Here is a 144,179-nt window from a genome sequence, read left to right on the forward strand (position 1 = left end):
CTTAAGAATGACTTTAAGTTGTTAAAGACCATGAATGATGAAGGAATTGAGCCTAGACAAGATTTTCGCTCCTGACCCTTCCAAAGGGTCCAGAGCAAAAATCCTTGAAAACATTATTTTTTCAAAATTTTGGACAAGGCCAAGCTAGGACAAGGGTGTGAGAAGGAATTTGGATTGCCTTAGAATGAATTTTGGTTGCCAAGAATGCAAAATTGAAAGCCTAATGAAAATTTCGCTCCTAACCCTTCCAAAGGGTCTAGAGCGAGATTTCTAAAATTCCCCTTTTTCCTTGCAATTCAAGACAAGATTTTGGTTTTTATACCATGGGAAGGAGAAAGACAAGATGTTCTATGCCTTGGAAGTGATTTGAAGTTGGAAGGATGGCAAGATAGCCCTAAAACAAGATTTTCGCTCCCGACCCTTCCAAAGGGTCCAGAGCGAAAATCCTAAAACCTACCCATTCCTTTCAAATTTATGCTAAGACAAGGCTTGATTAAGGTAAGAAATGCCCTTGAGACTACCTTTGACTTGATGTTTGTTTCCAAAAGTGATGATTTTAGGCCAAAGGAGGATTTTCGCTCCTGACCCTTCCAAAGGGTCCAGGGCGAAAATCCTAAAATCTCCTATTCTGCCTTGCAAAACGAAATCAAACTTGGATTGGGTGAAAGAAGAAAGATATTTCCTAGCATTGTGAGGTGGATTGAAGTTGGAATGATAAAAAATGAGCTACAAAAGGAGAAAATCGCTCCTAACCCTTCCAAAGGGTCTAGGGCGAAAAACACTAAAGTCACCTTTTCCTTCAAGGTTTGAGTAAAACTAAGCCTGGATTGCAGTGAAAAAAGCCATTTAGAATGCCTTGAAAAGATTTGGATCTTCAAAAAAAATGTGAATTTTGAGCTCAAGAGATAATTTCGCTCCTGACCCTTCCAAAGGGTCCAGAGCGAAATTCTGGATAGGTCCTGTCCTTGGCTAGGTTACTAAGCAAAACTGACCTTTTTCACCTTGTGAAGATTAAGCCAATGCTAGTAGGTTGGGAAGTAAGTTCAAACTGAGCGAATGTTGATGAATTGAAGTGAAGGAGATTGGAAAATTAGCCAGGAATGAGATTTTTGCTCCAGACCCTTCCAAAGGGTCTAGGGCGAAAATGCCTAAAAAGTAGTATTTCTTTCAAAATCCTATTGAGCTAACTTATTGGTTGAGATAAATAGACCCTAGAGATTGCTTTGGAGGAAGTTAATGATCAAGCAAAGATGAATTTTGACCTAAAAAGAGAAAATCGCTCCTAACCCTTCCAAAGGGTCTAGAGCAAATTTTCTCAAAACCTATCTTTTCCCTCAAATTTATGCTAAGTCTAGTCTGGGTCAAGATTAGAGGTGCCTCTGGGCATGTCCTTGAATGGTCAACAATTATCAAGTTTGAAGGTATTGAGCCTGTAGACGTATAAAAATGACCATATTCCTAAATGAATATTTTATGTTCATTTCTCTATTTAATTAAATCCAATTTAATTAAATTATCCACATTCCTCTATTTAATTAAGTAAATTACTCAATTTATTTAAATTAAATTCACTATACCCATTTAATGAATAAATCATTTTATTCAATTAAACCCCCCCTATCCACTTTTAATTAAATTCAAATTTAATTAAATAGTTATCCTAAATTGAATAAATCTAATTTATTTAATTTCCCCAAATTACAACCAAATTGAATTAAATTAACTTTATTTCAATTAAATCCTATTATCCCTCCATCCACTTGCATTTTCCTACATCTCCCACTTGCATTCTAAAACCTATTTCTAATCCCTTCTAGACTCTTCTAATCGTTTTTAATTAGCCTAACCCATCTTCTAAACTTTGTCACATCCCTAAGCAAGGGGAGGTCACTTCTCAAAACCTTAAAGTCTTTGATAACCATTAAAGGCTTCAAGTCCTCAACCACTTAAATTCCCAAAGTCTCCCAAACCATTAATGGTTAATTCAACCCTCTTACATGGTTAGAGACTTTTTGCCTAACTTAACCTTCATCCAACCCAAGGGTCTCATCAAGCCTTTAATGCTTTGACCATGATTATCTCTTAATCATTTGCACAAGAGTTTATCCTTGGATTAACTCTTAATCCAATGGGTAAGCCTAACTTAAGCTTAACCCTTATCTCTAGATAACCATAAGGTCTTCTCAGGCATTTAATGCCTCCAACCCCTTCTCTCAACCCAACCCTATGTTGACACTTGTCACCATTTCATTGGTGCAAATTGCAAACATGGATCCCCAACTTTCAAACTCAACCCTTGATCAACTCTTTTAATCCTGACCATCCATTGCCCTGTTTTTGCTATAAATAGAGCTCTCATTCCTCCATAAAAGAAATCAATCCAAGTTTGTAGTATCACACTTATGCTCAAATACATTCAAGCTTTCATATATCATTTTTATGCTCATCATTTTAGCCTCTCTTTAACTAGGAATTAGTCTAAATATGCATGTTTAGAATACTTTCTTTATCATTTAGCTCAATCATAGACTAATATATCATGTTAGGATAGTATTTATACTAACCTTGTCATCTTATAATCTAGTTTATTGCATTTTAAGATCGTGCATAGCTTAGGATGCATTTCATTCTAAAATCTATCAAAAGCATCCCTCGTTCTTGCATTTGCCATCCCTAAACCATTTTGCTCAGTGATCTGAGAGCAAAAACATTGGTTTGAGGGACCGTGTAAGATAGAGAACCATGGGACCAACCTCGGGAAGCTGAGTGATACTTCATTACTCCATCGCTTGCACCAAGAAGTCTTGTGTGTGTGTGAGCAAGGCTCCATAGAGCTCCATTTTTTGCATATTGAGTTCTATCGACCCGCTTTTCCCACATACATTTCTGGCGCCCACCGTGGGGCCCTACCCCATATATCTAATCGGTTTTGAAATATAACCCCTTTTGCAGGTCCGCAGAAAATGAGAATTAGCGCATAGGAAACATTCCCTAGCGCATTCGGTTAACAGTCTAGCGCATCCCACTTACTGTTTAGCGCATGGAATCCATCATCTAGCGCGTGAAGTCAATATATTAGTGCATGAATCCCACTAATCTTTTCCTGTAGGTCTCGACGCAAAAAAAAACAAAAAAAAACAGAGCAGCGCTTTCGACGCACAGAGTAGCGCATTCCGAAAACAGTGTAGCGCATTGAAACTTTCTTTTAGCGCATCACTGTTATATTATAGCACGTACAATTTTTTCTGTAGCGCATCACAGACTGAAACAAAAAAAAAAAAAAAATTGTAACCGAAAGTTAAAAATTAGACTTGTGGAAGTCCACCAAATCATCTAACGTTTTTTTTTCTCTGGTTTTCTTGTAGGATTCTAACAAATTTGTTGCAAAAAGGAGCTTAATCTTAGAACATTTAGATAGTTAGGATTTTCACTAACTTAGTTAAGTTAGTTTAAATTTTTGAACGTCTTTTATTCTTAAAATTGAACTCACTTATTTCTTTTGGACTATAAAAAGAACCACTATCGAAAATTTTCTTGCTTTTATAGGAGAAAAAACTTTATTTGGGCTCTAAAAAGAACAACACAAAATTTTCTTTTTCGCAAAAATAGAGCTTAAAAAGAACCTCACCATCCTTTGGTGCATAAATAGATCCACTTTTATTTTGCAAAGGAAAGAACCTCACCTCAAAATTTTTGTTACAATTAAAGAGGGAAGTGATTCCCCTTTTGTTTATCGATGTTTATTTGTTGACCAAATCGAACCTTTTGCTTTGTTGACGTGGTTATTTCCTTAGATTAAAAAAATCATTGCTTTGAGGAAGTAAAATTAACACCATGCTTTTTCTTGGAGCAACATCTCCCAGTAGAGGTTAGAAAATCACTGAATTGAAGGTTTAAAAAGAATTTGTGATTGCCTTGAATCGAAAGAGGAAGGTATATGCTCTCCCCTTAATTGGGTGATCCAAAAAACCAGACCTCTCTTAAAAAGCTTTCTTTCCTTCAAAGCATTTTACATCCTTTAGCAGGCTTGCCTTCCCGAGGAGTTGGAATCAACTTTTCAAGCCGTTTATGGCCAGTGTGAAGGGAACGACCTAAGTGGGGAATGACTTTGATGCCAAGAATTCCAACCCACTATAATCAAACGTGGAAAGTGATGAAAGTCCTTTTCAACGGTTGCACGTAGCGATTAGCCTTCCCCCAGTATCCTCGAGATACGTAAAGCCTTTGTTCTAAAGGTTGGGAAGCCTCCTGAGGGAGTTTATCACTGACGACCGAATGGGAAGCCTGATTATGAACTATAGAAATAGAAGCTTTGAACCGAGTCAGTAACCAAACATTTATAACATCATAGTGCAAGGGTGGGGAAGAATCCACCTCCAAGATTACTCACCATATATCTCCCAAGATAACTACTCAACTGTGAAGCGATTCACTTTGAGTTAATTTCTGGCAAAAGGCAAAAAAATGGGCACCCTCTAGGGGGTGACACAGTTGTTTGAACTGACGGAGTATCGAGACTAGTGGGCTATGATGTTATTTATGACCTTTGAATAAAGAGTCTTTCTGAAGTGTATTATTCGTATCCAAACCTGTTAAAACATTGGGGATTTGAACACATCCTCGTAGAACATACACTTTTTGTTAGATTAGGCAAAATGGTTGTACTTTTTGTGCTGTGCTTGCATTTACTACTTCAGAAAACCATCCATCAAACCTAAAAAATTCACAACAAAAATCCAAAATTTACAAAAAACCGACCAAAGAAAAGAAAAGAAAATCAGGGCAGTTTAGCATATAAGAGCAACTTCTTAGCGCGTGAGATACTTTTGTTAGCGCATCCAGCCATCAAGTTAGCGTGTCAGTTCCAAACAATAGTGTTTTTATCTCAAAATCAAAACAGTGTGAAAATATTTAGTGCATCAGAAAAACAGTCTAGCGCGTGGAAGCATCAGCTTAGCGTATGGAAACCCAACATTAGCGCATCAGGTTCAAAAGTTAGCGCATTACAGGCCCAGGCTAGTGCATGACTTTTTAAACAGATAGAAAACAATTTTTGAACAGTCAAAACTTTAGCGCGTGTCTGGGGGTAGCCTAGCGCGTGTAGTCCTTATTTTAGTGCGTGAAGTAAATTGGGTAGCGCATCCTATCTCTGTTTTAGCGCGTGACCAAAATAAAAAAGGCAGGGGGCAAAACAGTGAGGAATTTTAAAATTTTTGAAAACATTTTCAGAAGCCTTTTTCTATCAACATCATTTTTCATCAAAGTAGAGTGGCAAAAACAAACTGTTAAAAACTATTTCTTGAGCTAAGTTTGTGTCAAAACAAACGTTGTAAAAATTCTAAACTGATCACACGATAAACCATATCTATCTTATCATAATTCGGAAACCTCATCATAAGTATCAACAGGATCCTTTACCATCTTACGGATTTCATCTCAAAAACACTTGTTTAAAATTTTCAAGTTGTCAAATCAAGTCTCCATATCGGGAGGCTTTTATCCATATCATTTGACATGCTTTGTCGTGAAAGGGCATCTAAGCCTTCACTTTGATAGAGTAAGATTTGAAATTTTTCAAACAAGATCAACTAAATCCAAACAAATCAAAGGAAACCATTGATCACTCATGCATGACTAATCCCCATATTTTGAGAAGAAAGAACCTTTATCGTAACATCACGTTGAAGAAACAACAACTTAGTTTTTCCAAGTTCATCAAGAGAAATAAGTTTTTATACATCAATCATCAACTCTTCAAATCTCATCGAGTATTCCTTCATCACGTCAAATGTTATATCCAAAACAAATCCAACGAATTTGACAAAGAACCCTTAAAAACAAGAGCCTACTGTCAAAAGTCTGCTTTTAATCAAATCATAAACCGCAAAGGAAAGATCAATCCAGCATTCTTACCCGACGAGTGTATCACTTATAACACATCTCAACCAGAACCACCCACCTCTGAGCAACATATCAACGAGGATTTTGTCCCCTTCATCACTGAAAGTTTTTACTAAAATGCCTATTACTCGCTCTCAAAGAAACCAACAAAGTGAGACACACGTAGAGTCTAGTATGAATCGAAGGTTGTCAAATCCTTTTGAAGTTCCACACTTGGAAGAGACTGAAATTTCTGAAGCGCTTCTTCAGGAATGTCAGGAAAACCCTTCATTCCAAAAGCTTGTAGAAAGGCTTATGGAAAATGACAAAGAAAAATATCTACTCATGCTCACAAGTAAAGGTGTTAAACTTCTCAAAAATTTAGACACAAACATCTTTAGAAATGGATCTCGACAATATGCATATCAAGAACAACAAAGAGAAGAAGAAACTCGTAACTTTGAACAACACATACTTGAGCAACATATTCCAGAACAACACATACCAGAAATGCGTATACCCGAGCTAGAAACTCCAGAGCAAAATATACCATTTAACACACCTTTTCAGCTGAGAACCAATACAAGGGAAGAACTCTTCCCTCGACAAGACAATATACCTTTGGCTGCTCTTACTCAACAAATGCAAATGTTACAATGACAAATACATGACATGCAACAAGGGACAACAGTGCGGTACTCTTTAAACGAAATCTGTCCTTATCCATTTGACAGAAGATTGAACATGGTGCTTTTTCCTCCAAACTCAGACGTTCCCAAATTTGATAAATATGATGGGAAAAGTGATCCCCGAGATCATGTTCGAGAATTTTGCACAATGAGTCTTGAATTTGCTCATGATGACACCTATCTGATGAGGTTATTCCCAAGAAGCTTGGGAGGGCAAACAATGGAATGGTTATCCAAAATTACACCACCTGTCAGATCATTTGATGAATTGGTTAACAAATTCATAACTCAATACTCCTATAACATCCAACATGCCATTACCATGCTAGATGTTTGCAACACCAAACAAAAGAACAATGAAACATTCATGATATTCCTTCAACGCTGGCGACGTATGGTCTCCAGATATCCTCGAGATATTCCTGAAAAGGAGAAAATGGAAATCTTCATTGACAATTTGAATGGTGAAATGAGTTACAGGCTAAAACTTCAATGCATACCATCTTTCGCTAAATTGATTGAAAATGGCATTCAAGTAGAGGAAGCATGTGTCAAAAAGGGAACGCTCAAATTCTACAAGGAAGGAACAAACTCATCAAACTACAATAACCAGAACAACAACAACTTAGACAAATCTCAATTTTAGACTCGAAACAGAAATGAAGGCAACAATGACTCACATGATCCCAAATCTAAACAACCAGTGCTTGCATTATCAGGAAATCCTCAAACTATGAAGAATCCTAAAAATGCTAATGCTAACACATATGCACCAAACACTGATCAAGGACAACTCAACACAAACAACACCAATGATACTCAAAGCAAAAACATGAATCCAGGACCTAACAACAATTCCCGAGACAACACGAACAATTTCCAAAAACGTATCTTCACACCACTGGGACAATCACTAGAATCAACATTCAGAGAACTTTTGGCAAACAAGATTCTTTCTTTGCCTCCAATTAGCAACTATGAACCCCAAATCAAACCACCTTGGTGGAATGATTTACACTATTGTGATTACCATCGTAACAAGGGTCATCGGATGAATGATTGCATGAGATTGAAACATGTGGTGCAAGATATGATTGATCGAGGTGACTTAAGAGTAGATGGTCTCAAAACAAATGGTGATCATGGAGCCTTTAAAAATCCTCTTCCAAATTATAAAAAAGATGGAGCTTCAACCTCAAATGAGACACACGGAGCTCGTATCAACCATATCTACAACAACACCATAAATCACATATCAACTGAAGATCATCAAGTAAATGTCATCACCATCCGAGATCAGTGTGATCATGAATCTGTCAATGTAACAACCCGAACTCAGAAATATGTCTTAAAAGGACATACGTCACCTGCAACTACTACACCAAAAATCCAATATGACTTGGTTAGCCAACTACGCAAAACTCCAGCTCAGATATCTATACTAGAATTGCTGAAACTATCACCAAAGCACAAAGACATATTGGAACAAGCACTATTGGAAACCAATGTACCTCAAAATCTGGATACAGACAGATTTCAAGCCATGGTCACCCATATGACTGGACCTCATAACCTCACCTTCTCAGAGCATGACAATACTTCCTTGAGCCATCCGCATAACACTCCTCTCCATATCGAAGTCATTGTTTACAAACACCAAGTAAAACGAGTCTTAATAGATGGAGGAGCTGGACTTAATATATGTACTTTAAAGCTTATCCATGCATTAGGCTTTTCAGAAGAGTCTATTGATCCTTGTAAGAAGATTACCATAAAGGCATATGATGATGAGGAAAGGTCCTCTAAAGGAACCGTGATGTTACCTATTCAAGTGGGACCAGTGCAAAAGGATACTATGTGTCAGGTCTTAGACATAGATCTCACCTACAATATTTTGTTAGGGCGACCCTGGATACATGAAATGCAAGCAGTGCCTTCTACGTATCACCAGTGTGTCAAATTTCCTTATGACGGACAAGACATCTCCATATCTGCTGATCACAATCCATTTCAACATTGCAATGCAATGGGGGCAGCCCAAGATAGTTTGGTTCCTCATAATAGAGAGAAACAACGATCTTTAACATCAGATCTACAAACAACAAAGTCCAACTCCTTATTTGGAGACTTCAAGCAGAAAATGCAAATCAAAGACCAAGGCATGGGAGAATACTCTTTGGAGCCCCTATGTTTGGCCAAATTGCCAACATCACCTATATCTTATGGGTTGCCTACTACATCAACACATCTGGTCACTTAGCCCATCACCAAATTTGATGGTACTTTCATCCAATTGGGCACTCTAGCACATGAATTAGAAGACAAGGATGTTCTTAGCTGGTTATACAAAGATGAGGAAGAAGGTAACAGAACAGCTCCTCTAGACATTGTTCTACCTACACACCTATATGGAAAAGGATACTTAATCATGCAACAAATGGGATATGACGGTAAAGGACCTATTGGGAAACGCAGAGAAGGAGTCACTAAACCCATAGATCTTCCTTCACAACCCAGTGGAAACAAAGCAGGATTGGGTTGTGAGCTCACTTTCCTATTAAAAAGGCCACCCTGCCTAACTACAAAACCTCAATGGAAAGTAAAGAAGAAGTAAAAAGAAGAATCCTGGCAAGAAGCACTCTTTGAATCAGTAGAAACAATCCGCAAGGCACAGGAATGTCAAGATCAAAAGTTACATCAGGAAAAGTTTCTAAACCACAAAAGGGCCATATTTGCAGCAGCAGCTCATATTCAAACACCAATATCTCAAGAACCAATAAAATCATCTCCGGATACCTTTATTTCTCCCCGAGGAAGCACAGTCTATGAACAAATACGGAAAGTAGAAGCAGGATCTGACACAGAATCAACAAAAACTATTAAAATGGTATCCATCATCAAAGATTTGTTTTCACCATACAACATACTTATTTACAACACTGATAGAATCTGGGATGAGGCCTCTAAGACTGATTCCAATGAATATGAATGGGGTACCTGCTCGAATGTTACTACAGATATCCCTAAAGATACTGATTCCATATCCCTTTCTCAAGAAGAACCTAACGTAGAAGATAGACCTCTTGAATTTGGACCACAAAATATCTATGATGCCAAGGAAAGCGAACAGAAACATTATGAACAAGTCTATATGGAAGATAATACCATCGAAGACCTCGACAAAATCCTGGACTTCTTTAAAAACAAGAACAATCATGATGAAAACTCTGTCCTAACACTTATAGAAGCAAAACTTGATCCACCTAACGATTCCTTACTGCTTGTCTTTCCTGACCTCATCGACTGGGATGAACTTGAAATCCATGATATACCAATTTTCTCAGATGATGAATCTATTATCCATTACCTATATACCATAAATCCGGAAACAGGCTCTACCAGTGAACAAAGTAACGATGTCTGCAAACCAGGGAGTGCCAAGTCTCTTAGTTGCAAAAATGAACCAAGTAAAAGATCTGATGCTGAAAACCAGTCAATGGCAGCTCTAGATCACAAAAAAGTAAAAATAAAGGAGGCATCTGAGGGTGAAAACCTTTTTAAGGCACCTAATGATGGGAGACTTGACACTCTTCCTAAGCACTTTCATGAGCGATCACCCATATTGATTGAGACCACTCAATCAATCAACATTGGTACCACAAGAGCAGTCAAAAACATACACCTTGCAGAATCTCTGATAGAGGAAGAAAGATCAACATTCATCATTTTCTTTAGAGAACAACAAATTAACTTTGCTTGGTCATATGCTGATATGCCCGGAGTAGATCCACACTTGATCATGAATCACTTGTCCATCTCTCCAGGAGTTAAACCAGACAAGCAAAAGCTATGAAAGATGAATCCACAGTTGGCACTCATGGTCAAAAATGAACTAAAGAAACTATTAGATGTAGGATTCATCCGACCCATTGACTATGCAAAATGGATTTCCAACATCGTTCCAGTATCAAAACTAGATGGTAGTATCAGAATATGCACTGACTTCAGAGATGTCAACAAAGCTTGTCCAAAAGATGACTTTCCTCTGCCCAGTATCGACATAATTGTAGATCTCACAGCAGGCCATGCAATGCTCTCACTAATGGACGATTTCTCGGGCTATAATCAAATCAAAGTAGCCCCAGAGGATCAAGATAAAATCGTGTTCACCTATCCTTGGGGAACGTACTATTGGAATGTTATGCCTTTTGGCTTAAAGAATGTAGGGGCCACTTATCAAAGAGAAATGACAACAATCTTTCATGACATCATTTTAGCCTCTATTTAACTAGGAATTAGTCTAAATATGCATGTTTAGAATACTTTCTTTATCATTTAGCTCAATCATAGACTAATATATCATGTTAGGATAGTATTTATACTAACCTTGTCATCTTATAATCTAGTTTATTGCATTTTAAGATCATGCATAGCTTAGGATGCATTTCATTCTAAAATCTATCAAAAGCATCCCTCGTTCTTGCATTTGCCATCCCTAAACCATTTTGCTCAGTGATCTGAGAGCAAAAACATTGGTTTGAGGGACCGTGTAAGATAGAGAACCATGAGACCAACCTTGGGAAGCTGAGTGATACTTCATTACTCCATAGCTTGCACCAAGAAGTCCTGTGTATGTGTGAGCAAGGCTCCATAGAGCTCCATTTTTTGCATATTGAGTTCTATCGACCCACTTTTCCCGCATACAGAGCCAAATGATGAAAATCCCTCCTAACCCTTCCAAAGGGTCCAGAGCGAAATACCTATTTTTATCCAGTTTACTCATGTGGAGAGCTAAAAAATTGAAAACCAAGACTTTGTTAGGCCAAAACAAGCGTAAGATCGCCTTCCAGAGGATTTATAAGTGAAAAAAATATGGTATTCATGGCCTAGTCAAGAAAATCGCTCTTGACCCTTCCAAAAGGTCCAGGGTGAAATCCTCAAAAACGCCTATTTTTTTCATCCTTGTTAGATTGAATCAAGGGTAAGTTGCAAAATTATGAAAACAAGGACATGAGAGATTGCAAATCTAGGTTGAAAAGATTTTGATTCACGAAGTGAACAAGCCTAGAAAAGGGGTCCAAACAAGCCTTGAAGCGATTTAAACTTACATCATTTTGGATATTTTTGATGCTTAAGGAGAATAAAAGTTCATCAAGTCTTAATCAAGCTTTGACATTCCTAAGCTAGCCCATAAATTTTCACTAAAATTAGCCTATTACAAGACATTTGGGAGGTTGAAACAAGTTTTCCATGAATCAAGGCATTCATGATTTAATTAATTAATTTCTAAGCCTTGAAATAAATGAAAAATCCACCCTTAAAGCTTTGAAATTAATTCAAAAAATAAAAAATTAAGTTGAGCGCTCAATACTTATTATTTTGCCTTTATTTGCCAAGTCGGCCATCCTTCAAAAGGGGGTTTTATTTCATTTTATTTCCTTTTTGTCAAGTCAGCCTCAAGGAGAATTAAGTTGAGCGCCCTATATAAGGGAGGGGTATTTTGATAAATTTAAATCATTCATTCATTGTTTTCATGCGAACTTGAAGAGCAGATCTAGAGGAGCGAATTCTAGCTAAATTGGAGGTTAATTTCCAGAATTTGCCAATTATTTGTAGGCTAGGAGAAGGCAAAATTATTTGAAGGCTGATTGGAGCATAATTCGTCCAAAGGAAGACCAAAAATTCAGATCTAACATTCTTGCCCAGCGAAGTCATCATCTTCCTTCTTTCATTTTCAAGGTTGATAGCTAAAATCCAAGGAAAAGGTATGAAGAATCAGATTTTTGAAGTTTTTTATTCAAGATTTAGTTTGATTTTCCATAGTAATCATTTTGAAAATCTAAGTCTTGTACAATCTGATTTAATTTAATTTGAAAATCCATAATTCTTAGATTTATCATTGTTTTCAAATTAATATTTAGTTATTTCCTTGAAAGGTCTCAAATTATAATGAAGATATTATGCTCAAATCCTAACTTTAAGCTTTTGTGTAGGTGTCAAATGATGACCCCCAAGGCTGAAGGATCCATTACTCGACAAGCTCTCATCAAGGAGGATCAGAGGACTGATAAATTGGAGACCAGGATTGTGTCCAAGTGGAGCAATATCGGAGATACCAACCTCGGAAACTTCAATGTGAAGAAGTTTCGGGAAGCGCCCTACATCGGCAAGCCGTCACCTGTTGCAAAGAAGATAATTGAGAGTGGCATCATCAAAGCTATAGGTTTCCTCCCGTAGTCAAGTGTCATGAGTTGATGATTGAGTGCGCCCGGCACTATGATTCACACTCAAGGACGATCGTGGCCGATGATGGAACTATCTTAGCCTATCTTTCGGAGGAAGCTATAAGTGAGATTTTTCATCTCCCGGAACATAGAGACATGGTCTACAAAAGTCTAGAAGGAGCTAGGTCGATCTATGAGGATGATCCTGATTCCTGCTTGAGCTTCATCAACAAGAATTGGCTACTCAAGAGCAGACCTCGCCTGAACAAGATTCCCAATACACTGCACAGAATCGACTTCCAAGAGGAGTTCAAGGATTTGATAACCTTACTCAATCAGGTCACAGGTGCTTCTCAAGCTTTCTTCTTTGATAAATGGATGTTCTTCTTCATACAATTGATTGTCCAAAGAAAGGGAATGCTCAATTGGGCTAGAATCATTAGCAACAACCTCGATGTGTAGTTGAGAAGACTAAGGCCTACCAAGTCATTCCACATAAGTTCATATGTTGTATACGCCTTGATCAAAGGTTTTGAGTATGCAGGACTACCTCACAAAGGAGTTGTTGGAAGAGGACCCGAAGAAATAAGAGTTTGTGATTCTTATGTTCAACTACATCATCTGCCCAGAAGTGACTACGAGCTAGTCAATGATACCTTCACGATGAATATTACTAGGATATTGCAAGGTGGGATTCACAATCGACTGCCTCTGGACGCACAAGAGCTTGTGAAGAAGCATGGTACATGGTTCATTCAGTTTCCAAAATTCACATACATTAGAGTTCATGGGTGTCTTTCACCTCCCTACATGTTGCCAAGATATCCTACAAATAGGATAGTACTACTTGAGGTGACTAGGCAGTTGGTAGCTTATGCGAAGGCATCCAGACACAAGCATGGAAATGGAATTCCCATGCCTATCATACTAGGGAACTTAGTTGAAGTGTGTCCTAATACTCAAGCCGCGGAAGATGCAGAGAAGGAATTATCTCTATACTCATTCACATCCTTTGCCTCGAGAGAGAATTTTGATCCTCGTGGTCATATAGAAGAAACAGATGGGAAGAAATACAGGCATGAGTCTCAAGTGGAGGAATTTTGGATGAATGTCCAAGATGATGTCGAGGTCAAAAGAAAGATGCATTCTAGGTTACCCTTGGATCTCATCAGGAAATGCAAAATTTATAGAGTAGCCGATCAAGCCCAGGATAATGGTAGATACCTCCAGTCATCCTATGAAAAGGAAGATAAAGAAATGAAGATAGATTGGAATGAGCTCGACGTTTTAGACCTGAGAGCTTTGATGGCTCCTGTTTTATCCTGCACTCGCAGATGGGTGGATGTACAACATCAAAAGTTGAAGGAGCAGAATGTATCTATGACATTCACCTTGGAAGTAAGACCGGAAGAAGGAGAGGCAAGTGTGAGTGAGAATACTTCTCATTCCAAAGGCTCAAAGAGGAAAGAAGGACCTGAGAAGAGAGAACCTTCCAAGAAGAAGTAGAAAACGAATCCTGATCGCCCACCAAGCACATCTTCTAGGTATGAAGAGGAAGCAAGTCAAGGGGAATATCAAAGGCAAATAGTATATGAAATTGATGAGTCTATGGAATCCATGGTAGAGAATGATAAACAAGGGAAAGGACAGACACCTCAACATTCATCAAGTCAATCTCCCCAAGTTGGTGCTAATGAGAAACATGACGAAAAGAATGATGATGAAGCAACATCTCCTTTCCAGGAAGATAGACCTCTACCTAAAGAAATACAAGTGAGGGAAACAAGATATGCCATTCCTGATTGGCTGAAAGAGAGGCTGACAAGGGTAGTTGTGGTTGAAGAGGAAGAAGATGTATTTGACTTGGAAAGCCTTATAGGAAATTCTCATGAAGTAATAGAGAAGAAGAAGGCCACGAAGATGTCAAAGGTAATTAGAGACGAGACACGATCCAAAAAAGTGCAGATAGCTACACCAATGGTGGACAAATATGAGGATGAGATTCTAGCAGAAGAATACAATCTAGAAACATTTGATCTTGGTCCACTTTCCACCGAGCAGGCTATGGAAGAAGCAACTGATTCATTGAAGACACTCAAAGAAAAACTCAAAGCGGAAGTGGAAAATAATAAGAAGCTTAAAAGGAGGTCAATGCTTGGAGGAATTATTTTAGCCATCTTAACCAACCTTTGAGACGATAGGATCCAACAATATCTCCTTTGCATGCACTTCCTCTTGAATCAATAAGTGAGGCAGAAAGGGTGAAGAACCTAGTTCAACTCATGAGTTCTTGGATTGATGAATCTCACAAGGTAGACATTGAATTTACAACAAAAATGATGAAGATAGTTCATTGAGCTATCCAGGTCCTTGAGATTATCCATAATCTAATGATAACTGTGGCTGCATTCACTCACACTAGAGATGTTATCATCCCAATCTTAGAAGTGATAAGAGAAACATCAAGATGGATTCTGGTGCAAGAAAAGATAATGGATGGAGGAACCCATAGCCTCCTACAGTGGTCAGCTCTGCTCTAGATGAAGGAAGTCCTTTTTGAAGACGTCAACACCAGATGCAGCTGAGTTGAAGGCATCATTCATCCAATTCAAGATAAGGTGTTTGAGGTGTTGTGTACCATCCTTGATAAGCAGATTGAGATCGAGATAGATGTGGACATCCAAGAGTTGGAGGACAGAATCAATGTCATCTTTTGCAAGGAAGAGAACATCAACACAGAAAAACAACGAGATCAAATGTATACTACTATGTTCCTGATTGAGAAGACCAAAGAACTTGAGCGTGGGTGGGAGATGACTCTTCTCACGGCTTTTGATCAAGTCCTTCACTTGGAAGAACAAATGAAGAATCTTCTTGAGATTCCCATTGCTGAGATTGAGGGAATTGTGTCCAGATTCATTGAATATGCTAGAAAAGAGCATAGGAAAGGGAACAAAGTTCTAGATGAAAAGTTGTTATAGGATGATGTGGCAACTTAATTCCTATTGGTCTATGTCTCCTCAGTATTTGTGCCAATTTTTTATTGGCTATGGATTAATAATGTTTATCTAAATGGGGACTTTTTTGTAACAAACCCTAATTAGGGTTTAGGTGTCAAAATCTCAGCTGTTGATCTTATTTTGATCCAGGCCATTCATTGTATTTGAGGATGCTATATAAGCCCTCACTCATTTCATTTTAGAAAGTTAGAGACAGAGAGAAAAAGTTAGAAAGTTGGAGAGAAATAAGTTTAATTTTGTTAGTAGCAAATTTGAGGAGTGAAGAGACAAAGTTGAACAATTGCTATTATTTGGCTATGAGATCAATGAAATATTGAAGTTATGGTGTTTTGTTGAAATCCTTGTGGCTATCTTCATGGTTGTTTTTCTTCTTGAATCACTCTTAGTAGAAATATCATTTAGATTTTAAGTTTGAAGGACGAATGTTGTGCCTGATCTTTGATAAGACTCACATTCCAAACTACTAGCTTCTTACTGATTGTAAGAACGCCTTGTGTGGTCAACTGGAAACATTGAAATTGATTAAGAGTTCAATTATCATTGGAAGTATTGGTACGTATCTCCCTAATAGTATCTATCTCCTTGGTAATTTGAAAATCGTGAATACCCTTAGAAGATCGCACCAATTCCAGTGGAGTTGTAATCCTTTGGCGATACTGAAATTGGTAGAATCTTATCAAGACCAACCTTCATCAAGTCATTCTTAGGATTAGTTTAAGTATCTCTTCCTTGAAACCCTCTATCTTTTGATCTTTTTGAAAATCTGTTAGTATTAGGAAAATCCCGTTTCCTCATTTGGAAAGATACTAACACGGACAAGCTTTCTTTGAAAGTACGTAAGGCCCCTTGAAGAAACAACAAACACAACGACCACTGGTGCTTATCCACGAGTAGAGATCCTACAAAGCAGAACCTTGAAGTCCTTCCGATTGATCCTTTTTGCGATATCTTCAGCATTCAGAGACTTTACTCAAGAGAGGATAAGATACCTCTGGGTATTTTATTTTGTGTTTGGTCGTGTACAAAATACACATCAACAAAACCCTAGGCCTATAACTAATCCTCTACGTGTGAGAAAGCAGTCTGTCTGTGATTTACATATATGTATTAATCAATTTTATTTAGTCATTGTCCTAATGTTTCATCATTGCAAATCATTATCTCAATGTTTTATATATTATGAGTAATTAGTTTATCATTACTTGAATAAATTACTTTGATACTTTATTAAAATATTGTCTAAACACTTCATAATAAATAGTGAATTTAACACCTTAATATTAAATTATCTATCTTAGGTAAAAGGTTAATTACATTAGGTTTAACTTAATATTTGATTTATTTAATCCACTACCTGATACTTAATTAATCATAAGGGAAAAGTACCATTATAGTATTGGTCAGGTGGTATATTTATGTATAGTGTGATGTAATTTTGTAATTAAGGGTTGAGGGTTTGGCTGACCTTGTAGTCAAGGTTGATGAATTGTATAAATAGGTGTTAGATTCATGTAATTTGTGTGTTGATGTGGTGTCTGCATTATTAGAGAGTGGTGTATGTGCGCACAAGCGAATTTATCCTCAGGTATGGTTTATTGAGCAAAGTAGACAAATGATCTTAACCGGAACTGTCATTAGGCATTAGCAGATGCTATTTTTGTAGTTCATGTAATCTGGATTGTAGTTTGATCATTATTGTAAGGTAGTGAACCTTCCCTGAGGGTTGGAACCTTCTGGGTCATTATATCTTGAGCAGTGAGCTCTCGGCAGTGTACCTGAATGCAAGAGCATTCCCCATTGTAATATTTACACATACTATTGCAGAGTATCATCTTATTGTGGGTAGGTTCCCACCGTGATTTTTCCCTTAATCAGGTTTTCCACATCAAAAATCTTGGTGTTATGTGTGTTGTTGTTGTCTTTATCTTTATTCTTGTTGTAGTTGATTAGATCTGAGATTGTGCTTAAACTATTCAATCCGGTGAAAACTGATTCACCTCCCCCCCCTTTTCAGTTTTCCTTTGTTGTTGTTGCCAACAATTAGTATCAGAGCTAGATCCTCCAAAAGAAGCTTGACAACTTGAGGAGATCTAGGATGGAAACCTATGTATTCAAGAAGGAGAGTCCTAGATTTGATGGAAGCAATTACACTGTGTGGAAGGACCGGATGGTAGTTCATTTGAAGTGTCTTGGAGATGAGTATTAGAAGATTACAAAGAATGTCTACAATGTTCCTCAAAATGGATCGGTTACTACTGCTGAGATCAAGGATGCCGAACATAACATAAGAGCTAAGGAAGCATTGTTGAGTGCCTTGATCGATTCAGAGATGGCAAATGTGATGGGTTTGAAGACTACTCATGAGATCTGGAAGAAGTTGGAGACCTTGTATGAAGGAGATGCACAAGTCAAAGTAGCTAAGTTACAGAGTTTGAAAGGGAAGTATGAAGCATTAAATATAGGAGAAGATGAAAATATAACATCCTTTATGGCTAGGGTGAATGAGCTTGTCATGAACATCAGATGTGCCGGTGGAACTCTTGAAGAAGATGAGATTGTCGCTAAGGTAATGAGATCATTGCCCTTCGCTTACAAACATAAAGTAGTTTCTATTGATGAAATTCGGAGTGTGACTACAATGACTAGAGACATTTTGGCTGGAAAGCTTGCTGCATTGAGTTGAGTGAATTTGGAGAATCACATTGTAAATTTGAGACTGCATTTAGAGCCTCTGTATCTAGGAAGCAGAAGTATGATCCAGGAGAAAGTTCATGTTGGGTATCCAGATATGAAAGAGAGAAGAGAGAGATGGAAGAGAAAGAAAGAGAATTGGATGAGCTTGAAGCCCTTATTGCTCGGAGATTGCCTAAGGGAGCTGGTAAGTATGATGGAAAGTTACCTTTGAAAATTTTCTCTTGTAATAAGATAGGACATTTTTCTTCTAGGTTCCCTAAGAGAATGTCTAAATATGATAAGCATGATAAATTTGAAAGGCATGATAGATCTTATAAGTATGGTAGATTTGAGAAGCATGATAAGAATGATAAGCCTTATAAGCCCTATCGAAAGTTCAAAAATCAGAAGAGATGCTATTATGGTGCCGATGAAGGTGTGATAGATGAAGCATTAGAGAATGGGAATTTAGAAGATGAGTTTGTACTTATTGCTATCAAGGAAGATGATCCGGTACAATTTAATCCTACAAGCTACATTGTTGAGGAGAAAGCTTTGGCTGCTAAGATTGAAGAGAAAGATGAATGGGTGATAGACAGTGGTTGTTCACATCATATTGTAATGTGTTGAAAAGTGATGAGAGGAGATCAAGTGGAAAGCTTTACCCTCCTCAAGAAAGGAGTGAAAAGTTTCACCAAGGATTCTCTTCAACTTTTCACGCACATTACATTTAAAATAGGGGGGTTGAATTCATTAGATCCAATCTCAAATGGAAAGAGTTTGAATGCTAAATGAATTGACAATGATTTGGAAATTAAAGTAACCCTCTTTTAAAATAGACTAGTTGAATTAAATGAATTGAAACTAAGCATGAATATGACAAAGAAATGATTATAACTTGAGATAGAGATGCAGGATGAAGATGTGCATCTGGAATTAGCAGTAAAATGTCGAGACAAAGCTCCCCTGCAAATTTGAGCAAAAGTTTCCAGGACTGGGTTGAAAGTGTACTTGGTCCTTTGAAAAATCCGCGCGTCAAAAAGGGTTTTTCTATCTCATAAAATGAAGCCTAAATCTGCAATTACAGCTACACACCTACAACCTACACACATAAAAGAGAGGAAATGTTGTTGGGATTGGGGGTTTGCCTTTAGGTCAAACCCCATTTTGGAATTAACCAAATGATGAAAAATACTTGCAAGTAAATGAAAGGAAATGTTTGAAGTAGAATTAACCTCAAGAGAGGATGTAATTGAAATGTAGATAGAGTTGTTTGAAAAGATATGTGGAATTGAATGTCTTGAATGTTGGTAGGGATCTCCTCTTCAATGGTTGAATCCTTGACTTGAATGCAACACCTAGCCTTGAAAGGAGACTTGTGATGCTCAATAGATGCTTGAATGCTTGCACTTGATTTCACTTCTTGAACTTTTGTTCACTTGATTGTACTTGATTGAACTTATTTCTCTTATGCAAATAGGAGGGGAAAACACTCCTTATATACTTGCCAATTAGGGTTTTTAAGTGATTTTTCATCTTAGGCTGATATAGGAAAAAAATTTCCCACTTGCAGTTGACAAGTCCAATGTAGGAATAGGTCATGGGACCCCCAAAATAGGGCAGGGACAGGGGCACCACACCCCTGTCCAACCCTGATTGAGGAAAGGAAGTGAGAGTAGGCAGTGTGGGGTGCAAGAAAATACAAGTTTTTGATGGTATGAGCATGTCTTTGGTCTCCATTCGGGCTTAGGAATTCGTCCACCAATGCGAAGACCCAAATGCAGTCAAAAATTGTAGATTCGCAATTTTATGATGCTACACATATGATAGGTGATAAAAGCAAATTTGTGAGTATAGAAAGATATGATTGGCTGTATAGTGAGATTTGGAGATGATAAAGCTTGTGTGATTCGTGGTAGAGGTTCTGTATCTTTTAATGGTAAGAATAATATTGATGATGTCTTGTATGTTGAATGTTTGAAGTATAATCTTTTTAGTGTTGGACAGATGGTTGACAAGGGATATGATTTGCAATTCAAAATGGTAAATGAAAGATCCTAAATGCCTCCAGTGTAGAGATTGCATCAGGGACTAAGACTAAAGGTAATATATTTCATTTGAATGCTGGTGAGAAAAGTTGTTTGATTTATTAGATTGATGAAATTTGGTTGTGGCATAGAAGGATGTATCATGTTAATTTTTATTGCATGATAAGGATAAGTTCTATTCAAGCCATTATAGATTTGCCTAAAATTGTGAAGCATGTTAATCTAGTATGTAAGGAAAGCAAATAAGAACTTCATTCAAGAGTAAGTTGTATTCATCTAATGGATTGTTAGATCTTGTGCATACTGAGTTACGTGGTCCTACTAGAGTGAGAAGCATGTAGGGTGACAAATATTTCATGTTTCTGATTGATGATTATTCTAGGATGATGTGGGTTACCTTTCTCAAGGGAGAAATTAGAAGCATTGGAGAAATTCAAGATATTCAAAGCTAGAGTGGAGACTAAGACAAGATTGAAGTTGAAGTGCCTAAGATCTGACAGAGGAGGATAATTTACATCAGGAGAGTTTGATACATTCTGCGAGAGAAATGGAATTAGAAGATAATTATCTACTCCTAGAATCCCTCACCAGAATGAAGTAGTTGAAAGAAAGAACAAAACCATTTTCGATGCTACTAGGACTATGTTGATTGAAGGAAATGTTGCACAAACCTTTTGGAGAGAAGTTGTTAGCACTGTTGTTTACACATTCAACTAGATGCATATAAAAGGTGATTTTGGTAAGACTCCTTATGAGCTATGGTTTGGTCATGTTCCTACAGTTAGATATTTCATATTTTTTGGAAGTGTTATATCAACAAAGATGAGGATATAAGAAAGTTTGATGCAAGATATGATGAAGGGATCTTCTTGGGTTATTCTACTAAGAGCAAGGCTTGCTAGTGTTACAATAAGAGACTAAGAAAGATAACAGAGAGTGAAAATGTGAAGGTAGATGAATGTCTTGGAAAGCATATTAGAGCATGTGGTTATGATTTTGATGATGAAGATGTTATTTCAAAGACTGTGCAGACTGAGATCCTAAAGCAAGATGATCTGGTGGAGACAAGTAATCTGAATACTGCTGTTGTCAATGAAGAAGTACAAGAACCTGAGAACCAGAAGAATCAAAAGACTCTGAGGTATGTAAGATTGAATCATTCAGAAAATCAGATTATTGGTGATAAGAGTAAAAGTGTGATGACTAGGAGAAGGATTGCTGTTGAAGAAATATGTTTGATTTCAAATATTGAGCCTAAAGATGTGGCAGAAGCATGTAAAGATGAGAATTAGATAAAAGGAATGGAAGAAGAGCTGAATCAGATTGAGAAGAATAACACTTGGGAGCTTGTTTTGAGACCTAAAGACAAAAGTGTGATTGGTACTAAATGGTTGTTTCAGAATAATCTAAATGAAGCTGGTGAAGTGGTCAGAAACAAGGCAAGATTGGTATGTAAAGGGTGTTCACAGATGGAAGGTATTGACTATAAGGAGACTTTTTCTCTAGTAGCCATGATTGAAGTTGTTAGATTGTTGCTTGCATATGTTGCCTACAAGAACTTCAAGGTATATCAGATGGATGTCAAGTTAGCCTTTTTGAATGGGGATTTGGAAGAGGAAGCCTACATTGAGAAACCAAATGGATTTTCTTTATCAAATGAAAGAGATATGGTATGCAAATTGAAGAAAGCAATGTATGGAATTAAACAAGCTCCTAGAGCTTGGTATCCTAGATTGGACAAGTATTTGTTGAAGCTGAGATTTTGTAAAGATACTGCTGATAGTAATTTATACTTTAAGGTTGATAATGATAACATTTTGATTGTTGAATTTTTTGTTGATGATATCATTTTTGGAGGAGATGATGATTTAAGTATGAAGTTTGCTGATGATATGCAAAATAAATTTGAGATGTCTATGATAGATGAAATGAAATTATTCCTAGGATTGCAGATTACTAAGACCGGTAAAGGTAATTTCATTTCTCAATATAAATATGTGAAGGAATTTCTGAAAAAGTTTGGGTTAGATGACTCTAAACTTGTTGGAACTCCTATGGTGATTGAGTACAAGTTGTCTAAAAATGATGAATCTCATAAAGTTAATTAGACTTTGTCTAGATCTATGGTTGGTGGATTGTTGTACTTAACTCAGACTAGACCAACCATTATGCATGTTATTTTTCTTTGTGCTAGATTTCAAGTTGATCCTAAAGAGACTCATGTTACTGTTGTGAAGAGGATTTTCAGATACTTAAAATGGATTGTTGATTATGGTTTATGGTATTCGAAGAATGATGATTTCCGATTATGTGCCTATATTGATGTTGATTGAGCAGGTGATGTTGATGACCGAAAGAGTACTATTGGTGAAGCTTTCTTCTTGGGAAAAAAAATGGTTTCATGGTCTAGTAAGAATCAAGATGTTGTATCTCTATCTATTGTTGAAGCTGAATACATTGTTGCTACTAGCAACTGTACTCAAGTAGTTTGGATGAAGTAGATGTTGAAGGTTATTAGAGTAATTTATGATGATCCCACTTTTATATATTTTGATAATTCAAGTGTTATCGATATTTCCAAGAATCCAGTACTGCATTCTAAAATAAAACAAGTATAAATAAAGTATCATTTCTTAAGGGACAAAGTCAGTGATGAAGAAGTCAGATTGGAATATGTATATACAAAGAATCAGATTGTAGATATTTTTATTAAGCCTTTGCTTGTAGATACATTTGTCTATTTGAGAGACAAGTTAGGGGTCTTTGCCCCTCCTGATGAGAACTAGATACATGGAGATGCTTCAATCTGGTGGATTTCAAAGCCTTATCCTTTTATCCGGGTTGATGAGTTGGTGTTGCTACTCAGCTGGAGTAGTTAGTGTGTGATTCAGATGACCGGTTATGACTTTATCCTAAGGGGGAGATTTTCCTTATTAGAGGAGGAGATTATTTGGTATAGGGAGAGAAGCATGACTTATATTATGTCTTTGGCATTATTGTCAAAGGGGGAGAGAAGCATGTGAAAAATGACCCTATCTTCTGAAGCTTGGTGTGCATGATCTTAGGGGGAGTTTTGTGATTCATTCCTTTGCATTGATTGTTTTTCACATTCATATGTTGCCATCAATGCCAAAGGGGAGATTGTTGGATATTTATGCTACTAGAATATGTTGTTGTCATTGATGTCAACATATTCCTATGTTTGGTGTTTTGATGATTGCAGAGAATTGATTTGGTCGAGTTGTGGATTATGGTATGGAGTTTTGTGATTCATTCTTTTGCATTGATTGTTTTCAACATTCATATGTTGTCATCAATGTCGAAAGGGGATATTGTTGGATATTGTTGTTGCTAGGATATGTTGTTGTCATTGATGTCAATATATTCCTGTTTGGTGTTCTGGTGATTGCAGAGAATTGATTTGGTCGAGTTGTGGATTTCGGTATGAAGACCATTCTTCTGTGTTTTGTGGTTGGTAGAGTCTGCTATTTGATCTGTTGTGCCCTGATATGATCATATCTTTGGTTTTTGCTTTGGGAGAGTGTTTAGGATGTTCATGTGTATCTACATTTCAGATGGTTCATGATTTGGTGTTCTGCAAGTTATCTTTCTAGTCCGAATTGTTGTTGTTAAGTATTCTTGAGGGTTAGTGTGTTGATTGATAGAGATTTGAATAAGTGGTGTTGGTGCAGCTATTGTGGATGGTTCTAATGTGCTTGTTGGTGTTTCTTGATCATGTCCTATTTGTTTTGGTGTTTCTCATTGATCCTTGTGCGTGGTATTGGTAATTTTGTTGATCCAGTGATATTCTTCATGTTATGCGGTATTTTTGGTGGTGTAGCGTGTTGCGGTCATCCTTGGCAAGATTTCCGATGGTGATGCATGTTCGTGGATTTGATTTAGGTCCATGCTATGTCATCTAAGGTATTATATTGGTCCAGTGGTATATTTATGTATTGTATGATGTAATTTTGTAATTAAGGGTTGAGGGTTTGGCTGACCTTGTAGTCACGATTGATGAATTGTATAAATAGGTGTTAGATTCATGTAATTCGTGTGTTGATGTGGTGTCTGCATTATTAGAGAGTGGTGTATGTGTGCATAAGTGAATTTATTCTCAGGTATGGTGTACTGAGCAGAGATTGTTGCAGAGCAGACAAATGAGCTTAACCATAACTATCATCAGGCACTAGTAGATGCTATTTTTGTAGCTCATGTAATCCAGATTGTAGTCTGATAATTGTAAGGTAGTGAACCTTCCCTAAGTTTTGGAGCCTTATGGGTCATTATATTTTGAGCAGTGAGCTATAAGTAGTTTGCCTGAATACAAGTGCATTTCCCATTGTAATATTTACACATACTACTACAGAGTATCATGTTGTTGTGGGTAGGTTCCCACCGTGGTTTTTCCCTTAACCGGGTTTTCCATGTCAAAACTCTTGGTGTTATGTGTGTTTCTATTATTGTCTTAATCTTTATTCTTGTTGTAGTTGATCAAATCTGAGATTGTGGTTAAACTATTCAATCTATCTATAAGCAGTTTGCCTGAATACAAGTGCATTTCCCATTGTAATATTTACACATACCACTGCAGAGTATCATGTTGTTGTGGGTAGGCTCCCACCGTGGTTTTTCCCTTAACCGGGTTTTCCATGTCAAAACTCTTGGTGTTATGTGTGTTTCTATTATTGTCTTTATCTTTATTCTTGTTGTAGTTGATCAGATCTGAGATTGTGGTTAAACTATTCAATCTAGTGAAAATTGATTCACCCCTCCTCTCAGTTTTCCTTCTTTGTTGTTGCCAAAATTGACATCAATGACAACACTACATTCCACCAACTCTAATATCCAACATATACATCATATTCTTTTCCAACCTCTAGCTAATCATGGAAACTTTACCCTTGATTACCTTTTGCCTCAAAAACCTCAACCACTTAAACCTTATCAAGATATCACTTTCCTTTTCTATCAAAAGTTTAAATCTAATAAGATAATTACCTTAGATAATCCTTCAAGGTCCACTTTGACTGCTCTTCCTAAAGATCCTTCATTGTTAATGGATATGGAAGTAGCTCATCCTACTCCACATTCTAGATTGAGAACCCTTCTTACTCCTACCATATCTCCTATATATGTTGTGGTTCCACCTCCAAAATCCTATGAAAGACAGAGAGAAAAATGCCCATTATCTTCTATCTCTCAACCTAGAGTGATTCCTTTCATTCCTAGAGTAAAGGAAGAAAATGAATCAATGTTGAGTGATTCTCAACCTTATTCTACACAATCTTCCAGTCATAACCAAGGAAATTATAGTACGAGAGAATATTGATAAAGATGTCATTCCAAGGCTTGTGAGCTTACTTCCAAAGGTGATTCTTCTCTTAAGCAATCAAATGGTGATTTTATGTCATCTTTCCAACCTTCACTCAATCCTATGGAGGATCTTTACCTTGACCAAACCTCACCAAAAGTTGAATTTTTTGATTACTAATGATTTTTCTTCTCCTCCTCCTCATATTAGATCTCCTATTGTGATTAATTTGGATGATAATTATGATGATAATGTTGATACTAATGATGATTTATCATTGATCTTTTCCAAAGCTTTAACTTTAGCTCCTAGTGACACACATAGTGATCCATCATTAGACCATGGTCCTTGTTTGACACTAGAGATAGCTCCATCTACTATACTAGCCATAGCTCCATTAGTATTTTATCCACCATTTCTAAATAATGTTGAGCAAGATTGGGAGGTAGATGATTTGCTAGACTAACTCATTCATGTGGTATATTATTATGTGTGTTTTCTTGCATGTAAGCTGATCCTTGTAATGTAATGCTTGTTTGGATGACCCTTGTTGCTCTGTTAACACAAGGCTACAATGAGACTGGCCCTATCGTAACATTCCTCTATTTGTATCATAATTCTTCTATACGTTGTATACATGTTATGTCGTGAATGTGATTTAGTATTGTCTATTTGTGGACAATACCAAGCGCTGAGATCTTTTTGTTCTTTTCCATGTTGACCCAAAGAGGACTAAAGTTGGGCCTAATTGATTGTTCTCTAGTTAAAATAAATGGATTGTAAATGATTCCTAACTTCCGCATGTTTAGACTAGTGGGCACTAATCCCCCCTTTGCACAATCCTAACTACACCAAATCTCATTTCAATAAATAAAATTTCTCTCCAACCTATATTTTTTGCAACTTTGTTTGAACTTCCACTTTGATGCTTGAGGATAAAAATATACAATTATAAGAATTCTACCCACTTCATGTGCAACTAATTAAGCTTAGTTTTTTTGTTAATGAGTTACACAATGTGATGATCCGTGTGCAGAACAAACCTTTTAGGAAGCAAATAATTATGCTTCTTCTTTAAGCTTATACTATGGCATATAATTCTTGATTATAAACAAAATACCTCTTCTTATAATCAATTATTTTTTCACAAAATCATGCAATAGGTTTTCCTTCTTGGCTAAGAACAAATCCTATGACTATCACACTAGCATCACTATTGGAGTTGAGAAAATACAACACCACAAGGGCCCAAATGATCTCTGCAAGCTGAAAAACTTGTTATAAGGAGAAGCAAGGAAGCAAATCACAGAAGAAAGAAATAGACATAAAATATGCTCAAAAAGAGAGAGCTCAATATTCACAAAAATGTAATGTAATAATCCTCCTTCTTCTTACAAAGAAAATAAAGAACTTAACCTTTAATAGGTCAAGAAACCCTAAAAGGGAAAAACTAGGTTTGCACATAATAATTAATAGAAGAATTAATTATTATGCACCTAAAGTTAGCTTAAGTGTAAAAGAGATAAAGGGAACTTAAATAATTAAACAAATATTGTTTAATTAATCAAGTAAATACCCGAATGCTTTAACACCCCCCCTTAAGCTAGACTTAGAGAAAAACTCGAAACAAAAATAGATAGCTGCAGATCTGAAGCTCTGATACCATGTTGGAGTTGAGAAAATACAACACCACAGGAGCCCAAATGATCTCTACAAGTTGAAAAACCTGTCACAAGAAGAAGAATGTTTTTTACATTACACATTTTTGTGAATATTGAGCTCTCTCTTTTTGAGCATATTTTCTGTGTATTTGTTCCTTCTGTGATTTGCTTCCTTGCTTCTCCTTGTAATAGGTTTTTCAGCTTGCAGAGATCATTTGGGCTCTTGTAGTGTTGTATTTTCTCAACTCCAACATGGTATTAGAGCTTAAGATCTGCAACTATATGTTCTTGTTTTGAGTTTTTCTGCATTGGAAGCAGATCTAAGGTTTCAGGAATTTTTTTTATGTACTTAGGGATTGGCCTTTTTTCTAAGCACTTTAGGCTTAAACTAACCTCACCATCATGCTCAAAAGGCCGGAAAACCCCTATGGTCATATAAAATTTGACCTATTTTGGTTCCTGAGCCTCTGGGAGTATTTTTTTCTCCAGATCCAGGTTGTACGACCCTGGCATGCAGTTCGAGAAAAAAAAATTTCAAATTTTTTTTTTAATTTTTTTGCCTTTTTTATGGCATGTAGGCTGAAATTTGATTTTTTGTAAAAAAAGTTGAAATTTTTTTTTTAAAAAGGCGATAGTTGTTTTTTTTCAAAAAAAAATAAAAATATATATATATTTTTTGCAAAATTTTTTTTTGGGGTTGTTGTTTTTCGCAGTGTACCGGGCTGACAGTCCGTCCCCCTGCCAGCCTCGACCCCCGGCCCCATGTCGACCTTGTCTTCCGGCCCCCGCCGCCGCCGACCTCCCTGCAGCCCCATCGCCACCGGCCTCTTTGCGGCCCCCGCCGCCCGACCCAGCCCTGTCGTCGCTGGCCTCCCTGTGGCCCCCGTCGCCCGGCCCTGCTCCGTTGCCGTCGACCTCCTTGCAGCCCCACCGCCGCCGACCTCCCTCTGGCCCAGCCGGAATTCGTCGTCCGGCCACCGCTGCAAACCCCCGGCCACTGGAGCTCCACCCGGTCGCCACCGGAATGCCACCCACTGGCCACCTCCGCTTGCCAGAGCCACTAGACTACCGCTTTCTCTTGTTTTGAAGGGGGGTTTGGTTTTTTGGTCATATCTTGGGCATATGGAGTCATTTTTTTGAAAACAAATAGGCATTGGAAAGATGGTTCCGAGACGGACCTCATGGTGTTGGTAATTTTTTTCAATTTTTTTGTTTGACTGTGATTTTTTCCAGTCAACGTGAGGTCTTATTTTTGCACTCTAGAAGCCGTAGAATGAGCATCCGACCTCCATTTTTTGAAAAGTTTATATTTTTGGAAAGCGTGTGCTGTGTATTTTCCATCCATTTGAGTTTTATTTCTAGATTCTACTCCATGCATATTTTATTCAGTTTTTTTTCTTTTCAGCACTATGGTGGATATCTTGGTTGTTTCAAGTCCTAGGATCTCTTCTCTGAGTAGGATGTCTCAGTTTTTTCTGTTCTTTCTGTTTCCAGTCTTATTATCATTATAGCATTGTATTTATGCAAACACACTAAGATAAAGTGCCATCATGCATTGTTTACTTGGGATCTTGCATATCTCGTGCCTTGTTGTATATGCACTACTTATAAAGTGCCATGAGGGGGTTGATGTTTGCCTATTGTTTGCCATCTTCATTTGTCTAGTGAGTGTTCCTTCCATGAAATTCACCTCATGATGTGTGTCAAGTGAGTGTTCCTTCCATGACACCATGTACTTTTCTCAACACCTTTGATGTTCCTGGTTCTTCGTCATGCAATTCTTGTTGGCTATTCTTTTCAGTGTACCTGTCCCTCTCCCTCTTCAACATTATGGGGAGGTTTGCCCTGTTGGTTCTAATGCTTCCGTGGTTTGATTGATCAATTCTTCAGGCTTTGGTGTTTTCATGCCATCTGTATCTTCGATTTTAGTTGTTTGCCTTGTTTGCCTTCTGATTCGAGTAGTGTCATTTGAGGGCACTCATACAGATCATAGTCTTCTCTACCTGGTCATGTTCTATTTCAGTGGAGGTTCTTCAGATTAGCAATTATTCTTCAACAGAGTTTGCAGGTTCTTCATGCTTCAGTGGTTTTCTTTTCCATCTCTTTTTGGAGTAGAGTTTTTTCCCACGTGGTTTTCTCTATTTCTCTAGTTTAGAGAGATTTCATTGTATTTGGGTACCTGAATAGGCCTTGTTGCCGGGACCCATCTTTATTGCTTTCAGTAGCAATTCTAGGTTTTTGCTTCTCCCTAAGTCTAGCTTAAGGGGGGGTGTTAGAGTATTCGGGTATTTACTTGATTAATTAAACAATATCTGTTTAATTATTTAAATTCCCTTTATCTCTTTTACACTTATGCTAACTTTAGGTGCATAATAATTAATTCTTTTATTAATTATTATGTGCAAACCTAGTTTTTCCCTTTTAGGGTTTCTTGACCTATTAAAGGTTAAGTTCTTTATTTTCTTTGTAAGAAGAAGGAGGATTATTACATTACATTTTTGTGAATATTGAGCTCTCTCTTTTTGAGCATATTTTCTGTGTATTTCTTTCTTCTGTGATTTGCTTCCTTGCTTCTCCTTGTAACAGGTTTTTCAGCTTGCAAAGATCATTTAATATTGGTTCTTGGTAACCATCTTTAATAGTTCAAAATTCTTATTGGTTACTGTTTTCCACTTAAATTCCCTTTTAATCTCCCCTTATTGCTTTATTTATGGGTGCACATATCCTAATAAACTTTCAAATAAACCTATGGTATTGTGTGAGGTGAAAAATGACGATGACAAACTATATTTGCAAAACCACAAAGATCCTACCACAATAAACCCTAGTTCTACAATAAAACATTCACCATACACCAATGAAGAAACCTAAGAACATGCAAATCAACAAATTGAAGCAATAATATCATTTAAATGCCACGTAGGGTTTGATCTCTATTGTCTCCTATCTCCATTGATCTTGTTTGATATATTTGCTCTCAGAGTTTGTATGTGCACAAGAGCTCAACAGAGAACGGATTGTGGTTGTGAAGTCGCTTGATTGCAAGAAGACTTGATAGACGCATTAGTTAGGGTTGTAAAGAATGAGAGTATCCTCTTATATATAAGACACTTTAGAAAATGGAGGGATAAGATTAAGAAATGAAAGAAATAAATGGTTGGCTAGGATTAAAGGGTAGGTAGAAGGTGGGTAGAAGAAATAATAAAATAATGAAGGGGGTAGGTAGAGGAAAATTAGGAGATAAATGACATGTGTCATGAAGAGAAAAAGCTAATGAATTAATTAATTAAATAAAAATTCATTTAATTAATAGAGGAAGTGGGACCAATAAAATAAATAAAATATTTATTTAATTTTGGGAAAAGATAATTTAAATAAATAAAAATATTTATTTAAATAAGGAAAGGCTAGAAGAGGATTAATGACTTAAATAAATAAATAAAAATCTATTTAATTAAGAATGCTTAGGATAAAATAATTAAATAAATAAAATATTTATTTAATTAAGCTAGGACAATTTTAGGTGTCTACAGGTATAAGCTAGCAAACCATGGAAACATCAAACTTCATTCACACTCCTAGGTTTAGACCACTCTATTATAACATGTACTTCTTCTAGATCCATTTGAAGCCCTTGTGATGAGATAACATATCCCAAATAGACCAACTTATCTATAAAACTACATTTCTTTAGGTTCACCAATAACTTTTCCTCCTCGATCCTTTGTAGAACTTTCTAAACATGCACTAAATAATCTTCCTTGCTGCTGCTAAAAAATATGATATCATCAAGATAAACAATGACAAATTTTTTTTTCTTGTATGAAGTTTCTAGATTTGATTGTGATGGAAATTTTTGACCATAAAAAATTTCCAACACAATCAAATTCAGAAACTGCATACACAATTTTTCCTAAAATGGTTGCAACACAATCACATTTTTTCCTAAAATGGCTTCAACACCTTGTTCATTGACCATATAAATGGAGTAGGTTTATTTGTTAATCTAAAGGGAATTACTAACCCTTCATATAACTCCTCCTTGGTCTTCAAATAAGTCTTCCACACATCACTCTCTTTTATCCTAATTTGGTGATACCCACTTTTCAAATCAATTTTAGTAAAATATTCAACCTTTCCCAAGCAATCCACAAGATCATCCATTTTAAGTAAATAAAATTGATACATAATAGTTATCATTTTGATGGATGTCACTTCCATGCACATCTAGCACTCACCATCCTTTTTTGGTGTTAACACAAATGGTACAACACATAGGCTAAGATTCTCCCTGATCAACCCTCTTTCTAATAACTATTGCACTAGCTTGTCTACCCCTTCATTTTCTATAAGTGTCAATCTATAATAAACCTTATAGGGTAAAATTTCCACTGGATTTAAATAAATATGATAGCTAATGCTCCTCATAAGTGGTAGTCCTTTAAGAAACTCTTTGGGCACAATTTCATCAAATTCTTCTAGCAACTCCTTTACTTCTAGAAAGGCATGCCATTGCTACTAATTGTTGCATCTACTTGCAACACCTTAAAAACTATTGCAAAACATAAATTTTCATCTTTAATATTCTTCAAAAATTATTTTCCTGACACTAGCATTATCCTTGGACCACTTTCGACCTCTTCTTCTTTAGTTACCATGTTTTCTTTCACATTTATCCAAAGTGTAAGTATTTTCTCTCCCATCATGGATTGTCTTTATCTCTAATTGACATGGTTTTCCTAGGAGAAAATGGAATACATCCATAAGCATGATATCACACCACATGTCATTTTCATAAGTGCCTATTTGAAAAATTACTAGGCATTTCTAATCAACATGACTTGGTGCTCTTTTTGTAGTCATGAGACCTTGTAAGGGGTAGGATGAGATGTCCTTTTTAAACCCAACTAATCCATCTAATGGAAAAATGTTGTCATTGATGTCAAAGGTGCTGGTCAATTTCATCATCATTGTCAGGGTATCTGAATTGATGTCAAGATTACAGTTACTATCATGTCTCTGTATGTGCATTTATTTCTTAAGAGGATCCAAAAGGACTTTGTCATGTCATGATGATAATATCTATTGTGTAATGTTTTTTGTATCATCTTTTATCTATTAATGTTGTCTGAGGTGACTTGAAAAGGGTTTGTGGAATGTTTTAAGGTTTATTCCTCAGACAGTGTGTTTATAGTGGGAATTTTTTGTGCTTCACAGTTGAGAGTTATGGCCTATAGTTTGGAACTAAAGTAAAGTTACTCATGTTGTTTCAAATTTCAAAGTTTCATGGGTTGAGCTTCAATAGAAAGAAAGAAAGTCATGACAGAGTGCTCACTGTGCATGTTGATAGACTGAGTTGATGTGCTAGAGGTTTGTAATATGTGCCCATTGGAGATAGTGTGTGTATGACCATTAGGACTAGATTAAGATACAATGGGTAACAAATAGCATGATATTTCTTTTGGAGTAACATGTAGGCTTTTGGACCTGACCTATTACATGTTTGGTTAATGAATTTGTTATGGCCGGCTCACAGATGTTGTAATTATGTTTTATTTTAACATGTGAATGTAATTATCATTGTAACTCATCAATAGTTGATCTAGGTTCATTCCTAGTGTGTCCATTATTGTAATATATATAAGGAGAGGGTTATGTGTGATTATTTGGGCGATGCAATGTGAGTTGCATCCCAATCATTGTGCGATTTAATCAGAAGATAATATGCATTGTGTTAAGTATTTCCAAAGTTTTTCAAATTAGAGAGAAACTGAGTATTTAGCTGCGAAGGTTTAAAATTCATATCTTTTTGTATATTGGTGAGATTGGTGTCTCACATCCTCAGTTGGTGCTCAAATCTTGGATTAGGGGATTGGTGTCTCCTACAGGTTGATGTTTGCAAATGTATTTGGGAATTGGTGTCTTTGGTAGGTTGGTGCCTACTTCATATTGTAAGTGATCTATTATTTATGAGGCTAGATTTGGATAGTAGATCCAAGCAATTATCCTCATTGTGGTTTTTTCCTTATGGGTTGCCACATATATATGGTATTCTCTTGTGTGTTTGCATGTTTATGCTTATCATTTTATTTGTTTTTTTAACATTAATGTATGATCTAGAACTATTTCTAATGATATGTTGGATTAGAGGTTGGGTTTTTGGCATATACTGAATTACCCCTCCTTGAAGTGTATTGTTTGTCCTTCACCATCATCTTAACTAACACTAAATTATTAGTGCTCACACTATCTATTATGACCTTACAACATTTTTCACTTTACATACTATTTTAAGCAAAAAATTCTTTTGATAGGTTTATCTTCTCTTTTGGATAGCTTCAATAATGTCATCTCCATCATAAGTGCTTGTCCTCTCTCATTTTCATCTAGTTGACTAGCATACCTTATAGCTTGTGTATTTCCTTTGGCTACATGTGCACATGTAGCCTTTATCCTTCTTGATCCTTCTTGCCTATGTAAAATCTATGGACTGACTATCCACATGTAAAATGAGTTCCTTGGAAACCTCTACCTATGCCTCTTCAATATCCATCTCTACCTCACATAGGGTATGGCGTTTCTCTTGTTTCATCTCTCTCCTTTTGAATTTTTCAAGGGCTAACCTCCTTACAAGTGTTGTATTTTTATATTTTTGTCCTCTTCCTTTGGTAAATTTGTCTTTGCCTTTTGCTACCCCTTGCTTTCTTGTCAATTCTTCTCTACCTTGAGGGCACACTGATATGTTTCTTCTACAATTCACAAAATAACCAAGCTAAAATCATCTTGAATATTCAACATCAGCTCATTAAAATATCTAGATACCTTTTCATGGTCTAATTAATTATGATCTAATCTTATTAAAATTTTATAAAACTCCTATATATAAGATTTCACACTTAACTCTCTTTTGTTTAAATTATGTAGTTTCTTGAGTAGTTCAAGTTGATAATCATAAGGGAGAGATAAACTTAGTGTTCATATTTATCCCTACTTGATCCCATTGAGTGATATTATTTCTACCATTCCCCCTTCTCTCATCTTGCACTGCCTTCCACCAAAGTGTTGCATGACCTTTCAATTTTGCTTAGGCAACTTTTTCTCTTTTTGAGTCCTCCACTTCATCATATTTAAAGTATTCATCCATTTCTATCATCCAATAAATTATCTCATTTAGTTCTAAACTCCTCAAGAAGATTGGTAAATCCATCCTCGTTCCCTTTCCAATATTGAAGATGCCCTCATTAATGTTCTTTCTCATACATCCATATTTGCATCTACATTTTCACCTTCTCGTCTTTCTATATCTAATTCATTATATTCACTATTAGTATCTTCATGTGCTCTCCCCCTTCCTATTCCACCTTCTATGAAATCTATTTTTGCCACCCCTTAGGGCCATTATTTTAAAATTCAGTGGTGAAAAGTGACATTCAAAAGAAAGCTTACACACATCAACAAATAATGCATGTGCTCCTTTCCAACATGACATTGTTAAATTTAATTATGTTTGTGAGAATAAATTTCCAAAAGAACTCATTTTAATGGAAATACAAAAGAAAATTCACAAAGACAAAGAAACAAAGTTGTGGAGAACATTTTGAAAAAAATTGTGAGCATAAAAGGTTGAATCTGCTCAAAGATACAGTTAATTTTAATACTTTCTTAGCTTGTTGTGTGTTGCAAGGCAATTTGAAAGGGGTTAATAAGTTCAAATATCAGTGTATGATGTATATTTATTTTCTCTCATAATTCTACTAAAATCATTCGCCAAGTAGAATTCATCTTTGTGCTTACAAAATTCAATCACCGCGATGTATAAGTACTTAGGCTATTCATCTGGTTTGTCCAATGCCTTGCCAAAAATTGGAGACGCTAAGCTAGGGTACATAAATTTAAATTACTTTTGGGAGAGAATTAATAATTAAAACATACCCCCAATGACACAATAATTAGTAGAGAGTAGGTTATTACAAGTTATTTCTTTTTTGGTAGTAGTGAAATGTACAGACCTAGTGGTTAAACGCATAAACCATTACGACCTCGAGATCAAGGAAATAAAAAATAATAATAATAGGTTTTATTTATTTATTTATTTTATTTATAAATAATAATATTTTTATTATCATAGTGACCAAAGAAACTTTTAGCTCCTACTTGTATTTGCCTAAGAGGGAAGCATATATAAATTAAAACTTCATTCTCTCTTATCAACATTTTTAGAAGAAGTGTCGGTGTAAAAACACAATTGCTCGAGAGTGGAATGCAATTCAAAAGAAAGGTAAATCTCAATTTTCTAAGAGGCTACACATGTCCAATTTTGTTTAATAAATTTCAGACATTATAGTCCTCTTGCATTGACTAAATGGTAGTGAAAATGCCCTCGATTTTCAGGAGTGTTGTATTTATTCATCCAAATACTTATTCATGGTGAATGGTTTCTTGATTTGATTTATCTCATTAGTGACCAAATGCATTTGATCATGGTCTATTTTTTGATTAACAAGTTCTTTTATCTATCTTCTTACTTATTATGCTCTAGATCATGGCTAGGCTTACACCCAATGGAAGTCCATGATGAAATGATTTAGATCTATGGCTATTGTACTTAGCTTTAATTAGAAAGCAATTATAAGAGTTTCAGAAGAGTGAATGATGCATTCACTATGTGAATGGTGAGAGAAATCCAAGGAGATATGAGCTTGAGAATATTGTTGGGAAATGAAGTGGTATACACCTTGCATAATGTTTTGTAATTGTGTTATTTATTTATTATGTGTGTGGTGTACATAGATGTGTATCATATAGAGATTCCATAGGAATATTTTTGGGGCCACTTTGAAGTTGTATTGTAATATTGTAATATTATATTATAATTATTTAATATTGGTTAAATATATTTAAAAAGTGAAAACTTAATACACAATATTAAATGTGGGGTCAATAGTTAGGTAGCCCATGGTTTTAGCACATGGTTTTAGTCACATGGTTTTTTGTAATACCACTTGGTGGTTTTGTGGGAGCTTGACTCTATAAAAGCAACCACAAGGTTAGTTGTTTATAGTTGGCAAGTTAGTATTTGTGGGGGTTGGAAGCATGGCATGGGATGTGTGATTACATGCTTCTTCACATTGAGTACTTGTAGGTGGCTTATGGTAATGTTGCATTGTTGAATAATACATGGTAGGTGGATACTTTTGGAGGTAAGGTTTTTCCCTCATGAGGGTTTCCCAAGGGTATATCTTGTGTCATCTTATATGGGTATGTTGTCTATTCTTTTGGATGTGGACTTTGAGCACTTGTTTGCATTGATTTATCCTTTGGGTTATGTGGAAATTATCTATATGAGGCTACAAGATTCCTTTCATTTGGTATCAAAACCATGGTTGTGATTGTATAACCCTAAGAGTCTTATCTATGGATTGCATGAAAGAATGAAACACATGGTAAGATATGAGGGTTTTGTTGCAAGTTGTTATTTGCATATTGGTGTTTCAAGGTTGCAGATTTGTGAGCAATTTTTTCAGATATTGATTTATAAAAATTCATTTAAAAATGGGTTTCTCTTGAATGTTTTTTTTTAAAGGTTTTGAGGTGGAGGTTTTACAAATGGCCTCCTGGATAGAAACAAACCTCATGATTGTATTTAAAAAGGCCTAAGTGGTGAATTTTAACATAAAATTTGACCCCTTTGGTGAATTTGGACCAAGTTGCAAAATAATTTAGGTCATACGATAGTATAGCTATATGACTCAATTACAAGCGCAAAAAAAGAAAACTTGCATGTTGAAAATAATTAAAATACTAGTTCAACAATGATCCATCATTAGAGCATGGTCCTTGTTTGACACTAGAGATAGCTTCATCTATTGTACTAGTTGTAGCTCCTTTAGCATTTTATCCACCATCTCTAAATAACATTGAGCAAGATTGGGAGGTAGATGATTTTCTAGACTAAATCATTTTTGTAGTAGATTCTTTTGTGTATTTTATTGCATTTAATTTGATCCCTATAATATGATGTTTGGTATGTCTTTGTGTTCGTTAAGATCTCTTTATATTACCCTTATTGCTAGAAGATACCGGTACAGGGAGCATGTATATAGAAGTGGTGCACCCCTATGCACAAACAGATGTAAGATACGTGATTGTAGAGGAATTCAATGCTACCAAGATTAATTTAGAACCTTCAACTAGAGATGGATATGTACATGATGCAATTTTCAAGTAACAACTACCAAGTTGGTGGGGAGAACAACCAGAGATAAGAAGACAAAAGATGAATTAAAGCATCACGTAAAGTTTTTGATCAATTCTTTTAAATTATTATTGATCCCTCTCCTCAATCATAAGTCAAATAGATGCCTCTTTTGAGCCAAATTCAACTTTTGGAAAAGAAATGGTTGGTAAGGTTCACAAATACAAATCTTATTGCAAAGTCACAAAAAGCTTGGGTTGAAAATTTTGTGGTTAAAAGGAATTGAATTTATCCAAGAAATAAGAAAGATCTATGATGACACCGAGTTGCTGAAAAAGGATATTGAAGTTGAGATTATAAATACTAAGAGTGGAGAATCTCTATGTTAATAAGCAGATAGTGACTAGAAGGAATCACATGTGGAAGAAATGAATAGAGTGGAAATTCACTTTCTTGAAGCAAAATGTTATAGAACAAAAAAAAATTGATAAAAGAGTGCAATCAAGTTAGGTATGATATTAAAAAAAAATTGTTAAATATTGGTGTCAATTTGAAAAATATGGAGCAGAAGATGAAGAAATGGAAATGTTGAAAAGTGATTTTGGAAAGATGATTAAGGATTTGTTCAATGAATAGTCATTATGTGTAGAAAAAATAAGAAAGATAGCCATGATTGACTAAGATTTACCGCATTATGATGATAATCCATAAGCTTTTGTAGCTAAGTTGGATCAAACTAAAGGTAATAATCCCTTTGGAAATCAAGAACTAAGAACGTTATTATTCCACAAGAAGGTAAAATACCTTTGATTACCAAGGAGTTGAGAGACTACAAAGCCAAGTGTGCAACCCAGTCAACCCAGAGATGGAGACAATGTTGAATCAAAAAATGTGCCACTACATCAATAGTTTACTTCATATTTGGTTGTTTAAAATTTTTAAGGTATGCAATGTAAATTATTTTACAAATGTTTTGAAATACTCTTTAAAAGAAGTAATTATTTGATTACATTTAGAATTTTCAATATGTAACCAAAATTTTTTACGAGGATCATGGTTATCATTATGAATCTCAAATAAGAGAAAGACAATAAAAGTTAGAAAAATTACCAATTTTTGAGAAGGTTGTAAGTATGTGAGCCTAGAATTTAAAATATTTAGAGACTAAGAAATCTATTATTGTCTATGTGTCATAAAATTTATTTATGCATTATCATTCTTCTGTGTGAGTATGATAATTACTTCAAGTATTTTATCTTCTTTTATTAGTAAAAATTCATTAAGGAAATCTTTCATTTCTTAAGGTGATAAATTAGTTGGTGCTCTAATTATTGCCTTGAGATATTTATGCATTCATGAGCATACAAAAATTACATTATTATTTATTCTTTTCTATGTAAATAAGTTTTCAAAGGCCTTTAAAAATCACACCATACATTTTTATCTAAAAACAAATAATCTTAAGAGGGAGTTGTACCTCTAAAAAAAAGGGAAGCTAATAATCAAATAACTTGCCCAACTACTAGTTAAGAATATATTTATTAAATAGTGCAAATAGAGTTAAAAATATAAAATACATAAAGACAATTTCATTAACCAACATTCTTGCTTGTTCTTCTTCTTTTCTTCATTGTTTTTTGTTCTCTTTTTTCCCCTTCTTCTCTTCTTCTTCAATTGTTACTACTTATTAAGTTGCCATTAGTTTTATGTCCAAAGTCATTCTATATACTCTAGTCGGTTTCTACTACCGAAACACTCAGTCAGTATGCACAAAACAGTCAATTATAGAAGAAAGTATTCATAGAGCCCAGTATACACTGAGCTGTCTATCGAGTAACACTGTATGTCTACCAAGCAGCAATAATGATACACCAAGTGAAACGTGTTACCAGATTCATTGAACCTAGACACACATGTGGAAACGTGTTACAAGATCAAGGAACAAAGAACCGTTATCACATTGGAAATTGCACTTAAGGATTGTGTATGATTTTGAGGTCATCTATCCAATGAAATATTTTGTATGGTTATTCATTCGATAAATCATGTTTGTAAGATCGAAGCAATGAACCAGATCACCGACATAAGAGATCTATTTATACAACATGGATTGAGATCAGATAAAAAAAATATAGAGGTGTATGAAGCAAGACATGTGTGATACATAAGAAAGCATTGAGTGTTATGACTGTTACAGAGACACAGAGGTCACTGAGAAGGATTTCAGAGAACAGTCAAAGAACAGAGTAAACAGAAGGGTTTACCGAGTTATTCTATGGGTTACCAAGGTATGCTATAAGCAAGGTAATCTCATTTTGAGCACATAGAATCTGCTATAACATTTCAGATGTAAAGTTGCAGATATTTGTAAAGTTTTATTGTAATATTTTGAAGTTGTAAGAGAAACCTTTAATAGGGTAAAAGACTCTAACAAAGTCTATAAATTGTAAAGCCTTTAACCAGGTGCAACATTTAGAATAAGTGTTGTAAAATCCTTTAGCAAGGTAGATCTAAAAATCTTGATACTCCTAATAGGGTAAGCTATCAGAAATAGCTAAACATGTAGCTCTAACCGAGCACTCTTTATTATTGTAGTAGTGAAGTTGTGGGTGCCATCCCCACCGCATTTTTTCTCTCTAACCAAGAGTTTCTGCGTAACCAAAATATATGTGTTATGGAGTGAATCATGTATGATTGTTATTCATTTGTTTTAGCTTTATGTTATGTTACAACAGTTTTTGGTTTATGCATAACAGTAAAGATATTGTTGATAAAAGGATTTGAAGTACTGATTCACCCCTCCCCTCTCAGTACATTAGCTTTCCATATTGGGCCTAACAATTGGTATCAAAGCTTGAATCTTGGAAAAGGGTTTAACAGCCTAAAGAAAAAGATCTTATCAATGGAAGGCTATAAACAATCTCGGAGAATTGTGTATTTGCAAGAAGAGCTAGATCATGCTAATCAAGTGATTGCAGACATGCAAAGACAAATGCAAAAATCATTGAAAGTTAGAAGAAGATTGTCTGATGATTTGCAGGATTCTCAAGAGTTAGTGGAATAGATTGAGACATCATCTGAGAACAGTATATCTGAAGAGACTGAAGAGATGATTGGAGAACTGAAAGAAAAGAACAAAGCATTGACTGATCAGCTAAAAGCAATGAAAAGAGGACATGAACATTTCAGCAAACAGATGACTGAAAATCTTGATGCATTGAGGACAACTGAGGATAAAGTAAGAGATCTAGAAAGAGAAAAACAACAGCTTGAAGCATTAGTATCTGAAAAGAATGATGAAATCACTAGGATGATTGGAATACAAAGTAATCTGTTAGATCAATTGGGTTATGCACATCATGGGTTATGCACATCATGAAGCAAATCTGAAGGATAATGAGAATCAAGAATTGAAACTTGAAGTATCAAGGTTGACCGATGAACTTGAAAAAGAGAAGAAATCCAAAAAAACACTGAAGAAGAGTTATGAAGCATCGAAGATGTTGGATGAGCAACTAAATACAAGAAGACCCAACAAAGATACAGGACTCGGTTACAAAGGAAAAGACTCTACTGAGAAGGGAATCCACACTACCGAGAGAGGAGAATCATCAAAGCAAGCTGGAAACAAGAAGAACATCAAAGGAAAGAAACCTATTTGCAACTACTGTGGAAATCAAGGTCATACTACTAACTTGTGCCAAATCAGAAAAGGTAAGCAACCGAATGTCATTAAGTCTAATGGTTATTGTTACAATTGCAATAAATATGGTCACACATCTAATCAATGTAGGACAAAGTCTGTTAACAATTATCAGAAGGCAAAATTCAAAGGGTTTTGTAAAAACTGCAATAGATATGGACATAGTACCGAGAAGTGCTGGTTTAAGGAAAAGAACTATATGTGGTCTGCACACCGAGCAAATGCTAGAGGTTACCAGACTCACATAGATCCTTACCGACAGTATCCTGCAGTACCATGGGATTACAATACAAGGATATGGTGTGAATGTTGTGGAAGATATGGACATATAAGTGCCAACTGCTTTATAAGGTTTGGAATGAACAACCGAAGATCATGGAGAAATCTTGGTATGCCATGTTTTCATTGTCACAAAATTGGACACTTGGCTAGAGATTGCAGAGATCAACCTAGAGGAGATACTGAAGAAATAAAAGGCAAATTACAGATGATTTGGAAAAAGAAGGAAATTGTGTCAAATAAAAAAAGCACCTTACCTACCGAGTTAGGTGCACCTATTCCAAATTAATCGGTAAAGGTATGAAGGGACTGCATTCTCTCAAAGGTTAAATCTTAACAGTTCCTATTTTATCATGCACTTAATTCAAAATCTGCATAGTTAAAGATGCATTAGGAAATTTGAAATTTAATCAAGTCTTTTGGCAGCCTGTCTAGTCGGTGAATACAGGAAGAATGGCTACTCGGTAAAAGCATAAAAAGGAAGTGGTACTGAGTGCATTTAATGTCTTTTGACATAACTGCACGAAGCATGATAAGGCATATTGTGTACTTAAAGCTTTTTCATGATCATTTCACACTTACCAAGTTTTCAAGAAAGCAGAGCAAAGCGATTCAAGGCGATCAAACCACCTCCCGAGAGAATTTCAAGGTATTTACACATCGATCTCAAGCATTTCTAAGAACTAGTTTATCGATCACATCAATTGTGAATATCTGTTTTACATTTGCTAAGTGGGAAGCGTCTGTCATTTGAAAGTCTTCAAACCCTAGGAATCTTTTGTTAAGTGATTATCTGAAATCTGCAATGACACCTAAGATCCAGAAGCCCGTTGTTGTTGAGAACATTGAAAAGCCCTCACTGAAATATTCTTTAAATCCCAAAGTAGCTTCTGAACCGGATGATAAAACTACATTTTCACTCATTCCGGATAAGGTTTTACTAGTTGAAGATGTCAGATTCTTCACTAAGTGTCGTGTTGAGGAACTAGGTCATGTTGAAATCAAGGACACATATGATGAATTGTGTACTGATGGGAAATTGGATAGCAAGTATGAACACATCAAAATCAAGGGATTGACTGAAGCCCTAACCTATCCCTGTGTATTCAAACCCTAGTGGGTCAAGTTTGTTCTGAGCAGAGTTCATGATGATTTCATGTGGTTAGAAGAGCAACCATTTAAAATCTCCAAGGAAATCGTTCATTTGATCACCGGTTACCCTATCTTTGATCATGCCCGAGCTCTGGAAAATGATATCACAAAAGGAATTGATCACTCTAACTGGAGTTGAATCAGATTGTAGAGGATTGAAACTGAACAATGTGTCAGATGTAGAGCTGAAGTTTGCCATTAGAGTAATAGGTTATTGTTTCTTCCAATCGGCAAGGGAAAATAGTGTACCCTATGCAACAATCGACTTAGCATATAAAATTGTGAAGAAAGGAATGAAAATTGATCTTTGTGAAGTATTGCTGAAAAACCTGTTTGAGAATCTAAACACCATAAGGAAGCCGAAGAAGAACAACTCGGCTAACACTCTGAAGTTTGGATCACTTCTAGTATGCATGTTTTTCTATTTTGAGAAATTATTTCCATCAGTCGGTAATGTAGTTTGGGAGCTACACCGACCAATCACCCATCAAATCAATGACTTCATCAAGAAGCTAGGTGATAATTTTAATGATATTATGGATGATTACTTTAGCAAGTTTCAGGAAAGGATGCATAACAGGTACCGGATCCCACCCCAGTTAGTAGAGAAATACAAGGATGACATATGTTTTGAAGTGGACACCGATTACTACTCTGTTAATGCTGTGGAACCAAGAACCCAATCTTTGCCACCTATGGGTTATGAGATTGATTTTGACATCACACAACAACAGATATATGCTTTTCTTACTCTACCAAGGCATGCTACCGAGCTGAGATATGGAACATACGAAGAAGTAAAATAGAAAGTTAAGATGAGTATCATAGTACCAAAGGCTACAAGGAAAGCAACAAAGATGATCAAGGCATTAACAAAGAAATTTGGAGAAGGTTCTTCCTCCACACCTATCAAGGGCACTATAGTCATCACCGAGGAGGAATCTGAAGCTCAAGAGGCAACTATTACATTGAGCACTGAATTGCCTAAAGGGAAAGTTCTGAAAAGGAAGAAATCGGATACATCAAAGGTATCACCAACTCCTTCAGTCAAGCGCCCTAACACAAGATCATCTGCAGCATCACCGAGTAAGAAACCAAAGAATGTTGCCGCACCAAAGGTAACCAAAACTTATAAGAAATCTACTCAGAGACTCATTTTGACTAAAGAGTCTAGTGACACCGAATCTGAAGATGCAAGCAAAAAGGAAGAAGTACATAGTGTTGATAACTTTTGTGCTAATCTGAAGCAATATGGCGGATTTGGATCTTTTAGATATGTTAAATATGAATCCGGATCTGATGAAGAAAAGAGACAAATAGAAGAAGCTGTAATCTGCACACTTCTGAAATTCCGATTGGTCCCATTGGAAGTAACTAATTCTCTTCCAAAAGAATTGTATTTGCATATTGATAATAGGTGGAAATATGCCATGGACTCAGAAAAGAAGATGAGAGAAAGAAGTCTGGTACATCTCTTTCCAGACATGTCGGTAGATGAGATCACTGAACATCTGACAAACCACCACTCAAACTTCCTAGTCAAGCAAAGAGCTTTAAAATTGATGAATGGATTTTATTTAGATGTAGAGAATGAGACAAAGAAAAAGTGGAAGGAAATCTTTCGAATCAAGAATGTTGGTGAGCAAGCTGAAGTTGAAACAGTTGATGTTATTGAGGAAGATCTTGATATCACCGAGCAAGACCCTGCTGACACTATACAAATTGATGAGGATATCATGGACACCGAGGCACCTGAACAGGAAATGATAGAAGGGAATGCATATGCCAAACTGGTATCCAGTGAGTCAGTTTTGGAGCAAGTTCAGCCCTATCCTCTGGTCACTTAGCCTATTTCAACCGAGGCCCCTCAAGATACTGAACAAGGAACATAAGGTCACAAGTTTACAGAAGGAGAAACTGCTTGTCAGGCCACTGAAGGATAGACCTCTCAAGCTCCTTCTAGAACTGAAAATGTTACATCTGAGACCCCAAGCACAGAAGCACCAACGAACACAACAAAGGCTACATCAGAGGTTCAAGAAATTGATCAAAGTGTTGCCTCTACTGAGCAACCTACCGAGGGTCAACAAGTCTCACAAGCCATTGTGTTAGTTCAACCAGTGAAAGGTAAAGAAAAGAAGATGAAAAAGCATAGTTTCAAATTAGATTTATCAAACCAATAGTGTTGCCGAATGTTGACATATCCAAATTAAAAGGGCAAGCACTCATTGAATTCGGTGAACTATGCAAAGCTAAAGCTGAACAAGAGAAACAAATGGCTATTCAAAAGAAAAATAAAGTACTTCAGAAGGTGAAACCACTATTAACAGATATGCTACTTGAAGCTACAGTGACAACAGATGCAGCCATTAATGTTCAACTGGATGAACTCCTAACTAAATTTGAGACATCTGGAGTAGACGCATCCGAATATTTGAGCAAGTTAAAGGACAAAGAGCTCATTGCTAAAATGATTGAAGAGGTACAAAAGGCTATTGCTATTGGAAAAGTAAAATTTGTCAAATTTATTGCTAAGTTGTCCCCTCGACTCAAGCACATTCTTTATTTATTTCAGAAACTCAGTACATTTTTTTTATTCATTAAAGATATCAAAAATAAAATAGAAGTGATTGAGAAAGAGATCACCGATCTCTCTAATAAGTTGACCACTGAGCCAAACTCTATTCAGAATTTTTATACAAAGCTACAAAAGCTCATGGCTCAACAATTGGAACTAAGGAATAAAGAGCACAAGATCAGGATGGACATAATGACTCTTCAGACATTATTCATTCCTCATCTTTCATCCGTCCAAGAATAGATCAACAAGGCTACCTCCCTATCCACTCAACAAGAGGGAAGCACCTTAGATGGACTAATTTCACTGTTAGCTGACATTACAGCCCAGAATTCACTCATGGACAGTGTCAAGGATGCCCTCTCTGCCGCTCTCACCGATGCAAGGACAATATACAAATCCATTTTTGACCAGTTGCCTCCATCGAATGGTAACTAAGTTTTGATGTTTGTCAAAAAGGGGGAGTATAGTATCAAAGAGGGAGAATAGTATCAAAGTATATAGGGGGAGTATACCGAGCACAATAGAGAATTCATATGCATAGTTAATTTTGACAGAAAGAGCAGTGAACCGAGCAGTGACAACCGAGCAGTTAATATAGAACATTGATCACCAACCATGCAAAATCAGAATTTTGTACAGTATATTGATAAGGGGAGTATATCTAAATATACTATTTCATTGACTAATGTATATACTGTCTATCTAGTCAAATTTGTAAGTATATAGAATTTTTGAGTTATGACTTTGAAAGTAGTTTTGTCAAACATCTCAACTAATGTCAAAAGGGGATATTGTTACTACTTATTAAGTTGCCATTAGTTTTATGTCCAAAGTCATTCTATATACTCTAGTCGGTTTCTACTACCGAAACATTCAGTCGATATGCACAAAGCAGTCGGTTATAGAAGAAATTATTCACAGAGCCCAGTATACACCGAGCTGTCTATCGAGTAACATTGTATGTCTACCGAGCAACAATAATGATACACCGAGTGAAATGTGTTACCAGATTCATTGAACCTAGACACACATGTGGAAACGTGTTACAAGATCGAGGAACAAAGAACCGTTATCACATTGGAAATTGGACTTAAGGATTGTGTATGATTTTGAGGTCATCTATCCAATGAAATATTTTGTATGGTTATTCATTCGATAAATCGTGTTTGTAAGATCGAAGCAATGAACCAGATCACCGACATAAGAGATCTATTTATACAACATGGATTGAGATCAGATAAAAAAAATAGAGGTGTATGAAGCAAGACATGTGTGATACATAAGAAAGCACTAAGTGTTATGACTATTACAGAGACACAGAGGTCACTGAGAAGGATTTCAGAGAACAGTCAAAGAAAAGAGTAAACAGAAGGGTTTACCAAGTTATTCTATGGGTTACCGAGGTATGCTATAAGCAGGTAATCTCATTTTGAGCACATAGAATCTGCTATAACATTTCAGATGTAAAGTTGCAGATATTTGTAAAGATTTTACTGTAATATTTTGAAGTTGTAAGAGAAACCTTTAACAAGGTAAAAGACTTTAACAAAGTCTATGATGCCCTGCAAAATGGACAAGGTTAGTCTAAAATAAACAATGCAAGACACAAGAAAATCGTTAGTGTTAGTCAATCAAAAACTAATCTAAACAGACATATCAAGAGAGACACTAAAATCATGCTAATATATCTAACTAATGAAACAAAGATAATGAGGCATCTCCAAATGCCTCTTAGCATGCTCTTAGCTCCTTCTCCCTTGTTTCTCTCCTCTCCAAGTTCCAAAATAGTGTAGCTCTCAGCAGCTTTTTGCACTATGGATGCTTATGGAGGATTGAGATTGAAATATTGCTCTAAATGTTAATAAAGAAGCTAATATTAAGCTATTGATACTAAAATGATTGATTTTATCCAAAATGACAAGATATTAGTTAATTATGCTAAAATGCTCTCTTAAAATGCCTATAGGTTAAATGCATACAAGTTTTCAAGATCTAGATTATGAAGAAATGGGCTCTATTTATAGGGAAAATGGAGCAATGGATGGTTGAGATTGAGTAATCTCAACAAGGGTCAGGATTGAATGATTTCAAATCCATGTGAGGGCTTTCAACCCAATCCCAGGATGACAAGTGTCAATGTGAGATAGGTTGAGAGGGGAGGGAATAAGCATTAAATGCTTGATATGACTTTGAGATTTAGAGTCAAGGTTAGTTGAATGAATAAACTCTTTATTCAAAAAATAAAGCTTTAATCCAATGGATAAACTCTTGTGCAAATGTGAAATGGATGAATATGGTCAAAACAATAAATGTTTGGGGGGACAAGTTTGAAATAACCATAAATGGTTATGTAAGAGCCATAAATGGTTATGTAAGAGCTATTAGTGGTCTTGGAAGACTTTGAGGTTTAATTTGTTGAACACATAAAGCATTAAATGTTTTTCAAAGACTTTGGAGTCTTTGAGAAGTGACTCCATTTTGCTTAGGAATGTGACAATAATTAGGGGATGGATTAGGCTAATTAGGAAGGGGTTAGAAGAATCTAGAAGGGGATTTAGGAATGCAATTAGATTTGGTGGGTGAGGGAAAATAGGATTTTATTTAAAATAAAAATTCATTTATTTCAATAAATGTGTGCAAGTTGCATTTGTAGGAAAATGCAAGTGGGGTGGGGATGATGATTTAAATAAATGTTTTATTTAATTTATTTAAAAGAGGAATAGGGGGATTTTAATTAAATAAATAGATTTTATTTATTTAATTGATTTGAATTTGATTTAATGAATTAATTAAAATAAATTGAACAATTTATTTAATTAATAGAAGAATGTTTGGAGATGAATTAATTAAATATTAATTTAATTAACTGATGGCTAGTGGATTTTTAATCAAATAAATAGTGAATATTTATTTAATTAAGCTGGACAGATTTGTGTGACTACATTTGCCCCTCTTTGAGATGGTGCGGTTTATCGCGTCGTTTCAAAGAAAGAAAAATTGGTGTGAAGAAATGCCCCATAAAATGTAAATTTAATGGGTGGTATGCCCCCTCGAGAGATGGGCCAAAAATTTTCGAAAAATCAGGCGATCTCTCGAAAAAGAATGAAAATTGGTAGGGTGTTAGAAGAGGAGTTAGCCATACAGGTGAAAAATAGAACAAAACGGGGGAAAAATGGATAAATGGGGGGCTCGAGAAGTTCACGGGGACCACGACGGTGAGCGGGGGGAAGTTACGGTGATGATGAAGGGTATAAATGGGGTGAAAGGGATGAAAACAAGATCATTTGTGACCATGACCAGTGTAAAACTAGAGCTCTGATAGTGACATTTTGGAGGAGCAAGCAGTAGTCAAGATGCCGATACCGATTGCAGAATTCAGATTTGAGTGAGTCCGACAGTTCCAGCGCCCAGACGACTACGGACTAGCGGTATGCAAATTCGAATTTTTAATTGTTATGCATTTTTGATACATTTTTAGCTGAGTCCAAGTCAAGTCGGAGCAAGAGCGCTGGAACTACGGTTTTGGCACTGTTGCTCCATGAACTAGCGCTACTATGCCGCAATGACGCTATTGCCCCATTGTTTGAGCGCTTTTGTTTTGTTGTAGTGCTATTGTATGCAAGTTTAAGTGCTATTGATGAAGAAGCGCTATTGAGTGCTTAATTGAGCGCTATTGCTCTTAAGTAGCGCTACTGTGTAGTTGTTTTAGCGCTTTTGTAGTTTGAGTGCTATTGGATAGCTGATTGAGCGCTTTTGTTAGGGTTGTAGCGCTATTGTTGAGAAACTAGCGTTGTTGTTGGTAAAAGAGCACTTTTGCTTTAGGATAAAGAGATGCCCCAATGTGGATGAAGACTAATCTCCCGATGCTAATGATGGATGGATGGCGATGTGAAGTGGGAGTTGTTTTGAACCATAGCAACCCAATGAGACTTAGGTCATTTGTTAGGATAAATGCCCGTTAAAGTCTAGGTGGCCATGATTGCTTACCTGTTGAGACCCGAAGATACTTGATCAAAGTATCTGTTGATAGTCTAGGTTTAAACTTAAGAAAGTTTGAAAACAAAACAACTAATGGTGATTGATGAATGTCCATGTGCAGGAGGAGCTGGGAGTGTTGCAGTTACGCGAGCGACATCCTGCGACACAGGGGTTGCGGGATCGATTGACAGAGGCAGAGATAGACTGCATTGCCGCGACAGGACTATATGAGGTGATGCACATGCCCGTGATTCGTATGAATCACGGATTGATCACAGCATTAGCAGAGCAGTGGCACAACGAGACGTGCACCTTCCATCTGGCACAGGGGGAGATGACAGTGACCCTAGAGGATGTGTGGCACGTCCTACGGATTCTGATTCGGGGGGAGCTGGTCACATATGACAGATCCTGGGGGACTCTTGCAGTGCAGAGGATTTTTGATGAGGACGTTTTCATTGATGATGGCTCCATTGCCTGGGAGGAGATAGCGGCGTTATATGAGCCTCTTCCAGCAGTTTTGTTTGGCATTGTGGGAGGATTATTATGTCCAGACAGATGATCACATGGTTTGGCCATGGGGTGGGGACAGGTTATCGAGATGATGATGACCGAGGGGACCCAATTTGTGTGGGGGCCGTATGTGTTAGCACACTTGTACCAGGAGCTCCATGAGGTGGTGTATCAGGAGAGGGGTTCCTTAGCAGTGAGCATGATGCTGCTACATATTTGGGCTTGGGAGCACCTACCAGTGACTCGACCGGTGAGTCTGAGATTTCGGATAGTGGATCAGCCGTACATGTTCATGTATAGCGGCATGATGAGTCAGCCCCACCTGGGGAAGTTAGAGTGGTGGCGACGGGCGCTGGATGATCTGGATACAGTGATATGGTGACCATACTTGGAGTGTGAGCCATGGGATGATGATGCAGAGGCCCTACCTTATGTTTTTATGACTCGATTCCTCATTGGGAGGACCTCATACCATGTGGAGAGACAGGTGCCCGGGAGAGTGCTGAGACAGTTTGGACGGCAGCAGGGACTGCCCAGTGGATCAGGAGAGTATGCTCGAGTTATTCGGGAGAGGTACGCATGGGGGCCAGTTCTACCCTATGATCAGGCACTGGCAGAGTTTTGGACACTGCAGGCGAGACCGTGGGACATACGACCGAGGGTCATGGATGCAGATGTTACAGATGAGTACATGCAGTACCGGGCAGTGCACCCGATCTTATGGATCTCTGATCCAGCAAAGCCGATCCCAGATTTTGAGGATGAGAGGGGACGGAGATGGAGGAGGGCAGGAGAGTGAGGACCGAGGGCAGGTGCAGGAGATGGAGGAGATGGAGGAGGAGGAGGAGGTGGTGGAGGAGGAGGTGGAGGAGGTGGTGGGTTGGGGATGCAGAGTCAGAGGAGAGGGAGAGGTGGACTACCTCTATAGATATCACAGGGACCATTGATACAGGGAGGAGTTCAGCTGAGTGGGAGGGGGATGGAGAGGGAGATATCGATGGATAGAGGGGAGGGGACTACTGGAGAGGGTGGTGCAGGTGAGGCGGCTATGGATACCAGGGAGGGAGCCACTGGAGATCTGCGAGATCATATGATAGTACGTTTGCAGACTCGGATAGAGGATTTGGAGGTGGAGGTGGCAGCTAGAGATGTGCAACTATTTGCACAAGAGTCAGAGCTGGCGGTGGTGCTGTGGGAGAAGGATAGTGCAGTGGAGAGATTGGCAAAGCTGCAAGAGAGAGTGCGGGTTGGAGTAGGAGCATAGGGGCCTACGGGGAGGTGATGAGGGAGATGCGGCGAGCATAGGTGGAGATAGACTACTGGCGGGGTTTATATGAGCAGGTGGTGCTAGTTAGTCAGCGAGCTCTCAGTTATTCTCAGATGCGGCAGGCTAGATCAGAGCAATCGTAGAGGGTGTAGAGCAGTGGGGGTGTGATGGGTCCGTTGCGGAGGGAGAGATCAAGGGATGCAGGAGGGAGTGGTGGTTCGATGAGGCCTCCACGGAGAGATGGATCAGGGGGTGCGGGTACCAATGGTGGAGCAGGTGGAGGTGTTGGGACAACATCTGGCCAGAGTGGCATTTGAGAGAGCATTTTTGCATGCATATATGTATTGTATCATTATTTTTATTCTTTGGACTGTATCTTGGATGGCTCTTGGTAGCTGATTTTTGTAGACTTCATTGCACTCTGATATATGAGATGAGATTTATGAGGAGATCTCATATTTTGATGATATGCAGTTGATTTATATGGATGTTTATGTAGGATGATGAGTGATTGCTTAGATGGATATGTGTACATATATGCATTTGATGAGATGTTTCTTATATGCATGTTTTTATGATGATTTATGATGTGGGATACTGACATGTGAATGCAGGTTTATATATGTATGATTTATTTGATTGATGTAATGCTTTATGTATATGACGCCATGATAATGATGTATGCTTATGATGATTTATGAACAGGATTTTGGTGTTTCCTATTGCAATATAATGATGAGATGATGTTAATGCAATGGTTGAATGAATGATGTTTATGTATGGATATGCATCTAGATGTTTTTAGATGAATGTAATATGGATAAACAAAATGTAAAGTACAAATGTTTATATGATAATGCCTAAATGAATGCATATGTAAAATGGATATATATAAAATGGTATGAACCAATGTGTTATGGAAATAAATGGATTTATGATTTTAAATGCTTAAATATGATTTAAGTAAGAATGATAATGTGATGATACTATAACTTATAGGTTTAATAATGACACCTTAATGCAATTAAAAAGAGGATAATGAATGTAATGTGAATGAATCCTAAAATGAGCATAATAAGGTACTTAATAATGAATGAATACACCTTTTAACTATAAATGAATGTATGCAATGATAAATGATAAAGGATGATGAAATGATGATGGATAATTGACACTAAATGAATGTCTAGTAAATGATTTAAAAACAATCAAAAGATAATTTGATCCCACGAATGAATCTAATTATTTATGATTGACGCAATGATGCAAATGTTTAATGAAAACTAATGTAAAAAATGAACTATATGCAATGTTAAGTTAAAGATGACATGAATGTACTTAATGCAAGATGCAACTAAATGCAATGATGAGATGACCATGAGGAATGCAAGGTTTTTGAGACTTTGCATGATTCATTGATGATGTATCAGAGTACTCGGTCATGATTGTATCCAAGACCAGCTTAATTTTCACATTTGCATATAAATCCTATATATGAATGAGTGAATGGATGGGTGATATGCAACGGAATGCAATATATAAACAAATGAGATGAAATGACGATCCATAGTGCTCTATTTTCATCATTGAGCTTTAAAATGTTGGAAGAGAATACAGGCATCTTGACATAATGATTCAAGATGACCTGAGTATTCCTTACATGAATTTTATATAGCAAGTTAATACAAATGACTTGGTATAAGGGTCAAGTCAACCAGAGTATTGCTTGCGAAACAGACAAGGATTATCTCCATTCATGTATGACTTGGATCATCCTCCTTGATCTTAGGCTGATCATATCCTGAGACAAGTGCATACCGTACTAAGAGATAAAACCTTTATCCAATTTGGATGAGGAGGAACCAAAGAATGAGCATTGTACGTGCAAACAAACAGTATATACATAAAGAATAAAGAATAAGGATCCTTGGTAATGGCTCATGCCCATATGGTCGAGGTATACGCTGTAGTCAGCAAGCTGTAATGATCTATGACTACATTTTGCATAAGATCACGTAGCTTGGTGAACTTCCCACATAGACACCATTAGTACATGCCCCAGAACTTCATCAGAAATAATGTGCAAATGATACAAAACAATGCTTAAAAAGATCCCGATACAGATAAACGAATGATTGTACTCACAAATCAACCAAGTATTTGATAGCTTAACATAATTTTCTTGTCAAAGAATACGTCACTTTTCTCTTTGTTTTGGTAAGGAAGGATGCATCCTTGTTTAAAGATAGTTTGAGTGTTGGTGTTGATTGTGTGATCGATTGGTAAATGGTCATCATGTGAGTATTTCGTCAATGTTTGTTTTGTATCTGTGCGGATGAGTATGTACAAGGTGTTGCCATGTTTTTGTGTGATTTTCAATGGTTTTTCGATGTTTTTTGGATTTTGTGAGACATTTTAAATGTTTTTGGTATTTTGTGAGATATTTTAAATGTTTTTGGTATTTTGATGATTGTTGGAATGAAGAACTTAATGAATCATAAGACAATGTAGAATCCACTTCCATTAATAGGTTAAGGTTATTGCCCCCAGGTGTAGACATGACTATGATAAAGCGGGATGTACTATCGCTGTGTTGCAGATCAAATAACAAGCCATGGTTTTGGACGGAGGGATGTATGTATGAAGTAGATGTGATCACAACAAGTTTGAAACACAATGGAGCCATAGCCTTTACGAGTGGTGCCTGTTTGCCAGGTTTTCACCATCGCACTTACCCAAGGTGCCACTGGAGTGGTTGTTCACCGTTTGGATGTATGATTTTTCTCTTACTCCTTTTGGTGTTTTTGTATTTTCTTCGAGACATTTTTCTGAATGTTTTTGGTATTTTCTAGTATGCAGGGGAGCCTGATGCTCTGTTCAGCTTAGGTATAAAACCATTTGAGGTGCATGTTGATTGGATCTGCGAGTGGTTCTCCTTCTGATGTAGCCAACTGATATGCCCCGGACCCGAATACAGCAGTGACAACATATGGGCCCAGCCAGTTTGATTCAAACTTGCCCTGATGTTCTCTGTTTGGTTGGTTGTGAGGATTCTCTCATAGAACAAGATCGCCTACCTCAAATGTATGAGATCGAACTCGGTGATTGTAGCTTCTACTCATGCGCTGCTGATAGGCTTTGAGATGGTTGTACGCAGCTTGTCGCTTCTCATCTAGTAACTCTAAGTCCTGAAGATGGGATACTCTATATGCTTCATCATCTATTAGATTATGCAAGGAAACCCCTAATGATGGTATCTCGACCTCAATAGGCAAGATAGCTTCTGCACCATAGACCAGTGAATAAGGAGTTGCACCTATAGGGGTTCGAATGCTAGTTCAATATGCCCATAGCACTGGATTTAGTTGAACATGCCAATCACGACCGACATCATTGACTGTCTTCTTGAGGATTCTTAATATGTTTTTATTTGATGCTTCAGCCTGACCATTGCCTTGTGGGTAATAGGGGGTGGAAAAGCGATGTTGGATGTGAAATTTCTCACAAAGTTCACGGACATCCTGATTTTTGAAAGGAAGACCGTTATCTGTGATGATGGACATGGGCACACCATACCGACAGATGATGTAGTTGAGGATGAATGAGGTGATCTGCTTGCCGGTGACTTGGGTAAGTGGAATAGCTTCGATCCACTTTGTGAAATATTCGGTGGCAGTAATAATGAATTTATGGCCATTAGATGAAGATGGATGAATCTTACCCACAAGGTCAAGACCCCATTGACAAAAAGGCCGTGGTGTCATGATTGGTTGTATTTCTTGGGCTGGTGCATGTATCAGGTCGCCATGAACTTGACATTTTTTGCATTTTCTGACAAAGTAGTAGGAATCTTTTTCCATAGATGGCCAATAGTATCCATTGCGCAAGAGTTTCTTGGCTAGTGACAGACCACTTGAGTGAGTCCCACAAATTCCTTCATGTACTTCTTCTAAGGCCTTTGTTATCTCATCTTGTTCCAGACATCGAAGGAGAGTACCATCAAGACCGCGTTGGTATAGGGTGTCAGCAATAATGGTATATCGAGCAGTTTGGCGAATAAAGGTTTTACGTTGGTTATTCGATTGGTTGGGAGGAAGGGTGTGATCGCGGAGATAGGTGTAGAATTCACCGTACCATGGGGATTCAGGACCGACAAGGCGACATATCATTTTAGATTCAGGGATATCATAAGCGGGAATCCAAAGCTGTTCTACCAAGAACTCGTAGCGTGTTGAATTATGTGGAAGATCTAGGAGAGATGCGATGGTAGCCATAGCGTCAATAGCTCGATTCTGATCTCTTGGTATCAGCTCAAAAGTGATAGTAGTAAATGATGTCTTTAGAGTGTCCACCATTTGCTTATATAGCATGAGTTTATCATCCTTTGTCTGATATTCATCAGTTGCTTGTCGAATGACCAGTTGTGAGTCACCATATACTTGTAGTTCTTGTAATTTCCATTGTATGGCTAGCCTGAGTCCTGTGATCAAGGCCTCATATTCTGCTATGTTGTTTGTGCATGGAAATGTGAGCCTGTAAGACTTCGGGATGCTGTCACCTTGAGGTGTGATAAACAGAATGCCTGCCCCCGAGCCATGCCTAGTGTATGAACCATCAAAGTATAGTTTCCATGGTTGTGTTGTTGTGATCATGAATATCTCTTCATCTGGAAAATTGGAAATGAGAGGATGATCACCTATGAGAGGTGCATCTGCCAACTGATCTGCAATAACTTGACCTTTGATAGCTTTACGGTCTACATACTCAATGTCAAATTCACTTAGAATCATCACCCATTTGGCGAAGCGGCCTGTCAATGCTGCTTTGCTGAGTAAATACTTGAGTGGATTAATCTTTGCAATGAGTTGTACCTTGTGCATTAACAGATAGTGCCTCAGTTTAGTGGCTGCTAAGATTACTGCTAAGCAAGCTCGCTCAATAGGCGTGTAATTGAGTTCATAGCCCACCAGTGTGCGAGAGATGTAGTATACAACACACTCTTTTCCTTCTGCATTATGTTGTGCCAGTAGTACACCCAATGCTGTACTTGTTGCTGAGATATAGAGTAACAACGGTCTACTTGGATCTGGTGGCATTAGCAATGGTGGATTCATGAGATAGTCTTTAAGCGTCTGAAATGCTTGTTGGCATCGGGCATCCCACTGAAAGCGGATGTTCTTGTGTAGCAGATGTGTGAATGGGTGACACTTATTAGCCAATTGTGTGATGAATCTTTGGATGGATTGAAGCCGTCCTTGTAATGTCCTTAGCTGACTAATATTATTTGGAGGTGGCATGTCCATGATTGCTTTTACCTTTGTTGGGTCAACCTCAATACCTTTGCTTGAGACAATGTATCCTAGAATCTTCCCGGAGGTTACTCCAAAGACACATTTCTTTGGGTTGAGTCAAACATGGTATTGTTCCAGTTTATCAAAGATTTTATCTAAGATGTGGAGATGCCCTTCTTTGGTGAGTGATTTTTCTAGTAAGTCATCCACATAATCTTCCATCATAGTATGCATCATGTCATGGAAGATGGTGGTCATTGCTCTTTGATATGTTGCTCCTGCATTCTTGAGACCGAAAGGCATTACATTCCAGCAATATGTGCCCCATGGACATGTGAAGGCTGTCTTATGTTGATCTTCTGGTGCGATCTTTATCTGATTGTATCCTGAAAAGCCATCCATGAGTGAAAGCATGGCATATTTTGCTGTCAGATCCACTATGATGTTGATATTTGGAAGGGGGAAGTCATCCTTAGGATAGGCCTTATTCAGATCTCTGAAGTCAGTACAAATGCGGATGCCCCCTTTTGGTTTGCCGATAGGCACAATATTGGAGATCCATTTTGCATAATCAATTGGTCTAATGAAACCAACATCTAGGAGTTTCTTGAGTTCTGTTTTGACTAGCACTGCAATCTGAGGATGCATCTTACGAAGCTTTTGCTTGACAGGTTTGGCTCCTTCTGCTATGGTAAGGTGATGCATGACTAAATCAGGATCAAGCCCCGGCATGTCTACATATGACCATGCAAAGTTGATCTGATGCTTCTAGAAGAACTCTATAAACTTAGGCCGTTCTTCTGGAGTGAGAAGAGATGCCAAATGTATGAGGTGAGGATTTTCAGGAGTCCCCACATTGTATTCTTTGGTTTCCTCGATGAGAATCGTTGATCATTCCTGTTGTGTACTATCAGGGAGAATGTCAAACCCTTCATCCTCAGGTGCCTCAGAGAGGTTTTCACCATTGGATATGCTCTTTCTTTTTACTTTTGTCGGATCAAACAGTGCCACAGTGTGGTTTTCACTGGAAGATCCATGTTTTATTGTTATATTTTTGCAACTAAAAGGTTTGGCATCCGCCCCAAAGTATGCTGCGCTATTAAGTTCAATGGTGATTCTAGCTTTGTGATCCTTGCTTGGTAGGTTATCCCTTAATTCCAAAAAGTCAATGATGGCCTCATCATTTTGGAAGAAGTCAAGACATGGGGGATTTGGTTGGTTCCATTCGATAAGTTCAGGGTGGATAATGGGCATTACTTCATCGATTAGGTTAAGTGCGTTAGATGTATCAGTGAGGTTTAAGACGTTATGGTGAAGGTCGTTGATGGTACTCTCCCTGTCAGAATCAGGTGTAGGATGAGACGTAGGGTCTGTGGAAGATGTTTCCGGTTCAGGAACCCAAGTGGTCTTTATCTGTGCTTCTCCATAAACAGGGATGTCTTTGCGTGGTGGAGGGGGTGATACATCTTCCTCATCTGAAGTGTTAAGTTGTACAGAATCAAATTCCCACTCATGTGAGTCGGTCTCTAAGTCACTTTGCAGCATCCGATTACTATACCATATTGGGATGTCTTTTGAATTAAATACTGCAGGTGTGATTGGTTGATGTACCTTTGTAGTGATCGGTGCTGCAGGAAGGTCTATGGGGATTAAAGGATCTGGTACGGGGAGTATTGGTAGTGTTGACTTAGTTGCTTCTGCTGGAACTGCTGGTGCTATAGATGTTGTTGCGGGTTCTGACACAATCGTTGCTGCTAATGGTACTATGGATGTAATGACTGCTGCGAATGGGATTACGGGTTCGTTTGGTGGAATGAGTGGCATTAGTGATGGTTGTGTTGGGATTTTGAGCCTCAATGGGGCAGTTGGGATGGTGCTTGAGGCTGCTTTGATAATGAAAGGTGTCCTTTTTGTAGTAGGCTGACATAATGGTTTGCTGGGTTTTCCTTTGAATTTGAGTTTAGGAAAGATCTCTTTTTCAAAGTCGAGGCCTGTATTACCTTTGGGTTTTAATTCTGGCAGCAGAGGTTCATGTCATCCTTGTTTGCAATATCCCAAAGCACTCTAACCATCATATCCCATTCTTTGCATAATGAGGAGGCCTTTGCCATACTGATCTGTAGGAAGTCTAACTTGCGGTATATCAGTGGTGATGGGATCTTTATAGATCCAGTCCGCTAAGTCCTCATCTTGGGTTTCTTCTTCTTGACTCTTTCCAAGGATGAAAGGCGTTAAAGCACATGTTGGCATGATTAGCAGTTGGTGGAGTACCTGCCGTGGTTTACCATGTGTTCTAGGAGAAGTGGGCATTTGTCCCACACAAAAGAGTTGACTCAAGTTGTATTCCCCAGGACCTTCCTCTGCTATTTTCATCTTAAGCTTTTCTTGCTTTGGTATAGTGGTGTTTGAACTGGCAAGAGAGGTGGGACTTATATATGATGTGGAAATGGCTTCTCTATTATTGGGAACGGTAATCTCTAGTTGATGGTGGATATTATGATAGTACGCAAAGGGATTTGCATCACCCAGGATTGTGATCTCTACACCATTGTGTGGGAACTTGATACATTGATGGTAGGTAGATGGAATGACTTGCATGGTATGTATCCAAGGTCTTCCTAACAATAGATTATATGGCAGAGGAAGGTCCAGAACCTGACAGATGATGTGCTTTACCACAGGGCCTACTCGGATTGGTAGTACCACAGCTCCTTTGGAGGAATGCTCTGCATCGTCATAGGCTTTGATTGTGATCTTCTTACGAGGATCCACTGATTCTACTGCATATCCCAATGCTGTGACCAACTATAGTGTACAAATATTCAGGCTTGCTCCATTATCGATCAAGACTCGCTTGATCCTATGCTGGTTAATAAATCCTTCGATGTGGAGTGAGGCATTATGAGGTTGCTTGAAGGAAGAGTTGTCACTTTCAAAAAAAGTGAGACAAGGTGATGACTTTAGACTTCCAACCATGGCTTGAAATTGGTCTGTATTCAGATTGGCAGGAACTGACGCCTCTTGGAGTGCTTGATCCAAGATAGTTTTATGAGATGGCGATAGGCGCAATAGCTCTAAAATGGATATAAGCATAGGGGTTTTGTCTAATTGTTCCACAAGATTGTATTGCTTTGGGATGGAGGTGGTGCCTTGTGGAGCTGCCTTTATGGTAACTTTGCCGTGACATGTAACAACATTGCAATTTGAGTTGGGATTTTTGAAGGTTATTGTTGCAACTTGTTCACTGGCATCATATAGATGATTTACAGTGTAATTATACGCAACCTGTGTATAATCAGTGGTATCAGTGCCTCGCCTGGAAGTGGAAGGACCCCTTTGATCTTGTGATGGAAGTGGATTTTTGAACATCAAATGATCATTATTGGTTGTTTTTGGGTCATGTCCTTCAATTTCAATTTCTCCTCGGTCAATGAGATCCTGAATAAGATCTTTTAATCGGTGACAATTACTTGTCTTGTGTCCTCTTCCTTGATGGAATTCACAGTGTTCAGTATCTCTCCACCATGCTGGTTTGACCTAAGGCTCATAGTTTGATATTTTAGGTAGAGTGACCAAATTTTGAGAAATGAGTTGTCGCAATACTGTTTCAATGGGTTCCCCTAAGGGAGTGTATGTTCATTTTTGTTTTTGTTGACGAGGTCTAGGTTCATCGTGAGATGTGATGCGACCTTGATTGGAAGGAGCATTTGTGTTATTCTAAGGTGGAGGATTTTGTCCTGCAAACCGGAACACAGGTTGTGCATTTTGTATAGTCCTGGCATCCACAACCCCATCATTGATGATATTCTTATTTTTATTCGAGAAGCTTGGTTTATCACTATTGAAGCGCAGGCGAGGACCATCCTTTGGTTCATTATAGATTTTGACGAGTCCTTTCTTGATGAGTGCCCTTTCACATTTCAAACCCTTGGTGATCATATCATTAAAAGAGTCTGTGTCTTTGACATCTAGGTGAAATTCCATTTCTTCGTTTAAGTTGGAAATGAATATTTCCACTAGTTCTCGTTTAGGTAACTGAAGAGAACATCTGCTAGACATTTGGCACCATCATTGCAAGAATACTGAGAATAGTTCACCTTGTTTTTGTTTAGTGTTGCACAGATCAGCCATGGTGATGTCGCGTTCAATGTTATGAGAGTAATGAGCTAGGAACTTCTGGATGAGTTCCTCAAATGTTCTAATGCCACTTGATAGTTGGGAAAACCATGATGTGGTTGTTCCTCCCAAGCTTTGGGGAAAAAGGCGCATTAGGTAGGTGTCTTCATATGCCACTTCAAGACAAACAGAATGAAATTCTCTGACATGATCACGAGGATCTCCCTTTCCTCTATATTTTTCAAATTTGGGTGTTTTGAATCCTTGGGGAAAGGGTGGCATATAAAGATTCCTATCAAAAGGATAGGGACAGATGTCATTGAGTGAGAATTGGTTAGTCTTGACACCACTATGAAGTTGTTGGGCGAGATTCTCGACTTGTTGCCGCAACATCTCCATTTCAGTTGGAGGAGGAGGTGGTGGGTTACCTCGAGGAATGTTATATCTGATGGGATCTCTACTTGAAAAGAAGACCATTAAGCTCAAAGGCTTTGATCAAAAAGAGGAAATTCTTCTATATCAATAGACAAATCTTTGTCTCCCATAGAATTTTTTTGCGTCACATGCGCCTATACCTTCAAGGCAAAACAAACGAATTTGATTCAGACTCATTGAACCGCAGAGCTTTTATGCAATATAGAGCTCTGAGTTATCACAAAAACCAAGGAGGTAAGATTAATCCCAACTTTCTCCCAAACGTTTGTATCACATACAACACTGCTCGAGAAATACCACCAACACCCGAAAGGGAAGAGGTAGAGTTTGTCCCATTTGTAACACAAAGTTTTTATTGAAGTTGAAAACATTTTCATCCATCATCTTATTCATACATCATCACTTCATCATCAATCTGTTCCAACTCTCAAAACATTAAAAGGTTCTTGTCCCAAGTTCTCTTTTAGATATTGCTTGAAATCAAAAACATCCCATCACTTTTTAGATTGTTTCTACATCTAGGATAAGCTCATCCTAAGAGACACATCTACGCAGGTTAAAACTAGTTTATGAGTGAATCCTCTCATTACTAGGTAGTTCAATCTGTAACACATCTCAGATTTCTCTACACCTTATCACATCAAATCTTATCAAAACAAGCAAGCAATTCAAAGAAGGAATTTTGGTTACATCTACCTTAAAAGTGCTAGAGATCCACATGCAACACAATTCACCAATCATCAATCTCTCATTTCATCAAAAACTCATCATCATTTTCACGCAACTTCAACAAAGACTCATAAGCAAAATGGCCCAAACCTGATCACAATCAAGGCAACGAGAAATAGAAATGGAAGAAGAAGAAGAAGAAGAAAATCTGTGGGGTGGGGATAATGATTTAAATAAATGTTTTATTTAATTTATTTAAAAGAGGAATAGGGGGATTTTAATTAAATAAATAGATTTTATTTATTTAATTGATTTGAATTTGATTTAATGAATTAATTAAAATAAATTGAATAATTTATTTAATTAATAGAAGAATGTTTGGAGATGAATTACTTAAATATTAATTTAATTAACCGATGGCTAGTGGATTTTTAATCAAATAAATAGCGAATATTTATTTAATTAAGTTGGACAGATTTGTGTGACTACAGTCTATAAATTGTAAAGCCTTTAACCAGGTGCAACATTTAGAATAAGTGTTGTAAAATCCTTTAGCAAGGTAGATCTAAAGATCTTGATACTCCTAATAGGGTAAGCTATCAGATATAGCTAAACATGTAGCTCTAACCAAGCACTCTTTATTATTGTAGTAGTGAAGTTGTGGGTGCCATCCCCACCGCAGTTTTTCTCTCTAACCAAGAGTTTCTGCGTAACCAAAATATATGTGTTATGGAGTGAATCATGTATGATCGTTATTCATTTGTTTTAGCTTTATGTTATGTTACAACAATTTTTGGTTTATGCATAACAGTAAAGATATTGTTGATAAAAGGATTTGAGGTACTGATTCACCCCTCCCCTCTTAGTACATTAGCTTTACATATTGGGCCTAACAATTATCCCTCGAAAATATAGGAAATTCTACCAAAATCCCATCTAGATTTGTTATAGCACTAAAAAATATATCCTTAATGTCCAACTACCTAATCTTTGAGCTCAAAAAAATCCCATCAAACTTGTCCTTTTTCATTTTCCCTTGTTGTTCGATTATGAGTAGATAGGTAGGTATTTGTTGTTCCAAATAACAAAAAAAATCAAAATTCAAATTTTAGCAAATGTTGTGTGGTGATGGGTGGGGAGGATACAACAAATAAAAAAGACCTAGATATCGTTGGTCCAAAACAATAGGTTTTAAATAAAACATTATACTCAATCTTAGAGACAAGAATTCCTAATTGAGCAGCTATCAAAACCCCTCTACCTTGGTTCAATTATCTTATCAACCTGAGGACGTACAACTTGAAATGGGACAAAAAAATATATGCACTAAGAGTTTTTAGAAACAAGTCTATCCTAGCTCTAAACAAATGAAATGTTGAATAAACTTTCTTACGGAAATAACTTACTTCTAGATTATAACACAGGAAAGCTATGCCAACTTTTATAAATAAAATCTAAGCTTGTCTAACCTATACAAAATTGACTGTCATGTTCTGTCATGGTTGTAGGAATATACATAGAATAACGGTTTAGTGGTTGCAAGAGCAGACAACAAATAGTTTACCAGAACATATTTAAACAACTTTGAAAAGTAAAGTGAATAAAAACATATGTACAAAATCCTCACCAATTGAGCCCCCCTTGAGTGAGTCTTTTGGATTACAAGCTACAACATAGATTAACTATAAAGCTCACACAACTATGTCAAAAACCATAAACTACTCAAACAGTAAGTCGGCTTCTTTATTCAGAATTAACCTAATAGCATAACATAGTGTAATATCATAATAGTTACTAACTAAATCAAGAAACTTTAAGAGGATTATATAACATTCATCCTCATAATAGTTTTCCACAATAGCTGATCTACTCCTAGTTTCTATGTGGAGGCTTTTATTTAAAATATAAAGTCTAAGAAGACTAAGAGAAACAAGATTCTGTTCCAACCTTGAACATTTGTACAATCTTCCCTAGATTTGCTCTAACATCTAGCATGGTCATTAATAAAAACATTAATAGCTCATGATTGGTCTTCAAGGCTCCTTGATGACCCCAAACAATTGATGCCCAAGTTGTAACAACCTTTGACCCCTTCTTGCCTCACTGTCCAATCCTTCTCACATTGCCATTTTGTTGATAATCAAGACCTGTTTCAACATAAAAGTCTTTCCACGTAGCTGCAGCACCGGGGTTAGCACAAGAACACATATTCTCATTCATTACAACATATTCATCATCACACAAAGATAACGTTAATGCTTATATTTGCATACATAAAGCTTACTATTTCATCACAACAAAGGTTTCAGAGTGAGGATAACATGACCAACATATAGACTCACAAAGGCAATTAAAGCTTAACTATCATATGAAAGTCTTAAGTATCATAAAATAACTACAAATAAAGACATAAACTAAGACTCATCATACCCCTCAACTGGAGGTTTTACTGGTCCACCAGCAAAAGGTTTTTGGTTCTCTTTCCAAGTGAGTAGCCTAAAATCTGCAACAGAAGTTTCTCCCCTTGTTTGGGCAATAAGACTCTAGTATAACCCTTGATCCTTTTTAAAGTTTTCCCATCTATCCTTTTCCTGCTCCACATCATAGTAATAAAGCTCCTCCACATGCAAAACATGCCACCACAACATAGCTGGTTGGAAGATCAGTGGTATCCATTTCTCCTACTAATTCCAACCCAAATGGATATAGGTAGCTTCCCTTCTGAGTGTCGCATGATATTTTCTGCGTGAGTGAAGCTCTATCCTTTTCAGGTCTTTAGGCAACCAACTCCATCTACGAGCTAGGTGTCCATACACTGCCCTTGATGTTGTTTCTGCCATTTGCTCATATTCGTTGTAGGCCTCTTCTCTTAATTTTAGCACTCTCCTCTTAACACCAAGTTCAGAGGTTAATTGATTCCACCTATAGTAAATTTCACCAGGGTCTCCCACTTTGGCTCTTAATGGTAATGGAACAATTTTCTCCATATCCAAGTATTTGCTAGCTTGTTCACCCCTGCTATTTTCATTTTGGATATAGGACATAAATGCCCTAAGGTGAATATCTCCAATTTTGAGGAATGGATTCCACTATGGGGTACAAAGTATGGCATAGTGTCGTGCCTATGAAGTGTATACCTATTTCTGCAACACAAAACACTCAATAGATCATTACAAGCATGGTTAATGAATTTAAAGCAAAGAAAGAAAAAACCATAACTAAGCGATCTATCGCCTCCTAGTAAATGCAAGTATGAATTTTGCTCTCAGATCTGGTCATGCAAATTCTTGTGACTGGACTACACTTAAATGGAGGAATTAAATGATAAATGATGCATTTAAGCTAGCAATGATAATGATTAAGCTACATGATTCCATGATTATGCTAGAAAATAAGCTAAAATTGAACATGATAACAATGCTATTATGATATTGCTAAGAACTATATGACTATAGTAACAATGTTTGAATGCAAATGAGATGGGATCTAGGATCCTTTGAACTCTAAAATGGGATCTATTTATAGGATTTCCAAGGCTAGGGTGAGGTGGTAGGAATCAATGGTCAAGATTGAGTCTGAAGATATCAATGGTTAAATTGGAGGAGGTTGGAAAAGAGGTTGGATAAAAGGGAACATTTGCCATCTCTATGGTGACAAGTGTCAAGGAGCTTATAGAAGAGGTTGGATGAAAGGGAACATTTGGAGGTTGGTAGGAGAAGGGGTTGGATGAAAGGGGACAATGTCTTCTCCATGGTGACAAGTGTCAAGAGGCTTCTAGAAGAGGTTGGATGAAAGGGAACACTTAGTGACAAGTGTCACAAAGCTTTTCTCATGAGAGGAAAAAGTGTCTAAGGAAAGGGGACATGGTGGTTAGGATGTGAAAGCTAGGAGGGGTTTAGGCAAACCCGAGGTTAGATGGAATGAGTTAGGTTTAGAAGGGGTTAGATTAGGTAGTTAGAGGTTAGGAGAATTTGAATTTAAAAATTCAAATAATAGGAAAAGGCTAATTAATTTCAACAACTCATAAATTGATTTGTTTTAATTAATTAGGGGATTTAGAAGAAATGAATTTGATGGGGGGAATTAATGAATTTGAATTAATTAATTAAAGAGAATTATGAAAAATGAACCTATTAAATAAATCATTAGATTTATTAATAAGTAGATGAAAGGGGGGTTTTAATCAAATTGCTTAGTGAATTCAATTAAATTAGGAAGGGGGATTAATTAAATAATTTCTTATTTAATTGTGTGGGGGAAAAAGCGAGACTAGGCCAAAATGCCCTAATCTCACTTTTTCAATCACACACTTGTGGAATACGAAAGATCCTAGAGGTATCACACAATTGGCTACTTCTTTTTGTGGAAGAGAGAGCCACGGGCTACCTATTAGGATTTCTATTCCTTTGTTGCAAATGATAGATAAAATGATGCAAGTTCAATCCCTAACCCCAAAGTGCAAGTATGAACTAACAACAAGATTGCAGAATTGAACTTAAACAATGGAAAGCTGTAAACACAAGGACAAAATGAGAATGTAAATGCGTACCTGGTGTTAAAATCTGAGTGAAAATGTTCGGGATGGGGGCGCGGGCGCCACTATCCTGATTCTGCCCCTGAAACTGCTCCTGAAACTGCTGTTTTGCAACCTGAAAAGCTGTCAAAAATGCTGAAACTTGCTGTCTGACAGAAGGACCAGGGCGCCCAGCGCCCCTGTCCTGGCAGGACCAGGGTGCCCCACACCCCTGTCCTGGTCTTTTTCTTTGCAATTTGGTGTGTTGTTTTGTCTCAGTCCGCTTTCGTCGGATCTGCAACTTGCGGCGTCGTCTGAATCCCGAAATCTGCACTTATATCTGAAAAGGTGTGTTGGGCGGCTATATAGGGTTTTGCCTTAGTCAAAACCCTGCTTTGGTGGTTTCCACCTCCACGAATAGCCAAGTTGTATTGTAAAAGTAGTGTGTACAGACCTTGTGTGTGTGCAAGATCCTAAAATGCAAGTAAGCAAACTAGAGCAACCTAGAAAGTAAACCCTAATTGCTTGTAAATGATAATGTAAGTGCTCCAAATCAAGATGCAAAGTGATCTAAAGCATGAATACAAATTATATGATGAAGCTTATGCAAAGACATGAAAACAACATGAAATCATACCCAACCCCAAGGGAGGGGTACAAGCCAATCTTCAGTCGGTGATCCCTTATTGTTCTTCAATGCCTTCAAAGCCCTAAATGGATGAATGAAATTGATAGATGCTTGATGGATGGATGTTGAATGTTGTTGGAGTCTTCAAAGATCTGCTCTTTCACTGCATAGAAGGTCCCTGAAACCAAAAATCTGGATCCTTTCAAATGAAGAAAGAGGGCTCTTATATATGAAACCCTAGGTCTTAATTTCAACTTTTGGCCGACCTAGAGATTGAATCTCCCGCCAATTTCTTGGGGTTAAGCTTTATTTTATGATTGGATTGCACTCCTGAAATTTCGAGAAAAATGTCCGGGACCATGTGCACGCTGGGCGCCATGGTCCCGACAACTTTTCACCAAATTTTCAGGGCCATCAGATATGATGATTTTAGAGCGAATCTCAAAGTTACAAGTGATTTCGAGATGTTTGACCCCCGAAATCAAGCCCCCAAGTTCAAAATAGGACCTAATCAGGGTTTTTGATTAAATGATGTATTGGAAGAATAAAATGAAAGGGGCACACTTTAATGAAAAGGGCCCAACTTTATGATATGGGAGATGATAAAATAAGACCCTAGACCTAATTAATTTAATTAATTAAGTGCTAAAGGGGAAATGCAATGCAAAATGCGCCAAGGCGGGTGCTAAACTAGGTGTGAAATTGTACCACCCTAGCAAGTGCGTACAATTTACGACGCTACATTAATTAATTATCTTCAGACCATTTTTAGGTGTATACATTTTGCCCCTCTTTGAAGCAAGGTGTGATGACGCGTTGATTCAATGAATAATCTCATTTTGATGATGTTGGTTCGATAGGATGCCCCAACTATTGATTGATAGATTGCAATACGATGATTCCCCCTCGAGAGATCAATTGAGATAATTGATTTGTTGGAGTGGTTTGGATGATTGCGAAATTGATGTCCCGATTAGAAATGATTTGATGTCTGCAACTGTATTTGATGAAAATGTGAGTTATATAATCATGGTGATGTAGTTCTTTGATGATTGATAAAGCTTGATTGATTAGATCAATAAGATTGAGATTCAATCTAGTTTCAGGAATGACACCTCCTTTATAAGACAAAGATGATCAAAAGCGTATGGTTTTAGGAACGATATATCCTATATAAGACTTGATTAAAAGCGTCTGGTTTCAAAAAAGATACATCTTGTATAAGACATGAGAAAATTGATTTAGATGTGATTGATTGATAGAATTGATAAGATTCATTGGATAAAGAACTAACAATTTGTTGATATCAAGTTGCAAAAAGATTTAGATATGCTGATGTTGGTTCTATTGAGAGGGTAGCATAAGATTTTCGCTAGGTCAAAAATATCTGGAGAGATATGAGTCATTAGTCTGATTGCATATACACTTGTGATGATACCTTGATGATTCCTGCAATAGATTTAACCTTGGATAAAAGGAGCATGCGGGATCCCATGCAAGAATGAAATGCAAGCTAAATGCAATGCAAAGCCATGAGTGGACCAGTTACTGGATTATTGCATTTTTGTCATCATTGAGCTCTTGAAATGTGGGAAGTGAGTGCAAACATTGATGGTATAATTAAACCATGATGACCTTAGCACTGCTTTCCTAGATTTTTGATATGGCAGTTAGCACAAGCATCGAGGTATAATTGAACCGAGATGACCTGAGTGTTGCTTGCATAAAATAGGCAGTATTAACCATTTCAATACACAAATTGGAAATGTCTTCAATGATACTCTGATGATCATGTCCTCAGACAAATTTGCACATATTAATGATTAATTTTCAGACAACAGACAAGAAAAATATCATGTTTCTTCCTTGTTCCTCTAGTCAAAAACATCCTGGAGTCACTCAGAAATCATGATAGCGAAAATCAATATAGAAACTTGAACAATCATGTTAAAATCATTATCCAAAAGATATCATCCATACGTTTAGACTGACTTTGTGATAGTTTAAAGGTTGATAATTTGATCTCGTGTTCCATGTTGGATATGTTTTAGTTGTCTAACCGTTGTTCTACCTGTTTGATTAAGCTCATAATTGATCCAAAGTTTTTCCCCCAACTAAGTGCAAGATTTTGCCCCAAGCCTAGAAACAAATTCGTTATGATATACCCAATGATCCAAACCATGGTGAGAGAGCAACTGCAATGCCTGTGTATGTACAAAAGCTTTATGATGAATATGGACAACACTGATGAATGTAAGCGGAAATATGCATGAACTAATAGATGGAAGAGCTAACCGATAGATATCGCCTGTTTGCCAGGTTTTCACCATCTATTTTTATTGCACTTTTTTCTCATATTTAATTTTTTTTGGATTTTCTTTTCTTTTTCACTGTTTTTGGATTTTTTTTCTTTTTTCACTGTTTTTGGTTTTTCTGCTTTTTCAGACATAATTTTTTTTTCAGATGCATGCTATTAATGGGTTCTTCAAGTTGATCTCTACCTTTTATTGATAGCTAATGTCCTTCTGATCTGAATATTGCTGTGATCACAAATGGACCTAACCAGTTTGGTTCAAACTTTCTGTTCTTTTCTCGATCTGCCTGGTTGTGTGGATTTTCTTTTAGTACTAGTTCTCCTACTTGAAAGATTCATGGTTTGACCCTGTGATTATAGCTCTGACACATTCTTTGCTGATATACCTTTAAATGATCAGTTCATGGATCAGTTCTAACTCTTGTAATCTAGATACTCATTGTTCTTCATCTAGGATGAGACCTTTTAATGATACACGTAGAGAAGGTATCTCTACCTCTATTGGCAGTATTGCTTCTGATCCATAAACAAGAGAGAATGGTGTGGCACCTGTTGGTGTGCGAATACTAGTACGGTAAGCCCATAGAGCAGGGTTTAATTGAACATGCTAATCTTTTCCAGCATCGTTTACTATCTTTTTGAGGATTTTCAGAATAGTTTTGTTTGATGCTTCTACTTGCCCATTCCCTTGTGGATAGTACGGTGTGGAGAATCTATGTTGAATCTTGAATTTATCACATAGCTCTTGTACATCTTGATTCTTGAACAGTCGCCCATTATCAGTGATAATGGTCATTGGTATTCCATAACGACGGATGATGTAGTTCAAGATAAATGCAGCAATTTGTTTTCCTGTGATATTTATGAGAGGTACTGCCTCAATCCATTTTGTAAAATATTCCATAACTACAAGGATGAATTTGTGACCATTAGATGAAGAAGGATTTATCTTTCCTACTAGATCAAGACCCCATTGGCAGAAAGGCCAAGATGTTGCTAAAGCATGAAGTTCTTGTGATGATGCATGAATCAAATTCCCATGGATCTGACATTGTTTGTATGTTTTAGCTATCTGAAAAGAATCTCGTTTCATAGTTGGCCAATAATAGCCCAAGCGTATGAGTTTTTTCGAAAGGGTAAAACCACTTGAACGAGTGCCACAAATGCCATTATGGACTTCATGTATGGCCTTCTCATATTCTTCTTGTTCAAGACATCTTAAAAGAGTACCATCTAGACCTCGTTTAAACAAGGTATCTGTGACGAGAGTATAATGGGAGGATTGGCAAATAAAGTTTCTCTTTTGGTTTTTTGATAAGTCAGGAGGTAAGGTGTTATCTTTCAGGTATGTGTAAGTTTGACCGTAGCGGGATGAATCATGCCCAACAAGGTGACAGATAGCTGGGGAGTCGGGACAATTATGAGTAGGGTAAAAAAATTCTTCCACTAGGAATTCATAACGTTGTTGATTTTCCTGTGTTTGAAGGAGAGAAGCAAGTGTAGCCATGGCATCTACTGCTTTTTTGTCATTTCTTGGGATCTATTGGAAAGTTATTTCTACAAAGTATTTCTTGATATCATCAACCATCTTTTTATAAGGCATTAGCTTTTCATCCTTTGTTTCATAGTCATCATTAATTTGATTGATGATGAGTCGAGAGTCTCCAAAGACTTGAAGTTGTGTAATATTCCATTCTAAAGCCATTTTGATACCTGTAACCAAAGCTTCATACTCTTTTATGTTATTAGTGCATGGAAAGCTTAATTTATATGCTTTTGGGATTGTATGACCTTGTGGTGTAATGAATAGAATGCCTACTCCTGATCCGTGCTGTATATATGAACCATCAAAGTATAATTGCCATGTTTTGTGGTGATTGTTAGGATATCAGCATCAGGAAACTCAATCTGTAAAGGATGATCATCTTGAGGGGTGCCTCTACTAGTTGATCTGCAATGACTTGTCCTTTGATAGCTTTTCTGTCAACATACTCAATATCAAACTCACCCAGAATCATGATCCATTTTGCTAGTCATCATGTTAATGTTGCTTTGCTGAGTAAATATTTCAGAGGATCAATTTTAGCTATCAACTTGATGGAGTGAGATAGTAGATAGTGTCATAATTTTTGAGAAGCAAAAACTATTGCCAAGCATGCTTTTTCTATTGGTGAATAGTTGATCTCATATCCTACAAGTGTTCTGCTCATGTAGTAGATAGCTCGTTCTTTTCCTTCATTATCCTGTTGTGCAAGCAAAATTCCTAATGATGCTTCGGTGGTTGATACATAGAGTAACAACGGATTTCCTAGAATTGGTGACATTAGGATGGGTGGTTGCATGAGATATACCTTGATCCTGTTGAATGCATCCTCACATTGATGGTTCGACTTGAAATGGACATTTTTGTGCAATAGATGAGTAAATGGTTGACATTTATCTGTTAGTTGAGTGACAAATCTTCTGATTGACTATAGTCTTCCTTGGAGTGATCTAAGTTGACTTATATTCTTGGGAGATGCCATTTCCATGATTGCTTTTACCTTAGCTAGATCCACTTCGATACCTCTAGTTGTAACAATGTATCCCAATAGCTTTCCTGAAGTGATGCCAAAGGCACATTTCTTAGGGTTTAGCCTTAGGTTGTATTGTTCTAACTTGTCAAAGATCTTTTCCAGTATCTCTATATGTTCTTCTCTATTCTATGATTTAGCCAATATGTCATCCACATAGTCTTCCATGAATGTATGCATCATGTCAAAAAATATAGTTGTCATAGCTCTTTGATATGTAGCACCTGCGTTCTTTAATCCAAAATACACGGCGTTCCAGCAAAAAGTACCCCATGGACATGTGAACGCTGTCTTTTCTTGGTCTTCAGGTGCTATTTTGATCTAATTGTATCCAGAGAAACCATCCATTAAAGAAAACATGAAGTGACCTGAAGTTAAATCTACAATGATGTCGATGTTAGGCAAAGGAAAATCATCCTTTGGACATGTGTTATTAAGATCTCTGAAATCTGTGCATATTCTAATACTTTTATCTGGTTTTGAAATAGGAACGATGTTGGATACCCATTGAGGATATGCTACAGGTCTGATGAATCCTACATCCAATAATTTCTTTAGTTCTGCTTTGACTAGGAGAGTGATATGCGGATGCATTTTCCTTAACTTCTGTTTGACTGGTTTGTCTCCTGGACTAACATTTAAGTGATGCATAATAAGCTCTGGATCCAACCCTCTCATGTCTGCATATGACCAAGCAAAATTGATTTTCCATTTGAAGAATTCCACATATTGTTGCATTTCTTGCTCAGACAGAGAATTCGCTGGATGAAGAATCTTTGGTTGCTTTGTTGTGCCAATGTTAATGCCTCTGTTGGTTTGATTAAAATGGATGACCTTTCTTGATAGTGCTCAGGTAAAGTGTCAAATATCCCATCTTTCGACGCCTCAAGGAGGTTTTCACCATTAGATGCGTCCTTTCTTTTTACTTTTTTCTGATTTAATGTTACCAATAAATGGTTTTTCAGCATTAGACTTGATATTCTTTTTTTTATTTTCACTTTTGCGACTAGGAGATTTGGCACCCACTTGACTAGAAGATGCGTTGCTGAAATTCCTGGTGGAAGTTGTTGTGGGTTCAATTGCATTAAGATATACAGATATGGAATGGTCATTTGGAAAGGTATCAATGGCGGTATGTCCTTCATTTTCCCAATCAATAAGCTCGGGGTGGATTAGAGGTAGGGGATCTTCATGCTGGGATGTTTCAAGGGTTTCAAGGGTCATGATAGATGTATCAAAATTTTCAATATGTATGTCGATGTCTAGAATGGTATTCTCATCAGAGTGACCTTGCATAAGAAATTCTCGATCGTCCTCGGTTAAGTCCAAGTCAACCGAATGTGATTCTAATTCAAGTGAACTATTTCCTGACATTTGTCCTGCATACGTGTGAACTACATCGACTCCTATATCTCCTTCAAAGAAATTTTCTTCAGTTGATTCTTCAGAGTGATAGGAATCCCATTCCCATTCATTAGAATTTGTATCACTTGCAGCCTGCAATCTACAGATTTGTTCATATAATATGTCTTTTGCTTTTCTGGCTATATCTTTTCTTCTTTCATATTCAACTTCTTCAGGACTGAGATTAAGTTCTGTCAACTTTTCTATGATCTCTCCTTGACTTATATTAGCTTCTTTCTTGTTTTGATTGAGATTTAATGTTGCTTGAGAGTTGCTTTTAGTTTGTTTCTCTTATTGATTGGAAGCTTGTTTCTTTTCCCATTTCATGCTTGCTTGTGTTTGTTGCTTAGCTGATGTTTCTTCTCTTTCAATTGCCAGTTGTTCTTGTCTATTTTCATATTCCTCTTGTTGTTGACTAAGAGATGTGCCTTCTAGTAAAGTGACTTGTCCATATCCTAAGCCTATTTTGTCAGTAGTCTGCTGAGTGTAAGGTTGGATAGGTTTTGAGATACCTTCTTTTCTTTTTCCTATAGGGCCTATTCCAATGTATCCCATCCTTTGAAGAATGTTAAATATTTTTCCATACTTTTCTATAGGTATTCTGACATTGTTGATCTTTTGTTGACATTCTTCATCCTTGTATAGCCACTGTAGCACATATTTGTCTTCTATTTCCTCTGATAAGGTTCCAGCACTAACAAATGCTCTGTCAAATATCGGAAGATGTTTCACAATTGGTTGTTGTTTAGAGTTTGATGGTTTTCCCAAGGATTTAGGAGAAAGTGGTAATTGTGATATTGAATATTCTCTGTTCCCTCGATCTCTTATCTGCATTTGTTTTTCCATACTTGATAAAATAGAGGGAAATTATTGTTCCTTGGATTGTGTGTTCGAAGATGATGCTTCTCTATTATGTGGAACAATGACTTCTTGAGCCATTTTTAGATTACTGCAGTATTGAAATGGATTTGAATCTACAGATATTGTGATTTCCTGCCCATTGTAGGGAAATTTTACACACTGGTGATATGTTGATGGGACAGCTTGCAAGTCATGTATCCAGAGTCTTCCCAAGAGTACATTATATGATAAGTCCAAGTCTAGAACTTGGCATGCTGTGTCCTTCTACAAAGGTCCCACTCTGATGGGTAGTATCACAATTTCCTTGGAGGAACGTTCTTCTTCATCATAGGCTTTTATAGTGATCCTTTTCCAGACATCAACTGCATCTTCTGAATATCCTAAGGCATGAACAAGACTCAATGAATAGATATTTAGGCCTGCTCCATTGTCTATTAGAACACATTTAATGCGTGTTTTGTGAATGAGGACTTCAATATGCAAAGGAGCATTGTGGGGATGTTGCAGGGACATGTCATATTCTTCAGTGAATGATAAGTAGTGAGGGGTTGTGAGGTGTCCCACCATGGTTTGAAATTGATCGATATCAAGATCTTTGGATACTATTGTATCGATTAATGCTTTTTCTAGAATTTCTTTGTGTGCAGGTGAAAGCTTTAATAATTCTAAGATGGATATTTGTGCGGGTGTTTTTTGCAATTGCTCCACTAGACTGTATTGTTTTGTAGTGGATGATGTGTTTGTTGTAGGACCTCGCAAAACAAATTTGGATTTGCTTCTTGTGATAGCATGAGCATGTTCTTGATTTTGCTTTTCTTTAACTACAATCACGTTTACCACATTATTGTATGTATGAGATAGTTTAGCTTCGCTTTACCCTTACCATTGTTTGTTGTTGATGATTCACATTTCTTATAGTTTGGAAGTGGAGTTTTAAAAGCTATGTGAGATTCATTTGTTGTATGTCCATCTACAGTTATTACTCCATTATAAATCATATCTTGTATGATATGTTTCAACTTCTGACAACTATCTATGCGATGTCCCTTGTTTCGATGAAAATCACAATAATGGTTATCATTCCACCAAGGTGGTTTAATTTGAGGTTCATATTTCCTTTCTTCTGGTAAAGTGATCAATTTTTTTGCGAGAAGTGTCTTTAGTGCTGACCCAAGGGGTTCACCAATGTTTGTAAATTATCTTTGAAAGAAAGTTTTGATAGTTGCTCTTTGTTGATTGTTGTTCTGCTAAGCCGCTGCTGAGTGAGTGGATAAATTAAAAATCGGTTGTTTTGGTTTCACATTGTTGTTATCCACTATTCCATTGTTGATGACATTTTGATTTCTATTCCAAAACTTTGGCTTATCATTGTGATTGTTGTTATTGTTGTTGTTAGGAGGATGGACTCCGTCTTTGTATATTTTCAATTCACCTTTCTTTATCATAGCTTCCTCCATTTTGATTCCGTTATCGATCATTTTTCTGAAACTTTGATTTCCTTGCATTTTTAGGTAATAACTCATTTGATCATTTCAGCTGTCGATGAATATGTCCATTTTTTCGTAGTCTAGCACTGTACGAGGATACCGCGAAGCTAACCATCTCCATCATTGTAAAAATGTCATGAAAGGTTCTCCAGCCTTTTGTTTGGCATTACATAGGTCTAGCATTATTACTTCATGTTGTATGTTGTAAGAGTATTGTGAAACAAATTTATCCTCTGAGAATGATTTGATTCCAGGTGGAAGTTTGGAGAACCATTCCATAGCTAATCTAGTTAAGCTTTTCGGAAATAATCTCATTAAGTAGGTATCCTCATGTGCAAACTCCATACTCATTGTGCAAAATTCTCGTATATGATCTTGAGGGCCAGTGCTTCCATCATATTTTTCATATCTAGGAGTTTCAAAACCTATAGGAAATGGTATCATGTTTAGGTTTTTACCAAATGGATAAGGACAAATTTCTTGTAGTGAGTATCTTCTAACATTTCCTCTTTGCATATCTTGAATTTGTGTTTTGTAGTGTTTGTAGTTGTTGTGTGAGAGTTGTGATAGGATTATCGACATGATTTGTTCTTGCATGACCATGATTTTGTATTCTAGGAGGATCTGGATCTCTTCTGGTGTCATCTCTAGTCCTTCTTGTATCTTTATTGGATTGAATGTTATTCAAAATTTCCACTTCATCTCTTTTGGGTATGTAAGTTTCTTTAGTGGTTCTGGTGTTATTAGGAATTGATGTGTCATTCATGTGGAAACCAAAAATATCCTCATATTGTTCATTTTCTTTTGTCACTTTTCTTTTGTGTCAATTTGTTCACATCAAAATCTTGGGGGAGTGTAGCACCAGATTTGACTACCATTAGGAAGTATTTTTCTTTTTCTTCCTCTAATAATTTTTGCATAAATTTGTCAAATTGAGGATCTTTCTTGATGTCTCTGATATTTTGTTCTGTTATTTCTCCTTCAACTTGTATTTCCTCTTCATGTTCCATGGTTATATGCTCTTCATTTGTTTCCAATGTTTTGATTTTCGTCTCTGCGATCCTTCGTCTCTGAGCTCTGGTTAGAATGGGCATATACGTGTGTTATTTTGCTAGGATTTGATTGTCCAAAAGTTTGTTTTGATAAGTGATCAATTGTCAAGGTAAATGTGATAGCACAATATGACATGAAAAGATGGTTCAAGTGTTTAAAGTTTTGTAAGTTCTTCGATGTTCGGTTTTGGAGTGCAATGATGACGATTTGATAAAAACCAAGTCCAATAGGAACGATATATCCTATGATGTGGGACAAGATTATCCTGACCAAACGTTTTAGTTTTGTGATAAAGGATGATAGATCCTGATGAGAAACTATGTTTGAGTGATCAGTTTACCAAAAAGGGTGATAATGCACTTTGAGATGTTTAGATCTTCAACTTGTTGGGGGTGAGCACTTGAAAATCTTGAGGTGTTTATGTTCTAAAGTCTGATTTTGATGGATGATAACTTGACCAAGCCAACAAAGGAGACAATCCAAGCACAAAGTGACAAATAAAAAATGTTTATGAATACTGTAAATTGACCAAGTAGAAATGATAGACCTGAAAAAGTCATGCAAAGTGGCAGCTCTGAACTGATAAAAACAGAGACTCATATGACAGATTATAGAGCCCAGAATGACAAGAGCGACAAATCAGAAATTTCCTTTGAAAAAGAAGACTCGTACGACAAAACTTTATGAACCATACGACAAATCACCAGACAATACGACAAAGAACCTGACTCGTATGATAGATAACAGAGCAGAGATAAAAATGTTTGTTTTGCCAAATTTGGATTGATGAATTTTGATGTTTTGCTTATGTTTTCTAGTTTTAGATGTCTGATTTTTCAATTTAGGGATGAATACACAACAAACACATGATGTGATAAGTGACTCCTAGCATGCTAAATCCTAAGGAAGTTGGCTGAGGAGAGAAAACTTTTGCTTGCAATCTTAGGTACACACCCAATAGCTAATCAGAATATGACCGCCGAGTCTCACGCAATGGATTCTCAATGCCGTATTATCTGACTACAAATGCTAATGGGGGCATGATATGGCAAGTATCTTGGGAGAGTTACTATCTCTCTTGCACAAAGATTATCACCCTTTCAGAGGTGAATCGAGTAGCTGCTAATTTAACTGGCACTAGTAAGGGATCCATTCGGCGCTTCGAGGTATAATACTCAATTAAGAGGTCTCCTAGCCTTGAAAACTAAGGTTTTCTATACTTGAAGGTACAAAGGAGAACTATTCCTGAGCACTGTCGTTGACTTGATTTTCATCAAATCACATTTATTTTATAGTGGGTTGGATTACTTGGCGTTAGCCATTCCCACTTAGGTCATTCCCCTCACACCGACCGTAATGTCTTTAAGAGTTATTAACTCCTTGGGAGGGCAAGCCTGCTAAAGAAATGCACTAATGAAAGTAAAAGATGAGTTTGGCTTTCTGATCACCCAAGAAAGGTGAGAGCATACTCGCCTATCATCAAAGACACAAAATACATGATTGTAAATCAAGTGTGCCTATAAAAACTTGAAGGAATACACAAAGTTTTGTTGAATTATTTTAGGCAACCTGCAAAATAAATCCATTAGTAGTCATTGATGTGTTTTGAATTTGGTCTTTGACAAGTGTATCTTTGTCAATCGTTCTGCAAAAAAGAGTTGAGCTACCAAAAATTTCACAAACAAGTCAAGGTTAGCATTAGTAAAGCTCGGATTAAAAATAGAAAACCCTAAAATGCAGTTTATTTTAAAATCACAGAGGCAGAGGCTCATACGACATCATTTATGAGCTGAAACAACACAGATTTAGATCTCAGACACAAGCCAAAATAGGCTCGTATGACACAGAAACATGCTAATACGAGTCAGAATATATTCAATCAGAAATTCGTACGACACAACTTTAGGTCTCGTATGACAAGGTAAATGAGCTCATATGACACATAATTCACCTAATACGAGTCAGGATTAGGTTTCATCCTAGCCTAAAACGAAGTTCGTACGAGTTGGAAAATCAACTCGTACGACATTCTGAATCAAGATCCGATAGAGATGAAGTTTTGTTTAAGCTTGAGAGGCCAAAAAGGATAATTCCAGGCCCACGGTGGGCGCCAAAATGTCATGCCTATGAAGTGTATACCTGTTTCTGCAACACAAAACACTCAATAGATCATTACAAGCACGGTTAATGAATTTAAAGCAAAGAAAAAAAAAACATAACTAAGCGATCTATCGCCTCCTAGTAAATGCGAATATGAATTTTTCTCTCAAATTTGGTCATGCAAATTCCAGTGACTAGACTACACTTAAATGGAGGATTTAAATGATAAATTATGCATTTAAGCTAGCAATGATAATGATTAAGCTACATGATTATGCTAGAAAATAAGCTAGATTTAAGCTAAAATTGAACATGATAACAATGCTAAAATGATACTGCTAAGAGCTATATGACTATAGTAACAATGCTTGTATGCAAATGAGATGGGATCCAGCATCCTTTGAACTCCAAAATGGGATCTATTTATAGGATTTCCAAGGCCAAGGGTGAGGTGGCAGGAATCAATGGTCAAGATTGAGTCTGAAGATATCAATGGTTAAATTGGAGGAGGTTGGAAAAGAGGTTGGATGAAAGGGAACATTTGCCATCTCTATGGTGACAAGTGTCAAGGAGCTTCTAGAAGAGGTTGGATGAAAGGGAACATTTGGAGGTTGGTAGGAGAAGGGGTTGGATGAAAGGGGACAATGTCTTCTCCATGGTGACAAGTGTCAAGAGGCTTCTAGAAGAGGTTGGATGAAAGGGAACACTTAGTGACAAGTGTCACAAAGCTTTTCTCATGAGAGGGAAAAGTGTCTAAGGAAAGGGGACATGGTGGTTAGGATGTGCAAGCTAGGAGGGGTTTAGGCAAACCCTGGGTTAGATGGAATGAGTTAGGTTTAGAAGGGGTTAGGTTAGGTAGCTAAAGGTTAGGAGAATTTGAATTTAAAAATTCAAATAATAGGAAAAGGCTAATTAATTTCAACAACTCATAAATTGATTTGTTTTAATTAATTAGGGGATTTAGAAGAAATGAATTTGATGATGAATTTGATGGGGGGAATTAATTAATTTGAATTAATTAATTAAAGAGAATTATGAAAAATGAAACTATTAAATAAATCATTAGATTTATTAATAAATAGATGAAAGGGGGATTTTAATCAAATTGCTTAGTGAATTCAATTAAATTAGGAAGGGGGATTAATTAAATAATCGTATATTTAATTAATTATCTTTAGACCATTTTTAGGTGTATACATATAGTTATGGAGATAAAACTCACACAATGAATTTTTCTATTGAGGAGTGTTGGAATACAATGAATCCAAGAACACTGAGAGAGGGGGGGGTGGGGGGTGGGTGGGGTGACTTAGTGTTCTGCCGGTAACACAAGATTTTAACCTTTAATAACATACACATATAAACTGGTAAATGAAGAAACATATAACATGAAATAAATAAACCAGCCACATGAATGAACACCATAACACATTGAATTTATACATGGAAAACCTCAAAGATGAAAAACCATGGTGGGATTTGTGACCCACATATCAATTCATTGGCCATATGAAAGATATTACATAGCATGGGGGCCTACACATGCAGGAAGGCATACTGCCTAGAGCACACTGCTGAACACAAAAGAGTCTCACTGACTACAAGCTTCTGTTGAGATAAAACAGTAATGGTGAACTCACAAAATGCATCTGCAATGCCAAAAAGAGTTCCGGTTAAAGCTTTGTTCTGTACTGGTTCATAAACCCTGAACCCTTCTACCGGTATCTCCTTTCCTCCAAGAATGCTTTACAAACCATCTACTGATCATAGAATGATATTACATTCACATACAAATGACCTACATACATATCCTTTGCATCGCCTTGTTCTACTACCTTCTCATATTTCAAAATGACCTAACAGTACTAACTTATATACCCTTTACAAACAATATGCCTTATGTCAGCTTACAATACAAAAGGATATTCAATGTTGGTCCTATACAATAATTACAAAATGATTTTACAAATAAAACCTTTTGGATCCCAAACTAATGTCGGCTTCACTGAAGTGTTGGATGTCGGTGTCAGTGTTGACCCTGAATATTCTAATTCCTGTATCTGTCGGTGTATGCCTCCAAATGTCGGTATATGCCTTCAATAGAATCTTGTTTCTATCAATGACAACATATAAATCCAATGGGTGACAATTGCCAACAATATCCTTCTTTGGTATTGATGGCAACACTCATGTGAAAAATGGATTCCCTGCCAGTTCAACTGAAACATGAAACATGCTCCCCCTGAGCTGATTGACTCTGTCTATAATATACTCTATTTGATATCCTCTTCCTAGGATTATATATATATATATATATATATATATATATATATATATATATATATATATATATATATATATATATATATATATATATATATATATATATATATATATGTACATATTTTTCACATACATATACTCCTCCTTTGGCATCAATGCCAAAGATCGGTGACAGAATTGAAAGAATAATTATAGATTACTTTACCGGAGCTTGACCAATCTCAAGATTTCCGGATAAGCTTTCTCTAGCAACTGTACATAGGTATCCTAGTCAGTTTTGAATGTTTTAGATATGGATAGAAGTCCACTTAGTAAATGTGCTAGTGTTTCTTTCTTAGTGACTTCTGTTGATGTGGGCTTCACAAGCATATTCATACATTCCCTCTTATGTACACCAAGTGAATCCAATCTTGGACTCACCAAACCTCTGAGACTCCTTGCTCTCCGAATGATCTTGTCTCTTTCCTTTTAAAAAGAAACAAATTGGTTCTCCAAAGTCAAAATTTGTCCATCAATGGAAGTTGTAAGTGAAGTTAGTCCATCAAAAGAATTAGCAATATTAGCAGTCTTTTCATGTAATTCTTTTAACCTCTTATCTACATTTTTTATAAGAATCTCTATATTACAACAGACCCTACAAATGTTAGTACACTGTTTCAAAGAATTTTCCATAAGTATAAGTCTTTCTGCAACCTTCCTCTTCTCTATCTCAATAATCTGATCAAAAGCAGCTTTCTTGGCCAAAGTAAATCTTTCAAGTTCTTTCTTGTTTGAAATCTGCTACAATGATTGAAAGTTTTAGATATGTGTTTTGTCAATGTCTTAAGCTTGTCGAAAGGGCTTGCTTCATTTTCAATCATACAATTAGGAATCAATCTATGCAAAACTGTTATTGACTGATCTATTATTCCTTTGTCTGCAGATCCTTCCTTCACTAGATTTTGAGTAGCCATCATCATTAGCTCTATGGGACTCATCTCTATGATTGATTTCTTCTCAACTTGAGAAGTGTCAATTGCCAAAAGTTTTGTTGGGGAATCAACTGTCGGTTCAATCACCTTTTCCTTATCCTCTTTATCCTCTCTCGGTGTGTCCCTTTTGTCATCCTCTTTTGCACCGGTGGCTCGCCACTTGGTGTAGTATCTATTATTGCCAGTGGAGTATTCTCCACAATATTATCTGTATCCTGTACATTATCTATATTACCTTTCCTAGACTGTACAAATGTAGTCTTTGCCGATTTATTCTATACACTCTCATCAGTGTTAGGACTATTTGCTGGTTCATTCAAAATTTGATCTGAACTTCCCAAAATTCCTTTCCCTTTAGATTTGTCTAGAATGGTGGGAGTTGTTGCCTTAGCAAATTCTTCTTGAGAAGTGAGAGAATCAATCTTTCTTTTGGAAGAATTTGGCCCAACCATCTCTGGTCTCATTTATTATCTCATTGACTCTACCCATCATTAGGCCTATTTGCGAGGTTTTGCTGCTAAAGATTGTTATATTTGCAAAATCTATACACCTTTTCATTGAAGAAGTTGAGGAAATACAACTTCAGAGATCTCAAGAACACTTGCATGCAAATACCTGTCACAAGAGAAGAATGGAGGCACATAAAGCAAAAAAAAATAAATGCTCTGAAAAAGAAAATTATCATTCAGAAAGGGAATCAATTGAATGAACAAGTACAATACAATCCTTATAAAAGGATAATAGAAACCCTAAAGGGATAATGTGTCTTTAATATTATTCAATACCTACAATATTTATTAAATGCCTAAGTTTAGCTTAAGCGTAGAGTTTAATAGACTAATAATTAAATAAATAATTATTAGCTAATACAAGATAACTCTAACACCCCCCCTTAAGATGAACTTAGGGAGTAGCTAAAAAACTAAATGCATGAAGCAAAAAATGCAACTACACGATGAAGGCAAATTTGGGTCCCGACAACAAGGCCTGATGAGGTACCCAATCACAACCAAATCTCTATGAACTGGAGAAATAGAGAAAACCACATGGAAAAAAACTCTACTCCAAGAAGAGATGAAAAAACAAGAAGAACACCACTGAAGCAGGAAATAGTTGCAAAGACTGCTGAAGAGTAACTACTGATCTGAAGAACCTCCATTGAAATAGAACATGACCAGGTAGAGAAGACTGTAATCTGCATGAGTGCACTCAAATGGCACTACTCGAATTAGATGGAAAACAAAGACAAACAACTAAACTCGAAGATACAGATGGCATGAGACACCAAAGCCTGAAGAGCTGATTAATCGAACCAAGGAAGCATTAGAACCAACAGGACAAACCTCCTCATAATGCTGAAAAGGGAGAGGGATGGGTACACTGAAAATAATGGCCAACAAGAACTGCATGACAAAGAACTAGGAACATCGAAGGTGCAGAGAAAGTACATAGTGTCGTGGAAGGAACACTTACTTGACACACAACATGAGGCAAATGTCATGGAAGGAACACTCACTGGACAAAGGTAGATGGAAAACAAGGCAAACATCAACCCCCTCATGACACTTTATAAGTAGTGCATGTACAATAAGGCACAAGATGTGCAAGATCCCAAGTAAACAATGTATGATGACACTTTATCTCAGTGCGTTTGCATAAATGAAGCTACAATGATAAGAAGACTGAAAATAGAAAGAAGAACCAAAACCAAGACATCCTACTTAGAGAAGAGATCCCAGGACCTGAAACAACCAAGATATCCACCAGAGTGCTGAAAAAAAAAAAACTAAATAAAATATTCCTGGAGCAGAATTTGGAAAGAAAACTCATATGGATGGAAAGTGCACAGAACAAACTTTCCAACGATATAAAGTTTTCAAAAAATGAAGTTCGGATGCTCATTTTATGGCTCCCGGAGTGCAAAAAAGAGAACCCACTTTGACTGGAAAAAAACACAGTCAAATAGAAAAATTGGAAAAAAATTCTAACATCACAAGGTTCGGCTCGGAACTAGCTTTCCGAAGCCTATTTGTTTTCAAAAAAACGACTCCGTTTGCCCAAGTTATGGCCAAAAGAAAAAAAAACCCCTCTTTTTGGGCATAAAAAGGGTAAAAAATTTTTTATTTTTTGACAAAAAATTTCTGATGCATTTGCAGGTACAGCCATATGGATTTTTGTGCCTCGTAAAGCATGCCAATGAAAAATATGGCCTAGATGCACTTGTCACCGAAATAGTTCGAATTATATATCAAAATGAATGGAAATGCCCTTTGGAAGCCAACGGTGAGGTCTGTTTTGGCCCAAATTGCTCTAATTTTTTTAAATAATTTTTTTGACATATTTCCTGAAATTCATGCAAAAAAAAGAAGGCAAAACCAAAGAAAAAATTTCAAAACCCAAATTTGACAAATTACATATGGAAATGGGGGTTTTGTGGTGTTTTGAGCTCAACAATGAGGTCCGTTTGAGCCCAAAATGATCAGAAACAAAACAACTACCCAAGATCCAATAAAAAATTCTGAAAAAACTAGAAACCCTCTTCCAAAAAATCTTTTGAAAAATCAGGAACAAGAAGCAACAGATGTAGGCTCTGATACCATGAAGAAGTTGAGGAAATACAACTTCAGAGATCCCAAGAACACCTGCATGCAAATACATGTCACAAGAGAAGAATGGAAGCACATAAAGCAAAAAAGCATAAATGCTCTGAAGAAGAAAATTATCATTTAGAAAGGGAATCGATTGAATGAACAAGTACAATACAATTCTTATAAAAGGATAATAGAAACCCTAAAGGTATGCAACCCTAAAGAAACCCTAAAGGGATAATGTGTATTTAATATTATTAAATACCTACAATATTTATAAAATGCCTAAGTTTAGCTTAAGCGTAGATTTTAATAGACTAATAATTAAATAAATAATTATTAGCTAATACAAGATAACTCTAACATTCATTTCCTCATTATTTATAGAGCCACACATACTCAAAAGTTCAACTTCTTTAATTTCTCTATCCCTCCTGATTTCATCTAATCTCCTTGCATCTAACTTATTATAGAATGATAAAGGATTTTCCTTCAAAATATCTACCAAAGCCTTCTTATATATATCTAAATATAAAAAAAATTGCTTCTTCCATTTCATTTTGCTCATTATCATCTAAATCTTCATAGAAATTTGACACATTCTTCAAGATTCCATCTTTAGTTACCTCATCTATCAATTCTACACAAGTGATTGGGGGGATGGTGGTAACATTACCAGATTCAATTGCTTCATCAATCGTACTCTCTTTCTTCTTGTTGTGGGTTGCAGGAGCAGATGGAGCAGGCTGCCTCTTCTGAGTGGGTTTCCTTGCCGAAGGTGTGGATGCAATTGTTACCTTTCTAATTAGCTTCCTCCTTGCTTCCACTTTCTTCTCCTCTACCAGAGCCTTGCCAACTTTCTTCCTCTGTACCCTTCTGAATGCAAGAGGTTGATTATCCTCTAGATCAGAGTCAAAAGTGATAGAAGAAATGAAATTTTCAGGCCTCTTCACCTCAAGAGCACTAGCTGTTGTCGGTTGATCTACCGGTTTAGATCCGAAACCTAGTTCTTTATCTATCCTATGAATTACATTCTGAACAAATACAAATATTTTGTTTATTTTCTTTTCTCTTCTTTTCTTGTTGAAACCAATTTTAACCTCAAGAGCCTTCTCCTCTGTAGTGCCAAAGTGTTCAGCCTTATCATCCAAAGGAGCATCAATCAACATTTTAGCATATAGCTCCAAGATGCTATCATCTACTTCATAAACCAATTCAGTGACCCATATAGTTCTAGGTTCCACTACTTCCATGCATGTCTCATCTATTTTTACCATGAAGCAAATATCAGTGGATTATTTCTCCACAATGTGTTTGGAGATTCTTTCCCTCAATCTCATGTTTTCCTGAAAAGTTTTGAAGTAGCCCCAAAGCTTCTTGTCCCTATTACTACCAAGATCGGTGATTGCATCTTTGATCTGCATATGTACCGGTATGTCATGAGCCCAACATTTCTTTCCCAAATCCGGTAGCTCATTCATGAATTATAACATCAAACAGAAAATAAGATTGCCAAACTAGACAGTTCCTTTCTTAACACCTTTGATCTTGCCAAGATTAATCATCAATTCACTCCTTAACCATTCACACAAGTCATACTTTTCATTATTCTTTATCATTTGGTATGCAACATGGATATAGGAACTGGCAACAGAGTTCAATCGACTTGATTGAGTTACCTTGTAGCCGATGATCATGCTGGAAAATTTCACATCTGTGTCTTTGATGGTGCTGACCCTCATTGATCTTCCATCATGGGTTGCGCCGGTGAGCTTCTCAACCGCAGTGTTGGAGATCTTCTTACCTAGTTCCTGTCCAACTTTGGGTAATCTGGTGACCACCTGAATAGCTTCTTTGGTGATCATGTAGGGCCGGTCCAACCAGATGAATTCATTATGGACCTTGCTTAGAACATATCTGATCACTTCATCCTTGAATTCTAGTATATACAGGATTCTGGTTAACCCTAGATCCTCAAAGATTTGATATTTCGGCTTGATTATTCCAAAGATGCCTAGTATCATAGATTGATACATTCCCTTGATTTCTTCAGTGCCTAAATCCTCCAATTTGCAGTGAATATAGGCCCTAACATCTTCCACATTAACCACGCCATCGGGAACCTTCAAAAATATGCTAGTAGAGTCTTCCTTCGTAGCAATCTGGGGAACTTCCCTGAAAACAGGCCCAAGCCTATCCTTAACCTCAACAATAGTGGGATTCACAATGAAAGTAGGAGCAGATGATGATCTGGATGCCATTTCAAAGAAATACCTAGATAACGATTGTCGGTTGAAAAGATTTTGATTACTTCTAAAAATTCTTTGGAATTCCTTTGCTCACTCTTGATCACCTATGATTCGCCTTTGCTTCACTATGGTTTTCTCAAGTGCTGGGTGAGTGAAAATGAGTCCACTCTCCCCCTTTTATCAATGAGTAAACCCTAATTCATCACTGTCATAAATGCTTAACAATGTGCCCTACCGGATGTCGATTTCACAATTTTATGTCAGATAAACCTCCATCAATGATCAATACCACTCTCCAGATCTCTTCCCAGATCTCTTTCGAGGAATATGCAAGATTTGCAATGAATTTGCCAACCCCTAAGGAGTATGCCTCAATTACCAGTTGAATTTCCTACTAGTCCAGGAATGCTCTGTTCTACTGATGGAGTTACCGGTGTAGTTGCATCTCCACTTGGTTCTTCAAATTTTCTAACCCATCTCTTGGTGTGATCTTGTTTTATTTCATCTACCTTCTTTTTTCCTTTCTCATTTGCTTTATCATTGCTAATCGATGTAGTTTTTCTTTTGCAGTAGTTAGTAATATGACATATTTTGTTGCATGCATAACATGTAACATTGTTCTTTTGAATTTCCTTGACATATCCGATGTCATTCCTTGACCTACATTGATTAGCCAAATGTCCAAACTTTCCACATGCATGAAATTTAACATTCATTCTGCAATCTTCTGACTTATGACCATATTTCTTGCAATTTGTGCATTGATTGGGAATTGAATTGTAGTTTTATTTTTCTCTATTTCTACATTGTTTAGCCATATGCCCAAATTTATTACAAACAAAACATCTACCATTGAATTTGTAAGCATTATATTGCCTTACCGGTTCCCTCTGATCTAATGAGTTCTGTATACCGGTTGCAATACCAGAGCTTTCACCTTGTACAAATCCAAGTCCTCTAGAATCTTCACTCTGCCTTTGTCTTTTCAATAAATCATCCAACTATGCAACACTAATCTTGAATTTTTCTTTATACTCACTTGTCGTAGTTAGATCATCTCTCAGAGTCATTATTTGTCTCTCTAGCTCTTTTTCATTATTCTAGGATTGTACCAAATCAGTTCTCAACAAATTATTCCCATGAGTCAATATACCACATTCTTCAAATTTGTTCTTCAGAGATATAGCAAGATTTTATTCCTTCTTCTTTCTGTCCTCAATATCTTTTGACATCCTCATAGTCAGGTCTTGCATTGCATTCTTCATGAGCATGTTTGCTTGACTTAGTTTCTGACATTGTTCCTTAAGTGCATATGTCTCTTCATCATCCTGGTTTTGCAAAAGTTCCTTTCTCTTAGCTTGAGCAAATGATAAACTTTCTTGAAGAACAAGAATGAATTCATTAGCAAAATTCAATTCATCTTGCAGTTTTAAGTTCTTTATCCTTTCAACATCATAATCCTCAAGTGTCATATCAAGTTGCTTTTCCATAGCCATGTTCAATGATTTTGGTTTTAGGATCTTCCTCAAGCTATTAAAATTCCTCTGAGGTACCAAGCTCTGATACCAATTGTTGGAATACAATGAATCCAAGAACACTGAGAATAGGGGGGGGGGGTGAATCAGTGTTCTGCCAGTAACACAAGATTTTAACGTTTTATAACATACACATATTAACCGATAAATGAAGAAACATATAACATGAAGTAAATAAATTAGCCACATGAATGAACACCATAACACACTGAATTTATACATGGAAAACCTCAAAGAGGAAAAACCACGGTGGGATTTGTGACCCACAATATCAATTCACTGGCCATATGAAAGATATTACATAGCATGGGGGCCTGCACATGCAGAAAGGCACACTTCCTAGAGCACACTGCTCAACACAAAAGAGTCTCACTGACTACAAGCTTCTACTGAGATAAAACAATAATGGTGAACTCACAAAATGCATCTGCAATGCCAAAAAGAGTTTCAGTTAAAGCTCTGTTCTATACCAATTCATAAGCCCTAAACCCTTCTACTGGTACCTCCTTTCCTTGAAGAAGTCTTTACAAACAATCTACTGATCATAGCATGATATTACATTCACATACAAATGACCTACATACATATCCTTCACATCACCTTATTCTACTACCTTGTCATATTTCAAAATGACCTAACATTACTGACTTATATACCCTTTACAAACAATATGCCTTATGTCGGCTTACAATACAAAAGGATATTCAATGTTGGCCCTATACAATAATTACAAAATGATTTTACAAATAAAACCTTTCGGATCCCAAACTAATGTCGACTTCACTGAAGTGTTGGATGTCGGTGCCGGTGTTGACCCTGAATATTCTAATGTCGGTATCTGCTGGTGTATGCCTCCACATGCCGGTATATGCCTTCAATAGAATCTTGTTACCATCAATGACAACATATGAATCCAATGAGTGTCAATTTCCAAGGAGATGAATTATTGTAGGCATTTACAAATTCTTGAGCCAACAAAGATGAATTTAACCCAGACAATTACCTACTTAGCTTATATAAAAGATGTAGTTTGTTGGATTTTGCCAAGATCAAGAAGTCATTGAAATGTACAAGATAGAGACATAATATGGGACAAGAATAAACTGTATTCTCATCAATAGAAAATGATCAATAATTGTTCAATAGTTACATACAATGTAGATGAGCCTGCTTATATAGGCAAGGCTAGGGATATGTATGAGCACACAAACATGACATGTGGCTCAATAAGAAACAAGGGTAGGTAGGAAATAGGTGTGGGTAGGTAGGAGAAATAATATAATATTCCACATGAGGTGGATCACCCACCGAAGGTGGAATTATCACTCCACAATAAGTGGATATGATAGTGTAATAACAAGATCAACACCATAAGAGGTGGAATTTCTCCTACACACACTATCCCAATGTGGCACAAACACCGAAGTGTCTCATATCCAAACTACTATGAAATGCATTATCCTAAGTAAACTTAAGTAAGTGTAATAATATCCATGATGAATAATTATTTACACCAACATAGTTATTTTAAATAAAGGGAGTATACCCTAGGAGGTGGTCTACATCCAATTGCTTGTGGCACTAAATTATCTATCTTGTCCTCCAGTATATTTATTTCTGCATCTTTTTCTTTTAATTTGCCTTCTAACAATTCTTTTTCCCTCTTTCCATTCCTTCTCCTTTCTTTCCAATAATTCTCATAATTCAAGTGCAACTAAAGCCCAAGAAAAAGGAGGGTTATGTGTACTGACCATAATATTTTTTCTTTTCTCCTCCAGATTAACATTTTCTGTAGCTTCTGCTAAGTTCTCCAATTCTGGCACACCATAGTCTCTTTTTCAACAGAGGTTTCTCCACTATATGGCTGTTGATGTTTATGAGTGTCTTCAATGATAAGGTCAACTCGAATCTCTCTAGAATGAACCAATGCTTCCTCTTTTGCAACTTCTTCTTCATCCACTGCTACATCTTATATTACATTTTCGTTCATGAATTGTGCTATGTCCTAGGCCACATCTCCTGCTATATATTGTGCTACATCTTCTAATTCTTCTTCTTCTGGTTTTTCTCCAGATTCTTATTTAGATACTTTCTCAGACTAAGATGTGTCCTTTAATTCTTCTTTAGACATTTCTTGAGACACCTTTTGATGTTGACTTCCTTCATCATTAGAGGAAGAGGATATAGATGAAGTTTGCAACTCGGGGGAATTCATTTTAGGAACTTCTTCTTTTTAAGTATTCAAGCTTTGGATGTCAATTTTCTCTCCTTCAACAATTTTACTCTTAAACTTCTTCTTTAATTAATGTCTGCTTCTAGTAGGACGTTTACTAGAAATGGTTCTCCAATTCTAGGCAAGCCTGTGATTTGTGCAATTCGTTCTTCTATAACAGGAACTCTCAATCCTTTGACTACTACTTGGTCATCTCTTAGTGATTGCACAAATTCTAGGGTATCCACATCATCAAATTCATGTAGATTCAAAAAATAATCAAGCCAACCACATCCTCTGAAAAGTGATTCACAATCTGGGTCTTGTAAGAGTAGGTTATGATTTGTAGGTTCATGACAAATTGGAGGACCTCCCATTTCACTTCCCTTTGAGACATATACAAAATTATTCAGGAAGCCCTACTATGATTATGAGATTCAAATGTTAAACTCCCTTGTTTCTTGAGTTTTTAAATAGGATAAACTTCTGACACAACTTCTCAAAATGCAAATAACAAGGAGTTGGTTATAGCAAACGTAATAAAGTGTCAAATCACACAATCTTGTTAAAATTTTGAAATTTATTGTTTTTAAGCATGTTTTTTTTAAATGCTAATTTGACATTAAGCTTTAAAATTGGGACTGATTTGACATTAGGCTGAAGTAAAAGTCGACTCAAGGAACCAACCTAAGTTAACATGATGACTAAAATTTGTGCCAACTTTAGACTTGACAATGCCAACTTAGCATAATCTATTCCCTCCCCCCACCCCAACTAAAGTTATACACATGTGGAGGGATAGGAAATATGAATATAGTTATAAATATTACTATCAATGAAATGAGAAGAAAATATGTAACAAAGAATTATAATCATGAAAGGAAAGATAAAATACTTACATGATCATATAAAATATCCCAGCGCGCTTGTATGATAGTTAACACGTGCGAGAAAAAGAGTTGCTTTTTGAATTGTTCAAGAAATGATTATGATAACAGAACTGATAATGGAAGATAAGAAAGATGAGTGAAGTGGAAGTGACATGGAATGATATGGAGAAAAGGACTCCATGTGGAAATGGAGTCTTATTATGGTGATTATGTGATGCTTTAAACTGATGGTGGATCCAAAGGATCACCAACAGTGGTTGCAGGAGAAATGAAATTTTGAAATTCCTTAAATTGTTCCATAAATTCCTCCTTAGTTGGGGCTTGTGATAAAGACGAAGACAATGGCTGTTGACTAAGAGTTTGAATTTGGCGTTATCAATAGTAGCCAATTCAACTGCACCATTGGAATATACTTCTTCAATTTCATATGGACCAAGCCACCTCATTTGAAATTTGTCAATATTATCTTTGTATCTAGAATCATACAATAGAGCCCAGTATCCTACATGAAATTCTTTTGTCTTAATATATCTATCATGCCATTTGATGCGTTGTTGTTGAATTAGAATGGTATGTTGCAGTGTTGATTTTCGTAATTCATCTAGTTGATTGAGTTGTAGATTCCTTTCTATTTGTGCTACCGATAGATCCATTCCTAATTCCATGGCAGTTCGGAGAGTTTTATGTTCAAACTCTATAGGTACGACTGTTGTTTTTCCATACACTAATTCAAAAGGTATAAATCCTGTAGTTGTTTTCCAGGATGTCTTGTAGGCCCATACGACTTCTAGTAAGCAATTTGCCCAATCCTTTTTATGTATGGCCACTATTTTTGTTAGGATGGCTTCAATCTCTCTGTTTGTGACCTCAACTTTCCCATTGGCTTGTGGGTTATAAGGGGTAGATTTCTTTTGTCTAATTTTATATTCTTCCACCATTGTTGCTATAAAATTAGATGTAATTTGAGTACCTTGATCAGTAATAATTTCTCTAGGAACCCCATACCTGGTAAAAATGTCTTCATATAGAAATTATGCAACCTTGTTGTCCTTGGCATGCTTCATAGCTCTTACTTCTACCCATTTGGTAAGGTAATCGGTACACACAAATATATATGATTTTCCATTAGATGGTGGGTCAATTGGGCCTATAAAATCCATTCTCCATTTGTCAAAAAGTGTAACAACAACCTATGGATGCAAAGGCACTTTGACTGACCTGGTTGGGCGACCCATTCTCTAATATCTATCACACTTTCTTGTATACTTGACTGCATCCTTGTGGAGACTAGGCCAGTAATAACTTTTATTAAGTATCTTCATTGTTGTCCTTTTTGCTACAAAATGGCCCCCACAAGGTTCATCATGATAGGCATGCAAAATTTTATATGTCTCATCTTCCCTGATGTATATTCTCATGACATTATCTGGTCTTGTATAAAACAAACATCCATTGACCCAAGTATATGGAATTTTTTTTTCAATGAGTATCCTTTTGTCCTTTGGAGAGAAATATGAAGGTACCTTACCAGTAACCAAATAATTGGCTATATCAGCATACCAAGGTATATGAATGTTAATAGAAAATAGATGTTCATTTAGAAAGAATCATCAGTGAGAGACTCTTGAGACTGATGTGTAAGTCTGGACAAGAAATTAGCCACCACATTTTCTTTACCTGGTTTATCTATGATAGTGATATCAAATTCCTACATTAAAAGTAGCCATCTAGCTAGTCTACTTGAAACAACTGGTTTATTCATGAGGTACTTGATTGTTGTCTGGTCTGTATAAACATACACTTGGTATCCTGTTATATAATGTTTTAATTTTCTAAGAGAATATATTACTACTAACATTTCCTTTTCTGTCACATTATAATTCAATTTAGTTCCTTGGAGATTTTTGCTTATATAGTAGACTGCATTTTCTATGGCTCCATCGTTTTGCTAAGATTGCTCCAACAACATGATTAAAGGCATCAATATAAATATAGAAGGTAAAATTCCACTTAGGTCCATGAATTATTGGTGCTTGATTAAGGATAGTTATGAGATCCTGAAAGGCTTTGTCACATGCTTGTGTCCATTGAAAATCCACATGTTTAAGAAGCAAGCCATACAAAGGACTTGCTATAGTGTTGAAATTTTTAATAAATCTCCTATAGTATCCAAGATGGCCTAAAAAAATTCATACATACTTTTTGTTAGTGGGGATTGGAAGAGTTTTAATTACCTCAATCTTAGCAGGATCCACTTGAATGCCCTTGGCTGAGATATAGTGGCCTAAGACCACTCCTTCTTGCATCATAAGAAAACACTTTTCATTGTTCAATGAAAGTTTATGATCTTGACACCTCTACAACACTTTGGATAAGTTATCAAGTGCTTCCTAAAAATCATCTCCATAGGTGGTGAAATCATCCATGTAGATCTCCATGCAATTGTGTGAAATATTTGCAAAGATGCTCAAGACTTCCTTTTGAAAGGTTGTTGGAGCATTACACAATCCAAATAGAAGAACATAGTAGGCATAGGTCCCCCATAGATAGGTGAAAGTTGTCTTTTCTTGACCTTCTGAAGCTACCTGAATTTGATTATAGCCACTAAAATCATCAAGTAATGAAAAATACTTATTTCTTGCTAGAGAATCCAAAACTTGATCAATGAAGGGTAGTGGAGAATGATCCTTTTTTGTAGCTTTGTTAAATTCTCTATAATCCACACACAACCTCCATTTACCATTCTTCTTTGGAAGAATTTCCAATGGTGAAACATATTAACTATCTAAAATGGGGTAAAGGAAACCCGTGTCTAACAATTTTTGTAACTCAGTCTTGACAATTTCCCTAAGAGTTGGATTGAATTTTTTTGTGGCCGCCTGATTAGTTTACTATGTTCCTATATGTATATCCTATGAGTACAAATTTTGGGATCCAAACCTACCATATCATTATAGTCCCAAGCAAATGCAGTTTTTTTCTCCTCCAACAGATTTGTTAGAGAATACTCTTGTTGTACAAAAAATTACTATTGACAATGAGTGTCTTCCAGGGACTATTTCTATTTTTCTTAGTGATGTCTTTCATGGAGGCCTCATTTACACTGGGTAACTTAATTTCATGGGGAAACAATGTATGGAGCATTCCAAGTGTGATTAAACTAGAATTAGGCAATAATAGTTGCAATGGACATACAAAATTTGTTGAAGTACCTTCTCCTGAATCATCTAGACCACATGTATTGTTTAATATTTGTGTCAAAATTTGATCGTCATCTTGTAACTGTAGAAGAGGACTTCTATTAAAAATCATTAGGTTAATTATAGACTTGCCATCTTCTTTGGGCTCATCACCTAGATTAGGCCAAATGAATTAATCTGACTCCTCATGTGGCCGAGCTGGTGGATAGAGTGTTAATTTATTTGTACTATCTCCATTGAAAATAGTCATATCTCCTGATCTGCATCCTATATAAGCATCAGCAGTGGCCAACCAACGCCTTCCCAAAATTACTGGATACCCACCTAAGGTAGCTTTAGGGGACAAAATCATGAAATCAGCTGGATATTCCCAAGAATCAAGAGTTACTACAATGTTCTCTATTATACCATCTGGCCTAGCAGTGGAACTGTCTGCTAATTGAAGGACTGTGTAAGTAGGTCTCATATTTGCCAAATTTAGATGTTGCATGACATCCTTTGTCATGAAATTAATAGCAGCTCCTAAATCAATAAGGGCATTCTGAACTGTGACTCCTTTTATTATTATTACAAATACTAGGCTACAAGGATTTGAATATTTAGGCATAATCATGTTCCCTAACATTATATTAGCTAACTGACCCATTACATGAACTATTGTGGGATCCTTCTTCTTTCTCCTTGGCTTCTTTAAGCATCCTCTCTAATAGCTTTACCATATATGGGAACATCTTTAATGGCCTGAAATAGAGGTATCTTAACACAAACATGCTTAAGTTGATCCAAGAAATCAAAGGTTGGCTCAGATATTGGATTTGGTTGAGCTAATCTTTGAGGAAATGGAGGATCTATGTTTTTAGGTTCTTCATTTGTTAAGGCGGGATTAGAATCTACATGTTCCTCTTCTTCACTAGATAGTTATGTTATAATAGGAGTAATAGGAGGAGGTAAGGTTTTTCCTGATCGGAGGTGTACATCACTAATGTTGACTGCATACGTAGGGTATTGATTAAACTCTACTGAATACACTGGTTGTTATTGTTGTTGTGGTTTATTATTGGGATTTGGAGCAGGATGAGTTGGTAATTGAGTAGGTCTTAGTGGCATATTGGTAGATGGAGGTGGCATAATGGTTGGCTAGCTAGCAGATGGGTTGGGTTGGAGGTATCCAGCTATCTGGTTAGGCCATTGTTGTCCTCTCCATGGTTGTGATTGTGGGCAATTTGTCTGTTGTGACTGCTAATTTCTTGGGGGTGGTTGCCATTGATCTTGAGGTCTAGACCAAAAGTTAGGCTGATAATTCCATTGTTTATTTCTATAGTTACCAAAATTTTGTGAATATTGGGGTTGCCATTGATTATTAGGTGTATAAGAGTATTGGCCATTAAAGGATAAAGGATCAGGTGGCATATCTTGTCTTGGTACCCATGGTTTCCTTTGTGCTACATAGAAAATTTGGCCCTCTTCATCTTCTACAAGATGAAATTCTGGTTGATTAGCTTTGCTTTCAATGCTTGCCAACTTATTGCATCTACAGTCCTTCTTCTTCTGTCTACAATGAGGACAAAATTTTGCTAGCATTGCCTCTACAACCTCATGCTTCTATTTTGCCTAAAGAGTATCTATTTGTATGGTCATGTTATTAATAATATCCTGCTAAAAATCCTTGATAAAATTCATTAAGTTTGTTCTTCAGACCCCAGAGTTGGATTTGTTTGGTGTATACTTGTATCCTCTCAGCCTCTTTAATGCAACTCTAGAATAATTTTGACAGAGTTGTTGTATATCATCCCAAGTTGCTTGAGTAATGTCACCACCTACCATGAGGTTTAGAGCATCAATACATTCCTCATTAAGTCTTCTTAAGAAGACTAGTTTCTGAGAATCTGCACTCAACTGATTATGCTTTGACTTCTTTAAGATGAAGAGAAACCTTTATGTATAGTCTTCTAGAGATTCCTCATCTTTTTGTTGCACGTGAAATATATCATCTCCCCTCATATCATTTCCTCTACAATATTCCTTATATTTTTTGAGGAACTTTTCTTTCATGGTGTCCCAATCAACTATGGAATATTCTCCTAAGGACATAAACCAACGAAGAGCAGAATCCTTCAAGGTGGAGGGAAACAGTAGAGGGTAGAATCCTTCAACGTGGAGGGAAACAACTTAAGTTTGTGTGTGTTTGTGGTATAGCCATAACTTATGCATAGCACATCAAACTCAAAAATGAAGGTATCTGGGTCTTCTATAATAAGGCCATAGAAATGAGGAAGAGTCGCAGGAGGAATGTTCTTCAAATTAGCATTTTATTGTTGTGTTGGGATAAGAAACTTAAAGGTCAAGTCAGGAGGTGGGGGTGGATTATTACCACCACCACCAAGGCCTTCCATATGGCCTTGGTAAACTAACAATGTAGCAAATGGATTCTCTATAAAAGGTGGCTCTGGTGGAGGAATGAGATTGTCTAGGTTGTTATTATCTTGGTCTACAAAGAGTTGTGTAAAAGGATTAATTTTTGACACAGTATTTTGGTCTTCAGCTAGATGGTCTTCATGTTGATTGTGGGTGGGAAGGAATCTCCCAAGGGGATCTCTTCTTCTATGCATACAGGTATTTGAAAACTAACATTAGACCTACATACATGACAAGAATAACTTAATCTATTGTAAGAAGGAAAATACTGCTATAACAATGGCTGACAAATTAAATCTTATATTCGTATAAACTCCTAGTTTAACACCATCCTTGATAATGACGCCAAAAATGTTGGTCCAAAATAATAGGTGTTAAATACAACATTATACTCAAGCTTGGAGACCAGAATTCCTAATTGAGCAGCTATCAAAATCCCTCTACCTTGGTTCATTTATCTTATCAACCCAAGGACGTACAACTTGAAATGGGACAACAAAATATATGCACTAAGAGTTTTGAGGAACAAGTCTATCCTAACTCTAAACAAATGAAATGCTAAATAAACCTTCTTAAAGAAATAACTTGATTCTAGATTATAACATAGGAAAGCTCTACCAACTTTTATCAACAAAATCTAAGCTTTTTTGACCTATCCAAAATTGATAGTAATGTTCTGTCGTGGCTGCAGAAATAGACATAGAATAACAGTCTAGTGGCTGCAGGAGCAGACAACAAGCAGTTTACTAGAACAGATTTAAACAACTTTGAAAAGTAGAGTGCATAAAAACAAATATACAGAATCCTCACCAAGTGGGCCCCCTTGAGTGAGTCTTGTGGATTACAAACTAGAACAGAGATTAACTAAAAATCTCACACAACCATGTAAAACACCATAAACTACTCAAAAAGTAAGTTTGCTTCTTTATTCAAAATTAACCCGACAACATAACATAGTCTAATATCATAATAGTAACTAACTAAATCATGAAACTTGAAGAGGATCATATAAAATTCATCCTCATAATAGTTTTCCACAATAGCCAATCCACTCCTAGTATCCAGGTGGAGGCTTTTATTTAATATATAAAGTCTAAGAAGACTAAGAGAAACAAGACTTTGTTTTGACCTTGAACATTTGTACAATCTTCCCTAGATTTTCTCTAACATCCGGCATGGTAATTAATAAAAAAATTAATATCTCATAACTTATCTTGAAGGCTCCTTGATGACCTCAAACAGTTGGTGCCCAAGTTGTAACAACCTTTGAACCCTTCTTGCCTCAATGTCGAGTCCTACTCATGTTGTCATGCTACTGATAATCAATCCATGTTTTAACATAAAGGTCTTTCCATGTGGTTGCAACACTAGGGTTAGCACAAGGACATATATTCCCATTTATGATCATTCATTGTAATATATTCATCATCACACAAAGATAATGTTAATACGTATATTTGCATTGATAAAGCTTACTATTTCATCACAACAAAGGTTTCAGACTGAGGATAACATGACCAACATATAGACTCAAAAAGGCAGTTAAAGCTTAATTATCATATGGAAGTCTTAAGTATCATAAAATAACTGCAAATAAATTCATAAACTAAGATTCATCAGATATGATGCCCTTGCATCACAAAACTCAAATGTTTCCTAGATATTATAACATTTCCAATGGAAACACACTAACCAAATTGCATTAGTGGAATATTGAATGATACTTTTATCCCAATATGCCAATGGAAGTTCTAGAAACCTAACCCATATGAATATTGTTAAGTTTGGTAATATAAAATCTAGTAGCCCCTCTTTAAAATGAAGATTTGACTTCCAAAAAAATAGGGAACCCCTTATAGAATTCTAGTGTATTCATTGATGGATTGAAAGGGGAATAAGATGAATTTTTTTAACATTTCCACCACCTAAATGTAACCTAAAGAATTCCATCTTTTGAATACCCAACTACAAATCACAATAATGTTTTATTGAGAGCCTAATTAATAATCACTCAATAAGGGAAATATACATATAAGTAGAAGCTCTATCCACCAAAGCATTAGGAATCCTCAAAGAGACAAAAAAAAATGGTGTAAGAGACTTGTACCCTAGCAAGAAGCAAAACCAAAAGATGAAGAACCACTGCACGCATCTTAGAACCTCTCAAATAGCACATCAACCATAGGAGAAACATATCTCTTCTATAAAGTCAAATCTTGGCCAAGCCCAAAAGGTGGGAATGAATTATTTCCCTACACAAGAGGGGCTAGAATAGGATTCAACATACCTTTAGAGATAGGAAGGTGAGGCACAAAAATAGAATTGAAAACTCTATTACATATATTCTAAATACACTCCTCATGTAATGAAGCAAAAGGTTCCCTTGATGCATCCATTTTAGGCTCTTATTAAATGGAAATCTCACCCTATTGTTTTCTTTATAAAATTCCTTAGCCAAGACCATAATTAAGGGGGTACCCAAGGGCCAGTGCCTAAGAAAGGAACCCCTTATGCCAAAGTTGAGATTATTTGAAGGCTTCATGGGATTTATCACCAAAATAATCCTAATAGCCTCGAGGGAGACATGATGAACACCTAACAACTAAGGCTAAATCATAAATTCCAATAGGAGTCCATGCTCCTTGACATCCTCCCAAAAATCACCCTTATCCTAATCCTCTAAATTCCCCTCTCCATCTCCATCACTAGTGATCTTCCCACCCTATGGGATTTGAAATCGATTCCCTCACTCATTACTATAAGGACATAAATTTAAATATATAATTTGTAGAACAAATACAAAACACTAGAATAATAATTAGAACTAAAAATCATACATCATAGCATGAATTATATCACATCTAAAATTTGTTAGAATAAAATTATACATGTCTAGAATTTTGAATTTGGCATTGTGTGGTACGAAAGTGACCAACTACATCAAAATAAATAACAAGATATTTACTTCCAAATCACGTAATAAAGGAGAGAATAAACATAAAAACAACATAAAACAACAAATGATACCTCGTATGCAAACCTATTAACATCTCTTACTCCTTCAAAAATTAAGGGTTTTGTTATATTTCTCTCTAAAAGCACAAATCAAAAGTAGTGAGTTGCAAATGATAAGACTACTCAAATGCAAATTATGAGATCATGATTATTGATTATTAGCCAAGATAATGGAGAAAAGATGAATTTATAGATTCTCAAGATGAAGAGACAAGGATAATAAGAACTAAAAATGACAAGTTTTAGTTAAAAGGACAATAAAAAAGTTTAACATTTTTTAGTGGAAAGGAATGTGCAGAACTCAGTTTCCATTTGTCCATTTTGCAATTGAACTAAACTAAAAAAGTAAAGTTGCCAAAAGAGTAAAGATTAATATGAAAGATGTTATTTTTGAAAAATCAATTGATTGGATAGGAAAGATATTGTTTGGCGATTTTGATATAAAATGAAAGATTTGAGGAAAATATTAATTAAATAATTTTAAAATTATTTGATTAATAGATGAAAATTAAAATAATTATAAAAATAGAATTGTTTAATTATTTAGAAGGAAATGGTAATTAGTACATTTATTAAATAACTTAAAAATTATTTAATAAATAGAGGTAAATTGAATTTTGGAATAATCAAATAATTTAATTATTAAAGATTTGAGAAGAATACAAGCTTAATTAAATAATTAACTTTGTTTAACTAATATTTAGACAAAATATAAATAAAGAATGATGAAAAGATGTATTAGTCAATTTTGAGTGTCTACAGTTTGACCTTCTTTGAGACAATGTTCAAAGTAACATTGTTTTAAAGATTAGAAAAAAATCTAACAATAATATGTCTTAGGATGTCCTGACCAACTATGTGGTAAGGGTTGAAAGGAAGTTAAGGTATGCGAACAACTTTCTACACTTCCCTTGAGAGGAGGGTTATGCAAAACTTTGCAGATCTTTACAACACTTACAAAATTTGAACAAAAATAAACATAAATAGTATGCATACCACTTCATAGTGATTTACATGGGAAAACCCTTTGGAAGAAAAACTCTACACTCCAAAAGCTACCCAACTTATTATTTAGAAATATAAAAAATGTTGCAATATACTTGTAGAGCAAGCTTCTCATAGGAGTAGCACCAATAAAGATCCAGAGGCAACTCAACAGCTATTAGACTTTTAGAATACATCATAATGTGTAGTCATAATGCAATTCCCTCATAAAATAGGGTTTAATAGGGTAATCAAAGCACACAAAATATCCTTTGTTAGATCTATGACCTAGAATGATAAACGGTCAATGTTTATAATGAAAAATTATATATAAAATGTGTCTTTCAATGGTGTTGTCCCTAAACCCTCGTCAGGGTGCACAACTCCTAGATCCCCTAACAAGGGGGTCATCCCCCCTTGACTCCATAAGCGGGTACCTCACTTGCAACACCCCACATTTATTTATCAACACTAACCTTTTATTATTGCAAGGTGTAGTGTCATAAAATTGTGACCCTAGCAATTTTCGACCGCATTAGGGTCCTCGTGCATGCGAGATTGAATACCCTAGCCTGATCGGAGATTGGAAACTGCTCAACCCTCAGAATCTGCTTCTCCCTTGGCCTCTGCACTCTTCCCTAGAGAAAGGGGAAGGACAGGGGCATGGCACTAGGACAGGGGCGTGGTGCCCTTTTCCTCCTAGGATAGGAGCGTGGCATCCCTGTCCCTACCCTTTTCTGAACATGCATTGTAGGTTGTGCAGTGAGAGGGAAAACTTCCCCGATGTTAGCCTACGACAAGAATTGATTTTATTAACCCTAATTGACATGTATTTAGGTTTCATTTTCCCTCTCATTTGGATAAAAGTTGAAGAAGTTGGATAAGTTGGATGAGTGGGAAGTTTACATGAGATCAATCATTCAAGAGCATTCAAGCATTGAGCATCTCAAGTCTGCCTTCAAGGCTAGGTGTTGCATACAAGTCAAGGATTCAACCATTGAACAGGAGATTGATTTTAACATTCAATTCAGCACAAGCATTTCTATCAACATTGCTTTCACAACCTCCCTTGAGGTGATTTACATTACATTCTTTCATTTACATTTACTTGCAAGTACTTTCTTTCATTACTTGGTTAATTCCAAAACTAGGGTTTGACCTGAAGGCAAACCCCCAATCCTAATCCATTTTCCTCTCTTTTTCGTGTGTAGGTTGCAGGTGTGCAGTTGTACTTTTGCATTCGTGCTCCATTTGAAGAGGTGGAAAAACCCTTTTCATTTCGTGGATTTTTCGGAGGACCGTGTACATTCTCGCCATGATCCAGACAACTTTTTCTCAAATTCGCAGGACGGCTTCGTCTCAACATATTACTGCCAGATCTAGGTGCACATCTTCATCCCATACTCTGATCTCAGGTTATAATCAGTTCTTTGTCACTTTTGCACTACATAATTCAATCAATTCCTTTCCATTTCAAATACGAAGAGGGGTCAACTTATCATTCCCATTTCATTCAGAATTCTATCTTCTTCATTGGAGGTTGAATCTAGTGAATTTTCCTCTCCTCTTCCAATGTAATTAGGTGAAAAGTATTTGAAGGGAAATTCATAGTGAAACTCTGATCTCTCCTTGGAGGGAAAGGGTAGTTTTCCTCTTGATCTCTCATTTACACATCTTTCACCCACCATTACATTTTGGTGAACCCGACATCTTGCATGCTTTTCTTTGAACAAAATTGCATATTTTTCATTTGCAAGTTTCAAATTTCTACAAACTTAGTGGTTAAATCATAAAAAACCCTAGTTTTAAAAATTAAAATTGAATTTGTGATTTGTAAAAATTGCTTGTGGTTATCTTAGATCTAAAAATTGTTTTGTTTTTCAAATTCAATTTCCACATTATCTTGTTCAAATTGCAATTCAAATTTACAAACTTAAGAGGTTACTTGTTAAAACCCTAATTTTCAAAAATCATCTTGAACTTGTGCAAAAATTGGATTTCCATTTAATTTTCAGATTTTTTATTGTTCTCAGACTTGTTTCCATTCCTACAATTCAAATTTTCAATTTTCCTCCTTTTTCCCAAAATTCAAATTTCAAAATTAAGTGGTTAGGTCATAAAAGCCTAATTTTCAAATTTAGTTGGATTTTGTGCAAATTTCAATCAATTTCATTCCAATTCAAATTTCTAAATATTTTCCAAGGTGTCCCTATCCATTAAGTTTGACCTTTTCCAAATTTGAAATTCAATTCCTCTTTTTCTTCAAAACCCTAAATAGGGTCCTATTTTTATATTTGAATCTTAATTTCACCCATCTAGAAATCATAAAATTCACCAACTTTTTGGGGTTAGCTTTGAAATCATTGTAATATTCATCCTTGAAAATTTTGAAAAAAGTTGGTTGGACCATGTGCATTCCCACCACAGTCTTCGACTTTTTTTCCCAAAATTTTGGGAGAGTGTTATCACTATATTTAATAGCCTAAATCTAGAAGATTGATTGATTTTGTTGATTTTCGATCCCTCTAGAATTGAAGATACCTCCAAAATTCAACACTTCAAATTTTCAAGAATTTTTTTAAAATTAAGAGGTTAATTATAATCTGCCCTTATTTTAAAACTTTTTGATTTTAAAACTAAGTGACATTCCCTTGGCCCTAATTTTAAAATTCCAATTTCATTTTATTTTTGGAACTTGTGTCATCCTCTTCTTCCAACAAAGTTCAATTTGTTTAATCAGTATTTTCTTAAATTTTGCATTAATCAATTTTGTAAGCTTTGTTCCACAATTCAAAATTCAAATTTTCCCTCTAGTGCATGAGTTTCACCACTATTAGTCCTACCTATATTGAAGAAGTTGAGAAAGTACAACTTCTGAGATCCCAAGAGCATCTGCAAGAAAAATACCTGTGACGAGGGAAGATTGGAGACATAACACTAAAAAGGCTCTGAAGAAATGATTATCATTTCAGAGAAGGAATTCAAAAAGAAAAGTTACAATACAATCCTTATGACAGGAGAATAGAAACCCTAAAAATGTGCAACCCTAAAGAAACCCTAAAGGGATAAAGAGTATTTAATAATTAGAATAATTATTAAATACCTACAATATTATTAAATGCCTAAGTTTTGCTTAAGCGTAGAGTATAATAGACTAATAATTATAAAAATAATTATTAGCTAATACAAGATTACTCTAACACCCCCCCTTAAGATGAACTTAGGGAGTAGATAAAAACACTGAATGCAGGAAAGCAAAATGCAACTACAAGAAGAAGGCAAATTTGGGTCCCGACAAAAGGCCTGATGAGGTACCCAATCACAACCAAATCTCTATGAAACAGAGAAATAGAGAAAACCACATGGGAAAAAACTCTACTCCAAAAAGAGAAGGGAAAAGCATGCAAAAAATAACATGAAGGAAGGAAGGCCTCAATGAGACCCCCTAAGGACAACTTCCTTCACCCCAAGCATAGAGCACAACTGAAGATAGCGCAAAGATGCAAAAGGTTTAGTGAAGATGTTTGCAACCTACTCCTCTATAGGAATGTACTCCAAGATGAGAAATCCATCCCGAATCAACTGTCTAATGAAGTGCATGTGAAGCTCAATGTAATTAGACCTCTGGTGCTCCACTGGGTTGCGGGAAAGGTGAATGGCACTCTGATTGTCACACCAAAGAATAGTGGGACTAGCAGGAGGAAACCCAAACTCAGTCATCAACTGTCGAAGCCATAAAATCTTCTGAATAGCTAACACCATTGCTCGATACTTAGCCTCTGTAGATGATAATACAATTGCAGACTAATTCTTGCAAGACCATGTGATAGGACCAGAACCAAGGCAAAAAAAAAGGCAGAAGTAGACTTTCGATCTTGAGCATCACCAGCCCAATCTGGGTTAGTGAAGCCAACAATGTGAGGGGATCCTGAAGTATAGTGAATGACAAACTGTGTAGTGCCCCGAATGTACCTCAAAATACATTTGGCTGCTTGCCAATGGCTCTCATGATGATCATGGGAGAACCGAGAGACAAGACTAACCACAAAAGAAAGATCTGGGTAGGTATGGGTTAGGTACAACAAACTGCCAACCAACTTCCTATATAAGGTAGAATCCATAGAAGGTGTAGAACAAGTGGTAGACAAAACAACACCTGACTGAAATGGTGTGGGAGCAGGCTTGCAAGTAAGCATGTCAAATCTATGAAGCATATCAAGAGCATACTACTGCTGAAGTATGGAAATCCCATCGGAAGGTTGAATAACCTGTAGGCCCAAAAAATAGTGCAGAAGGCCAAGATCTGTCATCTCAAACTGCTCCATCAAGATTCGCTGAATATCATGAATCAAGAAGGATGAGCTACTGGTAATGATAAGATCATTAACATAAAGCACAATAATAACTATATCACCCCCCTGACACAGAATGTAGACTATAGGATCAGAATGACAATAGGTAAAGAGTGTGGACAGCAAGAAGGAGTCCATCTTCTCATACCAAGCCTAAGGAGCCTGTTTGAGACCATATAATGAACATCGAAGTCTACAAACCAAAGAGGAATCCTGCACAAATCCTTGAGGCTTCTCCATATAGATCTCCTCATGAATTTCTCCATGAAAGAAAGCACTCTTCACATCCATCTAAAAAATTGTCCATCCCTATGAAGCTACTAGAGAAAGTACAAAGCGAATAGAATTCATCTTGGTGACAGGAGCAGAAGTCTAAGAGTAATCAATACCCTCCACCTGAGAAAACCCCTTTGCAATAACACAAGCCTTATACTTATTAATAGAACCATCTGCAACATACTTGGTACGATACACCCACTTGCATCGAACCAAATTTCTTCCCTTCGTAAGAGAATAAAGATCTCAAGTATGATTCTTCATCAAAGAAGAATACTCCTCAACCATGGCCCTATCCCACTCTGGGTGACCTATCGCCTTTGAAAATTTTTGAGGATCATCCAAAATGGCATGACTCAGAAGACTAGAACCAAATGTTTGTGCATGAGTACAACAAGTGTCAGTAGGATCACCTACCATAGAACCAACAACATCAACTGTAAACCGGTCCCACTTGGGCAAAGGCTGAGCAGCGGGTGGTGGTGGTGGTGAAGGTGGGCCATCATTTCCATCATCCTCAAGGAAGAAGGAATCCTTAAAATATGAACAGGGAGGAGGAGGCAGTGAGGGAGAAGTTGATAATGGAGAATCCATATAAGGAAGGCGCTCATCAAATTGGGCATCTCGCCTAAATAGGACCTCTTTGGAATCAGGATCAAACAACCTGTATGCCTGAACATCCTCACAATAACCAACAAAAATGAGTGGTCGACTCTTCCTCTCCATGGCTTTCCTCTGAGTATCTAGAATAAACACCCAAGCCTCACTACCAAAAACTCGAAATGAAGAAACATCAAGCTTGACATGGGACCAAGCCTCCTCAAGAGTCACCTGGCGCAATGCCTTATGAGGCATCTGATTCTAAATATAGGTGGCACAATTAACTACCTCAGCCCAAAAGGCAGGCTGCATAGAACATGACTGAAGCATACAATTGGCCATCTCCCTTAGTGTTTTGTTTCTATCTCTTAGCAACACCATTCTGCTGAGGGGTGTGAGGAATTGATAATTGATGCAGCAAACCATGCTATGTGCAGAAATCTGTAAAAGCTCGATTCACATATTCTCTCCCATTATCTGTGCGTATCCTCTTTATAGAAAGATTAGACTACTTGTCTACAAATTTCTTAAAGACTCGAAATGAATCAAAGACATCAGACTTGTACTTAAGAAAGTACACCCATGTGCATCTGGAGAAGTCATCAATGAAAGTGAGCACATACTTGGACCCTGAAAAAGATGGAGTCAGAAATGACATAAGATCATTGTGGATCAAATCCAAGGGTGCCTTAGCACGGGTGGCTCTGCCTGTAGGAAAGGGATCACGATGAGTCTTTCCAAGTGCACAACCTTGACATACACCATCAGTACAGGATATCTGAGGGAGCCCAATAACAAGTGCTTGTGTGTTCATCTATTGTAAGTATCTATAGTTGACATGGCCAAAATGCTCATGCCACAGTCTGCTCACTGAATTTGCATGTGCTATAAGAGAAACACTTGAACCATCTGGACTCTCAAAGCCATCAGACCGATATAACCGAGAATCAGGATCAACACTGCCAGTAGCCACAACCAAATCAGGGTAATGGAGCTCTCGAATAACCACATCATATGGTGAGAACTCAATCATTTTACTAGAGCCAGAATGACAAATCTGATAAACAAAGAGGAGGTTCATAGAAATGTCAAGAACCAAAAGGACATCCTAAAAACAACCACCTATCAATGGAACAGAACCTGAACCTGAAACTAAAAGTTTTGTTGAGTCACCAACTGGAATCTATAAAGTATTACTATGAGCAAGTGAGGTAAAAAGCTGTGGTGAGTGTTTCATGTGGTGAGAAGCCCCAGAATCAATAATCCAAGTGGATGCAGAAGGAATAGCTCATGCAGAAAGAGCATGTCCTTTCCCAGTAGAAGAGGAAGATGGAGGCTGAGGAGGAGAAATATGATGTTGCTCCATAGCTGCCTCTAAGGCCTCTAATTGTTTCCAACAATGAGAAACTGGATGACCTTCTTTGCCATGAAAACTGCAAAGTTCGTCTGACTTCTTCTTAGTCTTGAAGGAAGACTCACCAGACTTAGAAGAGTGCTCATGTTTGGGATAGGAATTTGGTTTGTAATCAGACTTAGGTGGTGGCTTGGAGAAATACTCACTACCAACTGAATCTTTCTTAGGCTTCAGTTTCTATTTCTTGTTCTCTTTAGATGTTTGAGAAACCAATGCTTTTAGTTGTGATCATGTGAGAGTGTCCAACTGAGATAGGTGAGCCTGCTCATGAGTCAAGCGATCAAAGAATACATCAAAAGTAGGCATGGTGAAGTGTGTACCCAACGCATCCATAGTAGAATAAAATGTGGAAGCAAATATCTGATAGGGACCTCAAAGCTTAGAGAGAATCAGGTAGATACCCTCTAGATCTGTCTTATTCTTACCACAAATGTGTAAGATAGATCTGGTTGTTTTGAACTTGTTCAGAAAATCTTCAATGTGAGGAAAAGAATCAGGTAACAAGGAAGAGAGCTCGACCTTAATCTTTAATGCTCTGAACTCATTGACAGTACTAAAGAGAGTTTCAAATTTGGACCACATAGCCTGAGGAGTGAGAAAACCATCAAGGTGAAAAAGAAAGTTGTCTGAAACATGTAAGCAAATGACACCCATAGCCTCATCGATCTTATTCCAGTGCTAAAGAATCTCAAAAGGATGCTGCAACAATGACTGATCCACATCCAAACAGGACCACAACCCCCTTGACCTGAGAAGCCTCATCATACGAGCTTTCCAAAGGTGATAGTTCTGGGATGTAAGAAGCTCAACTGAAGAATCTGCCATGGGCACCTGGACCAGCTCTTGATTTTTTTAATTAAGTGATTTTTCATACTAGACAGAAGATGCAGAAGGGGTTTTTTTTGTTTTGTTTTTAGTTTAGGTATTCTGATTTTCTAAAATAAATTACAGAAAAATAGTAAAAAATAACACCCCCCCACAATATGTAAAACAAAAACCCAATACAATCTGATAGCCAGAAAATAAGACAAGAGCAAAGAAAATGCGACAGACACTATCTTGTGTACCTGGTGATTTTTATAAAAAAACAAATAACTCCAAATCTAAGAAGAACTCTCCAAGACCTTTCTGATGCCTATTTGCTTTCCAAAAATGGAGTCTGGTTGCCCAATTTATGGCTCCTGGAGTGCAGAAAAGAGCTCTGACTAGGACGGCAAAAAATAGGTACCAAATGAAAAAAATCAACAAATCTCACCACCCGATCTGAGTAGGGCTTGAGAAGAGCTTTTTGGTGCCTATTCATTTTCAAAAATCCGACTTCGTTTACCCAAGTTATGGCAAAAAGAAAAAAAACCCTCTTGTAGGGCATAAAGGGTTAAAAAAAAAAAACTCGAAAAACGTGCCTATAAGGGTCAAACTCAGAAAAAAATTCCCAGAGCTAAAGTTGTCCAAACAGGAAAAAATTTATAAGAAAATGGGGGTTTTTGGGTGTTCTGAGCTCAATGGTGGGATCCTTTTGAGCTCAAAATGCCCAGAAACAAAAAAGATACCTCAGATCCAAACTAAAAAACTCTGAAAAAGAACTAAAACCCTTGCCTCCATAGAAAATCTTCTGAAAAGAAATTAGGAACAAGCAGCAGCAGATGATGGCTCTGATACCATGAAGAAGTTGAGAAAGTACAACTTCTGAGATCCCAAGAGCATCTGCAAGCAAAATATTTGTCACAAGAGAAGATTGGAGACAAAACACAAAAAAGGCTCTAAAGAAAAGATTATCATTTCAGAGAGGGAATTCAAAAAGAAAAGTTACAATACAATCCTTATGACAGGAGAATAGAAACCCTAAAGATGTGCAACCCTAAAGAAACCCTAAAGGGATAAAGAGTATTTAATCATTAGAATAATTATTAAATACCTACAATATTATTAAATGCCTAAGTTTAGCTTAAGCGCAGAGTATAATAGACTAATAATTAAATAAATAATTATTAGCTAATACAAGATAACTCTAACATATACTATCCCCGTTAGACGAAGCATTAGAATTAAAGCCTCCCAATGTTTAATTACTAAGGAGATGGAGCCTAATTTGGGTGACTTCTTTAATGAGGATCATGCTAATTCTTCCCATCCTAATCATGTCCCTATTCACACCCCATTGATGAAACCCATGATGAAGAAGAAGCTTTAACTAGGGTCTCTACAGATCAACTTTCCACATTGTACAATCAATTTGAAAACTTTCAACAATGGGTGTCCCAAGAATACCCTAATAGTGAAGCTCTTCCATTATTTTAAGGCCTTAAGTACATGATTCAAAGTGATAAGAATGGAATTGATGTATTGTGTGGCATTGCACATATTGTTGATTCTAATGTCATGCCTATCTAGAGTTGTGTTGAAACCCTAGGTTATTCAAAACCTTCAACACAAGTGAATCCTTCAATTCCTCTAACTACTCTTATGACTAGTATTCCTACTTTTAACTCCAACATCATGGCTATATCAACTCAAAATGTCATTCCTACAACCATTAGTCATGGGGGAAATCCCTCTTCTTCATTTAATCCTCCATCTTTACCTATGTCTGCCATAAGTATTCATGTTATCCCTCAACCACTCAATGTGACACAAGGGGGCAATTCCTTCAACAAATTTGTTCCTCCTTTAAGTGTCCCTTTTCCCACCCAATCATCACCTATGCCTACTTATCATAATGTCCCACCACCTTATTCTCAGTCCATGCCTTCTTTCAATAACATCACACCACCTTCTCAATCAACTATCTCTAACATCAATTCTTCTACCGAAGCGACAATTATTAATCTTGCTCAAATCGTGTCTTCCTTACAACAACAAATTGCTTCTATGAGTCAATCCAAGTTTAGTGTGCCCACCTTTGATGTTGCGAGCCAACTTTCTCTTGATATTGTTAAAGTCGTTCCACCTAAACATGTTGAGATCCCTCAATTAGAACTCTATAATGGAAAATCAATCCTCTTACGCATGTCAAAACATTTCAAACCTTGTGTACTGATTTTTCTTATGATCAAAGATTTCTTGCAAAATTGTTTACAAGAACACTAAGAGATAAGGCTTTACAATGGTATTTCTTTTTGCCTTCTTATTCTATCACTTCCTTTCAACAATTGGCAAATGCTTTCATCCAACAATTTCAAAACAACATTGGTCCTAAAATCACTTTGACTGATTTAATGCATTGTAAACAAGGTGTTAAAGAAAAAGTGATTGATTTCATTGGTAGGTATACACATTTGTGTGCTCAAATTTCTTTTCATGTACCTGATAATGATATTCAAAGAATTTTCATTTCTAATTTATAAAAAGATATCAAGGAAAATCTTATTTTGTCTGAGTTTACTTCATTTCCGCAGTTGTGCGCAACACTCCACAATTATCAACTGGTTGTGAGTCAAATGGAGAAATCCACTCCTATGGCTCCGAGTGATAAGAGGGAGAGTGTTCAACAACTATTTGCGAAGTTCAAACCAACAAAAAGATTCATCAAGTTCAATGATACAATCAACAAAAACAATGTGAATGCTACAACAGGTGTGCCTTCTATTTCTAATTTTTTCCAAAGAGAAAGACAATTTACTTCTTTGAATGAATCTTTACATAGTATTATGTCTTAGTTGTTGCAAATAAATTTTATCAAACTTCCTCCTATAAAACCAGTTGATCCTTCTAAACTTGCATACCCTTATTTTGATAACAATTCATTTTGTCAATTTCATTGTCAGCTTGGTCATGACACTGAGAAATATTTCGCATTGAAAAATAAGATTCAAGATTTGATTGATAATAATACTATATCTATGGCAGGTGTGAATGATAAAGGGAATAAATTAGTAGCTCCTCCTAATCAAAATCTTAATATTTTCACTGATCCCTTGCCTTCTCATACCTCTAATGTTATTGAGATTGTGCCTAATTCTTTCTCTTCTAAGGAATTCACCTCCATGGCTCCGAACTTGGTAAATATGGTAGAAAAACAAGATGCGCCTAAGGATCCTTGTATTACATTTGACCCTAGTGAGACCATTAGAGCACCCGATGGCCCTTTATACATAGTTGCAAAGGTTAAGGATATACCTTGCTGTGGTGCCCTTATTGATCCCTCTTACATGGTTAAAGTCATAACTGAAGAGTATCTTTTCACTTTACGATTGTATAAACCAATATATGATGCTTCTAATGTGGTTGTAAAGTTATTTTGTGGCTTCTCTTGTCCTACCATTGGATCTATCACCCTTCTTGTTGAAGTTCATACTAAATCCATGGATGTTGACTTTGTTATCATACCCTCTTCTGAGCAATTACGTGTGAAGTCGGGCTATCCTTGGCTATCTTCCATTAACGCTATTGCTTCTCCAATCCACAAGTGTCTAAAATTTCCTCACAATGCAAAAATAATAACCATGAACCATAGCTTATTTTGTCCATCTGAAAGAAGCCCTAGTGTTCCTATTGATTTCTTTTGGCCTAAACAATTTCAATCTCTTCCATCAAGGAGCGATGATCTTTCCCAATCTTATCAAAAATAGAAGAAAGATATGATCTTATCCTTAAGTCAACCTAGATCCCCAACACTTTAAATTCCTATTATTATTAAATATAAGGTTCTTCCCCTCACGGATAGAACTAATCTCCCTCCTAAGGAAGATCGTCAACCTATTCCTATGGATGTTGCTATACCTTCTCCTAAGAAGAACAATAATATTCTTCCTAAGGTTAGACCTATACCTCCTCCTCATGATGGACCTGGTCTCCTTCCTACATCTAATATTTCTCCTTTATATGGCACAGTTCCACCTCCTTCCTCTTATCAAGAGAAGAGGCCTGCTTCTCCTCTTGTTCAACCAAAAATACCTCAACCTAAACCTTCAACGATCAAGGAGAGAAACATTCCTACTTTTTCAAGTGTTCCTCGTCCTTCTCAACCTTCCACTAAGACTCGATGGAATCGTTGTGCGAGAGAACTCCAACAAAGACGTTGTGTTTGAGCTTGTGAATCTATCCCTCAAAATACTCAATCTCCTCAGACTCTGAGAGTTGACATGATTCCCTTTTCTCCCAAGCAATATGTTCAACCTACATCTCCAAATCATAAGTTGCACAAAACATGTGATGGTTTTACTCCTATTCATGTTCTTGTTCCTCTTTCTCTAAAATTTGATGAAGAAATGGGTGAAAATGTTATTCATGATGGCAATACAACTCCTAATGCTTCTGATAGTGAGTATGAATATGTTGATGTGGACAAGCATTTATCAACTGAATTTTCACAAACCCTAATCCTAGCTCCTAGAATCGAACAAAGTGACTTACCACATGAGCTTAGTCCTTGTTTGGATCTTGTGATAGCTCCATCTACTATGCTTGATGTTGCTCCTCTAAAGAGTTGCTCGCCTTCCCAAAATAGTGATCAGCAAGATCAGGAGGTGGATGTCGTGCTAGATTAGCATTTTAGCATTGTAGATATTCTCTTTCTCTCCTTTTTTGCTCTTTTGTGACCATTCTTCTATGTGTATCCCTATTCTTCTATTGTTCCCTAAATGTCTACATTTAGGGATGATGCAAAGCATTGTGATCTTTTCTTGGTCTCTTTCATGTTGAATCAAAAGACATCCTCTCTTCCCTTTCTTCTAAGGTAGTGTCCTTCTTTGGGGAATGACTATTATTATATGCATATACATACATGATAAACATGATTTATCATGCAGCATACTAATCCCGAGGAAAGTGAAACTAACTCGTGTTTTGTGTTCATGATCCTTGGGTTTATTCCTCTATTGGGGGCTAAATCCTTTCCATAACGTGATTCATATCTTCTCTCTCTCTTGGGTGTATCCTACCTTAAATAAATCACTCCCGATAAGGCGCACACGATCGCTTTAACATGGGGGCATACACTCTGCTCATATTTTCCTTCTTGATACGTAGAATTACTTAGTGAACTTTGTTTTGCTTTGTAATCTTTAGTATCCTTGCTTTCATGACTCATAGTGAGGGGAACTTTGCTACTTGTAGTCATGGTTCTCCCCTTCTCAATCTTCCCTTTTACTTTGTCAATCAAAGTCGTAAGATCCTAAGTCCACTGGGTGCTTGGTGCATCTTGCCTCCTTGATGTGGTAAAAGTCTTTCAATCTTGTTTCCTTGTACTTTACCAGCAGTATTGGTGTATGCTCATACTCCCGCTAAAGTGGGGGATAAATGTAGTATCATAAAATTATGACCCTAGAAATTTTCAACTGCATTAGGGTCCTCGTGCATGCAAGATCAAATCCCCTAGCTTGATCGAAGACCGGAGACTGCTCAACCCTCCAAATTTGCTTCTCCCTTGGCCTCTCCATCACCCTGTCTGGACTCTGCCCTAGAGAAAGGGGTAGGAAAGAGGCATGGCGCCCTTGTCCTCCCAAGACAGGGGCATGGCACCCCTATCCCTGCCCTATTTTTGGGGTAGGACCTTTCCTGAGCATGCATTGTAGATTGTGCAATGAGCGGGAAAACTTCCCCGATGTATGCCTATGCCGAAAATAAGTTGCATTTTCCCTCTCATTTGGATAAAAGTTGAGAAAGTTGGATAAGTTCGATGAGTGGGAATTTCACATGAGATCAAGCATTCAAGAGCATTGAAGCATTCAAACATCCCTTCCAAGCATTGAGCATCTCAAGTCTCCCTTCAAGGCTAGGTGTTGCATTCAAGTCAAGGATTCAACCATTGAATAGGAGATTAATTCCAACATTCAATTCCACACAAGCATGTCTATCAACATTGCTATCACAACCTCCCTTGAGGTGATTTACATTACAGTCTTTCATTTACATTTACTTGCAAGTACTTTCTTTCAGTACTTGGTTAATTCCAAAGTTGGGGTTTGACCTGAAGGCAAACCTCCAATCCCAACCCATTTTCCTTTCTTTTTGTGTGTGTAGGTTGTAGGTGCGCAGCTATGCTTTCGGATTTGGGCTCCATTTCTAGAGGCAAAAAAACCCATTTCATTTCGTGGATTTTTTGGAGGACCGTGTACATTCTCACCACGGTCCGAGCAACTTTTCCTCAAATTCGCAGGGCAACTTTGTCTCAACATATTATTGCCAAATCCAGGTGCACAACTGATCTGAATTATTTTGTCAATTCAGAGCACAATACCCAAAGCAAAATTTGTGGTATTGTAAACACATAACAAATCATATAAAATTTCATTTCATTGAAAATATGTAAGAACCATACAATTTTTGGCACTTTGTGAAAAAGAGTTGTGTGCCCTTGAATTTATCCCATTTGGGAAAACTCTGTAAAAGAGAGTTGTATGCCTGGAATGTATCCAATTTGGGCAAACCTTGTAAAAGAGAGTTGTATGCTTGAGCCTGTACAATTTAGGCAATCTTGTGAAGGAGCGTATGCCCATAACTCTATAACTCCATAACTCTCCAACTCTTTGCAATTGGATTCGAATTGGGCTTATTTATAAGCTTTCAAAGAAGCTGAACATCCACCACATTTATATCCTCATCAGAAGTCGAAAAGACAATCCAGTATTGAAAGCTTATTACATTTATATGAGGACAAAAATTAATTAAAGATTAAAATATTTAATACTCTCACTTATTTCTGATCATTACTCCCTTCTTGAAAGGCAATGGGCCCCATTTCTCTATCATCTTCCAAATAAAATTCTGCCATGTAATTTGAAAGTGCTAGTGAGACTCAAGAGAATAATCGCTTCTTCCTGATCTGCTGTAGCAATAGGAACCTGGTCAGTTTGAGGCATAGCAGTTACCGGTTCCTTGGTAGATGTTGCAGTAGCTTCCTTGTTTCCTTCTTCTGAAGACAAAGAAAAGGAAGAGTTTGGCATAGTATGGGCAGCGGCTCATTGGCTGTAGATGCACCTGCAGCGATCGAAAATGGCTTTGATACCACTTGTTATCATTGTTTAAAAAATGGGTATGCTTTTTCCATTATTGGCTAAGTCTGTAATGTTTCTTGAGTCTGGTATGTTCTTGTTGCTTCAAGACTATTTCAAGTCCAAATGGGTTTAGGGTTTAGGTTTTAAATCGATTTAATGACTAATAAAAACCCTATGGCTTTTGCTTCTGCATTACTTTATTCACTTAAGTAATGGGTCCCTTTGTCATGAAAATGTACCCCCCCCTTGTAATTTACCTAGGCGGTCCCTTCAAATGTTTTAATTCTCGCTTTTAAATATGCCTTTTTCTAAATGTCTATCGGGCCTTGTATGCATCACGCAGCTTTCTATTGATCTGACGGTCCGCGTTGATTCGCGACCTAAAAGTGCTCACAATTTATCTATCGCGAAGTAGCAAAAGGCAGAAAGGTGGACCCAACACATAGGTTTGAGCCAAAGCTAAATACCGGTCAAATCCCATCTGATCGGATGGACAGCGTGATTTTGTGAGATCAAGCTAAACGTGGTTTACTCATCGCGAAGTGGTGAAAAGGGTTGGCGGGACCCAACAATGAAGACTTTCCCTTCAGTTAAAAGGTGATCAAGTCAGGCCAAGATAGACAGCTCGCGTTGTTTCGCGGCCAAGAGATGCTAGTGGTTTACTCATCGCGAAGTGGCGAAAAGGGTTGGTGGGCCCAAAGGGCAGGCTAAGCACGAAGTTAAAGGCCGATTAACTCTGTTTTGATCCAACGGTTCTCATGATTTCATGGCTGCAAGTTGAATGATGATTAGTGTTTGCAAAGTCGCGAAAAACAAGTGGAAGTCACACATAGGTGTGATGTGTAAAAATAGTTGCTACTTTTGTGGAGCTCGATAGGGACATGTCAAGTGACACATAGTTCTAAAAGATTGTTAAGGGCCCGCCAAGGTGTAACCGACGGTTATGTGGGAGTAATGAAAGATGGCACGTGGAAGATCTAGAATGGAACCTAAGCAAGTTGCCATGGCTAATGGTCGACTGCCATGTGGCGTGTATTTACTGATGAAAAGATGGGGTAAGTGATTCCCGGATGCAGGGCCCACATAAAAGGCATTCATCTCAGGATTGATCCAATGATTCTCGTTGATTCGTGGCTCGAAGATGCCCATAGATTAACCTCAGCGAAATGGCAAAAACTGCTAACCGTCAGGGTGAAACGCGGTTAGTTAGAAAAATTGGCGGTCTCGGCTGGGATTAAAGGCTGGGTAACTTGAGTTAGATCTAACGCTTGGCACGGCTTCACAAAGGGGAAGTGCTCAATTGTTAAGTATTGTGAAGTGGTGAAAAGATGGTAGGGCCCAGAACTTAAGTAGAGAGATTAAGTGGAGGTAAAGACAATGCAAGCTCCTGTGATCCAATTGCCAGCGTTGCTTCGTGAAAGAAAAGAGCATGAGTTTTATGCTCTGCAAAATAGCAAAAGAGTGAAACAGAGGAAAGACTCAGAGGAATCATGACCCGTTGGAGCTAGTTTTGAATTTGATTTGGTGAATTCAATTATGAAAAGAAAGTCGAAGCATGTGGAGTTAATTCCTAAAAAACATAAATGCCAACTTGTCTTCTGTAGTCCGCATCAACTTGATTGCTAATATCGTTTCATCGAAGTTTGTTGCAGAGCGAATTGTTGCAGAGTGATTTTCTTCAGGCGAATAATCAGGGTTTTTGTGCTTTTTCTTGATAACTCTGATTTGTTCTCAAATATTTGCCATGTGAATTACTTTGTTACAGGTCTGTGCTAGTTGCTAGTGGTGTAGTTGCTCGTCCAAAATGGCACCTAGAAGAGAATTCGCCGGGAAGGTGGACTACCAAGAATGAAATATATGTGATGATTTTTTAGAACAATTAACTATGTCCACCAATGCTGTGAATGGCATATGTGAACAGGATGTAGGAAAGCTTGTGGTCCCAAGTGTTTTTATGGATATAGACCTGTTAACTTTGATTGCATAGAATTATGATTCTGTGCCAAGGTGCATCCGGAACATAAAGGGGTTAGTCCTGATTGAAATCAATGAAAATGAATTCAGAAAAGCTTTCAAACTCAGTGAATCCTCCAATTTGTTAAAGCCTAATGATTTTGAATCATTAGCCTAGATTTACAATGTACAGAGGGATCATCTTAGGAATGGCCCATTAAGAAAGTTCTTTGTGAAGATGGGGGGTTGACAGTTGTAGGCCCCAACACAATGGAACCATTCTCCCTCAATTTATTCACCCTGAGAGCTAAGGGTATGTATTGGGCCTAATGCCAGATCTTTGGGGAAGATGCTGAAAAGAATATGCCAACCCATTATATGCTGATGATTGCCCAAATTTTGAATCCCTCTTTGGCCATTACATTTGATTATGCTTCATACCTTGCTGATACCATTCATAAAGGGTTAGTAGGAATCAAGAATGGTAAGGTTGACAAGCCATTTGGATGGTAGACATTCAGGATTCCCCTAAGAGGCAAAAAGTGGGAAAAGAAATTGAAACTAATGAGCCTCAATATTCCCCATCTCAATCTGCTATCCACATTGGAGATGAACAATTATTGCAGTTAGGGAGTCTTGGTGAGATTGCCTATACTTATGAGGAGACCCAAGAAGGGATGCCCGGAGAGCCACCAAATGCTGAAATGGATTTAACCGATGGTGAGTTAAAGGGCCAAGAATTGGACCTTACTGTTAAGCAAGCTAGTGAAGAATTCCTAGCTGACAGCAACTTCATCACATCAAGAGCTTTTCTACAATTTCTTTGGAAACAGAACATTGATCAATTCAAGATCAGATGTGAGGAAAGGGTAAATGAGTAGCCTCTCAAAGATGCAGCCCAAGTAGAAAAAGAAGTTAAGCAAGAAATGATGGAGGAGTTCAAAGCAATCACTCCTGGGAAAGGGAGGGATATGTCAGATAAAGTTGGTGTGTTAATTATCCTTGAATGGGACATAGCTGATGCATTGATCCTTGATGCAGTAAGAAAGGAATCAAAGCCAATGGAAAGTGTGACCTTCAATAAGGATAATGTTGCTCCTGTCCTATGGTCATTAAAGAAAGATGATAACAGAAGGAAGAAAAATACCTCAGATTCTAGCCTCTTTGGAGGAATGATTGTCAAGAGGGTTCAGGACATAGGAGTGGTGGAGGCAGCTAGTACTATTCTAGAAACTACAAAGTTTAATGTGGTAGTAGCAGAGAAAGAAGCCCAAGAAAAGGCTACTCTCCAATTGAAGTTGGAGACTATTTTAAAAGCTTATAATGAAGCTAAGGAAGGAATAGCAAATATGGACAACATCATCACTAAACTCCAGAGCCAATTGGCAAGTCAACATCATCAAGGTGAGCCTTCAACATTGATGATCGCTTCCTCTCCAGCAAGACCCCCACGTACTAGTCCAATTATAGAATTCCCTCCTTCTCCTATGCCTTATGGTTTCCAATCGGCCGAGACTTATCAACATGAAATGGAAAAGTTGAAACAGGCCCAGGCCTTATTTGCAAGCAAGTATGAGGAGAAGATAAAGGCAACAATTTAAAGCTTTGTTGACACTGTTGATGCTCCTACAGTATATCTCAATATGAAAAGAATTTTGGATACTCTTAATGAGTTGGATGAGGATAAGGCTATTTTAGAGCCTATTATGAATAAGTGGTTGCCCAAGGAAGGGGACTTAGAACTTATGTGTGCATCATATGATGAGGCAGAGGCTGATCTCACTATCAAGTCTACATGGATGTGTGGGGATATTTGATTGTGGGAGTATTGTAGAAACTTGGATGACTCTGTGGCCTGGATAAGGCACTGATATCTATTGTAGTTTTCTTCTACATATCTTGTAGGTCAATACTAAAAATGAATTTAAGTTTTATGTCTTTGTTTCAGTCAGTTCTAAGGCAATGAAATCCACTGGTTTTTGGGACAATGGTTATTGTGGGTTTTGTTTAGAAGTGTGAAAGAATTCACCTAGGGTATACCCGCCTGAACTTTTTATAAGTTCGAAGTGTAGAAGGTCATAAAACCTTGTCATATGTTGCTCTAAAGTTTTTGTTCTCTTTGATCCCTCTTCTGCAGACAGAGTTTATTATTTCATTACCAGGGATGTTAGGGGGAACCAAAATTTGAGAACAACAAAAGTGGCGACTTTGCTAGGGAGAGTCATACTGTTAAATCCAACTTGTTTTCAGATTTCCCATAGATTTGTGGGTGGTGACTCTGTTTGTTTAAACTAGTCCTTTTAGAAATAAGGAAATTCTAGAGAGAAAACAAGTGCAATGCAGGGAGGGAAGCATACTCGATCTTTCATGAAAAAACATCCGCGTGAAACGTTGCAAGAAGGATTACCTGAACAGTCAAGAAGGGGTCAGAAAAGGTCAGTGTTGCATGAGCCGTCGAATGTTGCTTGGGTCCAGAAAAGCAATAATACGGGTAAGATATCTGAAAGACCTGTCTATGCTAGGTCAAATTCTTCTTCAAGAGAATCTGAACATGATGTTTTTGGTTTCCATTCTGGTTTGTTTGGAAATGTAGAAGATGTTAATGTTTCGAATCAAGGTATATCTCATACTAGTGCCTCTGGAAGAGACATAACTAGTTCAAATATAGTCAGGAGTTTTGTACCTAGGACAATTGATGGAAACATTAGCTTGATTGATATTGATCAAGTCAATATATCAGACTCAAAAGAAGTTTTCCCCAATGAAGATAAGATATCCCAAGAGATAGAGGACCTAAATAGAAAAGTCCATCATCTCATCTCTTTGAGAACACAAAAAGAAGCTAATAAAGAGAGAGAAGTTAAAGCCAAATTGATGGAAAGAGACGAGCTTCTGAGACAGATTGCAGATCTTGAGGTCCTTGCTCAAGAAAAGACAAAGAGTGAGGATGAAGGTCCTGTGATCAAGGAAATTCTAGTCCCTAAGACCAAACTAGCATGTAAGTCAGTAACCCAACCAAATAGGGAGGTTTTTAGTGACCCACAACCTATCAAAAAAGCATGGAAGATGGGTCAAGATCTAAAACTACAATGGAAATCTCTCATAGATTATCAGCACATGAAAGGGAGATGGAAAGAATGAGGAAAGAAAAAGAAGACTTACAAATGGAATTGGAGAAAGCTGAGTTAGAGGTTGCTAACCAAGAGGTTAAAAGAAAAATTGGCTATCTAAAAGCTCCACCCATTATCTTTCCATCAGAAGGTCTGAATAAACCTATACCTCAGCAAGTTTCCCTCCCTCCTGTTAAAATCCAACCCACCTTGTCTGTTAATGTAGCAATAGTTAGTCAAGCCCCTGTTATTAATCAGAATAACCAGATCTCTCAAACTGAAGCCCCCAATATGAAAATGAACATGGGTAATAATAGTGTCGTTAACCCATTCCAGAGAAGACTCATCAACTTAGAGCAGGACAAGTAGTTATTTTTTGATGGAATCCCTGGATATCCTAACCATGTTCCAACTGAGTTAAGAGACAAACTCCCTAAGTTTGCTGGAAACAATGCAATTAGTGCAGAGGAACATTTAAAATCTTTTGGTGACCTGATAAATGATTATGAGATAGTGGATGAAGATGTTATAATGAAACTATTTGTCTAGTCCCTAATAGATGATGCGAGAGATTGGTATAGAGGTCTCCCTGTTAGTAGCATTGGGTCTTGGGAGGACTTTAAAAATTGCTTTCAAGAGTAGTATGGTGACAAAACAAATGTGAGTTTCATGCTTATTGAATTTCATAATATCAAAAAATCTGATAATGAAATGGTCACCGATTTCAATGCTAGGTTTCAGAAAGCCATGCATAGGTTGTATCAGGTAATGAGGTTAGATGATAACATGTGCCTGAACACTTATTACAATGCAGTTGATTCCAAAATGGCTTATATCCTAAGGGATAAAAAACCACATAGCCTGAGAGATGCATTCAGAATTGCTATTAATGTGGAGAGCAATAGGAAGGCATCTGGAAAACTGGGAAGAAGAACTGATGGTAGGCTGTGGCAAGAAACAAAACAACAATCAAACAAAGTTGTTAAGGAGGAGGATAAGATAGAAAAGTTAGTCACTGCTATGAAGGATCTAACTGCCAAAGTAAATAAGAATGATAAGCCTTACTACAATTGGCAAGACAAACCTCCCAGATTGCATGATATGCCTTATAACACCAACTGGAAGGATGGCAAGCCTCAGAATGAGAAGCCTAAGATTGCTCAGAGCCAAGACACCCCTGATCCTTTGAAAGGAAAAAATGTTCATAACATGGAGAGCACTCCTTGGTGTATTTCTTGTGATGGGCCACATTCCCCTCATTGGTGTGCAGTTGCTCAAGCCTTAGAAGAGTCCATGAAACAAGAGGCTGAGCCTGATATTAACATGTTTGAGACTGTTATAGAAAGTGATGAGGAGTCTCTGTAGAGTGAATTTAGTGACCGTGATGTGCTGGATAGAAAAAGGTCCTACCAAGGACAACTAAAACTTAATTGGCATCCTACATTGAATGTGGTAACCATTGAAGATGAAGAAGTTCATCTTAGAAGACCTAGTGATGAAGAAGTGAAAAATCTCACCAAGGCTACTATAGCTAAGGCAAAGCACAATTACAACCTAAGGAGCACCAGAAAAGTTAGTGATCAGGGTGAACCCGATTCCATGTTTATAAAAGAGGTTATTCAGAAAAGGACAACAAGCAGTGCCATTCCCCCTCAAATGGATCAAGAAAAGAAAGATCAAATTAAAGATGTACCGAAGAGTACAGGTGACAATAATATCAATGATACACAAGGTGCTGCCACAACAAAGAAGGCAAGTCAGCCTAAGGCAGAAAGAGTTAGAGCAATACTAAATTGAGTAGTAATTCCACATTTAACATGGCTCAAGCTCTTACACAAATGAAAGTTACTATCCCATTAATAGAATTATTGAAAATAAAAGAACATAGGGAAGTAGCATTGTCTTTATTTTCTAACATATCTAACAGTAACACAGTTTTACCCACCGGTTCAATTAAAAATGGAAAGGATCAGGAGTTCCAAACCCCAGAGGTTTATGTTGGAACAACTATTACTCAAGAACCATCACAGGTAGATCCTTTTTATGTCACTTTATTAGTGAATAACCGGTTGATTAAAAATTGTATGACAGACTCAGGTGCAGCTGCTAATGTAATGCCTTATGGTGTTATGAAAGAATTAGGATTATCAGTGACTACAGTGTATGGGAAATGTTACGCTATGGATAACAGAGAAGTGTCTATGATAGGTACAATGAAAGATGTTGAAGTGAAAATAGCAGCATTCCCTAAAGCAACCTATAGAATGGATGTTATTGTCACTGATACTAAGCCTCATTATGGCATGTTGTTATCTAGGCAGTGGGTAGCAGCAGTAGGAGGAAATGCCCAATTGGACTTATCTTATGCTACCATCCTAATCAATTGGAATTAGATCAAGTTGTATAGAGGACCACATGCTCCTAGAGTAATTGAAAATGTAGATCCTAATATGCTCAATTGTATGATTGATGTAGATCTTGATAATTTTAGACTACAACCAATTTTACCTTAGTTAAAGAATACTGACCCCATTGTGATCGAATTAGAATCACAACAGCATGGTCTATGGCAAATGTACTTTGATGGAGCTTTCTCCAAAGAAGGATCTAGAGCAGGGGTTATTTTTGTATCCCCATCAGGTATAACTTTTAAGTATTCTTTCTTATTGGCTTTCCAGTGCACAAATAATACTGCAGAGGATGAAGCCCTATTATTGGGGCTTGAGGTTGCAAAGAGGCATGGAATCCAACTATTGAAAGTTTTAGGAGATTCAGAATTGGTTGTCTCTCAGGTAAGATCCAAATATGCATCAAAAAATGATAGATTGAAAAGATATAAACATGCAGTCTAAGATGTTATTGAGCATTTTAGTGCATTTTCTATCAATTGGAGAAAAAGATCAAAGAATATCATGGCAGACTTCTTAGCTAATGTTGCATTAAAGGATGATGATGCAACACTAACTAGTATATCCACTATGGAAATAAAGTCTAGGCCTGCCATCCCTGACAATGTGTATAATTGGCAAGTTTTTGCTCATGATGAAGATATTCTTAGGTTCATACAATGCATAGATGATTATGATGGACATAAGATTGACTGCAATGCATTGGTGGAGGTGGTTGATAACAGAGAGGCAGTATTTGGAAATGACTTGGTTCAGTTGGAAACAAATGAGATACCTAAGGGGTTGGTAGAGCTTGAGGGCATGCTCAGTTATAATGACAGTCACCTGCATCAAAAATCTACTACCAAGTTAGAAGACTTGGAGGAAGTAAACTTAGGGACTGGATCATCCCCTAAGTTGGTATACATTGGAAAAAACTTGCCTCCTCATGTAAGACCTAATCTCATTAATTTATTGAAAAGGTATAAGCATGTGTTTGCTTGGTCTTATGAAGACCTAAAGGCATATAGAAAAGACTTGTTTCAGCATGAAATTCCTTTACTTCCAGATGCTAATCCTTTCAGACAAAAGCAGAGACCTATTAATCCCTTGTTAGAAGATAAGATGCGGCAAGAATTATCCAAGCTAAGAGAAGGAGGGATTATTAAACCTATAAGACATTCTTCATGGGTCTCCAATTTGGTCCCAGTAAGAAAGAAGAATGGGGACATAAGATTGTGTGTTGATTTCAGAAATTTAAATGTTGCTTCCTTGAAGGATAATTATTCTTCTCCCAATATGGAAGCTATGTTGCAGAGAGTAACTGGTTGTGATCTTTTGTCAATGATGGACGGTTTCTCGGGGTATAATCAGGTGTTAGTGAAGGAATCTGAGCAATTCAAAACTGCTTTCACCACCCTTGGGGAACATGTGTTTATGTTAGAATGCCTTTTGGATTAAAAAATGTTGGAGCCACATTTCAGAGAGCTATGGATGTAGCCTTCAAAGAATTCATTAATATCATCATGGTAGTGTACCAAGATGATTTAACATGCTTCTCCAAAAGGGTTGATGATCACTGTGGACATTTGGAAAAGGTGTTCAATAAGGCTTTAGAATTTGGTGTGTCATTAAACCCCAAGAAGTGTCATTTTTCTGTTGCTGAAGGGAAGTTGCTGGGGCATATTGTCTCCAAGGAAGGGGTAAGAATAGACCCTGAAAGAATTGAAGCAATAAACAAAGTGCCTGAACCGAAGAGTGTTAAAGGTATTCAATCCTTTTTAGGCAAAGTAAATTTTGTTAGAAGATTCATTGCAAACTTTGCAGAGATAGTTAAGCCCATTGTCAAGTTGCTCAAGAAGGATACCAAGTTTTGTTGGGATCAAGAAGCCTCAAAGGCTTTTGCTGAAATTAAAAAGGCCATTTAGGAAGCACCTGTGTTGAAGTCCCCGGATTATAGTAAACCCTTATCTTTGTTCTCTTTTGCTTCATATCATATAGTAGCTATAGTGTTGTTGCAAAAGGATAATGAGGGACATGAACATCCCATAGCCTTTTATAGCAAGTCTTTACAAGCAACAGAATTAAGATATGAAATCATGGAAAAATAGGCATATGCTTTGGTTAAAGCTGTCAAGGCTTTTAGACCCTACTTGGTAAGTGTACAAGTAGTTGCTTATGTTCCACATGCTACAGTCAAGGACATATTATCCCAATATGAGGTTACAGGAAAAAGGTACAGATGGATAAATAGGATTCAAGAGTTTGATTTAGAGATAAAGATTACTAAATTGGTAAGAGGTTTAGGCCTTGCAAAGCTCATGACTAAATCAAATCTTCTTGATATCGAGGTAAATAATTCTGAAGTTGATAACACCATGGTCACCAGTATTGAAAGGCAACCTTGGTATTCAGAGATAGTCTGATTTTTAAGAGATGCTACATTTTCGGAAGGAATGACACATAATTAGAGAAGAACTCTAAAACTCAAGTCACAAAAATATGTTCTCATTCAAGGTGATCTATTTTGGAGAAAAAGAGATGGAGAACTGCTAATGTGTTTGGATGAATTCTAGCCTAAAAGGGTGTTGATTGAAATGCATGATGGAGTATGTGGAGGCCATTACTCTGCTAAGACAACTGCTGGTAAGATAATCCGGGCTGGGTACTATTGGCCTACCTTATTCAAGGATGCTCATGAACATGTTAGGAAATGTGACCCATGTCAAAAAATTTCATCCACAATGAAGTATGAAGGAGCTTTACCCCTAAATCCAGTCACAGTGGAAGCCCCTTTTGTCCAATGGGGCATTGATTTAATTGGAGAGATTGTTGAGAGATCAGGAAGAGGTAATAGATGGATCATAGTAGCCACTGATTATTTTACTAAATGGATTGAAGTTATTCCCACAAGAAGAGCTACAAGTAAAGTTGTCATTGACTTCCTGATGGATAATGTTATAACTAGATTTGGAATCCCTGCAAAATTAGTAATGGACAATGCCATGAGTTTCAGGTCAGAAGAGTTTGTTAGATTTTGTACCAGTAATGGAATAATCATGTCTTACTCTTCACCCTATCATCCTCAGGGAAATGGACAAGTCGAATCTAGTAATAAAAGCCTCTTGAACATCATCAAGAAAATCCTAGAAGAGAACAAGAGGTCTTGGGATCAAAAGTTGAAATTAGCCTTGTGGGCTGACAGAGTAACTGTCAAGAAGGCCATTGGAATGTCACCTTTTGAACTTGTTTATGGTACACAAGCTAGACTGCCAGTAAACAATCTTCTTCCAGTTTATAAATTCTTGCAAGTTGAAGACATGGAGATAACTGAACCTATGGAGAACCGAATGATTCAGATAGTGGAGGTGGAAGAGATTAGAACTCTAGCTCATAAGAGAAATCTGAAGATCCAATTGCAATCTAAATATCTATTTGATAAAAGGACATCATTGAGAAAGTTTCAAATCGGTGATGTTGTTCTTCAGTGGAATGCAAAAGGACGAGACAAGGGAAAGTATAAAAAGTTTGAGTCATTATGGATTGGCCCTTCTGTGGTTTGTGATCAAAATGGAAAGGATTCATATTTTTTGAAGAATATGAATGATGAAGTATAGGAATTCCCAGTGCATGGACAATTCCTGAAACACTACTTCTCTTGAAGTCCATGCACAGTAGGTCCTCTGTTTGTATATATTTGTTTGCTTTATGTTGCTTGTTTTTTGGGATTGTGTTTTGGTCTGTTTCTCCAGAGTTTTCTAAGTTCTTGTGTTGACCTTGTGATCAACCATCCCCAGTCAGAGCCGTTGTTATCACTGTTTAAAAAATGGGTATGCTTTTTCCATTATTAGCTAAGTCTATAATGTTTCTTGAGTCTGGTATGTTCTTGTTGCTTCAAGACTGTTTCAAGTCCAAATGGGTTTAGGGTTCAGGTTTTAAATCACTTTAATGACTGATAAAAACCCTTTGGCTTCCATTTTTGCATTACTTTATTCACTTAAGTAATGGGTCCCTTTGTCGTGAAAATGTTCCCCCCCCCTTGTAATTTACCTAGGCGGTCCCTTAAAATGTTTTAATTCCCTCTTTTAAATATGCCTTTTTCTAAATGTCTGTCAGGCCTTGTATGCATCATGCAACTTTCTATTGATTTGATGGTCTGTGTTGATTCGCGACCTAAAAGTGCTCACAATTTATCTATCACGAAGTAGCAAAAGGCAGAAAGGTGGACCCGACACATAGGTTCAAGGCAAAGCTAAATACCGGTCAAATCCCATCTGATCGGAGGGACAACGTGATTTCGTGAGATCAAGCTAAACGTGGTTTACTCATTGCGAAGTGGCAAAAAGGGTTGGCGAGACCCAACAATGAAGACTTTCCCTTCAGTTAAAAGGTGATCAGGTTACGCCAAGATTGACGACTCGCATTGTTTCATGGCCAAGAGATGCTAGTGGTTTACTCATCGCGAAGTGGCGAAAAGGGTTGGTGGGCCCAAAGGGCAGGCTAAGCACGAAGTTAAAGGTCGATTAACTCTGTTTTGATCCAACAGTTCTCATGATTTCATGGCCGCAAGTTGAATAATGATTAGTGTTTGCAAAGTCGCGAAAAACAAGTGGAAGTCACACATAGGTGTGACGTGTAAAAATAGTTGCTACTTTTGTGGAGCTCGATAGGGACATGTCAAGTGACATGTAGTTCTAAAAGATTGTTAAGGGCCCGCCAAGGTGTAACCGACAGTTATGTGGGAGTAATGAAAGATGGCACGTGGCAGATCCAAAATGGAACCCAACCGAGTTGCCATGGCTAATGGCCGAATGCCATGTGGCATGTATTTACTGATGAAAAGATGGGGTAAGTGATTCTGAGATGCAGGGCCCACTTAAAAGGCATTCATCTCAGGATTGATCCAACGATTCTCGTTGATTCATGGCCCAAAGATGCCCACAGATTAACCTCAGCAAAATGACGAAAACTGCTAACCGTCAAGGTGAGACGCAGTTAGTTAGAAAAATTGGTAGTCCCGGTTGGATTTAAAGGTCGGGTAACTTGAGTTAGATCTAACACTTGGCGCGGCTTCGTGAAGGGGAAGTGCTCGATTATTAAGTATTGTGAAGTGGCAAAAAGATGGTAGGGCCCAAAACTTAAGCAGAGAGATTAAGCGGAGGTAAAGACAATGCAAGTTCCCGTGATCCAATGGCCAGCGTTGCTTCGTGAAAGAAAAGAGCGCGAGTTTTATGCTCTACAAAATAGTGAAAGAGTGAAACAAAGGAAAGACTCAGAGGAATCATGACCCATTGGAGCCAGTTTTGAATTTGATTTGGTGAATTCAATTATGAAAAGAAAGTCGAAGCATGCGAAGTTAATTCCTAAAAAACTTAAATGCCAACTTGTCTTCTGTAGTCCGCATCAACTTGATTGCTAATATCATTTCATCAAAGTTTGTTGCAAAGCGATTTTCTTCAGGTGAATAATCAGGGTTTTTGTGCTTTTCTTGATAACTCTGATTTGTTCTCAAATATTTGCCGTGTGAATTACTTTGTTAGAGGTTTGTGATAGTTTCTAGTGGTGTAGTTGCTCGTCCAAAATGGCACCTAGAAGAGAATTCACCGGGAAGGTGGACTACCACGAATGAAATATATGTGTTTTTTAGAACAATTAACTATGTCCACCAATACTGGGGCTAAGATCAAAGTATTAGTACCCAAACACCCTCATCTAAAAATTGCAGATGGCTTGTTTGATAAGGGTAATTGGTTAAGAGACCCTGAAATAGGAATGTCAGTCTTAGGACTTTTCAAAGTCGGTTTTGGGCAAAGAAATTCCCCAGCTCCTGTGAATGGCATATGGGAACAGGATGTAGGAAAGCTTGTGGTCCCAGGTGTTTTTATGGATACAGACCTGTTAACTTTGATTGCACAGAATTATGATTCTATGGCAAGGTGCATCTAGAACATAAAGGGGCCAGTCCTAATTGAAATCAATGAAGATGAATTTAGAAAAGCTTTCAAACTCAGTGAATCCTCCAATTTGTTAGAGCCTATTGATTTTGAATCATTAACCCAGATTTACAATGTACAGAGGGATCATCTTAGGAATGGCCCATCAAGAGAGTTCTTTGTGAAGATAGGTAGGTTGATAGTTGTAGGCCCCAACACAATGGAACCATTCTCCCTCAATTTATTCACCCTGAGAGATAAGGGTATGTATTGGGCCTTATGCTAGATCTTTGGGGAAGATGCTGAAAAGAATATGCCAACCCATTATATGCTGATGATTGCCCAAATTTTGAATCCTTCTTTGGCCATTACATTTGATTATGCTCCATACCTTGCTGATGCCATTCATAAAGGGTTAGTAGGAATCAAGAATGGTAAGGTTGACAAGCCATTTGGATGGTATTCTATGTTAATGCACATGTTCCTATTCAAGGGTGTTGATTACTTTGCAAAGGAGATGGACCTGGTTAAGGTCAAGGATAATGAGGAAATGCTAGTACAATTGTGGAGTACTATTTTATCATGGGATGGAGAGGATGCAAGTTATCTGAAGTTTGATAGATGCTTTGCATCTAAGATCAGAATCCTCTTATGTAGAGAAAACCTTAGAATTCCTAAAGCTGTTTTGGAATTTATTAGACCTAAGGAGTTTGCGGAGGATATCAAGATTGCTCACAATTGGGGAGACATCTATTTGTACCATGTGTCTACTATTTTCAGAGTGTTTGGATTTAGAGGCACCCCTTATTTACTACCCTATCAGGTCCCATTGAAAATAGGGATTGCAGAAGTGTTCTGATAGATTGGAGGGGTGCAGGAAGCTGAGTTGACTAATAGAGGTAAAGGGACTATTTTCCCAATTGTTACCATGACCCACCATTTTGTAATCACTAAGGGTGGATGGAGATTCTTTGAAGATTTCTTTAAACCATATAGGTTATCAACTGTAGTGTCAAGATGTGCAGACCCTGAGGACTTCTTCAATGGCATGTTCAGGAAAAGAGCAGTGTGCAGAGGTAGGCCTCATCAATTTCAGTTTCCTGAGGATTTGATTAGAAATGAGTTCAGCCTAGATGAGCAGGAACTGAGGAAGGAGAAGTGGGTGGCATATAAGAAAGCCCTTGATTTTATTCATTAGTTTGACACTAGATATGACCCTCTATCTAGATTCACCCCATTTGAAGAGAAAATAAAGTTTCTGATTCTTTATTTTGAAGATGTAATGCAGACCCTAAAGGAAAAAAGGGAGGCCATAATACAAAATGATCCTGATAAGGTTAAGATGGTCTTGGCCAAGCCTGCTTTTGCTAAAGCAATCCCACCACCTGAGTATGCAATGCTCAAGAGACCAAAGTACACTGTAATGATGCTAGTGACAGGTGAGCCTTCCTCTTGAAAAGGGAAAAGGAAAATTGAAGATATTGTAGACATTCAGGATTCCCCTAAGAGGCAAAAAGTGGGAAAAGAAATTGAAAATAATGAGCCTCAATATTCCCCATCTCAGTCTCCTATCCACATTGGAGATGAACAAGTTGTGACTGAACAATTATTGCAGTTAGGGAGTCTTGGTGAGATTGCCTATACTTATGAGGAGACCCAAGAAGGGATGCCCAGAGAGCCACCAAATGCTAAAATGGATTTAACCGATGGTGAGTTAAAGGGCCAAGAATTGGACCTTACTGTTAAGAAAGCTAGTGAAGAATTCCTAGCTGACAGCAACTTCATCACATCAGGAGCTTTTCTACAATTTCTTTGGAAACAGAACATTGATCAATTCAAGATCAGATGTGAGAAAAGTGTAAATGAGCAGCCTCTCAAAGATGCAGCCCAAGTAGAAGAAGAAGTTAAGCAAGAAATGATGGAGGAGTTCAAAGCAATCACCCCTGAGAAAGGGAGGGATATGTTTGATAAAGTTGGTGTGTTAATTCTCCCTGAATGGGACATGGCTGATGCATTGATCCTTGATGTAGTAAGAAAGGAAACAAAGCCAATGGAAGTTGTGACCTTCAATAAGGATAATGTTGCTCTTGTCCTATGGTCATTAAAGAAAGATGAGAATAGGAGGAAGAAAAATACCTCAGATTCTAGCCTCTTTGGAGGAATGATTGTCAAGAGGGTTCAGGACACAGGAGTGGTGGAGGCAGCTAGTACTATTCTAGAAACTGTAAACTTTAATGTGGTAGTAGTAGAGAAAGAAGCCCAAGAAAAGGCTACTCTCCAATTGAAGTTGGAGACTATTTTAAAAGCTTATAATGAAGCTAAGGAAGGAATAGCCAATAGGGACAACATCATCACTAAAATTCAGAGCCAATTGGCAAGTCAACATCATCAAGGTGAGCCTTTAACATTGATGATCACTTCCTCTCCAGCAAGACCCCCACCTACTAGTCCAATTATAGAATTCCCTCCTTCTCCTATGCCTTCTAGTTTCCAACCGGTTGAGACTTATCAACATGAAATGGAAAAGTTGAAACAGGCCTAGGCCTTATTTGCAAGCAAGTATGAGGAGAAGATAAAGGCAACAATTTCAAGCTTTGCTGACACTGTTGATGCTCCTACAGTATATCCCAATATGAAAAGAATTTTGGATACTCTTAATGAGTTGGATGAGGATAAGGCTATTTTAGAGCCTATTATGAATAAATGGTTTCCCAGGGAAGTGGACTTAGAACTGATGTGTGCATCATATGATGAGGCAGAGGTTGATCTCACTATCAAGTCTACATGTAAGTTGGCAAAAGGATTGAGAAAGCTGGCTGAAGGAAGAGCTAATGTGGAAAGAAAAGCTAATTTGTATCAGAAAGAATATACCGAGCATAAATTTGCATTGTTCCCTGGAGGTTTTGTCAACCAGAATCAGTTAAAGGATAAATAGGCATAGCTAGATGAGTTAGGGGCTAATTTATCCTTAAGGGTAAATGAGGTAATCAATAAAGATGACACCTCTTTGTTTGTTAAAACAATTGAGGAAATAGAGAAGATCAAATCTCATTATGGGTTTTTGGATTGAGAGGTAAGGAAAGTGAGGAACACCTGTAAAAAGTTGTTAAAGTTGAATAAAAAAATTATTGGCCACTCATGGCCTAATGATGATGTTTTCCAAGGATGGTCCCAAAAGTATGTGGTGGTCGATGTGGAGGTTCAAGAAGAAGATGCTCTAGAACAATTAGAATATATTCAAGAATAGTTAGAAGGCACTCCTGAATGGTTAGAGGATATTACGGAGGAGCCACCAACTGAAGAAGTCATTGAAGCAGAAAAGGACATGTAACTACTTCTTGAGTGAATTAGTGTTTTGTAACAAACTTTTTGAATGGATGGTCTATTCCTTGTTTGCATCCATGATTATAAATGGATACCAGGACCAATGTAAACAAGATCACAAGAAATTGTAAAGAAATGCTACAGAAATTAATCTGAGCTCTTTTCCAAGTATCATGAAGAACATCCAAATGTTTTTTTTGTAATATTTTCTGAGATAATATCAATATACAGACCATCAACTTTGATCCTAGAATTTGTGTTGTCTTCAAATGTGTTTGCAAATATTTACTATATTCGATTTGAATAATCTAGGGTTATTCATTTGAATATGGGTTGTAAGGAAATCTTAAATAGGAGAGTTTCTTAGCTTTTCTCTTCAGGAGGGAAATTAAATATGCATGAAGCACTTCTATAAGTAAATTTTTTGTTGAAGACTTTGAATTTGATAAATGCAAGCTGGTTTTGCTAAGGGTTAATTCTTACGTATGTTAGGCATATGTGGGGTTTTATAGAAGCTGAGGTGATGGAATGTGTGGGGATATTTGATTGTGGGAGTATTGTAGAAACTTAGATGACTCTGTGGCCTGGATAAGGCACTGATATCTGTTGTAGTTTTCTTCTGCATATCTTGTAGGTCAATACTGAAAATGAATTTAAGTTTTATTTCTTTGTTTTAGTTAGTTCTAAGGCGATGAAATCCACTGGTTTTTGGGACAATGGTTATTGTGGGTTTTGTTTAAAAGTGTGAAAGAATTCACCTAGGGTATACCCACCTGAACATTTTATAAGTTCGAAGTGTAGAAGGTCATAAAACCTTGTCATATGTTGCTCTAAAGTTTTTCTTCTCTTTGATCCCTCTTCTGCAGACAGAGTTTATTATTTCATTACCAGGGATGTTAGAGGGAATCATAATTTGAGAACAACACCATTGATCTGAATTATTTTGTCAATTCAGAGGACAATACCCAAAGCAGAATTTGTGGTATTGTAAACATCTAACAAATCATATAAAATTTCATTTCATTGAAAATATGTAAGAGCCATACAATTTTTGGCAAACTCTGTGAAAAAGAGTTGTGTGCCCTTGAATTTATCCCATTTGGGCAAACTCTGTAAAAGAGAGTTGTATGCCTGGAATGTATCCAATTTGGGCAAACTCTGTAAAAGAGAGTTGTATGCCTAAGCTTGTACAATTTAGGCAAATTTGTGAAGGAGTGTATGCCTATAACTCTGTAACTCCATAACTCTCCAACTCCTTGCAATTGGATTCAAATTGGGCTTATTTATAAGCTTTCAAAGAAGTTGAACAACCACCACATTTATATCCTCATCGGAAGTCGAAAAGACAATCTAGTATTCAAAGGTTATTACATTTATATGAGGACAAAAATTGATTAAAGATTAAAATATTTAATACTCTCACTTATTTCTGATCAACAACTTCATCCCATACTCCGATCTCAAGTTATAATCAGTTCTTCTAACTTTTGCACTACATAATTCAATCAATTCCTTTCCATTTCAAATAGGAAGAGGGGGTCAACTTATCATTCCCATTTCATTCAGAATTCTATCCTCTTCTTTGGAGGTTGAATCTATTGAATTTTCCTCTCCTCTTCCAATGTAATTAGGTGAAAATTATTTGAAGGGAAATCTGTAGTGAAACTCTCATCTCTCCTCGGAGGGAAAGGGTAGTTTTCCTTTTGATCTCTCTTTCACACATTTTTCACCCACCATTACATTTTGGTGACAATAAACAAGGTAGACACTATTTTCCTAACAAATATGAGGTATAATGCCCCCTAGAGAAATTCACCAACAAAAATAATGATGGAGGTCAAATTTTTCAAAAAGATTGGCTATGAAAATGAAAATGGGATAAAATAAGCTTAGGTAAGTGAAATGGAGAAATAAAAAAAAATAGAGCAAGGGAGGGGTATAAATGGAAAAGAAAAATTGAAAGTGATCTCAATTGGACATTGTCAAGTTATAAGAACTTAGAGATCCCCATAGTGAAGTGAGTGTAAAAATAGAGGGAATTCCTCATGCATCTCATCAAGCAAAGCTAGTGAGGCCTCATCATCAACTTGAGATGTATGGACCCCTAGTGAAATCCCAACTTTGTTATTTTTTGTTGTATTTGTTTTTGTTTTATTTGCACATCATTTTTATTTTTTAAATATGATTTTCTAGGGCAAAATCAAGGTACACTAGAGTAATTGGAGTTAAATTAAGGTTCTTGGTGCCATTAGCATTGCTTGGGTGCATTGCTCTTGAATTCAGCACTGTAGCTTTTGGTAAGGCATTTCTGTGTAACCTCTTGACTTAATTGTAGGCAATATTAACACATTTGTAAGGAAGTTGCACCCTTGTAATGAAATGGTACAATTGTAATGTGTTTGTTCCATTAGTAAATCACCAATGTGGTGTCTTTGGTTTGTTTTTGCATAGGTAAAACTTAGTGGCACCCTTTTTTTTTAATATGTTTTTTCATTGAGATCCATGTTTTGGCACCATTGGCATGTTAAGGTTCATGTATTGAAGGTTATGGTGCATTCACATAATCATGACACATTTATTTATTTATATTCTACAGTGGAAAATCTCCATCCTAGTTCATTCCTGGTGTTATGCTGTGTATGCCTTATGCTAGTGTTATTGTTCATTCATGAACAAGAAAGGGTGATTGTTGTATTGGCACCATCAGTATGAAGTGGATTTATTGTGTAAAAAATTGCAATTGTCTTTTTATGGCACACTTGGTTCACAATTTTAATGGCACCATAGTGCCTTATCGACACAAGCATTAACAATTGGCACATATGTGCTTTCTTAAATTTGTTGTATGTGTTCTCATTTGGGTGCTACTGTTTGGTGAATGATGCAAGGGTTTTTATTGGCACCTTGATCCATTGTTGGGATTTGATCACCATTTTTAAGGATTGGTATTGTTTTTATCTACTGGCCATGTGTGTGGTTTAGTCACCATTGTGTGTGTATAGTTATGGTGCACTTATCGATTATGTGATGCCATCGGATATGATTTTGCATTATTTGGGTGCATTTTTTGAGGCAAGTTAATATTGTTATGCATTATAGTGCACTTGTGTACTGTAAAGTTTGAATTTTGTTCTAGTATAGTGCTTGTGTTTTGAGTGTTGGAAATATTGTATAGATTTTCGATCTATGTGTGTGCATTGTTATCTTAGTGTAATCCCTTTGTTTGTAATGAATAGTAGGGTTTTATGTTATGGTGCATGTGTATTTCTTTTTGTCTGTGTTTTCTTGTTTTTAGGTGTGCAAGTTTTTCCAAGTATAAGTGTGTCTTAGTTGGGTAATATGGTGATTGTTGTCATGTGTGTTGGTCAACGAGTATGAGGAGCTATATGTTTTGCTATCCAAGGAGTGTCTTCCACATATGCAAAGGTTGCTAGTGGAGCTAATCAAGGTCAAGTGCATGGTACTAGGTGCAATTGGATAGTGACACATCACATTTATGCCCTACATTAGGGTTAATTGTGGCATTATTATGATGTTGGTCAAGTGGTGGCACAATAATCATAGTTCATTCCACTTGTCAACTTGAGAGATGACAATGATGTTGGAGAATGTCTGGCATATTCTATGCATCCCAATTCAAGGGGAGTGAGTTATTTATGATAGGGAAAGTGCTAAGAGTGTGTTGGAGACAATTTTCATGTTAGATGATCTTGGGATAGTGTATGGAGAATTTAATTTTAGGTGATGGATAGGAAGATTTGATGCATTACTATTGGTTTTGCTGGGATTGATTGGAGGGATGATACTATTGGAAAGGAAGTCTTAAGGATTTTCAATTATTTGGGAAAAAGTATTAGAGAGGATTATTACATTAAATGATTACAAGAAATCAGAAAGCCTCATATGCCCCATTTAGATATCAAAATATTTCTATGTTGATATCTTAAGGAAGATAGATATCCATATCAAGGATAAGCACCTTCAACACCAATATGTCCTTTTTTAAAAATGCATGTGTTCCAATATTGGTAGAAGATCCTTATAGATGATGAAAATATTTTATCAAGGAAGAGATCATTGTAAAGAAAACATCTTGCAAGAAGTGTAAAGGGATCCTTACCAAGGATTAATAGTTGTCAAAGAGGCGAAGAGAAGGGAGGATCCTTGTCTAAGGACACATATTTTAACAAAGAGAAGGAGAACTTAAAACAAGTATGCACACAAGATGAGAGTATATCCTCAAGCAAGGATGCATTCCTCAAAATAAGGTGTACATTCCCCCCAAAGTATAGGTGAGGAAAACCACACTGGAAACTTTTATGTTGCTTGCCCTATAAAAGGAATGGTTGCACTTGATGTTGTACAACCATCAATGACAATGAGTCCCCACATATATAGATATGAATATTACATAGTGAGGAGCAACATAACATAAATAAATGTTATTTAGAAGGGATTGGACAAAGGTGCATGACCTTCTCATGAAAAAATATATCACATCTCAACTCCTAATGATTTTGTCACTTTCAAAATCCCATAAATGATAACCAAAATCATTAATTCCATATCTAATAAAAGTACACATCTTGGATTTTTTCTCAAACTTTGTTCTATTTTCTATGTCAATACGGACAAATTCTTCATAAGAAAATGTTTTTGGAAATGAGTAGTTTAACTTTTTACTTGGTCATGCCTCCTTTGGAATATTGCCATCTAGGGAATTTGAAGGGCCTATATTTATTAAGTAAACAATAGTGTCCATAAAATCTACCCAAAATTGTGATCCACACACAAATTTTTTTTGTTCAAGCAACAATCTCACCATGATAATGGTGAATCGAGGGGGATGACTAGGGTTTTGTAGACACTATGGTGGAAGGTCAAAAGTTGAACTATGAGAATAGGGTCTGGCGACCTCTAGACAACGTTTGGGAGGATGGCCCTCTTGGGATATACATGAGACATCTGAAAAAACATCCCAAGTTTGTGTCAGAGTATAATGTGTAGACATCGAAAATTGTCATGTTTAATTAAATAAATATTTTATTTATTTAATTATTTTATCCTAAGTCTTCTATGGCACTCTTGGGATATACATGAGACATCTGAAAAACCATCCCAAGTTTGTGACAGAGTAGAATGTGTAGACACCTAAAATTGTCATGTTTAATTAAATAAATGTTTTATTTATTTAATTATTTTATCCTAAGTCTTCTATTAATTAAATGGATTTTTATTGATTTAGTTAATTCATTTATCCTTTTCTAAGCCTTTCCACATTTAAATAAATATTTTTAATTATTTAAATTATCTTTCCCTAAATTAAATAAATATTTTATTTATTTAATTGGTCTCACTTCCTCTATTAATTAAATAAAGCTTTATTTATTTAATTAATTCATTAGCTTTTCCCTTCTATGACACATGTCATTTATCTTTTAATTTTTCCTCTACCTACCCCCTTCATTATTTTATTATTTTTTCCTAACTACCCTCTTATCATTTTATCATTTTCTCTACCTACACTTTTAATCCTAGCCAACCATTTATCATTTCACTTAATCATATCCCTCCATTTTCTAAAGTCTCTTCTATATAAGAGGATTATTTTCTCTTTCTAATCCTAATGCATCTAATTAATGACCTAACACTTTCAGGAAATCAAGCGACTTCACAACCACAATTCGTTCTTTGTTGAGCTATTGTGCATAATACAAAAATCTGAGAGCAAATATATCAAACAAGATCAATGAAGATAGGATAAAATTGAGATCAAACCCTACTTGGTATGTGAATGGTATTATTGTTTCAATTTGTTAATTTGCATGTTCTTGGGTTTCTTCATCGGTATATGGTGAATGTTTTATTGTAGAACTAGGATTGTTTGTGGTTGGATCTTTATGGTTTTGCAATAGTTTATCATCATCATTTTTCACCTCACATAGAATGAGCCACAAAAGGATAGAGGCTTCTCCTGGAATCAACACATTCAATTGAAGAGCTTTTGATATATTGAACACAAGTTTTAGGGGGTTAAAATCCAGAATGAAAAAAAAAGTAGGAGAAGCTAAGTATTGATCCCACCCAGTCAAGAACTTTAACTCTACATATTAAAAATATAGAATGGAAGGAAGTAGAAACAATGTTGAGACAAAAGGATATTTTATGAAATGGGGGAGAGAGTGGCCTACATATTGCAAAGTCTAGAAAAGGTGTCATGAGAATTGGGAGAATAAATTCACTATAAACACTCTCCCAAATGGTTTTTATTTAGTGGTATGATAGAAAGACTCTGATAAGGTATGGGTTCTCAAAATCAATCCATTTATGATGGGGGTTATTGGTTTTTATATTAGAGATTGGTTCCTGACTTTTGACCCATTAAAAGAAAGTATTGAAGAAATACCCATTTGTATTAGATTGTATAATCTTCAAAATGAATATTGAAACTCAAAGACTTTAAAACTAATAGGGAGTAAGCTTGGGAGATTTATTTGTGCTAATGAAAAGGTTGAAAAGAAGGATTTTAGCAATTATTCCAAAATTTGTATCTATTGGAGGCCCCATTCCCCTTACCAAAGAATATTATAATATTCACCTCTGAAGGAGTATGGGTTCAATAGATTGAGATTGAGAATATTGCAGAAAACTGTAAGAAATGCAAGAGTTTGAAGCGTTTGACAAAAGACTGTGTTGTGGGTAAAAAAAGGGAAAGAGTTAGAGAAGGATAGACTCCATCTAAAGTTGCAGGATCTATGTAAGATTTGGAACTGGGGAATGAAATGGGGGAATATTTAATGGAAAGGAGAGTTGGTGTCGGGCTTAGTGAACAAAGGAAAATTATTGACAATTTGTTTGATCTAGGGGAGACTTGGATCTTGGTGAAAGTTTTATTAAGACCCAAAGGGAAGGGATTCCAAAGGGGAATGTGGAGGGTAGAGACACAAGGGATGGAAAATTTGAGAGTCGCATAATGCCTCCCAAAGATGGTGAGTTGGTAGATGGTGAGATAGAAATTTTTCAAAAGACATGTGGGTTGGGTAAGGAAAATATTTGACTGGAAGATGACAGGATTGAAGGAAGGGAGGAAGGGTTGGTGATACAGAACAATGTCCAAAATATATTCTCCCCTTATGCTCAACAATGTATGGTGTTGGGTCAGAGTGATAGTCCAATGTGAAATCTAAATGATTTCCCTTGTACAGGTTTCATTCCAAAAATACAGGAGGATCAGGGTGCCTTTCTAGAAGTGGAAGGTTTGGAAAGGTGGAATGTAAAGGATTTATGCCAACAAAAATTAATCTCCCTTAATAATGATGAAGGATCAGGGTAAAGGGATAATATAGATACCAATAGAGATGAATTTCTAGATTTTCATGAAGAGATGGGCAAGATTTTGCTTAAAGATATTCAAATCTCTCTCATCGAGAATTTGGAAAATTCCTTGGAGGAAGAAAAATGGGTTGCCATTAAATGAAGGTCTAGAAGACAGATTTTGCAGAAGAATTCCAGAATAAAGATCTATTGGGTATGCTAGCAGAGGAAGCCATTATGGATAAACTTTCATTGGGACAATAAAAAATAGTAGTGGACAAAATTAAAACATGGGAAAGAAGAAGGAAAGGCCCAAAAACCATTAAATTGAAATTGGAAATGGCTAGTAGTGCAAAAGGGAAAAGAAAGTTGAGATCAGGAAAAGGCTATGACTTTTTGAGGGAGCAATGAAGGTCCTTTCATGGAATGTCTTGGGCTGTAATGCCCCTGATAAGTAGTGATTGATCAAGAGTTTTCTTGATCAATTGCATCCATATATAGTGATGTTGCAGGAAACGATGTTAGCAAAGGAAGGTATTATGGATAAACGCTCATTGGGACAATAAAAAATAGAAGTGGACAAAATTAAAATAGGGCAAAGAAGAAGGAAAGGGCCAAAAACCATTAAACTGAAATTGGAAAAGGCTAACAGTGCAAAGGGGAAAATCAAGTTGAGATCAAGAAAAGGCTATGCCTTTTCGTGGGAGCAATGAAGGTCCTTTTGTGGAATGTCAAGGGCTGCAATGCCCTTGACAAGCAATGATTGATCAAGAGGTGTCTTCATCAATCACGTCCATATATAGTGATGTTGTAGGAAACTAAGTTAAAAGGTAAGGATATTGAGGCTTTTTAAAGAAATCTTTTTTGGTGGAAAGATTTTTTTGTGGATGTTGATGGTGCCTTAGGTGGTTTGGGGTTGATTTGGAATGAAGTAACAATTCTCTCGTAAGTAGTGAAGCAAGATAAAAAATTCCAAGTGGTGAGAATATTTTTTAAACCACTTAATAAGGCCTTTTAACTCTTGAATGTTTATGCACCTGCAAGCTTTACTAGCAAAAAATATTTGTGGAAGAAGCTCTCTATTGAGTTACGAGTTGATGAAGAAGTGGTTTATATTTTGGGAGGGGACTGTAATGAAACCCTTATTCCAATAGAGAAAAAGGGTGGTATAAATTGGCTTGGATCTACCTAGAAATATTTTAATGGTTTTGTTAATGAGAATGGGTTGTTGGAGATAAATTTTAAAATTGGAGACTTTACCTAGACCAATCGAAGGTGAGGCTTTTTTAATATTGCGGAAAAACTTGATCATTTTTTTTGTTGCAAGCAACTAGTGGATGTGCAATGAGTCTTTGAGGCAGAAATTCTTTCAATATTAGGATCAACTATTATCTAATCTATATAATGATTCATGAATATTCAGCTCCCATCAGATGCCCTTTCAAATTTGAAAAAATGTGGATTGTTAGCATTTGGCATTATAACAGACAATGGAAGATTGTTGGCATTTCAATAAGGATATTGAGAAGGTTGTTAATGATTATGGATATAACTGATTAAGGATGTTTACTGTCTTGATATTATTATTTTGTCATTGATGTCAAGAAATTCATTTTCTAATTCAGTATGATGTTGCCATATCTTGAGAAGTATGATTTGAAGAATATAACGATGTCGGTAAAAGACACAGGAAATAATATGATGAATAAAGGGATCAATAAGGTATTCAATGGGCAACTATTACCGAGTCAGACAATGATGAGATCATGATGTTTAGATTGTTTTGACATCATACATATGTTGTAAATTGTAAGGTTAATACTATACTATGTTATCAAGCAAAGAACCTAGTCGGTAAACCCTAAGGAACCTAGTCGATAAACCCTAAGGTTATCGCTATCGATTAATGAAGGTGGAATATCTATCGAGTGAAGTTTAGTATTTACCGAGTTATAATTGAGTTGTAACCAAGCTATAACAGAATGCATTAAATGGTTACATGCGTTATTTAATGAAGGAAGATGATGAGCTAGAACTGATTAAATGATTGGTATGCCGTAAATATAGTTTGTTAAGAATCTATGGCAATGGAAGATCGGCAAGAAGATCTACAGTTCAGATTGAACTGCCATACCCTAGCACAAGTTCCAAGAAATGTATGCAAGTTCCAAGGCAAGGTAAAACATTTTCAGATCAAAGGATGCATTGAACCTGGACAAGATTGAAGATTTGATGGCTATGATTGATCATGGGAAATGTGATCAAGGAGATTAAGCGGTTAGCTAATTGTTTATAAATAGGGAACTGTTGATAAACAATGTATGCAGGCAAGTGTATGCATAGGGATGCTACATAGTGATTACCAAGCATAGAAGCTTGAATACTTGTTTGAATAACAGAGTATAGAAGCCCAGCAGATGGACAAGATTAGTTCTATGTCTAGATTATATTGAACAAATAAGAATCTTCTTTAGCATTTTAGATGTGAAGTTGCAGATAGATTTTTATTACTGTTATTTTGTGAAAGTGACAGAAAATCTCTTAACCGAGTGGACTTAACAGTCTTATTTGTAAAACCCTCTAGCAAGGTGACATTCTGATTGAGTATTTGAAATCCTTTAACAAGGTCACTTCTAACAAGGTGAAGATCCTAACAGATCTGAGGGAAATCCCTTAACCGGGTCACATCTAGCAATGTGTTTGTAATCTTTAACAGGATTTGCTTTTAACCGAGCATACTATAGAAGAGTATATTTCTTAGTGGGTTCGAAATCCCACAGTGGTTTTTCCCTATTTGGGTTTCCATGTTAGATCTGGTGTTATGAGGTTTATGATGTTTATATGCTTTTGAGTTTGCATGTTTAACAGTTTTGGTTATATTACTAAAGTATATGTTACCGAGGTTGAATCTGATGTTTTTATGGAAGATTAAGTTTGTATGATTCACCCCCCCCTCTCATCTTGTTGGTTATTGAATCTGTACTTACATTTAGTATCAGAACTATCAGTGGATGTGGGCTGATGGCTTCAAGGAGCTTATTTAAATGTGGTGGAACCAGGATCTAGTTAGATACACTAACATGGAATTTCAATTCTCTAAGAGATTATAGTATCTAAATATTCAATGCCTCAAAAGATGGAATAGGGAGCAGTTTAAAAATATTTTTTTCAGAGAAAGTCATTTTGGAGATGAAGTTGGAGTGCTTGTATACTTTGAGAGGGAATGAAGGAGATTTACTTTGAAGAAGAGAAGAAGTTAAAGTATAAGTTCTCATAAATTCTCTATTGGAAAAAGGGTGGTATTATAATGAAGTCAGGCACTCTTCTAGGAAAATATCTTAGGATCCCTCTTTTTGGTGGAGTGAGTAGAGAAAATTTATTGAAAGCTCTTGTGGATGCATGCCTGAACCGTATGGATGGATAGAAAGGTAAATGGTTTTCTTCTGCGAGTAGAATTCTAATGCTTAAAATTGTGTTCTCGTCATCCCCATTTACTCAATGACGTGTCTCAAGATTCCTCAAAAAGTAATAAAAGTAGTTCAACAAAAGATGAGGATTTTTTTTGGAATGGGGCAAGGGATCAAAATAAGATCCGTCTTTTAGTATGGGAAAAGATATGTGAACTAAAGAAGGTTGAGGGTGTAGAGTTATGTAATTGGGAATTAATGAACGAGGCAATGGGGACCAAACTAATTTGGAGTATGTAGGCAAACATGAACCAATTATGGGTCAAAATTTCAAAGTTGAAGTATCTAGACAATAATTCAAATGTAAGGATCTTCACTATTCAAAATCCTCCAAAGGATTTGGTGATAATAAAATTTTATGATTTCTTGCAAGCTGATAATTATTGACCATCTAACCTGGTTGTTGGGTGATGGGCAATCTGCAAAGTTCGAGGAGGATTCCTAGGAAGGTTTTGAAATGCTTGGGGAGGATGAAAGATTGGAGGATCTCAAAATACTAATTACAGAGAGATGGGGATCAAGAGTCATAGATTATGTAGAGAGAGAGAGAGAGAGATTGTAGATCAGAGAATGGTATGGAGGTGGAAATCCATAGAGGGATTAGGATTAAGTAAAGATCAAAGAGAAGTAATGAATAATATTTAAAAAAAAGGAAAATATTGTTATTAGGGGAAGCAAATAGATTATTTGGTGTGGAGAAAATGATGGTAATTACTCTATTAAACTGGGATATAAGCTTATGGATTCGACAATGACAATGGATGTTGGCCATGTCATTTATGTTGGGGTAAGGAATGCCTTCCAAAAGAAGGAGCCTTTGCCTAGTTGGCAATTTGAGAGAGAATTTTGACTGGAGAAAGGTTAAAAAGGATCAATTTTAATGGTCCCTCTAAATGTGTAATGTGTGGTCAAGAAGAGGAAAGTGTGGACCACATATTACTGCATTGTGAAGTTGTAAGTTAGTGTTGGAGGTGGGTGACACAAAAATTGGAATGGTAGTGCCCATTCCCATCAACTACGAAGAAGCTCTTTCAAATTTGGTTTAGAGTTTAAAGGAAATCGACATTCTCCAATGTGTGGCAAATTAGTCCTTCAGTAGTTATTTGCGATTTATAGAAAGTTTTACAAGTGTGGTTGTCGTTGCACCAAAAG

General features: G+C 36.8%; 1 protein-coding gene across 1 annotated transcript; it reads right to left on the minus strand.

Moving 5' to 3' along the window:
- Nucleotides 1-27,558: 27,558 nt before the first annotated feature.
- Nucleotides 27,559-107,224, minus strand: LOC131874448 (uncharacterized). Its single transcript, XM_059217830.1, has 3 exons — nt 107,098-107,224; nt 28,228-28,543; nt 27,559-27,574 (listed from the first exon to the last, which is right to left on the minus strand). The coding sequence occupies exons 1-3, from the start codon at nt 107,222-107,224 to the stop codon at nt 27,559-27,561; spliced, it is 459 nt and encodes a 152-aa protein (XP_059073813.1).
- Nucleotides 107,225-144,179: the final 36,955 nt, after the last annotated feature.

Source organism: Cryptomeria japonica, chromosome 3 (genome assembly GCF_030272615.1).
Source record: "Cryptomeria japonica chromosome 3, Sugi_1.0, whole genome shotgun sequence".
Classification (NCBI taxonomy): domain Eukaryota; kingdom Viridiplantae; phylum Streptophyta; class Pinopsida; order Cupressales; family Cupressaceae; genus Cryptomeria; species Cryptomeria japonica.

What these genes read in the sequence shown, in the direction of transcription:
- LOC131874448 (XM_059217830.1), bottom strand. Translation starts at nt 107,224, where the DNA reads ATGATTGAGTTCTCACCATATGATGTGGTTATTCGAGAGCTCCATTAC. An exon ending in TGGCTTTGAGAGTCCAGATG is followed by an intron (nt 28,544 to 107,097) that starts GTTCAAGTGTTT and finishes GGAGGTGGCCAG; the next exon opens with TGGGTGGCATTCCGGTGGCG.